The sequence below is a fragment of the Zonotrichia leucophrys genome, chromosome 3 (genome assembly GCF_028769735.1).
Source record: "Zonotrichia leucophrys gambelii isolate GWCS_2022_RI chromosome 3, RI_Zleu_2.0, whole genome shotgun sequence".
In the NCBI taxonomy this organism is placed as follows: domain Eukaryota; kingdom Metazoa; phylum Chordata; class Aves; order Passeriformes; family Passerellidae; genus Zonotrichia; species Zonotrichia leucophrys.
In genome coordinates this window covers 91039663-91183441 of record NC_088172.1, presented here as the reverse complement: position 1 = coordinate 91183441, position 143779 = coordinate 91039663, and the positions used below count along the sequence as shown (strand labels likewise).

At 44.3% G+C, this 143779-nt stretch overlaps 2 protein-coding genes across 12 annotated transcripts; one reads left to right on the top strand and one right to left on the bottom strand.

The window, feature by feature from the left end:
* The first annotated feature begins 183 nt into the window (after nt 1-183).
* Nucleotides 184-42631, top strand: AFTPH (aftiphilin). 2 transcript variants are annotated; one of them, XM_064709235.1, is made up of 10 exons: nt 184-388; nt 9224-11003; nt 20619-20770; nt 21296-21422; nt 21742-21798; nt 23374-23496; nt 29917-29977; nt 31623-31706; nt 35602-35725; nt 41408-42631. In XM_064709235.1, the coding sequence occupies exons 2-10, from the start codon at nt 9234-9236 to the stop codon at nt 41550-41552; spliced, it is 2643 nt and encodes an 880-aa protein (XP_064565305.1). In that variant the 5' UTR covers nt 184-388; nt 9224-9233; the 3' UTR covers nt 41553-42631. The 2 variants fall into 2 exon arrangements, with proteins under 2 accessions (XP_064565305.1, XP_064565306.1); XM_064709236.1 differs by lacking the exon at nt 31623-31706.
* An 18915-nt stretch (nt 42632-61546) lies between these two features.
* On the bottom strand, nt 61547-138907 carry SERTAD2 (SERTA domain containing 2). Of its 10 annotated transcripts, none has more exons than XM_064709227.1 (3): nt 138557-138907; nt 82389-82546; nt 61547-65579 (listed from the first exon to the last, which is right to left on the bottom strand). In XM_064709227.1, exon 3 carries the CDS (start codon nt 65573-65575, stop codon nt 64631-64633), a length of 945 nt encoding a protein of 314 aa, XP_064565297.1. In that variant the 5' UTR covers nt 65576-65579; nt 82389-82546; nt 138557-138907; the 3' UTR covers nt 61547-64630. The 10 variants fall into 10 exon arrangements, 8 of the variants coding, with proteins under 8 accessions (XP_064565297.1, XP_064565298.1, XP_064565299.1 ...); XM_064709228.1 differs by lacking the exon at nt 138557-138907 and adding an exon at nt 136856-137072; XM_064709229.1 differs by lacking the exon at nt 138557-138907 and adding an exon at nt 83617-83970.
* Between the last annotated feature and the right edge of the window lie 4872 nt (nt 138908-143779).

The window sequence follows — 143779 nt, the reverse complement described above, 5'->3', positions numbered from 1 at the left end:
CAGCCTCAGGCTGCTCTAGAGCCCTGAGTCCCGCCGGCATAGCACAGCACAGCAGGACGCCCGAAGCGTAGCACCCGCTCCCTCAGCCCTTTATCCGCAGCGCGGTGCGCGGTGGGGCGCGGGCCGGGCCGGACGTGACGCAGGCGGGGGCGGCGCGGTGCGTGCCGGGAGCGCGGTGGGCGGCGGCGGGCGGGAGGCGGCGGCCGGAGGGGGCCGGGCCGCAGCTACGCGGTTCCTGTCGCCCACAGGGGCTCCCCTCCATGGCGGTTGCCGCGGGAGGCCGCAGATAACCGGCCGCGGCCCCTCTCCCCTTCCTCCCTCCTTCCCTCCCCCTCCCCGCCCGCCGCCATGCCCGCCCGGGCCCCGCCGCCCCCCGCGCAGCCCGCAGGTAAGAGACGGCGGGGGGCGGCTCGTTCCCGCCGGGCCCGGCCGCCGAAGGGCGCCGGGGACCCCTGGGCGCTGCCCCCGGGGCGCGGCGGCGGCGGCCGGGGCCTGTCGGGCAGCGCCGTCCTTGCCGTGGGCCCGCGGGGGAGGGCGGCGGGCCCGGGCGGGGCAGGGCAGGGCAGGGGGAGCCCCGCCGCTCCCCGGGCTCGTCCCGCCGCAGCCGGAGCGGGCTGGCTCGGCTTTGTCCTGCGGCGGGGCCCGCGCTTTCCTGGGGTTCAGCTGGGAGAGGGCGCAGGGATGCGGTGCAAGAAGTTCGGCTGTCCTGTGTGTTTGGCTTTTCCTGACAAGCTTTCTCTTTCGGGGGGCGTAGAGTGTGTCTGTTGCTAAATGCATCTGGACATGACAGGCTGAACAGAGTTACGATAATTTAAGTACGACGTTTTTCTTTTTGAGGAAGAGGTAATGTCATTCTGAAATGAGGCGAAATTGCTCAAATGCTGTTAGGTCCTGACACCTCGGTTTGCTATGAGAAGTGTCTGCTTGGTGAACCAAAATATAATTTTTTCTTTAGAGAAGACAGTGCCTTAAAAACAACGCTTGAACCTTGGGATTCCTTCACAGTGTCAGTAAATTGGCCTCTTAATAGTGACAGCCCTTCCTTCCATCTTCAGCACAGAAATGGATACCGGCAGTTTAATGCTCCTTAAGCAAACATCTGTTCATAAATGACTGGAGTGAGTAGAGAAGCATTGCTGACAGGAGCTGCACTGGGTTGGCTTTACAAGTTTTGTTTCCATGCATGGTTTAGAGCCCAACATGCTTCATTAGAACTCATTTTTCAGCTGTTGAGCCCATGGTAAAGTGAGTTTGATGGATGCTGCTTTTTAGCTGGATTGGTCCTCGGAGACTGAACAAAATTAAAAGTATTTCCTCCTTATTTTATTCTCTGGACATATGAACTAGACTTGGAAAGGCAATTAGCCTACTTTAAAAATAAAAATGGTCTGTTGTGTTGTCAGCACGGGCAGAGGGTTGCTCATGCAATGCACAGGTAGCAGTTTCTCCCCCTGAAGTTGGAGCTGTACCTGGAGGAATGTGACATTAACTGTGGGAGCCTGGGGAAGAGTTGGAGTACCTGTGGCTACTGAGGGCTTGTTTTGTTTATTTTAAACAGTCATGTCCGTAAGAATAAATAGCATGAATGTGAGAATGAGACTTAAAAATACGTAGAAAAGCTAATGGAGCTCTGGTGTTTTCATTCTGCACTGCTAGTTGCATAAAGTACACATTGTATGACCTTTTAAGGTCATGTGAAAGTATGACCTCTTGTTTTTATTTCCTTAATTTGTTTATAAGTAAGCAGTTGAAGGATCTCAGCCTCATTTGTTTTTTTAATGTACTTTGTTTTTGCTCAGATCATGTTTTTGTTTAGCAAAGGATTTAATAGGCTATAAAATCTGGAGTTCACACAGTGAATCATACTTGTGTCACATATTGCTGGTGATGAGGGCTCTGTGTGATCTCTACATTTCTGCTTAAAAACTCCACCAGCAGCTTACTGAGCTAACACAAGACTTTTATCACCCTTATTACCTAAAGTAAATTCTGAAACTTTCAGTACTTTGAAAAGACTTGTCTTTCACAGTGGAAATAATAGAGCACCTTAGATGGACCTCAGTCAGCTCTGCCTTTTCCTCTTGAAATATTCATTGAGCTGTCCTTGCAGGGCTGTGGTGGTATCAGTTGGAAATCCAGTGGTAAAGAAACTGATGCTCGATCGAGTTGTTTTCACTACACTCCGCAGCATAATTTTCTTGCAGATACCATTATCTCTCTCGACAGAACGTTCATTCCTCTCTGTGCTATTGTGCTGTTTGACAACTTAAACTGCTTCTTTGTGAACATTTCAGCGCAATGACATGCTCACCCTTTCATGGGGATTCAAAATACTTATAATTTTTCTGGATAGTTAGAGAAGTGCCTTAGATCCTACTCATTCCTAGGTGTTAGAAATTTTGTCTGTTAGATTTTCTGCTTTGTGCTAAAAAACCACACTGAGTAAGCTGCTGCTATGCACACACACACACACACACACAGAGAGAAAAAAAGCCTTGAAATGCCTTGTTTGAAAACTGACAGTCTCATTTTCTGTGGACTTTCTTTCATGCTAATATCTTTGGCAATTAAAGTTTTCAATTGCAAGGAATATTTCTGTATTGGTGCCACTTGCAAGGTGATCTAAGAAATCTGCTGTAAAGCAAGTAATTTGGGTTTTTCAAATCCAAGAGCCCTGTGTTGGGAGAACCACAGGGAAGGGCAAATCCTCTCTTCACGTTAGTGTGTTTGGAAGTAGGGTGAAGGAAACGTGACACCTCAAGTTCATATGTCTGTTGATAAGCGATGGAAAATAGATTTTATTCTTTGGAGTATTAGGTGTCCCTCCTGTATTGTGTTTTTAATATGAGGTAATGTCTGTAGGTGGGATAAATGGTGAATAAGTAAGCCTGCTCCCTGGAAAACAAGCAGTGAGTACATTTGCAGTAATGGGAACAGACCCATGGCTGTTTTCCTTGTGTCAGGCTGTGGGAGAAGCTGTCACAGCAGAGTGCAGCCCTGGGCAGCTCTGATCCACTCTGTGCTGCAGCCTGTGTGAAGTTTGAAGGGTTTGTGTGTGATGGAGATCACACTGCTCTGTGGGCAAGTCTCTGAGAACACTTGACCCTAGGTAATCTAGTTCTAATACTTTCTAATCTAGCATCTTTTTATCCTAATTTAGAACACATTCCCAGCTAGTATGTTTGAGGGTAACATCCAGAAATAGATTTCTCACTGAGTTAAGCACTGTTTTAAAATGAATTTAAGAAACCATAAGAATGAAAACATCTGAGTTATGTGTTACTTGTAGCCTCTGTCTTTACACATTGTGTGGCTGTGTGCTGTGTGTTGGACACAAATGCTGCATTCCACAGAGCCAGGCTGTAACCTGATTGACTGTCCCAGCCACTTGTGTTTGCCCATATGAATTGAAAATGTGCTTGTTCTTACAACATTTTCCCCACTTTCTGTTTACAGTTTATGCACAGCTGCAGCTGTTAAAGCATATCAGTAGACTTTGAGTTGAAACATTTTTTTGCTTATAGTAACTTTGTGGACAACCTGGTCTTTTAGGTTTGGGGAGTAATGCTATTCGTGGTTAAAAAGAGTTTAATGAAACAACAGAACATTTAGATTCATATTTTCCAACAGCTTCTCTGATTCTGCAGCTAAGCCAAAATGAAACAGGAAGAAGTGAAGCAGCACAACTACTGATAATACATGTTTACTTCTTTATATAGTTTAACATTTAAAATGGAAGTGCTTATATCCAAGATCTGTTTAAATTTCACATGTGTGCCACCTAACTTGGTCCTGCTGCATTGTCAGTGATGAGAGGAAGAGCAGCACTGTCAGAGAGGTTTGAATATGGAATAGGCTGGATTGTCTAGGGGTGCCTGGTGTTTAATGCCAGGCTGGGGAGCACAGGAGAACAGGAAGAATGAGCTGCCTGAGATTAGTGCCAGATTCTTGGTGAAGCTGTCCTGAGTTATGTTACTTTAATGTTCAGTATACGTACAACACTTTGTAATAGAAAGTGTCCAGAAAATTTAGTGTTTGAAACCACAGTAATGTACAGTGGAATGAATAATTGCAAATGGTTGGTAGCGAGAAATAAGGCTTAGATATGTTGGCTTTACTGGAACTGGAGAATATTGTTTTCCTCAACTCATGCATGTCCAAGAAAAGGTGCTCTGAAACTCCTGCTTGGGGTAATGGGCCTTCTGGCTGTAACAGCATTAAGTTCAAAATCGAAAACATTGATTTCTTGGAGGCTTTATGAAGTAAACATTTTCTTGCTCTATTTTGTTTGCTGGTAACTATTTCCAAAAATAAAAGTAAGCTTATTAAACCAATTTAAGAACATATTGACTTCAGCCTGGACAGACTCTCTCTAGAGTGGATTTGGGTTGCAGAAATGCTGTACTAACAGACAGGCTCTCCTCATTTACAACTACCATTCTAGAAATAGGTTCTCAGGTGCAGAAAGACTGGGAATCTGGTTTCCATTGTTCTTAAGCCAAAGAAAAGACAAAGAGATGATGGAAGAGGATAGCTTTTCCTACTGGAAGCCAACACTGTGCTGTAGTAAGAGGTCTAAATCTGGTCCTTACTGTGATATTTTTGGCATTTGCTAGAGGAATTCCCTTGCAGTAAGAGTTAAATGTTCTTGGAAAGATCAGATGCTAGCAGCTAATGACTTGAATCCATCTCCTTGCCATTGCAAGGCTTTTACTGTAAGGTATTTCAGTAACATTGTAATTTCTGTCATGGAGATCTTGATTGTGCCATTTGTGATTATTGTGTTTCCTGTGTGCTTTAAGGAGGTGGTTTGCTTAACTCAGCTTTTCTTCAGAATAATCCACAGCTGAGAGGTTATTCATTGCTTTCCTTCCTCTCAAGTTAAAGGAAACATTCTGCCTTACAAGGGGTTTCTTTTGAATTTCCATGCCTCAAGTGTTTCTTTAGAGATACTCTCTGAGACCTCCTGATTTTTGAGGTGTTATGTAAGAGCCAAACATGCTGTTTCAAGTCTTGCCTTGGAAGATACACAGAGAAGGAACTATTTATACCTGCTTTTGTGTAGTGTAATTGCATTGTTCCTATGCTGCCTAGTCTTTGTTAGGCTGTTGCTATTACTCTACAAAAAGGTAGTGAACAAGGATGTGATCTGTGTGTGAGGAAAGCACATATTGTTCCCTATTTACTGCAAACAAATAAGCAGATAGCCTGGTTTTGTTGTAAATGTTTTGAAAACCTAGTTAGTGATCAGAAAAGGAGGATTTGCATTTTCTCTTTCCAGTTCCTTGCCTATCAAATTTTTTTTAGTATTACTGATTTGTTTTCTTTTAATGTTTCAAATTAACTTGAATTGCATTCTTAAATGCATGTGACTTGAGAAAAAAGGTTTGAACCTTGACTCTTAATTAATTAAGCAGCTTTTTTTTCCTTTAGAGTACAATGTCAATATGTTTTGTGATTGTATTGGTGAATTGCATTTATAGTATGTGAGTGTATTGGTGAATGGCATTTATAGTATGACTTACACAGTGGTCTCCTGTTTGTGGTACTGAAATTTTTTGAGAAATCCCTTGATGGTGAACTTTAGAATTTGAATATAAAGAAGCACATGGAAGCAAGAGCTAGCATTTCCAGTGAATAAAACCCCAACAAGCAAACAGGTAAAAGAAAGAAATACAGAAAATGGCATCTGAGAGAGAATACATTTCTTTATTTTTCCTAGAAAACCTTGCTACAACCACGTGCCATGAGCAATTGATAGAAATCTGTTTTCAGTCTAATCTCAAACTGTTGAGATCTGCAGAAGTTACTGGCATTTGTCAGCATAAATCTGTGTTTGTGACTAAAGAAATCCACTAAACATGAACTCTTTAGCTGTGTCAGATTCCTCACCTCGGGGTGTAAGGTCTGATGCCAGAAACCTGGGTTGTTACTTATTACAAATCACAGAAGTTAGGCGAGTTATGCTCTGTTACACAAGTAAAGGCTGTTATAATTGCCTTCAAATCACAATCCTTATGATATTGTGTACTGAAAAATTGGTGGTTTCTTTTAAGAAGTACATGTTTAAAGAATCTGTAAGTGAACAGAGTTAACTTTGTACTAGACTTTTAAATTTGGTCACCAATTGGCTCAAAAACAAGATGATGAATAATCCATATCATTGGTCATAGAACTTGTTCAAATTCTACTTCGGGTTAAATCACATTGTAAACATCACTTGAAATACCAGGTTTACAGGATAAGGTAGCAGAATGTCTTGACCAAGGTATGTCTGAGCTGGGTAAAAGGACTACAAAAGATGAAGCCACAGTGCCAGCTGTATTTGAAATGCCAGACAAAGCAGGGATTAACTAAATGAAATAAGGAGCAAAGTATTTGTTTTGTCAGACCTGTGGGTTTTCACCAAAGGTTTCAATGGACAAGAACTGATTTGGTTTCTAGCTGGCAGATAGAACACTTTTGGAAGTCATGAAAGAGGACCATAATGAAATTCTTTCTGAAGAAAAACTACATTAAGACTATAAAATACCCATGCTGTTTTATATTGTGAAGAGAATTGGGATTATGCCCAGTTTAAAAATTTATCGCTGATTAGTCAAGAGGAGGGGGAATACCATTATGACTTTTTTCCTTTTCTTACAGTTTGAGTTCTGTCAACAACAATTAAATTGTGTCATTTGTAACCTTACACTCATTTATAATGCAGATTCATACATTTTGGAGCTCTCAGTGTTTGGCTTTTAAAATACAGCAGTAGCATAACTGGAAATACCTGACATTTAAAAAATAATTATACAGAAGTCCATACAGTTGGTTAAGCAGTGGGTTCTTGTGGATTAAACACATAGTAGGCTATCAAACTTGTGATCAAATTTTTAAGTGTACAGTTAATGTTCCTTGCAGATCCTGTTTTGGCAACTGGTACTGAAATGTAGCTGGAGCATTGTGCTGCTGGACTGCTGCTTTGTAAATGGTCCCTGTGTTGTTTTAAAAGTTCTTTGAAATGAAAAATTGAAGGAAGTTTCTTCTGCTCTATGTCAGAAGTTAGAGGAGAGAAAGTTTTTAAATAGTCAGACATCTTCCTACATGTTCAGTTAGGTTTTGGCTGTCTGCTTCAGCTCCCATGCAGTTATCTTTGTCCTGTGCTTATCCTTATTATTCTTGTCTCCCCTTTTTTATGTTAACTGGAAAGAAAAGGAGTCTTGTGGGTAAATTCCCTGTGGTTGTGATGCTTGCTCCTCTCACATTATTCAGTTTGTTTCCTGAAACTGCATATTTGGGTTATTTTAGATCATCCTTGCCTCCAAGGATGTTCTCAACTCTGTTGGGATTTATTTTTGGCTGAGGTTAAAATAGTCATACAGTAAATGGTCAACCAAAAAATGGGTAGGGTTGTTATGATGGAGTATATGAATTTTTCTTGGGATATCTTGCCAAAATGAGATCCACTAATGTAAGGTGGTGTAGTTAGTAACACAGACCTGAATGTGATATTTCAAATTACTCCAGTGAAAACCAATCTCTAAATCTGAAAAGACTTAAAACACATGGTTTTTGATGAACTATATGGACACATTTTTCTTTTAATGGGAAAGTTCAGAAGTTTAGAGTGAGTGAAGCTCTTCTCTCAAATACCTTGTTAAGCAGCTGGTGCTGAGTAAGCCTATGTGGGAGCTTGTTGACAACTTAGGCTTTATTCTAAACAAAATTCCTTTGCAGTTCTCTTCTGTTTGCATGTTATGTTACAAATTACTTCATGCTTTCATCTGATAAGCATGGTGTACTTTTGTAACTGCAAACTACCCTTTCAAAAAGAAATTTTATGTTAGTCACCTCAAGAATGCCAGTTTCCTGGAATATATCAAGTGCTTGGTGTGTGCTTGAGAAGAACTGCAGAGCTCCATTTGTTGCTTTTTTACCCTTTGTGTGCTGCTCTTGAGGTGCTTTTACAAAGTTGTTTGCTAAAGGCACTGGATATAAGGATCATGTTTTATCTGTGTTGCAGAACTAGTGTTGTAAAGTCTGCACTTATTCTGGTGGTTAGAAGTTCAAATATTTGCCAATATGTGTAGGTTGTTTCCACTCTTTTTCTGTAGGTGAGGCTTAGTGTTATTACAGTTCATTCATGTCAAGTGTCATTTGAAATGGAGAGAGATTGGTGTGAGCTCTTCTTTGAAGGGTTTTAAGGTATGGACTAGTTCAGTGATGTGTACAACTGTGAATTTATACATACTAGTGGTTATTGTTTCATTAATTGCACACAGCATTGAAAAAGTCAAGATCATTCTTTAGGAAAGAAAATTTTCCATCCATATCTGGCTTGTTCCTGCAATGGTTTGCAATGTTAAGACAGAGAAAGTCCTTAATCTGTTTCTATCTAGGCCATGGGAATACTTTCTTTTTTTTTTCTTTTCCCCCTGTGGTTTAGTGATTTGTGGTTAAATATTTTATGAATAATCGTGCTCAGCTCTCTTTTTGAGAATAAGTTTTGATGAAGTGTGTTTGGCTCTAGGCTTTACTGGTGGCATCATGATGGCATTTCTCAGCTGGTTCCTGAGACAGATGCAGGCTGGTGGCAGCAGAGATGGAGGCAGTGTGTTGGCTTGTGGGTGGGAAATCTAGAGAACAGGGCAACCAAAGGGAAGCCCATGGTTTGGTAGAAAGAGAGCAGGGCAGCAGGTCATAGCTAGTGGTTCTAGCAGCAGTTCCTTCCTCCACTCCTTCATTTCAGAGCTTATGGAAGCACTTTTTGAAGTCTTTGACAGTGATGAAGGTCCCTTATGTGTATGGCTGTTGTGGCATTGCTCAATGCAGTGGCTTAATGCCTGTCACACACCTGAGCACACAAGGAGTGTGGCAAATCATGGACCAGGGTCACTGGCACTTTTGTGAACTGCTGGTGATGGGAGGTAGAGAACTGATGGGTTTAAACTGAATTTAGTTGTGCCAGTGTGTTGCACAACAGCTCAAGATGATAATTTCAGCACTGTCTGCTGACAATTTGATCATGTCATAGTTTAGAGGAGACTTGAACTGTCCCAATAGATTCTTTGTGACCTGTAAAACACATGGGTTTGGGGAGTGTTTCTTTCTGATATCTAATACAGATATTGACCTATATACACACTTTAAAAATGAGGCATGAAACTGTAAAAATGAAATATATAAGAAAATGAAAGCTAGCCCTGTTCTAATATAGCTCTGTTTTCCCCTCACACAGAAATACATTAATGTTGAAGCAGAACCAAACAATGGAACCAGACATTATTCGAATGTACTCCTCATCCCCTCCACCACTTGACAATGGAGCTGATGATGATGATGAAGATGAGTTTGGAGGATTTTCTGGTGTGAGCACTGCTGGTGTAGCTTTTGCTGATTTTGATACAGCGGACTACAGTCATCCAAAGGAAGAGTTTATACCCACAAATCATTTCATCCCACTCCATGATTATTCTGACAATGTAGCTAGCATTGCAACTTTCACATCTGTTAAAAATGGTAAAGATAAAGACTGCATTGCAGAGCTTCCTACTCATCCTAAGGAGCTTTCTGATATGTCAGCTACTAGTACTATCAAAGAAAAATCTAAGTTTAGAACTTCAGGTACCGCTTTAGAAGATGTAAACAGAAGGGGGGAACAAAGAGACAACACTGGAAAATCAGAGGGTTTTTCTTCTCATGTGGTTAGAACTGGTGTAACAGTTGAGAGGCAGGATGAGCAAATAGATGCTTGTAATGGTGAGAAACTTCCGTGTCTAGAGATTCTAACAAACGGATTTGCAGCATCAGACCCTGTAAATCCTCAGGGAACAGAAGATCTAGACAGTATTGGTGACTCAAAGGGACTGAAAACTGTTAGCACCCATAGTACTGAGCAAAATTTGAACTCAATACCTAGCTCAGGTGAAGATGTTGCAGATTTTGCTACCTTCTCAAACAAAACCCCAATCCATTTAGAGGGAGCAGAGCCTACAATATGCAGTGTTCTTAGTGAAAGAGACTCAGTGAGCATTCAGGAGAACAACAGAATAAACAGAGTAACTCATAGTGAAGAAGAGCTTTGCATTTCAGAAATTAGTTGTGAACAGGGTCCCTCAGCACTGGAATTTGCAATTTCTAGTACGTCTCAAACAACTGGAAGTTCAATATGCACTACAGAGAACGGAGAGCACAGTGGGAGGAGAAGACAACATCACATAGAGAATGGCAAAGATTTTAGTAGGTCTGAGGATTCTTCAAAAGCAGCAGACATCCAGGCTGATAAGATCCAAAGCCTCAGCTGTGATCCTGCAGGAGACGAACTGGGTGGTGATGAAGATCTCAAGAATGGTGGAAGTAGCACTGAAGTTGTAGTTTGCAGTGACAAACATGATGATGTGTTTGGTGACTTTGGTTCAGTCAGCAGTGCATCTCCCACCTTCAGGAATGCTGAAGGCTCAGTAAACGCTCTCGATTCAGAAAGAACTCCTGAGCAGCCCGCACACGCCAGCGAACCCGACGAGGAGTTTGGTGAATTCAGGGACACGAGTACTGTGTGTCAGCAGCCAGCAGGTTTGGACCAAGCTGAACTAAATCAGGCTGCTGGCACTTTAGAATGTGATACTACCAGTAAAACTTCTGGGGTAGACTTCCAGCATACTACTGAGGTAGAAAATGGTGACGATACTGAATTTGGAGACTTCGATTCGGTGCCAAAACCTCAAGATGAGAGTGTTGCTTTCCAGGACTCGGATGACTTTGCGGACTTCAGTTCAGCAGGTTGTGACCAGGCCACAGACTGGAATGCTTTTGAAGATGAACAAAAAGACAGCTGTTCTTGGGCTGCCTTTGGAGACGAGCAGGCTGGTGAATCTCATCACAGAAAAGAGACGTGGCAGTCACATAGGACAGATGTGTCTGCCAGGAGCGATGGCCCCGTGTTCCACAAGACTGACAGTGCTGCTCTAGCATCTTTCCAAGGGACTATCAGTAAGCAAGAGCTATCACCTTCAGTTCAGGTAACAGTTTGCTTTGTTTTCCTCAGTCTTGTTCTGCTCTTGTGCATACAGTTCTTCCTGGTTCCTGCTTCTGCGTACAACAAATATTTGAATAGTCCTTGTTTGCCTTTCAGGAGAGATTTAATGTGCTCTGTGAGGCAGGCTGGCATGAAACATTATGCTGTGTTTGGATCTTGCAGATCTTTGCAGCACTGTTACTTCCCACAGACAAATGAGCAGGGTGTGCTGGAACTTGTAGGAATGTGTTTTGATGATTACATGTGATCATTTACATAAATTGATCAAAGGAGTAAGCCAACCTGAACATTTCAGAGCCTGTGATAGTTTTTCCTTTTGCTTCATTGTTTACTGCCTTTTGGAGAGGCACTGTGTTGCCTTTTTGTAAAATAGTGATGTGACCAGAAGCTGGGATTACTGGTTCCCAAAATTTTCCATCACCATTCTCTATCAATGTTTTCAAAACCTGATTAAAAGTGATGATCTGATTTGTAAGTAGTTGTACTAATTCACTTAGAGCAGACAGCATGATAAAACACAAGCTGTGGAATTCTGTCTTGGGTATTCAAACTCCTGGGAAGTTAACTCTTTAAAAGTTCTTTAAAAATAAGTCTCTGTTAGGTATTAATTGTGGGGAGCTGCACATTCTAGCAACATCACAGAGGACTGGTGATTTGTTAAAGCTGCTGCTATTTCTAATTAGAAGTTTCCAGGAGAGGGAAGTAAATAGGTTTATTTCTTACCACTTCTCCTATGTTTTCTGCTTTTGTTGCTAAATATTCATTAATTCCTAATTAGTTACTTCCTAAACCTTTTTGACAGTCATTTTGAGATCTGTGGCTATTCCTACAAAGACTTTTTTTGTTAAGCATTTAGTAATACTTTTACAAAATCCAGAACAAGAATTTCAGTTTAGAATTTTCTTCAAAGCTTCTTTTTATTCATGTCATTCCATGTGAGTAGTTTAGAGTTTGCCCTGTCCTTTTGAAGCATGCAGCAGCACCAGCAGTAAAGGATGTTAGTGGGAATATGTGCCTGAAAGGTTTGGATCTTCTCTGGCAATAAAAGGAAATGAGGTAAGTCCTTTCTTTCAGGGCCTTGCTCAGTGACAGCCCTGCCTCTTCCCATTTCCTACCAGTGACAGGTGAAATGGCTTTTCAGGAGGTTGTGCCAGCTGGAGCTCTGCCAGCATCAGCAAATGGAATGGAGCTTTTGGGACTTAGCACTGATTTCTTGTCACGTTAAAAGCTGTGAGCCTCATGCCTTGCTCTTCCTGCCTGCTGTTCCGTGCAGTGACTAACACTCCAAACCTCAAAGACATTTCACAAGCCAAAGAAAAGGCTCCTGAGTAAACCTGCAGGCAGATTTTTGTGTCTGTGTCAGACCTTGCTTTATCACCTGAATGTGTTGGTCCATTTCTTAAGCTGAAAGCACAAATCTATTGCTACCTATTCACCCATAACATTTGAGAATACTAAGATTATTGCAATTAATCTCAGTTGTTTCTCTTGCCACTTAAAAGACTGTCCAGAATCTGAGAAAGAAATGGGGTGGGAAGATGATTCTAGTAAATCATCCCTTTTTTCTTGTAATTAATTAATATTAAGGGATAGCCTAAAGGTTTCAAATATTTATTTTCACTTAAAGTTTTCTGTGATTTTATGATCGATTTTCAATAGAAAACACTTCTGAATGTAGATATTATATAAACAGAACCCTCAGAGCCTCTGTAATTAAGTTTTCCCTCCCCAAGCCTGCCTTAACAAAAGTCAAGTAAATTGGAAGTTCCTTACTTAAAGTCTACCATGAAGTCTAATTGTAAATCAGATTTTAAGACTTCAAGTTTTTTCATTCCTTCTCTTTATGCTGCAGTCAGTTGTGACTGTTTGGATCTGAAGTGATGTTCTCCTTCCTCTGCCAGTGAGGAAGTACAGCTGAGAGAATGTTTTACACAAATAAACTGGAGAGGAAGTTGAGCTGGACGTGTTTTCTCTGTTGCAATAGTTTCCTTAGCCTTGCAATGTCAATTGCTACATTTTTTTTCAGTTAACTCTTAAGGTAGTAGTTACTTTGTAAGTGCTTGAAGTTTCAGAGGGATCCACTAAAACTTTTTTTAATTAAACAATCCTTGTTTTAAAATTAAATAGTTACTCTGTTTATAATCCATTGAGCCACAGTTTGCTAAATTGCTGCTAGAAACAGAGGTTAACTAATGAGTCAGCATGAGCCAGCAGACAGCCCTGGTACTCTGAGTGCAGAAGCTTAGTAAAATTAAACTCAGATTTTGATCAGCTCCCTTGCTGTCTTTTAAGAGGTTGTCACTGAGTCAAATCACAAAATATGGCATTTTAAAGTAGTTGCCAATCTTCTGTTTGGCAGGTATTAAACTTGGTTCTGCAGCTGTTTGATGCAAAAGCAGAAATACTGGCAGGCAAGATAAATCTGGTGAGAGGGAAGAAAACAAAGTTTGTTATTACCCAACCTAAAGAGGGACAGGGAGGAGGGGATTACGTGCATCAATGTGTTGCTGGCAGATCTAAAAAGCATTTGCTGTAGCAACCCAAAGGGAGCAGGCTGTGTACAAACAGTGCATGTGTTAGACACTTGAGATAGATGGGAAAATTGAGATCTCAGCTTAGGCTAAAGGTGAGCTGGGATCGTTTACAAGATACTGAATACACTTGATCAGTGATGGTGAGGCTGGGAGAGGCACTGTAATGTGGTGATGAAAGAATCCTGAATGGTTTATAAACAGAATGATCCTAATGGAATTCTTTGCAAAAGCAGAAAATTGAAAAGGCTACTTAGCCAGCAGCAATGCTGTTTAAATGTGGAAATAATGTATACAGCAATTTTCATCCATCAGAATGCAGCATGAAAGCAAAGTTATTTATCAGTAGCTCAAGTTTCCATTGAAAAGGTCTCTGTGTATTTTCCTTTGTTTCTTAGTTTGTAGATTCTGAATGTGGAGATGGCAGTAAAATATTGTGCTTTCTGAATGCAGTCTTGATTGCACGATGTATGTATGATGGGCAAACTGTTTAAAGACTGTGGATTTGGTATAATCTTTAATTAAAAATAGGCTTTGCTTCTATTCAACTACTTAATCCAGTTTTTATTAGAAAATATACAATATAAAGGATGAAACTAAGAGGTGGGAAGTTCACAAAAATTCCCTTATATAGTCACATGTAGTGGCAAAAAGATCATGGTCTTTTCTTCCTTGCCTTTGGTCTCAGGCTCTCTGAATTCTGCTCACAATTTGCAGTGCAGGATTTGTAACATGCTGACCAGTGGTTTTGTGTGGAGGGGAGAGGAGGAAGGGCATGGTGTGCACACAAACTACCATCTGAACCCATATTAATGCTGCATATACCTTAATCCATTTAGTTTGTCTGCAGCTGAAAAGATCTAATGCCTGGTTTCAGTATGGCTGCACTCTGCATTAGGGATGTGCCTTTGTGTTCAGTAACAGGTTCAGGATGTAGTTGTGGCTGAAATGGTTGATCCAACAAGTCTTGAGCAAATCTGCACAAGCATTAGTCCTTTCTATGAAATCTCATTGCACACTACCAGGTTTTGTTTATGATGAATATAAGGCTTGTAGGGCAGCTTTTTCCATGAGATAATGCTGAGCATTAGTCAGCTGAGGGGGTTACTCTGCTGCATTAAGAATATATATGTGTGTATATATATATATATATATATATAGGATTCAGCAGTGAGGCACAAGAGCAGTAATAATCCATGGTAATCATGTGGGTGGGGAATATGGCTGTGCCTGCCTGTGTGCAAGGAGCATGGGCACCTCCAGAGCAATAGGAGCTAAAGAAGGGCTTGGTTGGAAGGCCAGATCTTACCTGAGACTTAACAAATCCTGGCAAGGGGTGAAGGAAAAGGTGAACAGTCCTCCAAGTGGGTTTTAAGGTTCTCCACTTATTAGAGAGCCTGTGCAGGCTCTGCCTCTTTGGATTAATCAGTGTGGGCGAGGCACAGTTACTGAGCCATGAATAGGCACCCAGACAAAGAAAGCCCTGGATCACTGTCATTTGGAGTGTACTCTGTCTTGGGCAATGAGCATCCTTTTGGAGAAAAGTAATTATGACCATAAAGACTTCAGCCCCTCAGTTCAGTAAGGTAAATTAAAATAGTACTGGCTACTTATGTAAACATACCCTTTTGGAAAGGTTTGGGGGTTTTAAGTCCACAGCACAGTTCTGAAGTATTTGCAGCTGTATAACAGTAAAAATCACACTATTAAAAGTAGCCAGTAATTGCTGGTTTTCAGACTGGCTGAGGGGAATCTTGCAAAAGAAAATAGTTTGAGAGAGGGTTGTTTTAACATTACTATTTATGGACAAAATTATTTTCCATTTTGTACACGCAAGTATCATCTGCTGTACTTCCTCTCGCAGTCTGACTGAAAAGTTAGTATAACACCAGTAGGTAACAACAACGTGACAAACTGGAATGGTCACTGAGTTTTATGTGCTCACAATAAATAACTGTTAAACTGGACTTTGCTTGCATGGAAGATGCAATATTTGATGCATTCTTCAGCTGAGGGAGAATAAATGGTGAAGCTTCCAGCAGGAAGGAGAGAGACAGCTTCATATTTCTAGCCTGAACTTCCCTGCAGTTTCTAACACTCAGATCAAGCAGTAAAAAGAGCAGAGAAGTCTTAACTTTTTTTTCCCCTTAAGCCACTACATTTTCAGATTTGCTTTGCAGCTGAGCTCAAAACTTTTATATTTACACTTTTAAAATGGGTTTGGGATATTTAGGACTAACATTGCCTTCTTTAATTCTTTAAATTATTGTTTAAAAAAAATCTTGAATCCTCATTTTATGTTGATGAAGGTTTTTTTTTAGCTCTTGTGGCATCCTCTTTCTGATTTGCAAATCTCAGTTTAGGAATAGTGTTTCCATTGTAAATTTCCCGTGTAAATAAAAGCACCTATTTCAATTCAGTTTTTTACATCTAAGAAATTTATGGCACTACCTTATACTAACCAGCTTTTAAAGTGGGGATGAAGACAAGCCATCACATTTGAAACATGAGAAGTTAAACCAGTTTTCTTTGTAAGCTTTGCTTCACTTTACTCAGGAGTTTTTCTGCCTGCAGCTGTTCTCCTGTTGCTTCTGAGGAGGTGTTGCCTCCTCAAAGAAAGAAATTGTTGCTGTGTGAAAAGGAAATGGGTTCATAGTTTAAACAGTCCATAAACTGTTTCAAAGAAAAAACCATCCCCATTCAATTGAGAACTTAGGGATTTGTTCATTTGCTTGTGGGGTTTTAGTTAACCATTTAGCTTTGTTTAATGCTTGAGTCCAGAACATTTTGAGGAAGTTGATTGGTGTGTTCCCCATGGGGAGTTACATCCATTGAAATTGGTTCTTCAGCTCCCTTGTGTCCTATATGGTCATGAAGTTTAGCTCTTACAAAATCCCCAAACCGACCCCCCCAGAATACTCCAAGAACATCAATAAAACTGTCCAAACAAAAACCCCAAATACACCCAGCCCATGTACATGTACACACATGGTCAAGGAAGAAGAGTAAATGGCTACTTAGCTTTTAACAGGCAAATGTGTTGCTGGAAAATGTGGTTTAGTTGTTAAAAAACCCAGCAAAGGGAGCTTCTTATTTAACCTTTATTTTATTAAAATAGTCATAAAAAGCTGTGCTAGGCACTCTGCAGAACAGTGAGTTCATGATTTAAGTTAAATAAAATCTCAGTGGTTAATAATTTTCTTTTCTTGGTCCCTGAGCTTTGTTCTGTCATTTTTTGAGAGCTTTCATTCAGCTTCTGAGTTCCAACCAGAAGCCAGTCATGTCCATATGGACTTTATTCCTTTCCTACTTTATATGTTTAGCATTTTTGATCTTTCATAGGCTCAGTTCCATCTCCTTTAATATCTTTTTTCTTTTATTACTTTTCACAAAAGCTTGAATATCTAAACATGCTCAACAATTTAACTATTACACTGGTTTTATTTATTCTTAGATCTTCCAGTGTTGTGTTTGGTAGAGGCAAAGAGCCCGGAGTTTGTGGTGCTTCCTCTGGCAGCAGGATGAGGAGGGTTGAAGGCATGCCTCTGTGTTTGACTCTTCCCTTCTTAAAGCACCTCTGGAGGCTGCCAGAGCAGAGAGGCTGTGGGATATCAGAGATTTCCTAAGGGAAGATAAGGGCTTGTGTTAAAAATGGGGCTGTGCCCCCCAGTGGAAAGGGGAGAGGGTGGAAGGACAAAGTGCCGCTCCACTCCTTGAAAGGGAGCTCACCTGGGTGAGTTCTTGTGTCTGCTCCACAGCTTAGATGGGACCAGAACCATGGAAAGAAAGAAGCAAGACTGGCTTTTTTCCACTCTTGCACAGAGAGTTGCCCTAAACGTTACCCACAGAAGCCTTACAGCAGTTACCTGGTGAAAACTGCCATTTGTGTCCGCTGTTTCTGTAGTGGGGCTCAAGTGTGTTGTTTTTATGGCAAATTTTATTAGCTCCCCTTTTGATAGCTCTGAAGAAAGGCAGTGCCCTGTCACTGTTGGGTTCATGTGGGGGCACCTGGGGAGGATTTGGTGTGCTGGGTGGTCAGTGAAGAATTGCTGTGTTGAAAGAGTTCTTGGATTCTGTGACCTTGTGGTGGAGAAGAAGAAAAAACAAATTGTGTAAACCAAGTGCTTTGGGCTTTCAGCTCTGAGGGATGGATCTTGACCCCTGTTTAATTGCCACAGAGATAAATTCTAATCTTGTGGTTATGCTTATTTTTAAAAAGCATCTCTGATACTTTCTTTGGTTTGGTGGTGATTACCACGTCTTAAGTGTCTGCTAAAATGCATTTACAAAAACTATGAGTCTTTAAATTTATTAATAAATAAATTTACTTATCTATTTATCAGCTGTTTGGAGAATCACAGCTAATGTTTAATGGCAGCTGTAGCCTTTTCACATCTTCTGTAAATGCCTTCAAGAATTATTCTTCTTGAATGGCCATGGAGAACAATCATGTATCAGATACTTTTGGTGACATGAGAAGTGGATAAAAATTATTGGTTTCTGCCTGTTTTTTTCCAGAAAGGCAGATGTGACATTACTTCTGGTCATGCACAGTATTTTCTTGCAGTCTGATTTATGCAACAATAGATTCGAGTTTGTAGGAGGTGGACATTTACACCAGCTTTAAAATCTTGGTGATGCCCTTAATACCTGGAAGCTGTGACCACAGGATTTCATCACCAAAACAAGTTCAGTTGCTTTGTAATTTCATTACAAAACCGAGTCCAGCTGCTTCCATTGCCACTGTGTGGAGATGTGTGTTTGTGCACTCATCCCTTTGTCCATTTGCACATACAGAATTAATTATTCTGCTTTGCTATGGAAACCATTCTTTGTCATATAGAAATAAGGGCTAAGCATCGCTGGGAATTTAGAAAAGATGACAGGAAGTGTAAAGAATGCTGTAGTTAAACTGTTCCTGAAATTTTGGCACAATTCTTAAACTCAAATTTGAAATGTGACACTGATTGAGATTCTGCTTGGTTCTTAGAGATGTTCTGTTAGTTCTTTCATTACCTAAGCAAGCATATTTTTAGTCACTAGCATGTTCTCAAATGTTGATCCTTTTAAAGAAATGTGATGCCTTGCTGTCTCTGTGATCCAATGCCATTCATCTGCCTCTTGCTTTTCCCTGGGGATTTGTACTCTTGCTGTATTACAGAAATGAAGTAAGCATCACCTGTTAATGCAAGATAAGGGGAAGTGATATATTGTAGGCAAAGTTAAGGTTTAAAATTGAAGCAGAGTGTGCTTTAGTGTGTTAAAGCATTAAGCTAGAATCTGGAATAGTGTTTAGTTTTACTTCCTAAAAATGTAAGGTGGTGTCTTAGTTCTGGTTAACAAACAGGAAACAGCCTACAAGTATTGCAACTTTGTGTATGGCCAGAATGACTGAGCATTGAGAGATGATTAAAAGAAGAAATATTTACTGTAGAACATGGCTCATTATGGTCAGAATTTACCAGAGAGGTAATGAAGAAGAAAAGAAAAGGAAAAAAAAAAAGCGGGGGGAGGGGGTTGAGTCAGGTATGCTCCGAGTTTAGATCTTTGCACATTTTTACATTATGGTTTGCAAGTGTACCTGGTGGCTGTCCCTCTCAGGCATTTCTTTCCCAGGCAGTAAAACTGAAGAGCTGATGCTCTAAGCCAGTTCATTTTCCTGTTTTTTGCAGTTAGAGGCTGAACAGACAGAATAGTCTGGACAGACTCCATCCCAGTTCCTGACTCATCCTCCCAACTCCAACACAGAATCCAGATATTCTGATAACATGTTTACCTCTGTTATGTTTGCTGATGTACATGGTCAGTGAGTTGCTTAGCTGAGATGAGAGACAAGGCAAATTTTCAGCTAAAAGTTCAAATAAGAAATGTTGCAGAGAATTATTGGAATTGTGAAGCAGATATTTTGCTGCATGAAGGTTTGTCCCAGTTGTATCGATTGGCCTAACTAAAATAGGTAACTTCCTCCTACAGCCTTGCTTTTTTGAACTTTAAATCATCTCAGTTGTAACAAAACCCCTCTGTTTTGAGGCCTATGTGTGTAAATTGAACATTGTTGCTGGAATATGCTGCATCTCCACAGGAGGGCTCTGCTGGCACAGCTAAAACAGCACATGCTGTGGGATGCTCCTGGGATTTCTGCCTACTCTGTTTCTTTTCCATTTCCCCAGTAGAAAAGCAGGTGCTGGAGCTGCTGGATGCTGCCCTGTGTGTGTTGCAGCAGAGCACTGGGAAAGTGGTTGTTGAGGAACACTAAACTAGAAAGATGGAAACACTCCACTGAATGCCAGGCTTGTGTCTCCTTTCCTTAGCAAGAAAAGAGATTCATGTATTTCTGGCAAAAATGAGTACATTAAAAAAGGCTTTATTTTCATTTTTACAAGCATATCTTGCAAAAAATACTATTGAAATTGATATTTTACTAAATATTAAAAGCTTGTTGTTTACCTGTTTTTAATGGGTTGAAAAAAAAATTCCATATCATTAGTACATCTGATGTCCAAGACCAGTTAACAGAGGTACAAGAAGCTGAAATCCTGTCTATATGGACATACTAAAGAGAAAAGAGAAATGTAAGGGAAGAACTTGAAAAGAAGAAAGCATCCTATGCTTGTCAGAAAAAACAGAGGGATTTTTTTGGTTTTGTGAGGGCAGGAGATTGTTTGACTTTTGTTTTGTTTTTCATGTTAGATCCATCTGCCAAGGCCCAGTGCATGCTTTGGAGTTAAAATGTCTGGAAATCATTATTTCCAATATATGCTGTTTATATTGCTGAGACATTGTCCTTATATAGCCTAAATCTTGTTGTGTGCACTTTCTGGTAATTTCTACCAGAGTGACTTTGGACACTTCTGTTAGAACTCACTTTGCAGAGGGCAAACAGTAAATGTACAGGATCCTAGCCTGTATTTGGTGTTTAAAGAGTCTTGTGGTCCTCTGGCAGTTAATATTTTGTGGTAAGTGAAATCTTGTGTTAGCTATAAGTTGTTTTCCATCTTGCTGTAATATTGGACTTATCTTTGTAACAGTTAGCAAAACTTGACATAAATATTTTCTCTTTGGTATAGGCAACATTGCTAAGTCGTCTGGAACGAATATTTGAAGTCTGTTTTCCTTCCATTCCTGTTGCTGAAATTGAAGAAGAAATAAGTTCCTTGAATCATTTGCTGGAAGCAGGTGAAAAGCAGATAACAACTGAGGAGACCTTAGGAAGTACTGGGTAAGAAACCACAGTGCAACAAATATAAGATGAACTTGAAACACATATGGCAGTAATTTAAAATGAGGTGTTTGCTTCAAGTATTTTGAGAAGCCATCGAGTGAAAATCAGCTATCTCTCAGAATTCTTGTTTTCAGTGACTACATACACCAGGAGTACTTCACTTAGCAACTCAGCCGCCTATCATCTTCTTTTCAATTATGTCTCTGAATTAACCAAATATGTCTTATTAGTTACACTTGCTATAAATTACTGTATTTATTTACTGTACTACTGTATTTATTCATGTAATGATGAAGTCTTAGCAGGCTTTGTCCTGCCTGCCATGGACATCATTTTCCAGTAAGAAGTCTGAACTATAATTGCTCTGAGAACACTGCAGTTTTAGTTCCCCTGGGTATTGTGCTTGGGCATAAATTTAATTGGAATGTATAATAAGTCACTTGCATTAAAAAACAAAATAAGTATTGGAGGCTGCTAAGCTGTATTTCTGAATGATAACTTGATTTATGATGGGTTGTGCAGGGAACTGATGGACGTGTGGACAGAGCTGCAGGACATCCACGATGCATATGGACTGAGATACCAGTGGGGTGGCTCCCACAGCAACAAAAAGCTTCTGTGCTCCCTGGGAATTGACACAAGAAATATTGTGAGTCTGCCAGCAAAACTGCCTTTTTAAATAAGGAAGCTGCTTTATATGTAGAATCAGGTGGAGGTGTTCTGTGTGAATGCCTTCTCCTAATTGCATAGTTGCACAGGACATGGGTGTTCATGACAGACCACCTGGCAACATTTTACAAGCCCTATTAATGTCAAAAGTTGCAAAAATTAGTTTTTAACCATTGTGTTATAATTAACATAGCATTTATTCTGTGATACTAACCTTATTCAAGTTATGTAGCATTGAAAAACATTTCCATCACTGACATAGAAGAAACTCTTAAGTAAATTCTTTGTTGTTTTATCAGCTCTTTACAGGCAACAAGAAGCAGCCTGTTATAGTACCCATGTATGCAGCAGGACTGGTAAGCTTTTTTTAGTATTATTTTTTGTTATAATTCCAGCAACATCATATAATGAGGTATATTAAATGACATTAAACACCAAGTGTGCTGAAAGATATTTTTGTGAGTACAGTTATGGCTTAGGCATCAGTAGAAATGCTAGAAAAGAATTACCAAATAAATAATTTTCATTATGTGTGCAAGCAGATACTTGATTTTAAGGGAAAGAAATATTTGGTAAAAACAAGGAGAAGATAAGGGTTGTGATTTTTGCTGGTCTGAGCAGAATAAATGCTCTTTTTTTCTCAAAAAACAGAGCATGTGTGTATATATATATATACAGACAAACACACCTATGTTTTCATATGATCATCCACAAATGAAGCAGTAAAAAATTAGTTTTCTTTGGTTTATATTAGACTGATTTAATTATGTAGGTTAATTTTATAGAGTGACTTCTACAGTTTTCTGATGCATCAAGGTCAGCTTGTGTGCTTCTTTGCATGTTAACATGGTATTCTGATACAGGTAGTTAAAACAACTCTGAAATATTGCTTTTTTCTTCCTGTTTGTGAGCAGGACTATGTTTGCAACACATGCAGTTATTTTTTGCAGCAGATTGTTGTTGCTGATAATTGTCTCCTAAATTTTTTTAATATTTTTGCACACAATAAGCTGGATAGCAGCAGGAGTAGGAGTAAAGTGGCTTGTTGCTTTCTGTTTCCACATTGCTTTCTGTGTTTCTCTGGTGTCCAAAAGAAATTATTGAACTAGTGGGTAAATTCAAAGCTGCCCTAATAAAGTGTAGAAACATTTGTGAGACAGTTGATCTTGGCAAGTGACTTTCTGAAAATTGTTTAAAATGCTGTAGTTGCAAATCCCATGCTTTTGTTTGGAGGTTTCTCATTTTTCTCAGGTGGTTGGCATGTCTCAGTGCAAACTTTGGGCTTTCTGTAGATCTTCTCTCCCTATATTTTTTTCAAGATCAGATTTCAGACATTTTTCATAATACTATCTATATTTTAAATGTTTACTTAAAATTAAAATATGAGTTTATTTTCTTAATGCTTCTTAATGCATTTATTGCCATCTCAGTAATTATCATTCTTGGCATCATTCTGAAAACTGATAATTTGGTTTGTTTCTTTTGGATTACTTAATTGTTGAAATGGAATGAATGCAGTTGTACTTTTGTGATGGGTCATTTGATATTTCTGGAATAGTCTACACACAGTTGGGAGGAGAAGACATCACCTTATCAAGTAACTGTTTTCTCCAGCTTAAATTACCTCACTGAAATTTGAAAGCAAGCTCCAGCTCAACAGTTGGATTTTTGTTACTAGCTCTAAAATGTTTCTTAGGCCTAAGGACCCACAATGATTTTCATTTTCCCCTGCTCCATCTCAACACAGTGAAAGTGTCCTAGAGATACATGGTACCCCCAAGCCCTTAGTTGGGGGTAGTTCTACCTAGTAGTGTGTTCTGGTTTTTGGCATCTGCAGTTCTTGAAATGTCTGTAAATGTGTGTGTCTGTGTGTGCAAGTCATTTTTAAAAATCAGATTATTTATTTATTTGTTTATTGTTTGTTTATTCAGGGTATGTTAGAACCTACCAAGGAACCTTTGAAACCAATATCTGCAGCAGAAAAAATAGCTTCAATAGGACAGACACCTCCTGTATCACCAGAGATGAACACATGTGCATCTGATCAGTTCCAGGTAAAAAAACAGGGAGAGAAGGAAGAGCAGAGGCAAAGAAAGAATGAGGGAAATAGTGGGGTGCATTGTATCTTTATGTTTAAAATATCTGGATGGTGTATTCAAAGACACCTATATGTAAAAGGCAGCTGTTGGTTGTGCCAGATTGAAGTCCTGCTCTTGGATCTGCTTTTCATGTGTGACTGGGAGTCCCTGTGAGGAGGCTGTAGCAGTTGGTGGCCACCATTTCAGAGTCCTGATGATCCTTACTGTTACACAGCAGTTTGCTCTCAAAGGCACTGGGCAGGTAGACAGATTTTGTATGTAATTTCAGACTCATCTGACCTCTGGCTAGGGTTCTTCATCTTTGCTTATTCTGGAGCTCATTGTTGGAGGCTGTTCTGCATGTTGGTTAGCACTCAGTTTTCTGAATGATCCTATTTACATTTACACTGTTCACGTTAATTTCCTTTTGCCCTTTCTTTCTTCTTCAGAGTGTCATGCAAAGCAGCCCAGCTGCCCCAAGAGAGATCTTTGGTGTGGTCATTACAAGCATACATGTCTGACTTTTTGATTGTGTGAATTCTCTTGGCCCTTTGTGCCAGATTTATTGAATTATCTGTTACACACAGTTGCTTTGCTGGCTTCTCTATCTTTAAAGTCTGATACAAAATTAATTCAGAGGAGTTTGAGAGTGAGCTTTTGAATTTCATGAGTTCTTTGTTGCTGTTGTTTTGATGTAAGGATATTAGAAGAGCACTTGAATGCCATGCATGTTTCAATGTGTGTGGTTGTCAACAAGCTAATGGGATATGCAGAGATACTTCATTTTCAGTGTCATTACAGTGATGCTCAGTACATATTCAGAGACTCAGCCGTGTCCCTCCTTAGTGCAGGTCTTGTTTAATCCACCCCACATCTTCAGTTACCTGCTATGCTGGTGACTTCTGATTGAAGGCATTCCAGAAAGGATTATTCTTGGGCTACACTTAACCTTAACACTAGGTATTTGTGACTGTAGTGATGTTCTTGCAGTCCTTGTTCTGCCACACTGCAGAGCTCTAAGTGTGATGTGCTTGTAGCAGAGGAGAATTCTTTTTCATTATTGAGCAGCAGTTTGTCAGTGGGCTCAGAGCTCCCATTGTTTTATACAGCAATACACATTTGGTGCTTCCTGTGCTGCTCCTCCTATGCAGTGGAACTGAGCAGCTGAAGTGGATATAAGGAAAGGTAACAACAGTGATTAGTGCAAGCAGTCTGACCTGAAGAAATCTACTGTGTGGTAAGAAAGTAGGAACATTTCACAGTCTTTTTGCAGCATTCAAAGTACCCTTTTTTACAGAGGAGGAAACATAAATGAAGCCATACACTAAACAGTGTAGAGAGCTGGGAGAGCCTGAAGTAACAGCATCTCTGACAAGTGCCATTTTCTCAGTTGCATGACAGTCATAGTGCTGAAAATAAGAACCTCTACTTACCAAAGTCTCTCTTTTTCTGTAATTATGAATTCCTGCTACAGAATTTCCCATTACTTGTCACAGTGGGATAATCTTGACCTACAGCTTGTTCTGATAAGGCCATCTCTGTTCAGTAGTTGTGGTCCATACATCTGAGAAGCTTCTGTGCTGTCTGTCTGCACTGTTGGCATTAGTTTGGCTTTTTCAAAAAGACAAACACTAAAATAAGCTTTTTGGGGAAGAAATGGGTTAGAGATTGTAACCATTCAGAATTCTAGGAGGCTACAGTTAGATGACATTCTGAAAGTTTCAGGGCATGAACAATCAATTCTCCACCTCAAAGACCTCCTTTCTTTCTTGGTCTCATCTTCTGTCAATGATTGATGGCTTCTGTTTGCTTTGGGGAAAATCCAGTTTCACGTCACATTGTACAAATGGCTCTTTCAGAATATTCCAGATTGTTGTGGTAATAAGATGATGTGCCCAAACATTTCATTAGGAGCTATGCTAGAAACATTGTTAAACTATTCAGTAGAAATACAGGCAGTGTATTAGTGGACTCTGAAACTTCATATTCTGAAATTATTCTTAGTCTGAAACTTCTTATTCTAAGTGCAAGTTATTTAGGTGCAGCAATTCAAGTATCTCTTTAGTGTACCTGGTTAATGTGTAATTATTTAGTTAAACTTCTAAATTCCTCCATTTTCAGAATGAAGATTTATCTATATTTTCACAAACTTCAGAATATTGACATTCTCTTTGGAAGGAGAGGCTCTGGTTGATAGATTCATGTTCTTTGCTCAGGGAAAAGTTCCCCTCTGAGGGCTGGCATTTATGGCACTTGTATACAGATCAGTGTCTGTGCATCTGTGTGTATGACTTCCTGCTAAGGGAATAAGACTTTGGAAGACTGATGAGGCAAAAGGAATGCTGGAAAGGACACTGGTAGAAACAGGAATGCCTCCTAAATGGTTTTGTTGTAGGCAAACAGACAAAGCCATGCAGAGATTTAAAATTGAGAACTTTAGAACTAATGAATGAGCTGCAATGTTTCTTCCTAGTAATGGCATAAAATCTGAATGTTTTGCCTTCATTCCCTCCAGCAGGTCTCACTGAGTTAGGCTGGGGAAATAGAGTGGACAAATTTCCATCTGAGCCATTTAAGCTATAAGGACAAGGGTTTTGAAATTGAGTTCTCAAGCAAGTCACTGGATTGTCGCATTAGTTTGTTGTATAAAGATGATTTTTGTAGAGTCATTCTCTTTTATATTTGAAGGTGGAATCTAAATTCTTCTTTGATCTGTTGTTTATCTTGACAATTGAGGGGTTTATTTCTCAGTTCCTCTGTGCTTATAACTGTAAGGCAGTAAACAGAATATGAAATAATCCCCTGATTACTGTTGCCTTGATCTAAGCATGGTATCTCAAAGAACTTCACAGGGCTGAAGTAAAAGGCTTTGCCAAGGCACATCAGGTGTAAGGAGTGGCTGGTGAAATAGGCACCCTTTGATTGTGAGACCCAAGACAGGTGTCTTCTTTTTTGTGCAGCTCTAGTGGGCTTCTAAATCACAGCCAAGTCTTCAGGCAGTGCATGCAAATTACATTCCAGTGTTTGTGTTAAAGGGTTGCTGTCTGGACTTAGTGATGACTGCTTTCTCTTGGTTTGATACTGTTTTCTGGTTAATGTTGTTTTAAAGTTTATTTATCTGCTTCTCTTTGGATATTTTGAAGAAAGTTGTCCAGATATTTCTGCTCTTCTGCGATTGCTTCAAAGCATTCTCTTCTCTTCTCCTCTCTGTTTGGGACTGTTTCTTTTGTAGGGTTACCTGCCAAGTTTTACTTAGTAAGTTTTATATTGGAATAAAAATCTGCAGTGACCCAGACCTTTGTAGAAGAAAATTACCAGTGCTTCTTTTCTGCAGGTGCCCATTACAGCACATCTGCTTGCATGTAAGCCACTGAATTAGGGATCAGGTTATAATAGAAATGTACATCTTACACTTGGTGGCTATTAGGGACTGAACCTTAATTAAACCCCATGGGGTGACAGTCTCTAAAAACACTTTTAATTACATAAGAGACCATCAGGACTTCTAACAATGACAGATGCAAACTACCATATTATTGGCCACCAGCCAAAGGCTCCATCAGGGACTGCTCTCCAGTTATACGTGTGAGAAAGATCCAAGAGTGTGAGAGTGTGTGTGGCTTTGTTGACAGAGTAAGGAAGAAAGATTTGCAGGTAAGAGATGCTGCAGAACTTGCTGTTCTCTCAGATGTGACAGCTGTGTAAAGGGGTTGTCTGAATAGAGCAGTTTTCAGAACTGATAAAATTTTGCCAATGAATACACACAAGGAAATGTATGAATTACTTGCATGTAAAGCTTTTTCTGGAATGTGTATGATGCTCATTTTTGGGATCCATCTGAATATTGACATTATATTTGTATTACAAGTCCTTTTATTCTTTTTGCCCAACTTTAAGACAGCAAAATGCTTCTTTTTATTTATTTTGTTTAATTTTCCTTGAGTAATTATTGGCACAGACACAAACATTTACATTTTACTCTTTTGGATTATGAGAGCTCTTACATAATACATTCTAAAATTATTGTGTGAAAACATCTCTCACTTGCATCAAAGTGAAATATGATGCAGTAAAACAGGCAGGCATTTTAATTTCCTCCTTCTTACTTCTTTAACATTCAGAGTAGTACTCTGACAGCTGAGTATACTTTTTCATTTCTGTACTGTGTCCTGTAATCTAAGATGGAGGCCTTGAGGAGTGAAAGCAATGTGCTCCATTTCTCAATATTCTCATAGATTGGGCACTTTTCCTTAAAGCATGTTACTAAAATAATAATTGCAGTAACCTAACAACCTCACAGTTTCAGAAAGGCTGAACATTATATTCCCACTTGCTGGGTATGTTCCCACTGGCTGAGGTTTCAGTGCCTGTGTTCAGGTGTTTCTTAGGGCTGAAGTAAAAAGAAACAGAAAACTTTCAGTTTAATTTTGCTTTTTCCTCTGCCTTTTCCTTTCACTTGGTTTGCTACTGTATAGACTGGGACTTGCCAGCATCTGTGTAGGTGAGGGCTGCTTTACTTACCCTCTCTTTTGCAAAGTACTTGAAGTCTGCAGGGTGGCCTCATCCCACAGAGCAGACTAATATATTTGGTGTATTCTTACTGATTTGGAGTCAGACTCGTTTTTTCCCATTTTAGGAAGAATTCCTCACATCCTTTGGTCTTTCCTTGTCAAATCTGAGAGTCAGGCCATCATTAAAGGCAAACACTTGGCAAACCATTGCTGCCACTTTTTCCATGCAGCTCTGTCAGTCGTCAGTCCTGACTCAGGCCTTTGACACAAAATCTACTGGGTGTTTTCCTCAGTAAGAGTTGATAGGAAGCCACTTTATTTCAATTTGAGTTCATTTTGCTCAGGGCAGAAAGCTGCTAAATTGTTATACTCACTACCCTTCTCTTTTCCTACAAACTCCTTTTAATGTTAATATATTTTAGTGTGACAAAGTTCAAACAAGCTACTGATAATGGTGATCATTACTTCATCAGGTGGAGCTTCCACACTGCTGGCATTATATCTACATGCAAATCATTTCAGTAAGACCATTCCCAAAGCCAAGTAAAAAGTGAAGAATCAGTTTATTAACCTCCATGGAGAGAATACTGTTCAAGCTGTGCTCAGTACTGAAAGTATTTTTAAGACATTAGATAGTAAATGTCTTGCTTAGAAAAATCTTTCCTATAAATAAATACAGAAATCTCCAGCTCCCTTTGTTTTGCTTCCTGCAAACATCTAGCACTGAGGAAATTTGCAGTGAGCTTAATTGTGCTACAAAGCTGCCTCAGGTTGCTGCAGTCTCAATTAGTGAATCTGCCTTTTTCTTCAGTGTCAGATGGTTGGACTCTTTAAAATTAAAAATGAAGTCTGATTTTCTACAAAAGCAAAGAGAAGGTATGGCTCAGCCACTGGAAGCTTAACAAGTACTGATGTGTTTTAAAGAACATTGCTGAGAAAATCCATTGTTTTTCTTCCATACTGTGATTGTTTCTTTAGAAGTTGAGGGCACATCCTTTCCCAGTGCCTCATGACAGTTGACTTCACTGGGGAGAGAGCAGGGTGTAATGCACAGAAGTAGAAAGGTTGAGCTTCTTTCAGACATTTCTGCTACTGTCCCATCAGTTTGTGTCCTGGGAGTACAAGAAGACACTGCTTGCAACTCACACTGCCCCTGTAGAGCTTGGTCCCTGCTGCTTGCTTGTGTCCAAAAGGCTTAACAAGAGGAAATCAAAAGGCAAGGATGGGCTCCCAGGGGGAGTCAGTGTTTCCAATCTCCTCTTGTTCAAGCATTGCTGCCAATGGTTTGTATATAGATCAGGATGAATTAACTGTGAAAGGATAATAACTCACAGGACTTTTATTTTTTAAAGGGGGTGGAGTGGAGAGGGTGTTGATACTTTGTCTCTAATGTGTGGAGATTGTGTTTCCTAAGAGCAAAACAAACCAAAAGAATGATTGGTTGTTTGATGATAAATAATATATATGATCAAGACAAAGAATGGATGCACAGACAGCTTTCACTGTTCTGAATTTGCCCTTTAATTGTGTATACATAGCTATTTATGCTAAGTGCCTCATCTTCCATGAAAGTAATAGCTTAATTTTCAATGATGCCTTAAGGTTTGTTATTCAATTCATGTTTTAGTTAATTTGCAAATCCTGTTTGAGTTAGAAGTTACCTAATCTGTGCTGATCAGAATTTAATGGACTTCCTGTGGTAGAAGAAATCTACTTTGAATCTGTAGTGCATATTATGAAAAGACACACCTCCCAAAAGTTGGGGCTTGATCATTTAGTTGTCTTTTTTAGTGTTTAGACGCTAAAGAATCTGTTGTTTGAACTGCTTTGCATTGTTGTAACCTGAACTGACTATAAAATCTGATTTCTGACTTTTCAACTCTAGGAATCTCTACCACCTGTCCAGTTTGACTGGAGTAGCAGTGGCCTTACTAACCCTTTAGATGGTACGTCTCTCCGTAGAGCCTCTAGCACCAGAGCTAGAGATAAGAAAGCTACAAAGTTCAGACAAACATCTATCTGCTGATTATTTTTTTAAGATATATACACACACACATATATAAAAATATATATATTACTTATTTCTTACTCCTAACTTTGGAAATTCAGGCTTTCTTTCTGATTTACAGTTCCCCTGTGTGAAGTATTACATAGTTTGAAAAATACAAGTTAAGTATTATTTTAGATTCCTGCCATATGCTAGTGACACGGTGGCAATATTAACACTTCATTCCGTATAACTGCAGATTATAATGGAACTCTGAACAAATGAGCATTTTAGGTTGATGAGTTTTACTTCCTAAAAGTATTTTTCACCAGTCAGCTATCTCTTTAGACATCCTCTGAATGACAAACTTCTGTAAAGTGGCTACTTCAAAGCACAATATTTTAACCACAAACTGTTTGCAAAATATACACTTCCTGAGCTGAAAGTTTTCAGATTTAAAGATAATTTTATATTTCAAAAATGTGACTTCATTCATTATCACTTTTGCTTACAATAAAGAACTAATTATAGCTATTATATTAAAGAGGTAGCTACGAACTTATTTGTATCTGTAAATGTATATAGTTATCACCTAAAAGACCCTTCACCTATGTCTATTTTAATAGCAAAGTGAGTTGTGCCACTGCCTCTAGTGTCAGAAATGTAAGTGCATGCAGAGGAAATAAAGCAAGTTCTGGAAACTTGTTTGACTGATAGACTAGAAACCTATTAAGAAACTCCTTTACAAGGAGCCTTCTGACAGCAACTGATTGATGACACACAAGTTCAAAGGCAGGCTCAGATAAAGTGCATCTCTTAGTGCACTGGTGTTGCCACACTGTGTTGTTGCAGAATGTGTGGGGTGTAAGAGTTTGGATAGCAATATCATGGTGCTGAAGGAAAGCCTGGATGGACCCTTTTGCTGTTGTCTGGTGTCTTACTACTTCAGTCAATCATCATGCTTTCTTTTAACAAACAACTTTAAAATGTATCTTGGTTTGATTTCTGTTTTAGTGCTAAAGGGGAACAGTATAATTTGCCAGTGAGGAGCTCGACATAAGAGTGACCTTTGTTACCCAGTGGTCACACTGCTTTAAGATAATGATAATTAATAGCTTAAAGCCGCTAAATAAAATTTTGAATTTTTTATTTCTTTTTGTTCTTTGCTATTTGAGGATCTGCTAAGTTTTCCTGATGAAAGAATGGCTTTCAATTTCAGTGAGGGGAGAAAAAGCCCATTATATTTTAACTGTCAATTGACTTATATATTGTTTCCCTTTAACTGGTCACATCTCTCTCTCTGGGTCGTGCTGGTTCTCTTTCATTTTTAGATTGAAATAAATATTTCTATTTTAAAGTTCCTAGTGTTGATTTCCTTGCTGCATTGTACATGAGGAAATGTGCATTGAATTAAGTTGTTAACATTTTAGAAGGTACAAACTAATACTGTAAGCATTGTTTTCATGTCGATTTTTAAATTGCGTACTGAGTACTAATTATAACTTGCATGTTCAAGTGTGTGTCTTACCCCTTTTTACACATAAACCCCTCCCTTGGCTTACCTTCTATATGGCTGCCTACCAACACGGTCACTGAATTTCAAGCTAGTGGAGGTTCCACTCTTCTGAACCTTGATTTCTTTGGGCCCGTGGATGACAGTAGCTCTAGCAGCACCACCACAATCCCAGGTCAGCAGAGTGTTCAAACCACAACTGTTACGAATATAAAGACTTACTAAAAGCATGAGCACATCACTTGACTTTCCTACAAACAAGGAGAAGTTTTACATTGCATTTCTCTAAAATGTCTCTCTACTGCGTTTTTCCTTTAATCTGTGTTCTGTTTTCTGATGTTTTGTATCGAGTACGAAGTATTTAAAAGGTACTGTCAGCTCTGTATTTGTCACCTGCTGGAGGAATGAATGGCTTTTATGCTCTTGCAAATAAGATGTTAAAACACTTGTTTCAAATGAGAAATTCCAGAAGTTAACTCTTCTAAGCACTTAAGGAAATTTGAAAAATGGTGTAGATGTGGCAATTCCTAAAAGATGAGGCTTGCTCTCTTCTCTGAGTGCCTCCAAATTACAGGATTATGATGATATTTGGAAGCCATGTGTGAATATAAATTTATCAACCTTGATACATGACAGCTCAGGAGGTCATGGGCTACTACCAATAATGCAGTGAAAAAGGTGTTTTAACAGCCTTTATAATAGAAAAGAAGGATAGTTGCATGTTTGTGGGGTATTAGAAGTTCATGAATGTTAATTTTGAACCCAAAGTATTTTATCTGCAACTTACTCCCTTAAAAAGGAGATGAAAACACCAGTCTTTCCCTGAATAATGTGTGAAAGTAATTTAATTCATTTTTCACATGGTTTTTACATGTTCTGAGTATTTTGCACGAGCTTGTGAAAACCTACACTTTGAATAAATTCCTGCAGGAATTTCAGGGAACACTTTGGGGATTTGTTCTAGTGCATAGGTTAAATTGATAATGCAAGTACTCCTTCAGTGCAATGCCTGAAGCCATGATAATCAATTTCATCACAGGAAAGATATTTTTCCTCTTAGTGATTTTAATTTTTAAAACCCATTCATAAGATGTTTGGGGTCCTCCCATATTTCAAACAAATGATTATAATTATTATGGTATTTTTTCTTTTCAGAAACATGCTTTTTTAGTTTTAAAATCTAATCACTGAAAGCAATTTTATGGCATGGCAATCTAAATGACTTTATTCCACCCTTGAGAAATACCATTGTCAGATGAAAGAGGGCAGATTTGTCATGGAAGTGACAGCTTGAGTCCTACAGGTTTTTTTGTGTGTGCCAAGTCCACTGACACAAGTCTCCAGTGCCCATTACACCTATTATTGCTTGTGTAGTTTGGTACATGCATTATTGCTTGTGCAGAAGGAGTGCACACTGGAAGGTGTTACTGGAGGGATACTCTGTTAGTCTTTTATTGCATTTTATTTTTTATGTTGTTGTTTCATCAAGTTACAGGTATCACCTTCTATGGTATGCCCTATAGTGCCTTTTTTTTTTCCCCTCTTCATTTCTTTTGGTTTGGCTTTGGGTTTTTTTTCTTACTGACTTGTTTCTGGGAAAGTCATTTGTTTCATGGCTTGCAGCTCGTGTGTTTGTGTGTGTGTTTAGGAGCTTTGTGTGGGGTTTGGTTGGCTAACTTTCCTTCAATATCTCATTAAGGTTTTCCAGTGGTTTACTTAAATACTCTCTCATCATCTGAATAAAATGGAGAATATGCAACTCTTAAAAAAACACATAAAATAATTAAAAGACAAATTGCTAGGGTTTTTTTTGCTTAAGGAAGATACTTTTGTCAGTAGAAGTTTATTCTTTCTTTGGATATTTAGTTTTACTTGCTATAGATTGACATGGAATTCTTCTCAGTCTGATTTCATCAGTACTCAAAATAACTTTTTAATAAAAATTTTCATTCCACGTTATGAATAGGGAGTTACTCATTTCTTATATTTTCCCACAAATTTAGTATATTGTTTTATTTTTCATGTTAATAGTTTAATATAAATGCAGCTGAGTAAGAGGTGCCTAAAGAGCAGTAAATTGAGCAGTGACATCCCAAGACAGGACTGTAAATGGCAATATCTAAATGATGTAACTTCCAAGGTTGCATTTAATGTTTGTTGCAGAGTTGCATGTCAAAGGGCTCCTTCCTTCAATTAGCTTTCCAATTTGTACCTTAATGGGATCTCGCAGGCTTCTGCAAGTCAAAGTGTATTTCTTCAAGGCTTCCTCTCCCTGATTGAAAGTGGATATTTTATGGAATATTTAGGCTTTTTCCTATTTCTAAGTTCTGTAAACATCTGACATTTCTAGAAGTCTTGGTATACCGGTCTCAGGACAGTACATATTTTGATATTTTGCATGGAACTGGATCAAATCAATTGTGAAAATCCAGATGTAAAAAAACATGTATGTTAAAAGGACAGCTGATTAATTTCTAATCAACTCATACTATGTGGAACAAATCTTCCACATCCTGCAACTTAACCAGATGATTTTCTTTATTTCATATTTTAGTCAGCTAAGTTTCCTCACAATAAAAGAAGAATTAACTTGTCTCAAAAGGATAAATGGTCAAGACACTACTTGTAGAGAGCTCATGCAGAGCAGGTTTGGGGATGATTAACATCATCTCTTAGCACTCACAGTGCTGCAGTTACTGGTGGTAAAGGCAGGACAATAGGCACTGGCATTTATTTCTGGTAATCTTTTGGTGTTTCAGGAATACTTCTAAAAGCATCTTCATCCTGAGAATTAAACTGGATACAATCACCAGCAAACATTAATAAATGCTGGTTTTGTATCGGGGAGCTGCACAGGAGCACCAGGTCCCAGTATTTGCAGTGTTTGTTCTGCAGTAGAAGGAAATGCTTTTGTGTTGTCCACACCAACAGGCACAAGTGTGACACCCGTTTAGCTCTGAGGTGTCTCTGAATAAACACAGTGCTTATGAACAGAAATTCTATGCTGTCTTTGAAAAACACCATGTGAATGGCGCATATGCACACTTCATGAAACCTCTGAAGCATAAAATATCTGAAACTGTAACTAGGGAAGTATCAGCAATTTCAAATGCAACAAAACTTGCTGTAACAGTCTTTCCTCTTGATTTATTTTGGTAATTCTAATTCCTAGAAGTTTTTTTTAAGAAATAGTATGTAATATTTAAAAATCCTAGAGCTGCTTCCTACGGAGATGTGATGCTTGATACTAAACAGATAGAATTTAGCTCATACATATATATTTTTTGCATATAGCTTTCCATTGTTTGCAGTGTTTTCAGAATGACCTCTGCTGCTAAAATTTGAAATCCATTTTCAACAAAAGTGATGTCAAAATTCAGCATCTGACCTCAGATAACTGAAGCTAGAAATTCAAGGCTGAAACATTCATGTTCTTAATGCCATTAGAAATACTTAGGAATAGTTGAAAGTTGAAAAGGGAGCACAGAGTAAAAGTTTTGGTGGTCCTGTGCATATTAGTCTGTAACTTTTTTTAATGCTGTTCCACTTCTATGTTTCATAAAAGCTTCTTTTCCTCACTTAAAATTTTAACACAACCCCTAGTGAAAAGGCAGATACTAAATGGACTCTATTGCATGCCAGTGTTGTTTGTAATCTCTAGGTGAAGAGTTGGTCCCTGTTAACATGCAGTGTTCTTTTAATACAGGCAGTTGAGTTGAAATAATTGAAACAATCTATTTTTGACACAGCTGACATTTTTATAGAGGTTTCACTCTGAAAAGTCAATCAGGCTGTTGTTTTTTTTTTTTTACTCACAGACTGAGACCTTGTATGCCAGACTTGATCCAAGGCATGTGTTTTCTACTACAGCTAAAAATGCTGCTGAAAAAGGATGGGGAAAGAGGATGATGCTTCACAACACAAACATGTTCTGTCATGTTCTTTTCATGTGTCTTCAAATTATAAATGATTCAGATGTTTACAGAAAGCAGTCTCTAGCAAGTTGGTCTGTGATTAGTTATGACTTTACTTGCCTCCAACCATCACTGATTATTGTTTTATACTATAAGGTGTGGATCCTGAGCTGTATGAATTGACAACCTCAAAACTGGAAACTTCCAATGCAAGCAGCAGAGTGACTGATGCTTTTGCAAGGCTCATGTCCACAGTGGAGAAGGCAAGCACGTCCACAAGGTAAATGCTCTTCATTGCACATTATTCTTCTGTTTCTAAGGGTGGTGTGAAATGTGAGGTGTGAATGTGTGTGCAGTTTTAGGGCAGAAGCTCCTGAACGATCAAAAGGCTTTAGATTTTAAATCTGAAGTTCATTTTACTGTAGTTCCTGTTTCAAATTATCTCAGAAGTCTAAAATGAGATGGGTAAGAGTTTATGAGCTGAAGGGAAAAGATCACCAAGACCTATGCTGAAAAGGTAGAGCCAAAGACTGAACTGGAGGAAGCAACGTCCTGAACATCAGAGCTCAGAGTGGCTCCTGAGAGTGGCAGGGTAAACTGAATCAGCTCAGTGACCTAGGGCTCACACAGGGGACTCTCCTTGGTGTCTGTGTAATTTATAAATACAGAATGTTGCACAAGTTAAATGATAACAGACTAATAATTATTACTATATTTGTCCCTTCACAAATATTCCTAACACCTGTCAAAACTTCAGTGAGCAAACATCAGTTGAATTTTGCTGTTGCACGTTAAGAATTGAATGTGAAGTTGGTTTAGGATGTCACTTCTGCCTCAGTGGAGCACACATAAAGTAGTTTTGTGCTTTTTTTATAGGTAGCATCTGTAGAAAGGCTTTAGACATCAAATGGCTTGCTTGAAGTCAGGGCTTTGATTTGGTCCAGAATCATCTCTCCATTTACAAGCTTGTATTCTTTGGGTTTATTTCTTTGTGTGTCTTAGCAGTAGGATCCTAGACTGTCTTAACATATAACTAATGTCTGTGCCCTTTAAAAGAAATGCAGAGGAATCTTTACCAAGTAAAACATTGGTTTTTTGGAAGTGTGTGCCTCAACATGCAACAAGTGCATGATAACATATCTTCACTCCCCAGTGAGCCTTAGGGTTTATTCAGCACTCTTGAAGTAGATGTGTTTTCATGCAGCAGCCCTTAGGAGGAGGCACAGTCATGGTGGGGTGGAGCTGGCTTGCTTAAAGTGACTAATTTGTAATTTTCAAGAGTTCTTGTCAAACATGCTCTTTTACTAAGAAAATCTTCCCAGTTTTCCTGCAGTGATAATTTTGAAAGTGAGCATGAAATCAACCAGCCATGAAATTTCAAGGGAGAACCAGTAGAGGGAACTCCCCACTTCCATGCTGATTTTTGGGTCTTCTGGATTGCTTCTTTTTCTATCCATGGAGTGCACATGCTCTTCCTGGAGATAGTGTAGTGGAGGTTTGGCTTTCAGGAATTAGAAAACATAGTTACAGTTGAAATACTTTTGTATTATATTCTAAGCTTAATTTAAAAGTAACCACAGCAGGACATGCAAACTCTAAATGTATCTTTGTTGTATCTGCACTCTTAGATTTGTACCTTGCTTTAGGATGTCTTAGCTTTTTGTTTACAAAGGAACTTTCTTTAAGTGTTGACCCTCATTTTTCTGTGCTGTTTTTTTGATATGAGGGGTTTGGTTTTTTCCTGAGTGCTTCCACAATGCACTTGAAAGCTCTTAGTTGTGCTCTTAAAGCTCTTTATCCAGATGTCAGAGCTCTTCCCCTGTTCTGGAGAGCATTGCTTACCAGCAGGAATTGGTTCTAGATCTGTGATGTAGCATTATACCAGGCTGGGACCTCAGACTTGGAGGCTAAGTTCAGACACACACAAGGATTTGCTGTTTTCATGGTTTAATACATTTTGTATGTTTTTATCAACTCTGAATTTAAAAAAAAAAATCATGTGCTTTTTCTTCTTGATTTCATGCTCCCCAAAAGAAAAGCAGTCTGGTTTTTCAGGCCAGAAGCCTTCTGTAAAATAAGAAGGTACAGCCTCAGCAGTATGCCAACTAGTGTGGCACAATGTTAGCTTTTTGTAATAAATTTGTTTTTCTTTTCAGTTTTATAAATTCTTTTGTAATGAACTGGAGACTTTAAAATAGGAGTGGCCGGGTACAACCAGGTCAGTGAGAATGAGGTTCATGCACTAGCCTGGAAATGTGAACTATTAGACATCAATGATAACTGGCTGAGGAAGGCAAAACCAGTGGATTAGGATCACTCTGATGGCAACTTCAGTACTGCTGAGGTTATCCCACGTCTGTTGGCTGAACTCAGGATCTTTAGGGTAAAGTTTGGAGTGGAAATACCACTGTTCAGCTGTGGGATGCCATGTGAAGAGTTGTCTTTGTCTAAAGTAGCCCTGTCTTTGGTTGCAAAGCCATCTCTTGAACCAGAAAGTCTGTTTCTCAGCAGGAAAGTATTGGGAGAGGAGGGAAACTTCCTCCTGAGCTTGAGCCTGAAACTTTGACAGCAGCAATAAGTGTTGAAGGTCAGGGATCCAGAGCAGCATTCCACAGAGTCTCCAGCCTTGCCTAGTTCCATAGAATTGGCAGAGATCAAAAGTTTATCTGCTGTCTTTTTGAAGGAAAGCAGAGCACTGATACCTTTCCAAGAAATGGCCAAAACCCTCATTTAAACTGGAAATACTCCTTGGGGATGTTGTTGGATGGAGCAGGCTAACTCTTAATTACAGAGTGTTTTTAAAGTGCATTTCTCTAATCAGCTCATTGTTGCTGATAAAGCCTGGCCTTGCTGGTGCTATCCTAAAAACCCTTTGCAAACATGAGAGGTGACTGAAGCCCTGAAAGACTTGAATGCTGCAGGAAGGGGTTGGAATGCAAAACAGAACCGTGACATGCAAGTGATGGATAGACAAAGCATTCCCTCTTTCTTGCCTGATTTTCTTCCAGCAACCTTCCTGCCTGTAGGTCTGGTTCATTTCTTGTGGCTTGGTGTTAAAATGCCTTTGAAAAGGAAATTTAGTGCCTACAGACAGAGGGGCTGGTACAAATGCTTGGGTAGGGGTATATCCCTCCTGTCCTTCTTGAGGGGGAATGTAACCTAGTGTAAGAAAAGAGATGGACAGGGGCAAAGTGTGCTGTAGAGGATTATTTTGAAACCTCACTGAGCAGAGACTTTGTTGTGATCCAGGGATGGGTCCTTACATGGTTTTGTAATCAAAAGTTCTGATCCCAAAGCAGATAGAAATAGAACAGCTGGCACTGACAGTCCACTCACTCAGGTGTCTGTTCTTTAAGCCATGGCACCTAGAAATGAGGAGTGCTTGAGCAGGAGAAGCTCTGCAAGACTCCTCTCCACTGATCAGGGCTCAGCAAAAGAATCTCTTGCAATGGGAAATCTGCAGCAAAAGTGGTGCCTGAAGTTAATGCACAGTCACTCCTCTTGCCTCTGTTAATGGACATCACAGTTAGTGGGCAGTTTGCTACCTTTAAAAGGTAAAACCTGGTTGCAGTGATGATGCTACTTTGTCTTTTAAAATTAGAGTTAGTGAGTAACTCTTTAGGGTTGTCCTGGTAATATTTGCTGCCAGAAGTGTTGGTTGTTACCCAGAAAGGGTACTTGTATTGTCCAGTTTTGTTGTATTGCAGAGGAACCTGCCTCTCTCCACTGAGGAATGGAGACTTTTGGCCATCTCATCCCTTTCTGCTCTGAGGTGATTTCAGAAAAGGGTTTGAGTCTCATTACCAAGTGATTGTATCTGTAGTTCTGTCTTGGTCACAGTTAAGCAGTGGTTGCTGTGTCAGTGCATTAGCTTCTCCTGCTTTAAAAATACTTTTTACATTGCATTGGAGTGGATAAGTTATTGCAAAGGGGAATGTTCCAGCCAGAAGGGGAGCAGTGGGTAACTGTGAGGGATTGGCCCCTCACTGGTGTGCCTGTTCTGCAGAGAGCAGCTGGCACAGCAGCAGTGGTGGCACTGTGCTGTGACAAAGGTGCTGCATGTGACCCTGAGTGAAAGGCAGCGCTGCCTCTGGGCCCAGCAGTGCCATTGCTTAGCATGCTGCAGAGGAGGAAGAGGAATATAAATAGCAAGGAGTGTGTGAGCTCCATCTAGCCTGATGAACAATTGCAGGAACATCTCCAAGGCAGCCCTCTTCCCTTGGCTTCCTCTGCCAAGCACTCCTTTGTTAGCTCTGAGTCCTTGATCATCAGGAGTTGGTACCTTTAAGGGGCTTGTGGTAAGTGATTATTAATAGTGGCACAGGCTACTGATAACAGTGGTGGGTGAGAACCACATTTCAACAGCTCAGAGATAGTCCTTGAGTGCAAACAGAGCTGACTGTGAAGTTGTTAGAGGCGGCACATATTGGCTCTCTGCTTCTTCCTTCAGTAAAACCAGCACACAGCTTTGTTTATCCTCCAGAATTTGGTAATCTGCCTAGTCAGTAGCTCATGAAATTCCACTGTAGCAGAGAAAAAAATTATTGCTGTTCTGTGAAGGTAAGTCAGATTTAGTGTTCAGGCTGCCTCATCTAGAGGACTTCCATCGAGTGGGGATTTCAGTGGCAAACAGAAGGGATAGCTCAGCGTCAGCACTATGATCAGTGGTGATGGTCACCACAACCATCAGATGTCAAGGATGCATTTGACTCAAGATCTTTTTTTCTTCTAGCTAAGGAATTCTGAGCTTCTGTGGAAGCAAACATGTGGCCCCTTGCTTTCCATTGGTCTCTGCTCAGCTGAGGAAACAATCCTCGTGGGGGCTGACAAAAAGTACATGCTGCTTCATGATTGGAGAGGACATTGCCCTCTCATGGCCTTGGTTTCAAGCTTATAAATAAGACCAGATACAGAAAGGAGATTTCTGAAGTGCTCTAGGGAAAGCAGTTTCTTTGGTTCAAGTATTTTGTCTCAGCTTTTTTTCCCACAAAGGGGAGGGAGCTTATTCAGTTGCAATTTCTTACATCATTACAGGATTTAGCAGGTGCCTTTTTGAAACTGGAATAATGTTTAATGGAAAACTGAGTATTTCTAGTAGTAGGCAGTGTTCTTCAAAGATAAGCCAGATATGTGTAAAGTATGGATATTTGGGCAAAGGAGGGGGGTCTGTAGCAGTCTGAGCCAGGCTTCATTTTACTTGGGAAGTGTGAATTTTTTGCATAATAGTGAGAACCAAGTGACATGGGATTCAGGCTTCTTTATTCATTTGTGCTCAGTAATTCTTGTGAATAATGCAAAAGGCAAAGTAAACCCTAGTGGTTCCCAAACTGCTCTGTGCATCATGGCTGCTCATATCCTTGCACTTCAAAGCAAGTGGATACACTTATTTGTGAGGCACCTTCTGCTGCTGCTGAATCCTGAGGGGAAAAAGGTTTTGGGATCACAGTGTGGAGTGGCATGATGGACAGTGTGAGAACAGTCATGAAAACACAGCATAAGTGCTTTTTTATTTTAAAATTACTGAGAAGTAACTTAGACATTTCTTAATGTCCTTTTAAGATCTTTTTCCATTGAATTTTTGAAGAATTGTACCAGATTTAGGTAGTTTAGAACCAATGCTCCAACTGTTTTATCTGTAGAATATGGGCATGGTTATCTCTTCAAGTGAGTCTCTTGACTCTTGAAGCTGCTAAAAAAAAAATCTGTAAAAATTATCATTTGAATAGGATATTTTTTCCTTATTGCAACAATATACACAGGAACATTTTGCTGACTCTCTCTGTTAACACATTATTGGTAGGCAGGTAGGTATTATAACATTAGACTGCCTTCAAGGAGCTTGCAGAAGTGCCTGTCAGTGGGAGACAAGCTGACAGAACATTGCTTCACTCAGTGGTTGTTTCAGTGATCCCAGGGTTATTAGGTACTGGAGTAATGCACTTTGTTCTCTTCCTCCCAACAGGAAGCCTAAAAAGGAAGAACATCTTAGTGAAGAGGCTGCCAAGGTGATTTCTAGCCTTCCTGACTTAACTTTCATGCATGCCAAGGTGTTGATGTTCCCAGCCACATTAACACCTTCAACAAGCTGCCAAGAAAAGGTAGACTAAAGTGATGTGAATTGGACGTTTTCTATTGATTTTTTTTCTTCCCTCTGCGGGTCGCAAAAAGCAATCTTGCTTTAATTAAAAAAATATCAAGTTCAGATGATTTGTTGGTAAGCAGCACTAGAAAGGTATACATAGTAATGTATATTTATTTACATACTGGAGTCCTAAATTTATATTAGAGAAAAATGTAAATAATTGGGGGTAAATCTTTTTGAAGATCTATTCTTTTTGTTGTGCTGGGCTGTATACATTTATGTCTTTGTGAAATACACTGGTGGTGTCCTTCTTAAAAAACTTTTAAAAGTTTAAAAAAAATCCTATAAACACATAATGAAAACTTCAATCTTCACGATCTGTGAAGTTGCCCCTTAAGACTTTCAGATTGCATTGAGCAACTTTTTCTTTCCTGCATATATTAAAATACTTCTTGCTGGAAAAAAAAATCAAAAGGTAATGTTGTCCCTTTTGTGGGTTTTTCAGTTACTGGTTCTTTAAAACCCAGTAATTTCTTTTGTGTTTTAACAAGCTTAAGATGTGTTCTTCCTTTTTTTTTCCCCCATCCCCTCCCCCTGTTTGATTGGTTGGCTGATCAGTTTTTATGTTCTTGAACTTCAGTAGTATGGCTCTGTCACTATATAGCCTTTTGAAAGGTATGCTGTCAGTAATTTCTTGTTCCAGTTATGGATTACTGTCTAAACACTTGATTTAATTTTTTTTTGGTCATTAGAAGGTTGTCTGCTCTTAATCAGTTTGATTTGGAAAAGAAGGACCAAAACAATATGAATGTCTTACAATGAAATTTACCTGTTAAAAATTTTTATGTTCTATTGTACCACTATTCCTGTTTGATTTTGCACAGTGTAAAATGACATAATCATAGATTGCTATGGTTTTAGGCTGTATATACAGTAAAAAACTATGGGTTGTAAATGTCTGGGGAAATTCCTATGGAAAAAAGAGAGCTATGTCGAAGAACCTCTAAAAAGGTCAATATGCATGCCCAAGGTCTTTTGAGATTTAAGTGTGTAAATTTCCTTTTAGCTTACACAAAATAAAATAATTTAAAAGATACATATGTATACAGCTTGCTGTCTTTTTTTACAGAATGTGTGCATTGCTCACTTTTCTGTTAGTGGTAAAATTGATGTGCTGTAGGACCTTCTGATTTGTGCTGCTCAGTCCCACAGCACAAATGTGGTCCCAAAACCACACCTGGCAGGGTCCTGCAGGTTTTCCTTCAATTCTCCTATCTCTTTATCATGTTGGGAGTCAGTCTTTTACTTCTGTCTCCAATTTCCCTTCTGGCTTGTAGGGCAGTGTAGCTCATCATATTTAGGGTTAGAGACTTCTTCAAAGCATTTGGCAAGATTCAGCTGTAAGAAGCACCAGCTATGGTGAGGTGAGAAAGGACAGCTGGGTTTGCTGATTTCTTAGCTGCAGAAAACCAGAAACACAGCAGTCACAGAATTCTCCTCTCATGTTAGCTGTGTAAACATCTCATCAGAGGGTCTCAGTGGAGGTAAGGCTTGGAGCTCTCAGGGTCTCTACTGCTGCAGGTAGGGCATGTTCTGGGTGCTGCTGTTTCTTGATGGTGCATGGACATAGACTCTTCCATGTCTTTATTATGTGCACAGCTCTTTCATCCAGTTCATCACCTAACATCTTGTACGGAGAAATCTCTAGTGTGTTTTTTTTTTATCTGTTATTTGAATTCTTTATTGTCTGACAGCACTTGGGTAAGCTGAAAGGTTGTCCTTGCAAAAGGAAGCTTTTAATTCTCCTTGAGAGACCAGTGCTGGGGTTCCATCTTTGTGAGTGCAGGAGATTGAGTGAGTGGTGGCTGGTCAGAATTGAGAGAGCAGCTCCTATGGTTATGATAAAGTTAATTTGTAAAGGCTGAATTGTCTCCTTTGCCCTCTAATTGGTACTGCAGTATACAATGATGGGGTATCAAACTGCACCCTGTTGTAGCAGAAAAGGTTTGAGCAAAAGCCATCTGCTTTACCATGTAGCCCCAAACCCACTTGTGTTTGCTGTTTCTGCAGATTTTCATTGCAGCACTGACTTCATGCCCATTACATGTCAAAATGAGCTTTGCTAATCTCCCAGGTTTAGCACAGTATTCTTTAGTGCCTGCTTTTTGTATCCTTCAGTTCTGGGCTTGGGCTGCCCTAGGTTAAAATTGGTGCCTTTGTTTCCGTGGCTGTGGCGTGTCCCTGGGAGCTGGAGCAGTGGGGTGGCTGCAGCACAGAGCTATAGCTATTGTTTCAGGGAGAATATGTTTAGGAGCTGACTCATGATCCTTGTCTGGCAGCGAGTGGACTGAAGTATTAAGGAGAGGTGGGGGTGGAAGTGCCAGCTGCAAGTTGATCTTTAGTCTCCTCACAATTGCCTCCAGAGGCAGCTGCCCATTTGTCTTCCAGTCTCTGAGTGCAGTTCTGGTGGCCTGCCGTGCATGGGGGAGGGGAAAAAGGAGATTTCTATTGAGACTGATGTACCAATCTGAAACTTTGTGAAACCTGGTACTATCCAGAATGTGTTTATGGGGTTTTTATGTTCTTTCTGCATCCCACAGACCTTCACGCTGCTGAAAGATGTAAAGCTTACATCCAAATTCAGCCTTTTGCGGTAGATGCTGCCTGCCTTAAAATGTAGGACTGCCTTCAGTCTCCTAGCTTAAGCCTCCTTTTTTGTTGTTGATGGTGGGATGGACAGACAGGATCCTCTTGCTTCTCTCCTCTGTCTTGTACAGGCAGCTTTGTTCATATGCAGAAAGTTTTGGCTTACAGATTCAGCTGCATCGGGGTTGTCCTTCCGTGCTGTTCCCATTGACACAACATGCAGTGCCTGGATTAATCTTGCCAGCAGCCCCATGGGCAGGATGGCCGTGGATGCTTTGTGCACATTTGTGTTGCTGTGCATTGTCACCAGACGTGGCAGGGTGCATCCCTTTCAGCCCAGAGCTGGTGTCACTGAGCAGCGAGTGCCTGTGTGCCCGCCCAGGCCAAGCAGCAGAGCACACCTGCTTCAGATGCAATCCCCTGAGCTGGCACGTGGCCAGGGAGCAAAGTCCAAAGATCCCAGTGTGAAGTGAGCTGCAGGCTCCTGAATGACTGCTAGGAAGGGCTGGGCTCTGCTCAGTGTTATCTGGAAGACTGTGCTGTGGGACCTGGGGATTCAGCTCTGCCTTTCCCAGAGCACCAGCATTGCTGCAGGTGCTGGCAGTGCTGCTCTGCCCACAGCACCTGGAACGTCTACACCTTCTCTCAGAGTACCATTAGCTCAGCAAATTCATTTTGAGATGCCAACAGTAAAGCTTGCAAATAAATGTGTGTACATGTCCTCAAATGCAGAGAGTGTGTACTGAAGTTAACACTTATCACATTGAGTTGTGGTACAGAATTTTACCTGGTAATGAAATCATCGTGTGGAAAGTTTGGTTGTTGGACTGCTACACTTGAGCTGAATATCTGTGGCCTTTTAGGATGTGAGAGAGATGCAGCTCAGTGCATGTAAGATGAATCACCCTTGGTACTACCATTTACATTTTGTGCCAGTTCTGCAACTCTGCATATTTATCTTGTAAATTTCAGAGCATTTTGAAAATACAGGATGGTTGCAAAATACACTTGAATATCATTTATAAAAGCATAGGTCATCTAATAATTGCATAGTACCTGCTAGGAGTGTCTGCTACAAAATCAGAGAAGTTTTTTGTCTTCTGGCCTCTACCAAAGAGCGTAGCCATTAAAGGCAGCAAGCAGCCTGGTCTGCTCCCTCCAGAGAGCCTGGAATGTGAAAGGAGATGGGAAGAAACACATTTAAATTCAGAAGCCTAAAAACAATTGGAGGAGGAGCTGGAAGAAAACACAAAGCAAGAGCTCAGCAGAAGAAGAAATAGTAAGGTGAAGCTGTAGTCAGAGTAAAGGCAGCTGGGAGAGCTGTAGGGAGAGCAGATGGTGGAGAAAGTGGGATACAAGCATGAGGAGCAGGAGCATTTGGAGAGAAGGGAAAGCCTGGGCTGGATTACAGGTGCACACACTGTGCCCACTGGCTGCTTTCCTCCAAAATCTGGAAGTGAGCCTTGGAGCTGCAAGGGTCTGAGTTCCTGTTCTGCAGAAGAAATGTGTCACAGCCATGGGGTGCATGGGAGCTGCATTGCCACAGCCCCCCATTGCTGTCAGTTATTGCTGGTAGAGAGCTGGACTGCAGACCGAGGGAGTAAATGCAGCTGCTGGTGCCTGTCCCAGCATTGATACACATCCAGATGTGAGAAGACCTTTTTCAAAAATTATTTTTAGATAAGGAAGTACATTATAGTTCCTCACTGTAGGTATAAAATGAAATCCTCCAAAGCAAAGCTCTGCTGTGGATTTGGAGCTGCAGCTTCAGTCCTATCATGTGTCTGCAATGTGACAGTTGTTGCTCACATCCTATCCTCCTGTCCTCACCTGATCCTTGCCTCGTGCCCTGTGCAGATCGATTCTCTGAACCAGCACAGTGCACTGAAACTTCTCTGAAGGGCCCTGCTTGCTGTGGCTGCAGGGAAGGGGTGGCCTGGGTGGGAATTGCAGAGAAGGCACAGTGGAGTGTGATGCTCTCCTGGCTGCAAGCAGCTGGCCATGCCAGCTTTTTTTGCAGGAGGTCACTTGTGCCCTTCTGTCATTTGGTACCCAGCGTGGGTTGCCTGGTTGGAATGTGCAGAAATGCTCATTTCTCTGGGATGTGCTTAAGCAGCTGGGGGCTTTGCTTGTTTGATACTCAGTGGCACTGGGAGTCAGGTTCACATGTGATGCATCCAAAACTGATGGGGTTCTTGTTTTCACCTTGTCAGCTGTACTTTACAATGTAATATGTGTTGTTAACCCTGTGTTACAGACAGGTTGTGAAGATCAACTCTGTCAGCAATATCTGAGAAGGACTCAGCTGGCACAGGTCTCACATCTCAAAGGCAGAGGGGGATTCTGTCTCATGTCTGGATTCATTCTATGCTCACCAAAGAAAAGTATTTTTCCTAGTTTAGGGTCTCTGAGTCTTCCTCTGCAGGTCCAGTGATTCTGTCAGGACCCTGCTGACCTGGCACACACCTGCAGAGGTTCCTTGTGCTGTGTCCCATACAGGAATTGGATTGTGTGCCTCAGGTAAGGCTTGGGACTGCTTCTAGAATGTGAAAGGGCAAAAAAATGTTTCTCCTTGAAATAAAAGACGCTGGGGTCCTGTGGGAAACAAAATAATTCAAAGGAGAGTCAAACTAGAGTATTGTACATATTTTTAATGTTTGCCCAAACATCCTTAATGATTCTTCTGGCTTTCTTTCCATATGCTTGATGATCCTTTAGGCATAGTTTATGTTTAGAATGTGTACCCTGTGTGTGCAATATACTGATCTGAGGCTCAGGCTGGGCTGTGTTCCCTGAGGGATTCTGCTGGGCTGTCACCTGTGCCCTCACTGCTTGTGTGCCCAGGTGGCATTTGCTCCACCTGCTGCCATGGAGCTGCTGTGAGTGATCTTTGCTCACCTTGCTCATCAGGGTTTGTTGGTGCTGGTGCATGGGCAGGTCCTGGTGTTTGCATGGTTCACACCAGCTCCAGCAAGCAAACCCCCAAAATAGGAGAAGGTTCCCTGCTGGGATTGCTGCCATGGTGTGAGCCTCACCTTCCATATTGAAAGCAGTGAAGTTACCTGGAGAGGGAGGGGAAGCCAAGGGGCAGGCTCAGCTCAGCAGCCATGTGTGTGCTTCAGTGAAGTGTGTCTCAGTTGGTTTTAGACTCTTTAAGTGATTACACACTCAGTGTTCATTTCCCTCAGCACAGAATTGCAGTCAGGGCAGACTGTCCTCATCTTACAAACAGCACAAAGTGTTGCCTTGCCTGAGCTGGCCTTCAGGAGGCATTGCACAAGGGGAGGAAAGCAAAGCAAGTTCCTTGGATCAGACCTCACCGTGTTGCCTGGCCCCCAGCAGCTCAGCAGGACACCTGGCAGGAAAAGCAGCTGTCAGGGGTTCCTCAGGGAGCTGGGTCCCCTGCCATGGTCTGTGGGCACCCCAAACCTTGCTGCAGTACCAGCCCAAGACCTCAGTGGTGTTCAGCTCCATCCTGGTGATCCAGGCTGGGCTGGGCTGGCTCTGCACAGGGCTGAGCCCTCTGCACTTGTCCCTGGGGGAAGAGCCCATCCCACCTGCTGGCATGGATGCAGCCCCTTGTGCCACACTGGGGAGTTTGTCTGTTACAGACTCCAGCTCCAGGGATAAATTGGCAGACAAATTGGCCTCTCCCATGTTAGATCCACGTTGCTAATTGTCAGCTGCAGCCTGTTGGTGTAAGTGGCCCAAAGAACCCCTAGGAAGGGTCTCCCCTATTGCTTGAGGGAGCAGCCAGTCTTGGCCACAGCAACACAGGGGAAAGGAGGGCAGTCCTGCTGCTCATGCCACACAACTTTATCCCAACATGTCTGTCCAAAGCCAGTGGACAGCTCTGTGATGAGAGGAGCAGATTGAGGCACAGTGGGATGTGCAGAAGACACATGTGTGGTCATGGCAGAGCTGTCTCTGTCTGATGTTCTAGTTCTGTGTTCTTTGTCTATGTTCTCTAATGTTCAATGTTCTAGTGGCCTCTGGGCTGTCACTCAGGTCTGCAGGGCTGTGATACTGTCTGAATTGTAATTTTGCTGTGGTTGGAGCTGGTTTTTCAGGTCTTCTTCAGTTGAGGAAAAGAAGTGTGTGAGGAGACTGACTGGAAAGAACAAGTGAACACTGGCAGCTGTGTGCAGACACTCCATGAGTAGCTGGACCACTGGTTTGGGTTGGATTTTTACTCCTTTATGCTCACCAGTCTAAGGAGTTTGCAGAATACAAGGCAACAAGATTTGCTGAATATCTCCCTTAAGCACTTCAGTTGCTCACAAGAGTCTTGGAGAAGGATGTGGGAGCACCTTCCACAGGAATTCAGAGCAGAAAGTACCTAACAGGCACTTTCAGAAATGCAAAGGCTGGCTCAGGACCCCATAAGGCATTTTTGGATCACATTTTGCCTTTTAAACTACAGGGAGCATTAGCACAAGTAGAAAACATGGATATTTTGGAAACAAATCAAAAGCAGTCATGAAGTGTCCCCCTAACACCTTCAAATCCTCCCTTTCCTCTCTGTCTCCATCCCCAAATATCAAACATTTTGTCCCAATCTCAGCAACTTGGATCTGAAACCTGTTTGCACGAGAATTCTGCTACCAAAAAGGGCTTTTTTCAAGGCTGTGTGATTTTACTGGTGCAGGGACTGTGTTTTCATTGGGAGCACTAAAGCCTTTTGTCACTGAGTTGATGGTGAGGCGAGTTAAGAATCCAAGTGCAGCTGGTGGGGTGTTCTGCAGCTGCTCAGACTCCTGCAGGTTGCTCCACTCTGCCTTGGGCTGAGCTGCCTCCCTCTGACAATGGCAAAGGGAGCAGTTGTGTGGCTGCTTTGTGCTCCTACAGGACATTTTCTCCCTTTTCCATTTTGAAGGGATGTCCTATCCCTTTCTATCCATGGCACCTAGATGAAGTTTTTCTGGCAATTTTCCCCCTCCTTTGGCTGGGGAGGAGGAAGCAGGGTGGAAAGGGAGCAACAGACAGCTGTCCTTTAGGTTTCCAGTCAGTGCAGCTCCTCAGCAGGCTGGCAGTGTCAGCTGAGTCCTTAGGAAAGCTGTTCTTTCATTCAGGAGGCAGCCTGAGCCAATTCCTCAGTGCAGGGCTGAGGAGGTGTGGGGAGTTTGGTCCTTCCCAGCCTGTGGGACCATTGCAGCTGGCACAGGCTCCTGTGCATTCCCTGTGCTGGGTTTGTGCAGTCCCTGCAGGACCAGGCTGGCACTGTGCAGGTGAAGCTGTCTCAGGGCGCTGCTGGAATATTGCAGTGTGTGCATTTCAATTTCCATCTCTTCCTGAAAGGCACCTTCCCCTGAGGCTGGGAGTGGGTGTAGGGAGATCCCTGGTGAGGGGCAGCACTGCCCAGGCCAGCCTGGCACCGCAGCATGAGGAGAGAGAGTCCAGACCTTGCTGGCAACAAATTCCTGACTCTACTGATCCCTGGAGTTTGCTTCAAGTTGGGAGGATCACAGCTGAAATCCTGTTAGGCCTGGTGTGCAGCAATCTGCCTCCCTGACATCTTGGTCTTAACTCTGCCACTCATGGCCAGCAAGGTTGAAAATTCCCCCTCGTGTTTCCGAGTGTGAGCACGATGTGGCTGCCCTGGTTTGCACGTGGTGGTGAGACAGCCATGGTGTGTGGTGGCAAGGGGACTTCAGTATGTTTGCAGGAGGAATTTTACAGTTCTGCTGCTGTTGCTGGAGAAAATTCCCTTTTTGATGGACACAGAGATTGCTGTCTGCAACTGGGATTCCAAGGGTAGATGTGCCTGTGATAAGGCATCAGGCCTCATTTAGCTGCAGAAAGGTTGATCAGTGAAAAAAGTACTTTTCCCTGGTGCTCTCTGGTTTTCCCCATGAATTTGGGTGTCTGAATACCCATATCTGTCACCTGGCACATTGCTGAGTGGTCCCTACATCAGAAACGGTCCTCAAATCTGAGAGCTTGCAGGGGCAGAACATGGCCACTAGCAACAGATAAAAATGAAAAAAATTATTTAATGCAATGGTGTGCTATACTGCCCCAAATAAATGTTTCCACCTTCAAAAGCAGAGTCCTACTCTCCAGATTTTAAAGAAACCTTGCAAAATGCAGCTGAACTGCAGGCAGGGACAGATTTGCAGGAAGGGAAGCTGCATTGCTGCACCTCAGATGTGGGCATGCCACTTTCTGGCCTTGTCCTCTACCCTGGCAAAAGGTGACCAGCTCTCCACAAATTTTTGAAAAAGAAAAAAGGATAGAAGGAAGTGGTGGGTGGGGGAAGCCTGGTTTTCCCCCTGTAAGGGCTGAGTTGGTTCTGCAGCGATGCCAGTGACAGGCAGAATGCACCAAAGGTGCGCTCAGGGTTTCTGTCAGCAGCTGGCCTGCAGCACTGGAGCAGGAGCATCTGGGCAAAGCTGAAGTATCAAGAGGTGGGGAAAGGCTTTGATCTATGCATTAGTAGGGTCTAGTCAATACTTGGTCTACCTGGTTTTCCTGTTTGCTCTCTGCACTGGTTATTTTTGCCTCCCTGTGTGCTTCTCCTAAGACTTCTCAGCCCGTTCACGTTTAATCTCCGTGATTTGTCCCCAGCGCCGCTGGCTGCAATCTCTGCAGGTCGCCGTGCAGGGCACTCCGGTTCTCTGTGGCTGTTTGCTGCCATCAGCACATCTGATCGCGCCTGAATTTACATCAAAGCAGCACCTGACAAAGCAGCCGGCCTGATAATCGGCTCTGGTTTCTTCTCAGCAACCCAAACAGGTGGAGGCGGGCAGGGAACGCTGGCAGGAGCACAGGGGAGATCCTGCTCCACTTCCAGCAGGGCTCGGCTCTCCCTCCTGCTTGCCTGAGCACTGCAGCCCCACTGCTGCTCTGAGCTCCCCAAAAACAGAGCTGCCCCTAGAAAAGAGGAAACTGAGACAGAGGGAGGCCTTGCTCTTCTCCTGCAAAGCAAACTGGCATGTGGGCAAGGAAGTAACTCACAAAAGTGGATTTTAAGGGTGCAGTTGCTGTTGTAGCTGCAGAAGTGCAGCCCCGGAGTCAGAGGTGCCTTTTCCCTGCAGAGGGAGATGCCAGGGTCAGGAAAGGTGCTGCAGTCTCAGTGTGATGTTTGCTGCCTCTTTGGAGCTGCTCACAGGAGGGGCTGATGAACTCAGGGCTGCACTCTCTAGCCAAATACTTCAACTCAAGTGTCAAATAATAGGGATTTACATTTACATTTGCTTTTTTGTCATTTATGCAGCCCAGACCATTTTCCCTGTCTAGTTTGCTGTGAGGAGCTAATTTTGGATAATTATCATACACAGTTATATATGATTACACACACACATGATTGATACAGGGAGACCTTTCCTGCAGCTGGAATTACCCTGAGAGGCACTGGGTGCTGTTTGGGTGATCCAGCTGTGTCTCATGAGCACAGTGCCCATGGGAGCTGCTCATCTTCAGTGCTGCAGCAGTGATCAGGGTGCTTACAGAACCCCAGCTTCTGTTCTCTGCTGGAAGTGGCACCACATCCCATCTCCTGTGGGCTTCACCTGGTGCTCTTGGGTCCCTGCTGCTCTGAGGGCCTGCAGCTTTCCAAGGAATGAGTGAGTCCCTGGGTTCTGCTCCATCCTGGCAGGCTGCATGTGCTTTCCTTGGGCTGGAGACCTCTGACAAGGGAAAAGCTCTCCCAAAAGGCTCTGAGGGGCAGTTTGGAGCAAATCTGGTTCATCCCTCTGTTCAGCTGGCACACCACAGGAGATGTGAAACCAGGAGTAAGTGCAAGGGACAGGAATGTGTGTGCTGGGAGCTCCCTGCAGCTTGTCTCTTCCAGAGGTGTGGCCAAGGACTGCAGAGGTCCTGGCTGCAGGAACTCCAGCTTTCCGTGCTCTTCTGCACAGAACCAACACTGCTTACTCTTTAAATCAGGCTGGGGACCCCCTGTGCAAAGCCTGCCTGTTCTGTGGGGTGCTGTGCCCTGGAGAGGGACGGAATGAGGAGCTGCTGTCCTTGGCTGAAGGACAGAGCACAAGTGATGGCTGGAGCTGTGCAGTCGGTGCTGGAGCTCCCTGGGCTCCCACTCCCTGTTATTAGTGTGCAGGGCTAAACCCACCTCCAGCCAGGGGGGCTTTCACTCCTTTTTGCTCTGAGCAGGGCTGGGGATGCCTGGTTCCTCTCTGCCCTTCCCGCCTCACCTGAGGGACCAGAGGTGCTGTGCTGCCCAGTGCTCACCCCCAGCCCTGCTGTGCTCACAGCCAGCTCTTTGGGGATTAAAGGGGCTGTTTAAACAAAACAATAATAATAACACTGCAGGCAGGTTTGATTTATTATGTAGGGACTCTGCTATTCAAATGAGCTCATGATAAATGGAAGTGTTGGCTCATTAAATATTGCTTTGGAGTTTGCCCTCAGGAAGGCCATGGTTTCATAGAGTAGTGGTGATTTGAGATGGTCCAAATTCTCCTTTGGATGGGTTTTTTACCTTCCAAGGATTTCTGTGGGTTTCAAGCCACTTTCAGTTGTGATCTGTTAAAACAATTTCCAGCAAACTGTCACTGCATGTCTTTGTCTCTTTATGACATATGAAAACCAGTTTTATTTTTTTTCCTACTGTTTAAAACCCAGGCTTGGGTAAGGCATTTGGAATATCTGCTCTTTGCTTTCTTTCCACTGAGGAGTGTGGTGGGATGTCTGGGAGCTGTGAATTATGAAGGCAAGCTGTGCTATGGCCTGCCTTAATTTAAAAGTCCAGCACTTAGAAAAACAAAGTTCCTCGCTCCCACTTCTTCCCTGGCACGTGGAGCAATTGAATCCTGAATGAAAGCATGAATAAATCTGGGTAAATCCCATCTCTGTCTCTGGTCCCACAGTGTTCCTGTCCCAGCTGGCCAGCCTCTGTCCCCCAGGGCATCAGAGCCATCCAGCAGCCAGCAAACTCCAGTATTAAACTCCCAATGGAAAAGGCCAGACAGGAGAGGGGTGAGGTCATCCCACTTGTACCCTCTGGAAGTCCCTATGGATGGGCGCCTTTCCTCCTCTACCCCAAGGCTTTAACTCCTGCTTTCCCTGGATCTTAAATGTTTGCAGCCGTGGGGTGAGATGCACCTACAGAGCACAGGCAAGCAGAGGCTCCAAATGAAACAAGGCAGGAAGTGAAATGAGAATCTCACTGTGGCGTGGCATGAAATCCTGGATTTGCATTAGGCTGAGGGGAGAGTCAGGAACCTGCAGCCCGAGATTAAAACCACCACGGAGCTAATTGTGGGTTTGCAGGAGAAAGGCAGGGACACGCTGAAAAGTTGGCTCACAATGCCACTTGCTGCATCCTAATCTCCTGGTTCCTTTCTTGCCTTGCTAATAATAAGTAAGACTAATTTAATTTTCACAACATCCCAAATCTGTGGCTCTATGATTCAGAGCCTTAATAAGATTCTCTAGCCGAGCCAAGAAAAGCTTAGTGGTTTTGAGCTTACTTTCTGTTGGGTTTCAGTTTCAGGACATTTGTGCAGTGTTGTTGTTTGTTTTGTTTTTTTAAAAACAAAACAAACTTGTATTCTATCAGGATTACTAGTGTCTCTCTTTAAGTTATTGCATGTGTAAATTGGTTGTGCTGGAGCTGGGTAAAATCTTGAGCAAAAAAGGCAAATTTTGGCAAAATGAAAATTAGTTGTTTTGATTTGCCACATTTTTTTTTCCTAGCTAGAAAAGAAACAAACCTATTTGGTTTCAGCCTTTTCTGAATAAAAGGCGTTGAGATTTTCCTATTTGAAGCAACTTTTCATTTGGAATGATCTTCGGAGCTAACTTTTGTCACAGGGGCTGAAAAGTCAAAGCGAAACATTTGTTTCAGTCGACCCCAAATGAATTTTTTTTCCTTTTGAAACTTTTTTCAGGGTTGCCAGTGAACCGAAAAATCAGTTATTCACCCAGCTTTATATCCCATATCCTGACAGAAACTTCAGAGCCCCACCGTGACTGTTTATGTGGTGCAGCTGCCCCTAAGCCTCCGTTCATATGTTGGTAAATTATTCTGCTGCTTGGGGTGCTGTGAGACGCTGAACCAGGAGTGGGTGCCTGGCTTTGCTCCCTTGCCTTAACAAGGAGGCAGAGCTTTACAAAGTGATTTTAACTCTTCTTCTCCATGGCAGGGGTTGCCTTTGCTGGCCCAAAGGTACAGCTGCAGCCTAAAGGCTGTGTGAGAGCAGGGGGTAGGAGCTGGGTTTGAAGCAGCAGAGTTGAGCTTGGCTTTGGGGGTAGCTGAGCTTCAAGAAGAGGAGTGCAGTAATCAAGAAAAGAAAGTCCCTAATTTCAGGGTTAACCACAGTCAAACCCCACATTTAAAATGTGCTTTTCTTATGGTTACTCTGGGTGATAAATTACATATTGCAGGAAGCTATTGGGTTGTTTAACTCTGTTTGTCAGGGCACATTCTCTCTGTGTAAAGAATCATCTGCAGATGGCACAGGGTGTTCTGGAACAGCAGAGCCAAATTTGCCTGTTTCACTGAAGTTTAGATCAGTTGCTTTAGAACAGACACCATAACCAGCAATGGTTGGGCCCTGCTCACCTGGTACAGATTGCAGGTCTGCTGGAGAGGAGGGAGCTGGGCCAAATGGGTTTGTTCCTGCTGTTTGTCTTAAATCTTAATTTAGGCTTCAATCTTGATGCCTCTCCCTTGAAGCAGTGAAGCATTCAGGGCAGCACAAGAGAGCAGGCTCGGGGGGTGTGTGTGTGTGTGGGTGTGTGGGTGTGTGTGTGTGTGTATTCTGAGGCTGCAGTTTTCCCTCGGTGCCTCTGTCCCAGGGAGCCCTTCCCAGCCAGCTGGGCACGTTCTGGCACCCAGAGCTGCTGCCAAAGCTGGATTTGCCTGGGCAGGCTGGACCCACCATGCCTGCTCTGAGCCTGGCGAGCACCAGCCAGGCCAGGATGTCTTGGAGAGGACTACTCTTTATTTTTAAATCACATCTTTTTCATCCATAACTTTGGAGAGCACTTCCCCTGCCCCAGGTGCGGGTGTGAAATGAAGTCAGAGCCACGTGGGTTTGCTGTCCCCCAGGAGCAGCCCATCCCCTCTGGGAAGGTTGGCTTTCCTCCCCTCCCTTCTGCAGGATGCTTCTGGTTGGCAGGTCCTGAGCCCTTGGAGCCCTTTTCCTTCCCCAGGCTCGCTCAGCCCATCCATCCCCCGCCCCTCTGCTCCCCTCGGGAGCTGCCTGGGAGCGGCTGCGGGGGGCTGGGCTGGGAGGAAGGTCACACCAGGAGCACAGGGCGTGGGAGGGCAGCAGGAATAGGAGTTTCTGGCAGGAGGAGCAAGATGGGACTTGCCACCTTTCCAAGCTCATCCCCAGGGCCTCATGGAAGAGTCGTCCCTCCTGCCCAGCACGTTTCTCTCCCTTTTCCCCCCACTCCCTTGCCTGGCATGACACATTCCTGGGTTGTCCTTGCCTTCGTGTGTGGGACTCCAGACTGGTTGAAGCAATTCCTAGTGGAAGGTTCACCAGGCACTTTGGGCCCTTGCTTTGCTTCCACAGTGTCTGGTTTTGGGGCCGTGCTGTGGCTGCTGTTCTGCATGGCTGCCATCCCCAGAGCCCCTGTGACACACAATGGGTGTACAAATCATGGCTGTGCTCCTCTCTGCAAAGGATTCTGGTGTGCTGGTGATCCCTAACCCACTGAGTCGAGGCTTTTTAACAACTCAAATTGAGTGGCAGAGATGATGAGGTGATTTAATTTTTTTTTTCTTTTTTTTTTTTGTTGCATTGGAGTTTTTCACTTGGGCTGGATACAGGAAACCATCCAGAATTCAGCTTGTAGTCAGTAATAAGCCATGAGACCAGTGAGGCCACACTGTTTTTGGGGTCATCTGTAGCAGGAGAGGGATGGAGGGGGTGTCTTGAACTCTGCTTAGAAATTCTGCTCGGTTTGTTGCTGTTGCTGTGTGTGTTTGGGGTGACATCCAAACAGGGGTGTCACCCAAATGCGGGTGGCTTTGCTGATGTGGCAGAGCTGCGTCTGAGAGGGCAAAACCAGCAAACTGCAAGCTCAGCTCTTCCCCAGGCCCCTGCCCTGTTGTTTCCCTGCATCCTTTTCCTTCCCAATGTGGGAACAGCCTGGTTCCTGACCCCCCAGCCTTTCCTTGGATGGAAGCTCCACAGCTGGGACCAAGTCCTGCTGCTGGAGCTGGATTGCCTCTGGGCTGCACTGGCCAGCCCCTGGGTGGTTTTTGAGCATCACTGCAGTTGTACATATTTCCTCCTGGGGAATATGATCTGGGCCCAGACCCTGCTCTTCATTTCATCCAGTGAAAGCCAAAGTCTGGCAGCTCAGCTCACCAGACCCTCCTCAAACCCTGGTGAAGCCTGAAGCTGAGTCCACACAGCCACCAAAGGGAGGCAGGATGCTCTGGTGCTTTGAAAATGGAGTTACATTCAGGAGAGATGTTCTCCAAACTGAGAATAGGTGCTCCTCATCCCTGGAACAGGAGTGCTAGCTTGAGGCTAGAGATGACAGTGGCTGAGGTGGCCCTCAGTGCCATTTGGGGTGGCAGAAGCAGCTGCTTTGCACTTCTGGCTGGAGAAAAAGGTGCAGGAGCAGAGGGCTGGGCTTTAAATGGAGCCCCCCTTCCATTTGTGTCCTGATCCAGCTGCCAGGCCTCACATGGAAATGCTGCTGCTAAACCAGTCAGCACCCAAAGCCCCCTCAGCCACAGCCCCTGGGTTTGTGGTGCCTCTGGGTTTTCCCAGTGGGGTCTCCTCCTTTCTCCCTCACATCCCTTAGTTAAGGTTACACCAGGCACATCTGCTTCACCAGGTTTTCCCACCAAACAGCAGGGAGGGCAAGCAATGCAGAGCACTTCATGTGACACTTCTGAAGGATTTGGGTGGAAACCTTTGGTTGAACCAAGGTGCCACTTTGGCTGCCATGACATTAACCCCTGGCAGGCAGGGAAAGGTGGTGGCACCTGCTTTGTTCTGCCATCAGGGCAGGGGGAAGGAGGGTTTATCCCTCTGTGCCTCCCAGCCCAGCACACCTCCCCACCCCAGGAAGGAGCAGGCTGGCCAGACTAGCTCTGCCAAAGGGTTAGGGTTAGGGTTTACTGCCAGCTGGGCAGTGAAGTCCCTTTGGAGCAGCCCAAATAATCCTTTCTCCATGCAAAAGGTAAGGCAGAATGCAAGGAAAGCAAGAGCAGTGTTACCCTACCTGAGTATTGTCTTCTAGCAAGCTGCCAGGGGTTTGAGGCATTTTCTTTTCTCTTTTTCCTCCCCCTCTCTAATAAATGCAGAGCTTGGCACAAGCACACAATCCATGACATCCCTGCTCACACCAGGAAAGGGGCAAGTGCTGAAGGCCAAACTGAAGGAGAGAAAGCAAGGGGAGGAACAGGGAGAGGGGAAGGAAGCCCAGTGAACAGGGGGAAAAGGAGAGGAAATAGTCCAGGGAGAGTAGCATGAGCTGGGGAAGGCAGAGCCAAAAGAATGGAAGGAAATCCTGGCAGAAATCGGCTATTTGGAAGCTCCTCCTTCTGTGCCTTCCCCTGGCAGATCTCTAGATCTGGGGATGGTTGGGGAGGAATCAGCTGGTTTTTGGGGGCATGCTGGTTGAAAAAGGAAGAGGGACAGAGGACTGAAAGGAACCCTCCCTGCTCCTGACCCCAGAGCACCTGGCACACCTGGAGTGCTGGGGGATGAGATGTGGGTGTGCCCAGCCCCTGCCACATGCAGAACCCCTGTGGCTGCTGCACATGAGCCCTCATGGCTCCTTCCCCCTCCCTGGCCACCTTGTTCTTTGGAGGAGAAGGAAGGGTGGGAGGGAAAACCCATGATCCTGCTGGCCTGCTGCCAGTTGCTAAGGCAGTTTCTTCAAAAGGGAGGGGAGCTGTGCAAGGAGGGAGCTGCCTAGAGAGGAGGCAGATGATGCATGCAAGGACCAGGCAGAGAGAGGAGCCTGCAGCCACCGGTGATGGAGGCAAATGGGAGCCCAGAGGAGAGGGGTGAGGTGGAAAGGGGCAGGGGGAGCCAGGAGAAGCAGCTCCTTGCACAGCTCAGCCGTGGAGCCAGCATCCCAGCAGACCTGTCTCAGCTGATGGGTTTGCTGTGGCTCACAGCTGCTCTATGGAGCACTGCCTGTGGCAGGAGGGGATTTCATTCTCCAACGATTTTCCCTGCTGTGTTTCCTCTGGTGAGTACGAGATGTGTGTGGTCCAGGGAAGCTGGCTGTGCTGTGTGAGCAGGGCTGGCTGCGAATGCCGGGGCTGGAGGAACACGTGTCCCACACGGATGTGCAGGTTGGAGGCAGGGAGCGTTACCCCTCCTGGCTGAGGCCACCTGCACCGTGGGCGTTTTTGCATCTCCTCCTTGCCTCAGTGCCGTGTTTGGGTGTCTTTCTGCCCACACAGCATATACTTGAGCAAAGACCCTGAAAGCTGGTGGCCTCAGCTCTCTGATCTTCCACTCGGGCCCAGAGAGGAGCTTGGTGTGGCTCTCGATGGCCACGGAGCCGCTGCCCTGCCTCGTGATACCGAGCATCTGCAGAGCTGGATGCAGACCTGGTCAGTGCTGCTGAAACGAGCCTCTGCCCAGCGCTGTGGAAATGCCACTCCTGGGACACATTGGCACCTCCCGAGGGAGGGACGGAGTGTCCCTCGGTCCCCAGGGTACCCCAGAGTGCTGTCACCTCGAGAAACAAGGTGAGTGCCTCACTCCTCCACTGTGGTGTTGGCGTGAGATACCTCGGACCTGAGCCTCATCCAGCCTGTGCCGAACTCCAGCCTGATCCCCCTTCCTCCAAGGGCTGCCTGTGGGCAAACGCCTGGAGCTGCCCTCGGGTCGGGGCAGACACTGCGGGGAGATGCAGATTAAAAGCCCAGAGCAATGGTTTGCCCTCGCTGAGGTGGGAGGTTGGAGGGGTGCAGTGGGTGGGAAGCTGCTCACCTCGGGAGGGGGAGGAAGGGCTCAGTGCGCAGCCCGGGTGTTCTGCGCTGGAGGCGGCTCTCACTGACAAGTCACAAGTGAGGTAATAAACTCTCAAAAGGTAGGTGGCAACAAAACCGGGGCAGCTTCGGGAGTGCAACAGCGGCATCTCGGCCGGCCCTGCCCCGGATCAGCCCACCAGGACCGGCCGTGCCCGTACGGGAGCCGAGCCCTCGGGAAAGGGTTCGCCCCGGCTGCGCTTCACCCCTGCGAGCGCAGCGCTTGCTGAGCAGACAGAAATCCAATCCCGGGGCCGGCTTTAACTCTCGCACTTCTCCTTTCTTTGCGCCCGTGTCCCCGCAGCCATTTGTCCCCGGGCGGCAGCTGGTGCCGGGCCCGGGGGGCTGCGCTGTAACCCGAGCCAGCTCCGCAGCCGGGATGCTGCGGGCGGGACGGGCACAGCCCGCTGCTCCTCCCGCTGGCTCTCGGCTCTCTGGGAATCCAAAATGGAGCAGGCGTGCTCCCGCGGGTGTGGAGGCGGGCGAGCCGTGCGCAGGGTGACTCATGAGCCGAGCCCGCAGCCGGGGCCTGCCCAGGGCGCTCCGGGCCGCAGGAGGCTGAGGGGAGCCAAAGGCAGGGCCGGGATCCGGGCTGCAGGAGGCTGAGGGGAGCCAAGGGCAGGGCCGAGATCTCCCTCCCGGCTGGCCCTGAAAGCAAACACCGGGCACCTGGGGGAGCGGGGAGGGAGGAGAGCGCAGATAAACGAAGCGGTGGGTTAAGGTATCAGATGTTTCCTGCTGGGATTTGATGGCCCGAAGGACGGGGCATTCCGTGCACTGGCAACTGGCAGGTCCCGCTCCTGGGGAGCCGCTCCAGCCCCGAGCATCCCTCGGCACACGCGGGGCAGGAAGGGCCACCACGGGCACCTCTGTGTGCCGGGCAGGACAAAAGCCCCGCAGCAGGAGCGGGCCCGCACAGGGCGAGGCTCCCTTGTTCTGTCAGGCGGAGCGGGGTCACAGCGCGCTGTCCCGCCCCTGTCCCTCGCCACCTGCCGCGGGCGAGCACCTCCCAGCCCTCCTCCTGCAGCCCGCACCGGGTCTCGTCTGGCCCTGACTGCCCTCCTTCGTGGAGGGAAAGAACAAAGCCAGAATTTATTTTAATTGTTTATTGTATAATATAAAACTACAAAAGTAAGACTGCTCATTTCCATGTACATTTGTCCAATTGTTTTTTTGATTACAGCCCATACCTACATGTGAATACAGTAATCTGGTTTCAGATGTCTGTAATATTGCATAGAAAAGGCACAGCTCTAAGGTCTGTGGGAGGGGAAGGGGAAATACAGCCTTTTTTCTTTTTTTTTCTTTTTTTTTTCCTTTTTTTCTTTTTTTCTTTTTTTTTCTTTTTTTTTTTTTTTGACAATAACAAGCCCTGTTCAAACAACCATGCACTGAACATGTCACACTATTTACACCTTTTCCAGAATCTTGGCCTTTGCAGGCACTAGTATGGAATACGCTCAGAATTAGATAGGAGTTGAGGTTGGGATTTTATCTGCAATTTGTGTTTTTAAAGAGGTTCCAGAACTTGCATTAGGCTTATTTTCAGAAAAAGAAAAAAAGTGCTTAAAAATAACTAATTTATTTTAAAATGTTCAGTCTCGTTAATTAATAGAATATTGAAAGCAACTTGCACAGAAGCAGGATACTGAAGCCTGATTGGGGGCGGGGGGTTGGGGGAGGAAAAAAAAGAACAAAACCAAACCAAAAGAAACCCTGTAACAAGAACAAAAAGTTCAAAACATGCCAGAATGAATTAAACCATTTGTCAGACAGGACCCATTGCTATGTACTCAATTTAATAGTAATAAAGTGTAAACTTTGGATTCAAAAGTATCAGTTTTAAATAACCCAGGCTCTTACCACACGGCGTTGAGGAAAATCCGAATTTCTTCTGGCAGTGAGTGGTGGCTCCTGGCGCGTTGCTGTCCGGGGGCTGCAGGCGGTGCCCGCACAGACCGAGCCGCTCTCTCCAGCAGGAATGCTCCCCTTCCCTGGCTCCCAGGCTCTGGAGGGAGTGTGGAGCCCCGGGCCCGGCTGGCCGGACACAGAGCCGGGCTTTGGGCTGGACGGGACGGGAGATCCTGCCCGGCCCCAGCTCTGGCACAACTCCTGGGGAACACCCTGCCCCTTCCAGGGCACCCGGCCCCAGGGAGTTCTGCTGGGCCTCCCATGCTTGTTTGAAAAACAAGGGAAGAAAACATCTTTTCTAAACCTTTCCCAGGCCAGCACGATGGAGATGACTGCGTTTGCTGCTGCCTTCAGTGGCAAATTCCAGTAGCGTGCCAAGGGAGGCCCCTCTCGAGCGGCCGGTGGGGGGTGGGAGCCTGATTAGAACTAATTTTGAACATAACCCTGTCCCTCCTCCATACCTTTTTTTGCATATTTCAAACAACCAGACCCATATTAGAAAAAGAGTGTAGGGAAAAAATAATCTTGTGATCCATGCATATCCTGACTGGAACTCAATTAATTCTTTCTGAATCTGGCTCCCATACCCTTTTTCATACAGATTTACATTCCTACAAGAGGATACATTCCTACCATACATTCTGTACATGTTACAATCCAGATGTTGTTAGCTTCACAATAAAATAAATATATTTACAGAAGAAAAAAAAAGAATAAATAATTTAAGAAAAAAAAATCACTTCAAATCCAAAGCCCTCTTATTCTGCTCCCATCTTGTCACTTCATTGCACGTTAATGTCAATCTCCATCCCTGGTGTAGGTCTCAGAGAAATTCCATGCTTGGCTGCTGTTGGGACCACGGCACGGGCCCAGCTGGAGACACTCAGTGACTGGGCAGGGGGGAAAGCCACAGCTCAGCCCTTCGACCCAGACCTGCAGCAGCCTTCCCAACCTTCTTCTGAGTCCCACAAATCAAGTAGGTTTCTGTCCTGTGGGATTCCTGCAGGGATTCTGCCCCAGGACGTGCTTCAGCACCAAGGAGCCACAGACACTGCCCAAGCGGCAGGCTGGATTTAGAGCTCAGCTCCTGCTCTCTGGGTACAAAAAGTTCCCTTCAGCTGACTCCCCTGAACAGCACAGGTCTCTGAGAAGGGCACTGATGGGAGCTTTTGCCTAGCAGGTGATATTTAGGCAGGTGTAAATACTTAAATAATCCCAAAAAACAGATGGCTCCAGTATCCTGCAAATCAGTTTTTAACCATGGTAAGGCAAGTGCCTCCAAGTTACCGAGCCTGGTGCTGTTCCAGGTTTGTGCAGCATTGTGTTCCCAGGTACTCGAGGTGCAGGGACAGAAAGGCCGTGGGTTCGCCTGCAAGGGCTGAGGACTGCTGTGGAACAAGGGCTGGGTGGAGCTGGAGCTGTCCCTCCCCTCCCTGCCCTCCCTTCCCCTGGTCCCTAACGCTACACTTGGTCAGTGGTTCTCCATTTAAGTATAACCTCCTTTCTCTTTAGTCTGTGTAGTGACTGCAGATCCATCAGCACCCCAGTGCTTCACGGAGCTCAGCTTGGGAAAAGAAGAAAGCAAACCCACCCCCCTGGGCCAGTGCTCCCCTCCTCCCCCAACCCTGTCTCTCCCTGACAGATGAGCTGGGAGCCAGAAGCGCCTTTTGCAGCTGTACATGATGCATTTCATTTCCATTAGGAGTTCCTTCATTGCAAAAATGTATTTGCTCTCATCCTGTGTCTGTGTGCATATCTATGTTACATCTATCTATATACTAATAAATATATATGGCCTGCTTTAAAGTGCCAATTTACAAAAAGCCGCCTCCTCAAAAGGCAGGCAAGACCCAATTTCATCCGTGACAAGAAGGGAGCAGAACTGACTGAATATTGCCAAATGACAAAACATAATTTAAAATTTCTTAAATAAATATAAAAGTTATTCCTAAAGAAGCCATAGGCATGTCAACAATACAGGTTGTAACCGGCACTCAACAACTAAAGTACCATTGGAAAACTAAAATGCCATAGCAACTTCAGCAATAGGCATGATACATTGCAAACATTTTTTTCTTTTTAAATTAAATGTACACCACAACGAACTCAGGAAAAAAAAAAAACCAGCTATTGGTGCAGTAAGAAGACTTCTCAGGTGTTACGGGGGAAGGGACCATGCATAGAAAGCTGTGTCTGTATATTCCTTGTAAAACGGGTCTATAAAGTGTAAAGCAGGTAACGCAGTTGAAAGAAGAACCCAACTCTATACGAGATGCCAAGTGATGTCACACGACTGGCTCCAGTTTCGACAGCAATGGATATTGAAGCAAGTCCATCCAGTGCAGGTACGAGATGAGCTTCACTGCAGTAATACTGAAGCTGCCTTTTTCAGCACTTAGCACAGTGAGGTGGGAGAGGGGAGGAGAAATGCTCCAAGAAAGGGCGAGCGCACGCTCCCAGCCCCGCGCCGTCAGTCAGGGAGTGCCACGGGAGCCTGGCTGGCTCTCAGGCTCCGGGCTCCCCTCACCATCGCCAGGAGCTCCGGCTCAGGAGGTGCCGATCTCCGCCGGGTTAAGGCTCCACGTGGGGCGGGACGGGGGCTGCGGCCACAGCAGCGCTCAGGAGCTCCGGGGTGAAGTTCCACAACTGTTTCCTGCCAACTGCTTCACATACGTGTTGGAAAGGACATGGCTCTAAGTTTCAGGAATCACAGTAGTGCGCAGTGGGTACAGCAGGGAGCAAACACTTGTGAAACTCCGGCAGAAGCAGCTCCCAGCCCTTTCTTAAAGCACTTTTTTTTTTTTTTGTTTGCATTCAGGGAAACCGACTGCAGGCTTATTTGATCCAATTTTCTCTTTGCACCATACACATATAAAACATTACAACTCTGTATAAAAGTACAAGTGGTTCTTGTACATCTGAATTATGCAGGAACTATGTGAGCAAATCCTATCAAAATAGCTATTTTTTTGTGTGTATAAACAGCATTTGTTTTTAGAAAAAACAATACCATAAACTGCAGAATCTGTACAAAAATATAAAATAAATTTGGGCAGCAGTTTCTAAACAGCCATGTAAATGCAACACTTAAAGAGGAGCAGGTTAATGCCTCCAAAAGGCTGAATTGCTAAAGTCAACCTATACAGGGCTAAAATGGTATTGAGATTATCTAAATAATAAAATTTTTTACCTCTTGCAATAAAACTTATAGAAAAAATAGACAAGTATGCACATGCAATTTACAGCTTTCCCCAACATAATCCTTGTGCTTAGCTTTTACCTTTTTTTTCCTTTTTTTCTTTTTTTTTGTAATAACATAACATTGTCTACAATACATATTCTTTCCTATACCAGGATATTCGGTCTTCCTTGAGGAACCACTTTAAAAAAAATACATTAGAAGTGGTCATACATGGATGAAGGCACTCCAACTCTGCTCGAAGCAAAAACTAGTGTGATCCTTTTCTTTTCAAAAAAGGCAAGCAAGGATGCATGCACAGTGCTGTGAATCGGGGCTGGGAGAGACTATGGAAATACTACCAAGTGTATATACTGGTACTTAAAATTAAAAAAAAAAAAAAAAAGCAAAAAGACAAAAAAAAGTTGCTATATTTCTAATATTTTTAAGACCCAACAAGCACCTCCATGATGTGATCCAGTTCTGTGAGATCCATTTTGAAAGGCTGATTTGGAGTTACTGGCTGACTGCTGTACGGAGCAAGAGTTTTTAGGAGCTCATCTGCTGAGACAGGAGCCATTTTTGAGGCAGCCCCCGTGGCAGATGTGCAGGGGTCAAAATCATACATGGACGTATCAATGTCAGCGAACAGAATGTCATCCAGGGTCAAGTCTGTGAGGAAACCTGTGGAAGCTGTTATCTCAAAGTTGCCAGGCAGGGGGTCCATGAGTTTGGATTCAGCCGTTCTGCTCTCCGGGAGGCCCTCGGGCTTGTGGATGTTGGACTCGCTGGGCTGGGCTTTCGAGTCGCCGGCTGCCGGCTCAGCTGCTACTGCCTCTGTGGAGGTAGGTGCTGGACAAAGCTCCTCGATTTCGTCCAAGGCTGAGGAGAAGCTGTCCTTTACTGGCTGGAGAGCAGGAGGTGGTGGCTTCGTCGGACCATCGTGCTGGACAGCCGGGGAAGTGCAAAAAGTGTCGTCCTCGAGCAGAGAGGCCGGGGTGAGGCAGGACTCCAGGGGCATAGTGCTTACCAGGTCGGCGGGGAGCAGGGGCGGCGAGGCCAGGTGGCTGAACGCCGGCTGCGCCTCGCGGAAGTTGTCGCTGAGAGGGTCGGCAGGCTGCGAAGCGCCCACAAACATGGGCCTCAAGCTGCCTTCTTGTTTGAGTTCTTCCTGGATTCGCCTCAACATGTTGTTAATTAAAACTGTCTTTTGCAAGCTTGGCTCGGTTAATGGCCTGTGGTTATAAAGTTTCATAAGGGAAATGTTGAAGATAGTCTGACGCTGTAAGGTGTAAGACACCTTAGAGGGACCGTCAGTGGGAGACACCACTTTGCCTTCCAGCCCATCTTCATGCTCGTCAAACTTCCGCTTTCCTCCTTTCCCCAACATATATCTGCAAGGGAAGAGAGGAGACTGATGAAGGCAGCAAGGCAGGTGCACATCTGTCCCCATCAATAAGTCAGCCTTGGCCCACAGCAGCGTGATGGGCAAGCAGCAGCCACCCTAACACAGGGCTCTGGTCCATCCATGTTTAGGCATGGCTGTGCTGGTGAATTCCAAGCAGGAATTCAGACAGCATCTATAATAGTCAAGATCTGGCATGCCTGGCAGCAAATTTCCTCTTCCTTACATTAAGCAAATACCTGTCCATAGGAGCACGAGCCACAGGCACTGTACTGAACGTTTCCTTACATTCCCTGACTGAGGCAGTGCTATGCCTAGGAATACAAATGTAAAGCACTGAAGTTCTCACAATGAATTTCCTCTTTTTATTGAAAAGTGTGTTCGCAGGGGAAGGGAAGTGAGGCTCAAGCAATTGTGTGTTGAGAGAAACTTCCCCAGTGAGGTTGGGAGATCAGCCCTTTGGTACACCAGGATATACACATATGGGTTTATTTAGCTGATAGCCTAAGGACTAAAGTACCAGAGCAGGAAATGCAGTTATTATACTCAGAATTAGATATATTACAGAAGAAGAAGAAGATCTGTCAAGTCTTTTACTCTAATCCTCAAGACCACTCTCTGCACTACACTCTGCTGCTGGTCAGATGGCAGATTTTAAAGGAAACAAAGGGGATTTTACCAATATTTGCCCCATATTATAAATAATTTCTGAGCTAAGATTAAGTAGGGCAGTTCAGTCCCCAGTGTCATCTCTTCCAGGATGTTTCAGAGTGCCTGGAAATGCTCCTGTACACAGCACAGTCCCAACATCATTTTGTCACCATTATTTTTGTGACACCAAGATCCCCCCAAACGCAGAGGAATGAAGGAGCTGCTGTGCTGTGACAGTAGCACAAGCTGGCATTATGCTCCCTCATTTTCTCAGGTAGAATGGTGAGGTGCTGGAGCTCTAACCCGCTCACTCTTTTAATATGATCACAAGGAGCTCCCTGTTCATTCTTGTATCCTTCCCTCTGTTTAACAAATTCTTCTGGCATGAAGAAGTCTGCCTTGTTTAAAGAGAAAAAAAACCTTAAAAAACCTAAAAAATCCCCCCAAAAGTGGAAGAGGCTTTCTAGCCACAGGTATCTAGAAAGAAGTTGCAATGGCCATACAGATTTTTACCCCAGACCCCTTCTCACATTATGCAGCTATCATCTAGGAGACAAAATTTGCCTTCCTTATTTGAGTACAATTCCCAATCCACCCAGTGGAATTACTGCCTGCAAAACAACTGCACCAGGCAGGTCTAACACAGTTTGATGTCACACACCAGTTCAGCAGACAGACAACACAGTTTAACAACACAGACAAACATTTAAGAGCAAAGAGACCCTTGGAAAGCAGAAGAGGAGGCTAAAGAAGTCAGGGTCTCAGTGCTACAAGAGCCTCAGGGAGCATTTGCTGGGTGGTAAATCGAAAACCAGATCGGATGAAGCGAGCCTCTTCTGGTTAAAAATAAGTCCCAAATCCAGATAATTTTCTAGCATATTATGCAATTAAAAAAAGAAAGGGGGGGGGGGATAGGGAGCAGGCTGAGCAGAGCTGAGGAACAGGTAGGCTGCCATCCAAGCTGCTTGGCCAGCTACCAGCAATTCCTGCGCCTGGAATCTCGGGTGAACAAAACCTCTGAAATTTAGCACTGCTGCCGAAGTCTGGCTTTTCTCTGCTCCCTAGTGTCACTTCCATGGACTACTCTGGAGCTGCTCACATGGGTCTGGGGGGCGAGCGGGGGGCTTTGCTATTCCAGTGTTCACAGCAGACACGCTTCCTTTCACTTCAGACAGATAAGAGCATGAAAGGGAGGATGGGGCTAGCAAGAATTAAAAACCCTGCCCAATTCCAGCACGTTTTTAAAGCAGCATGGGGTTAGGAGGAGATGAGCAGCTTTCCATCCCTTCCTGCTATCTCCTCCCCCTGAAAAAAGACAGACTCTGACCTAAAGACATAAAGTGCTCCTTCTACAATGCTCTATTTAAAGAAGACATTTTTAAATGGCTTCGGGACTAGAAGAGTTTGAAGTTTGTCAGCCTCTGCCAGGAATGTATAAAAACATTCCCTGTACAAAGCAAACCTTTTCCCCCATGATAAAGAAAACAGCCCAGGCTCCATTCCCTGTGCTCAGTTATTCATCATTGCCAGGTGACGCTGCCAAGCATTTCCAACAAACCCAACCGAGCCCATTTCCACCCAAGACTGAGGTGCTGGTAGTGAACACTTATTTAAAGCTGATCAGTAAGAACTGTGGGATCATCACTGAGTAAATACTATGATAACCTCACTACGTCATTTTCCAGGAAGCTCAGAGATAATTCAAGATTTCCTGTATGTGTGACTGTCAAGCTTTCACATCTCACTCCATCTTCATTGTAGCTTGATTCAGAGCTTGCCCTTTTAAAAGATAAAATAGATCAGGCAACTCCCAGGCTCACCTACTAGCTTTTCAGCACAGCTTTCAGTTTCCTTTTTCCCCACTAATACTCTCTGAAGAGGGTTTAACCCCTAAAGCACCAAAGCAGGATGTCAGCCTAAGCATGGAGGCTTTATTCCACCAAGGAGAGGGCTCAAATAAGCACTGCTAGACTCCTGGCTTTGTAAAATTTTATTTTATCCCCTTCTCCTCTGGCGTGCCAATGGGAATTGTAAAGAATGTTTTCCTCCAGTTTCCATAAATCACTTCATTCATGGCAAGCGAAGCAAGGAGGTGATATCTTCTTAGACCAACTGATAAGAGTTGGTAAAATAAGACATGCTTGGGGGCTTGCAAGTCTGTCTCTGGCTCTTCAAAAAGGAATTTCATAGTGTCTGACCATCAAAGCTTAAGACAATGTTGCCTGCTTGTTCTTTACAGTTCAAACCATCTCTTCCCTCCTTCAACCAATCACTTTCATGCCTGCATTAAAGGGATCAGTGTTGTATGTCTTAAGATAAAGAATAACATTTAAAAAAAAAGGAAGCTGTACGATACCAGCATTTGATCTCAATCAATTCTGTTCATCTCAAAAACTTTGCTTCTAGCCTTTCCAGCCAAACCTCCTGCTGGGAAAATGAAAATGCCAAACTTAAAAGATCAGCTTGACCAAAGATCAGTACATAAAGAGACAAACCCGCACCATCCCAGGTGTCAAAAGAGAGCTGTCCAACCAAGCCATACAGCTGTGACAAGGGCAGCCAGACAACACCAACCCATCCAAACGTGGCACTGCACAGGCAGAAATAAAGGGTAATGCTCATGGAAGGTCTTTCATGCATCTATTTTGCTGAGCAGCAACCTCAGCCAGATGTAATTCTGCTGCACTTTCATCCATTTGCTAAACACAATTTTGAGGGTGGGTGTTAAGAGTTGAGACTGGACGTCACTTTGTTGTTGTTGTTGCTGTTGTAATAAAGGGTGTTGCAGGGTTTTGGTCTGCAAGTGAGTTTTCAATGTTTCTTAGGTATGTGGAAGCAGAAAGCTGAAGAAAGACAATGGAAAAGCTGCATCTTTCTGGGGATTGGGGCGGGGGGAGTTACTTGGAGATCTTCCCCAATATTATCTACCAGTTGGCTCCAGCTCTGGAAGACCCAGAACCAAAAGCTAGACCATTGTTGCTGACAAAGATACTACTTGCTTTTTTGCCCATTTAGGGCGATTGCACGCGCCTCAGCGCCAGAGAAACCCTAGCATTGTTTGAGAGCTGTCTTTTCTTAATTGAAAAACAAAAGTAGTATATTTTTTTTCCTCATTTGCGTGTCATTTAGCTTCCTTTTATTGGCTCTGCATGCTCTTCAGACAGAGCTGGAAAGAAAAGCAGTTGGGGCTCAGTAGAAGACATAATCAGCCTGGAGTGGAAGGTTCTCTAGAGTCGGCTCTCAGCGATGAAAGACAGAAGAGCTCGTGCAATGCCTGTGTCTCTGAGCCCACCCAGTGATGAATCCTTCGTTCTCCAGAGGACAGAGGTACGTGTAGATTGTAAGAGGAGCACTGTGTTTATTGATTGTGCTTTGGACACTTCAACACTGCCAGATTATTTCTGAAGTCTTCAATAATCGGCACTTTGGCATAGAAAAGCACCAGATATGTAAAAATTGAGAGGAAAAGTGATTTTGCGCAACAAAAACCCTGTAATTTTAATTCTCAAAGACTTTAAAAAATTAAGTTTAAAATACCTCTCAAGACCGAAAACTCACCTTGGAAATCAATTCCACAATCCACTAGGCCCTCCCTGCTCATCGAGACAGACAGGAAGGAGAATAAAGAAAAAAATAAGGAGGAACTGAACATCAAGAGAAACAGCAGAAAAGGTTTTTTAAGAAGTCACATTTCCACACACAGATTTACGCCACCCCCTCTGTCAGTGTAGAGGATGAACAGCTTATTATAAATTATAAATAATTAGCTTATTAGAGTTGAGGTTACTTTTAGAACAAACATCATGTTGCTCAAAAAGGTAAAAGCATCAAAATCCCTGAGTCCACAGGCAACCATTCCCCTCCAGGCAGCCAAACACCAAAACACAGGTGTGAACCACAGGGGTTGTGCGAGAAGAGGAGTTTAAAGCAGGACCAGCTACTTTCTGAAGTCTTAGGCAATTCAAACCACAGGGGGGTAAAAAAGGAGAGAGAAAGAAAAAGGCAACTTGGGGGAATTAAAATAAAATACTACTTCACACATGTGCATGGAAAAACCTAACAAAACCCCACAACACCAAAGCTCCCCCATAAGAGCCTCCAGAGTGCAATGAGAGCACTGAATTTGTACACTTCATTCCCCTAAGTTCACAAACTTCAGATGTAAGTGACCCTCACCAGGTTTTCTCAAATAACCTACCCGGTGAATTATGGAAGTGCTTTCTGTGTCACTTCTGGCACATGAAATACAATTTTCCTCTCCTCCATCCTTCACTCCTCATCCTTGAGGGGTCCATTGGTTGTATCCTGGCTCAATGGTAGTCAATGGGTGTTTTGTTACTGACTTCAGCAGAATGAGGATTTGGCACAGATAGCTGCAGGACCAAAATAAAAAGGCCTTTTATGCCAACTATGTTCAACTCAGACCCTCTGAGCTAACAGAGGCAGGTTGAGCTGCTGTGAGGTATTTCAGTGCTGCAGGACCCAGCCTGAGGGACCACCTGAACTTGTCACCAGTCTCCACAACTTCAAAGTATCTGTCCCCTAGAGCTAGGGAGGCAAACCAGTAAACCTCTCTCTCCCTGTCCCAGTTTCCACATCCCCAAGACCACAGCAAGAGAGAGAACGGACACATCTGTAGAAGACTCCTTGGGGAAGGACCATGGGCTCACCCACTACAGAAGGATGCTCCTTGGCCAGTGGGATCCTGGCAAGCACAGCAAACCTGCCCCAGCAGGTGGAAGGCAGACATCTGAGAGCACTGGCACCCTCCTCCCATTGAGAGTTACAAAGGAAAAGCAGAGGGAAGGCCAGTATAAACCTGGCAGGTTCTCCCAGCCCCGCTCAAAACAAGGGGGAAAGCTGAGCAGCCCAGGTGTCGAGGTTTAACTGCAGGGCTGGAGCGAACGAGCAACATGGACTTTCACAGGCAGCAGCCAGAGCTGGGTGGAAATGGCCCCTCCTTGGGGATTTCATCTGCTGACACCGGAGTGTTTAAAGCCTGGCACGGCAGCATCCCCGAGCTGGGACAGCCTGTTCCATGCGGAGCTGCACGGCCCCGCTGCCTGTGCTGTGCTGCAGCTGCCTGCAGGGTGTGAACCGACCGGCCCGGATGGGGGCTGGGGGAGGGGGGGAGTGTTCTTTAATTTATTTTTTTTTTCCCCACAAGGCTGCTTTCTCGGGATCTGATGCTTTTTCACATGTTGGAGTGTACTGCATCCATGCTGCCTGGCTAAAGAGGACTCCTGACAACACTGCCTGGTAAGAACTGTGTCTCATGCCACATGGGAGTTAGGAAACAAATCCCACCAGCCCCGAAGAAAGGCAGGGGGAATGGAGCTGTGCAGGGGTTTCTGTCCTCTCCAGGCCAGTGCTCAGACATTCTGTATTTACAAGGTTTGTTTTCCCTGACACATTTTACATTAATTCTGGCTGCCCTTTTTAATTTTTTTTTTTAACTGAGTGAGGTTTAATAAGCACTTACAAAACTCTCCTTTAGAGTATATAAAAAAATTGGCCTCCTGGGCAGCTCTCTGCTTCCAGAGAGTACAGGGGATTGTTTTTATGTTTGCAAGCCTTCACTGCAAGGCTGTCAGTGCCAGCAGTAATTCTAAGTGGCAGGTATTTCTCACACATATTTTACAGGGACCTAACTCTTCCCCGTCTCCTGTGGTGGATGGGTAAACCTCAGCTCTTCCAGAAGAAACAGAGAAGCAAGTAAAGCTCCTCAGCACCCCATTGCTGCATTTAGCAAGACAGGCAGCTTCTCTCTCCCTGCAGAAACACAGCCTTAGCCCCCTGCTTCAGGCACTTCACACAGAGTGAAGACTGAGCAAGGAGCAGCTAGCAAGCTGAGTGACAGGGGTCTTCTCTCCAGTTAAAATAAGGAGGAAAACCATAGTGGGTGACTGTTAGAGGCTATTCTAAGTAGAACTTCAATAGGGGCTGTGTAAGGAAACCTCTGGCAAACAGGAGACAACAGAGGAAGCTCAGACTCTCATTTGAGAAGCATCTGAAGTCGTGCAGGTCTCACGGGGTTTGCCTTTGATACTCAGAGCCCGGAGTCCCCGGGTCCCCGAAGGAGTGCCCATGTTAATCAGAAAGTAAGGTGAAGCCTTCCCTAGCAAATAAGCAATGCAATTATAAAGCCAGTCAATAGTGTAACGCCAGCCAACGTGTTCCAGCGATATTTTGAAACTGTAATCTGATCCTACTGTTTCCATCCTCGTGCCTTGCCTGCTCTCCCTTGTTGCATACTGTACTATTTGAGGCCCAGAGGGCAAAGCGAGCTCTCGCTGTTTGTTCATGATCAGAAACTGCATTTGGAGCGAGAGCTCTGTGCGCACCGCCCACACCACTTTCTTGAGAGTTTCTTAAACTTGCAGCCCGCCGAAGCCCTGCTAGAAGGATCTCTGCAAAACAACCAGAAACACAAACTCCACTTCTGCCTTCAGTTTGCAGCTCTTTTTCACCACGCTAAAAAAAGGCAAAGCCGCAGTGGAAGGCAATCTCTGACTCTGCAGCATGTTAAGCCTTGCAGGAAACATATGCTTCTATTAAATTGGAAACAGTTTCTAATGCTGTCAGTTTGCTAAATGTAACATGTTCCCCTGGAAGAAGTGGAGCAGTTTTAATGTTTTTGACTAACTGCACACATCCAACCAGAGTACGTCTGATAAAGCTGGAATGGGCTCCAATAAATATAGCTTAGAATAAATTACTGCCTCATTAAGTAATTGTTTGGAAAAAGGACAGCAGGTTTTCTAGATTATAGCCATGTTATTAAGGGTGTTTATAATATTAGGAATTCTATCAGGGTAGCAGAAGTTAATGCAAGTTTAAATCAGAGGAGCACTTGTTAGCTTGTTAAAGCATTAAAGGCTGCCCTGGCAGAACCAGAAGGTGGACAAGACTGCACAGGTTGTGAGCATGGAAAGCCAGCAAGGCACACTGCAAACCACTGTGAGGCTGAAGGCAAGAGCAAAAGCCTTGTGCAACTCTGACAATTACTTTTCAGTGCAAAGCAAGAGGGAGAATATACCAGGGTAACACACCAGGGTTGGAAAACATTTATTTAACATTTACATACAGGCAGGCGGTAGTCTTTACTGGAAAAAAGCAGAACAGGTTTGGATTGCCCAGCAGAAACTGATTTCTGACTCAAAGATCTCAAAGCCAAAATGTCAGTCCTCACATGTTGTGCTTCAGACAGGACTTCCCGTGTGCTTCCTTATAAAACAGTGCCCAGAAGAGGCAAACAAGCCCCCAGCCTGCCCTTTTTTGGTCTCGTCCTTAACTGAAAGCTTTAGGAATCACACTGTCCATGACTGCCAACCCTGCCACAGCCCTTCACAGGCCTGGCCCTGCTGACCACCAACCACCAGCTCTGAGCCAGATCAGGGTGAAGCTGTCCCCCCTTCCCACCACCAGAAGATGCTTTGTTAGGGCTACCTACTGAGGGGGGAGAGATTTTCCAGGAGATGGGAAAGCTGCCCTTATCTCAGTCACCTCTGTGCCAAATCTCCTCTGCATCCTTTCCCAGGATGGCTGCACACACGGTCTGCTCACAACAGTGTCTGAGCCACCACCAGGAGCCTCCTTCCCTGGGGGTCAGCTTACCTGGGCTCTGTGCTTCAGAGAGGCACCAAAAAGAGCCAGGCTGAGGCTGTTTTCAAATTTGGGTCTCCATGGAGCAGCGTTAAAGAAGCAGCCAGGCCTGCCAAGTGCGAATTGAGTTCTACTGTGCTGTGAACACACGGGCTCAGCAATCTGCTGAAGGACCAGGAGCTGCTTTACACACCTGGGCATCAGCAGCAGGAAATCAGAGCTGCAGTAAAGCAAACCAGGCACAGCACTGGGCCAGATCCCCTGACTTTACTACGGGATTAGGTGATTATTCAGCAGACTCTGCTTGTTGGCACCCAAAAATATGGGTGCATTGGCAATGGCAACCCAATGCAAGGGCTTCTACACACAAGCGTCCCTGGGATCAGCCCAGCAGCTCTTCCTGCTCCACACCACTGTTTCTTCCCCCAAGTGCTGCACTCTGGGCCTCCTTGCATGGAAGCAGGAGGTGCTGGTCCCACAGGCAGCACCACAACACCATGAATTCCCGTGTCAGTGAGCAAGGAGCCATGCTGGAGCCGGCGCACACAACTCCATGCTGGGAGAACCAGAGCCATCTCTTCAAGAGGAGGAACAGCAGCAATTAAGATGGCTGTGTACTGCTCCAGGGCCCAGTGCAGCAAAGGCTGCCTTCCATTCCTTCCCACTGCAGAGCCAGCAGGCACTGGCACAGATCAAGCGCTGTCTAAAAAGAGACACCTCACTTGTAAATGAAATTCAAAACAAGCATCTGAAAGACCTAGAACAGGGACCAGAAAGTGACACAGGATGAGAAACACACACACACACACTCACTCCCTTTTCACTGCTAAAATTACACGCCTATAATGACAAGATGCTGCTGGTCAGCTCTAAGGGAGAATGATGAAACAGCCAGGCTGGCTGTGCACCCCTCCTCCCCTGCACACAGAACAATGGATGACGGCGCCGTTGTGTTGTACACGACATCTCTATTGGCACGCACGTGGCACGGGCTGCCTTTTATTTTTAGTGTGTGCAGGGACTGAGCACTGCACACCCATCTCCACTGGACCTGTGCAATTCCTGCAAAGGTTAATGAGAATTGTGTGTGCACCCATGAGGGAGAGACCCCTTCGTGTATAATAAGGGAGTTTTTCTCACCTATGTATAATTACTTTGTTTGAATCCTATCGTAGCATCTTCTCCCTGAAGATACCTTGTTTTTCCCCCTTGTCATGGACCCTTAATAAACACATGGTAGGGGGGGACCCCCACACTATTGAAAGAACTGAATGGTTTGCCAAAAAGTAGGTTATTGCTCTGAAAACAGTGTTGAATAAATTATCACAGTCAAACTGAAAAGCAGCAAATGGCAGGAGAGAAGAAGAGGAGAAAGGAAAAAAAAATCCTCTGAAGAAATATATGCTGCAAATGCACCATACAAATCCCAGCAATGACAAGTAATTTTAGTTTCTGGCCTGCAAATTTTATTTGCTAACAGGTTTTGCACTACTGAAATACTGAGAATTACGAGAAAAGAAAGGTGTTTCCCTGGCATTTTTTGAAGTAGCTTAACCAGCACATTAGTTGTTTCCAACATTTTTACTTAAATAAAAGGAACACAACCCTGCAAACAAATACATTCTATGAAAAAGAATCCACTCACCCTGCAAGCTTCTCTTAAAGAGGTGAAAAAGCTGTTGGACATTTCTCCCCCACCAGTGAAAACAAAACAAATTTTTAAAACATACTTAAAATTGGACAAGAAAGTTTGCTCAGATGGTGTTAAATGATGTTGGAGAAGATGCTAACTGCTGCCCTTTCAGTCCAGTGCACTAAAGCTCATGCATTTGTTGAAATAAAACATGTGTTTCCATGTCCTACACAGGATCCTTCTGAAAACTGACTAAAGGGAACTTTGGCCAACCTTGAGCTATTCTCAACCTGTAATAGCTATGAGTTAGAGACAAAAGAGATTCCATTTTTCGTTGCACCTGCTTGATTTCACAACAAAAAGTACTATACAGAAGAGATGTTCTTTAAAACAGCCACCATGGGACCCACGTCTCTTCTATGTGGAGTAATTTAGACTTTTACAAGTAAATAATTTAAACTTACAGGAAAGCACATTTTTAACAGCATATTTTGACAACATGTGTCTGTATTAAGCCTGTATTTTGAGGCATGGTTAGGACATGTTAATTAACACAGAAGAAACTAACTAAACCACAAACTAAAATTTAGTTTAGAAAATTTGGAAATCAGGAGTGGAAAATACAGAAAGAGAACAGCTCAGGAAATGAAATGTCTGAAACTTTATTTCATATTCAGTCAGGCACAACCCACTCACCTCACCCATGATAGTATTATACTGATTTTCCCCACAATTAAAGTCCTCATCCAAGCACACACACATCACGTGTGTGCCCCTGCCAGCAAGGGGAAGCAGAGCAGCGACAGGAAGCTTGACACTGTGTGTCACTCACAGAGAAAATATTCTCTCTCTTCTATTCATTCACAAGCTATTTGTGGAACACTTTAGTTAGAGAAGGAAAGTGGAAGGGTTGTTCAGAAGAGCCAATTTCACCAAGCAGATGGAACAGGAGGGGAAAGGGGGAGCCAGGTCCCAGCAGAGTAACCCAAGCAGGTTATTGGACCCCATGGGAGTGAGTATCCTGGCCAAAATCCCTGTGACCACAGCACAGGCTCCTGAAGATGAAGGCACTGCTCCGACACAGGGCCAGGAGCAGGCATGAGACCCGACCCACAGCAAATCAGGCTGTGCCTAAAGTGCTGAAATAGAGTGGCTTGTCTCACACAAGGCCCACAGAGCAATGAGAAAGCAAAACGTAACCACCACTGTTCAGAAAAAACACTGTGGTTAGCACACAAACGCTAGTCTCCTATCTTGATGAAATGCATATTTGAAAAATATGCAAATGATATGCATGCACGTGGATGTGTACCTACTAAAGGCTTTTTTCCAAGGAGAAAGAGTGCCTGTAAAAACACATGAAAAGTAAAGTTTGTGGAGGCACCGGAAGATGATGATGATGTACTTCTGAATTAGGACTTAAAACTTCATTTTGCAGCTACCTGAAGTTAAGACAAAGCTGCCTTTAGGCATCTCAAACTAGTCAGACCTGCTATAGCAGTTGCACAGTCTGCTTCAAATATGCCCTCCACGCTCCTTTCAACCTCCACCCCAACATATATCCGCATAGTTTACCTCCAATCATGGGTGGTTCTTGCTATAGCACAGTTCACTCAACCTTATTGCCTGCCTGGCACGACAGGAGGGCTTTTTAAGACTAATGTTAGAGGCTACTATAAGTAACTGTATGAAAACAGCCAATACTTGTCACATTTCCATTAAAGGTGAGTGTGGCTCAAACAGTACAAGGGTTTCCGGGGTGGAAAACCTGGGATCAAGAAAAACAGTTTTAATTGTTACATCTGAGGAAGTATTAGGGCAAGTTTAGATCTTTCCACCAATTCAGGACTCCTTGAAAAAGGGAACTTCTTTTTTCTGCTACTTCCATATACTACCCAGTTTTCAAAATTACATTAAAAGAAAACAACCCATGTTTGAACTCTTCTCTCTGTATTCTATACCAAGAATTCAATTTTTATTCCAACTTCACTGAAAACAAACTGTTTACTTTGCTTTCACACCTTACTGGTGTGCAAGCAAAGTAAACAGGTTTTGGCTCCTAATAATTACACAGAGAGTCATGTCATTTGATGCCACTTAAAACTCAATTCCAGGGTGATATTAAGGTGAAATTTGTGATATTAAGGAGAAATTTAAAACCAATGGTACTCAAAACACTGCTCATGTTATACAGGTTGGGAACTTCAGTCCTATGGCAACCCCTCTGATTTTATGCACCAAGCTGAGGAGGGTACCAAACGTGGCCCCTCACTCGAAGAGCAGCGGTCTGACCTCGCCTAATGCAGGGCTCTGAGCATGGCTTTAATTTCACTGCAGCAGCCTGAATCCAGTGTCACTCTGATGTGGTGGTGGTTGCTGTCTCACCTGAGCTAGATGAGCCTCCACCCTCAAAGAAGGGACACATGAAAACCAAAAACTTGCTCTCTGGTGACTTGACAGTTTCTTCGGTTCTTCCAAGCCTTCCCACCCCCAGTCAGAGCTTAAAGCCTTTTCTGAAGGCTCTGAGGCTGCACCCCTCACCCCTGGAGACTGCCCCAACTCTCCCTTGGAAATGCCCGTCGCATCAGGCCTTCCCCACCCCGAAAATCCCCTTTGTGCTGCAGGAATGTCCCAGCCAGCACATCTTCACAGCTCCTCCTGGCCGCTCAGCAATGACAGCCAGCATCTGACACGCTCACAGGAGCCATCGGGGAGGCAGACATGGTGGCAGTGCAGTTTGTGCTCTGCACAGTGACACACAGTGTAATACCCACACAGCCAAGAGACAGGGCAGGACCCTGCTGTGACACACACAAGCCTGTTTCTCCCACTCAACCTCTGCTGCCTCCCAGCCACACGTTTGCTTTGGACCTCAGCTTGGGCTACACTTCAGCACACCCAGGAGCAGCGTTAGCACAGCATTCACAGGCCTTGCCTTCCCCACTCGTGTTGAACAGCCGAGCATTGTTATCTTATTTTTGTTATAGTGTTTGCATTGGTAATGCTGAACAAACCTGAAGCCTCCACTACAGCAAACACAAAAATTGACTCTGTTTATAAAAGAATTAAAGAACTAACGCATGTTGAGAGTCTCTCCATTTACAGAAAACAGGCACCTCTTCATGACAGCAGTTTCTCTAACTGATGAAAGTTTAGAAATCAAAAGAAGTGGCAGAAAACATGCAATTATACACCCCTGAAGAAAATGAGTGCTGTGCTCAGATTGGTAAATTTCATCTTCCACAAACCACTAATTTGCAAAAGATTCATCAAGACTAAAGATCTCTGCTTAGTGCCAACCTGCTTACATTGAAGCTGGACCTTGCTCTCTCCTTTGAAACACTCCTGATCTTTGGACTTGGTAACTGAAAGCTGCTATTTCTGGCACGGATTCGTGTGCATGTTTAGGAACCACTGCAACTGGAGCTGTCTCCTTGTGAGCCAGTTACACTACAGAGCTGAGTTAAAAGGAGGTGTCTCTCTTGCTACCTGGCCCTTATGAGAAGTAGATCACCAGAAGACTACTCGCACTTTCAAAGTACTGCCTTCTCCTTGTTTGACAGATTACACTTTTAAGATGTTACATAAAAGCAAAAATAGTCACAAATACTTTGGATCATCTGTCTAGTGTTAGCACTGCCAGAGATGAACTGTGCCAGGAGTGCTTTACATCAGTGTGAAAAAAGTCAGAGTTCCTAAAAAAAAATGTTTTCCCAATGAAATATTTATTGAAAAACAAAAAGCAGCTTGTGTGAATGATGGCAAAATCCTTCAAACTAGATACTGCATAAAATCTGCTGTACTTCATGGAAGCTAAAAAAATAAATTTTGAATATGAAGTTTGAGTGCTTCCTTGCTATTAGGACATTATCTCAAAGTCCTTGATGCCTCTCAGGCAGACAATTTGAGCACTTGGTATATTTATGTTATTATTTCCCCTGTGAAAATCTTTATTTCATCTTTCCCATTAAAAAAGAGCAGGTGTATAAAGGAACACAATTACAACTCTTAATAAATCAGCACCTAGAGATGTATTTAACACTCTTTAAGACAAAACCTGAGGGACCTATGGCTATCAGGTTTCTTTTTGTTTGTTTCCAATCAGCTTCAGAGAAAAAGAAATCAGCTTGACACAAAAATCAAAGCAGCATTTTAATATGCACAAAGTCTAGCTTCGTTTGTTCAGCAGTCCAATCCAGTTCCTGCAGAAAAGGAGTGGGTGGCTGCTGCTACCAACTTAAATGGAAGCAGGATCAGTCACGAGAGGAGGAATATCTAGAGCTGTTACATTGGATGCTGCAATACTTGCCTGAACAATGGAAGGATTCCGAAGGAAACGCTCTTGGATACCTGTCCAGCAGCACAAACTCCTAATCCTCCTCCTCCTCTCTCTACCACCACCTGGTTCACGATGTTATATGAGAGCCCAAAGATGCCATCCTATTATGCCAAAGGCATGCATTTTAACTTCAGCCAGAAAGGGCTACTTTCAATTTCCCCTGCTAAATCAGCTGGCTAATTTCTGTAGCAATCATTTGAAAACATAATTCATTTTTATAGTTTGTTTTACCATGTGAAAGCTTCCTGTGCCCTTAGATGCAAACTGAAGTGCCTCTGTCAATTTTGTACCCTGTGAGAAGTCCATAAGACACAGGAACCTTCACTCGTGCAGATGCATGCCTAAAATGATCAGAATGAAAAAAAGCTAGAAAGCGTTGTTTGAACTCACACACATTGCAAGTGCTCACTCATTTGAGAGACGCAAATACAAAACTGGTGTTTGGGGCAGCCAAGCCCTCTCCCACCGCTGTTTGAGCAATAGTGCATTCTCGAGTGGCAAAATCCAGCACTCACTGACGGCAGGGAGAGTCACCCTGATGACTGCACCAGGCACCAGATGAAAAAGCCTGGATTTCCCTGCTCCCGAGAGCCTCGGATGTGTCTGAGCACACGCTGCCACACGCAACAGCTCTGGCGTGCGGCACTGAAGTTCGGCTGAAGAAGCTGACAGCCTTTCCCCCCCGGATGGAGATAAAATGGGCAGATTCGCTTTATTTTACACCAGCAGCTGACCCACAGCTGCAAATCAGCCACCGAGGGGCCCACTGGACAGCACACGAGCCTCTCCATAGATTTCCAACTAAAGTGGCCCTGGCTTTTGCAGCTGTGTTTCACAAAATGCAAGAAATTACAGCAGGTAACTGTACTTCTATTTTCATGCTTAGGAATAACTTATTTTTCCAGATCCTGATGTGAATAAAGCAGCCAATGCTCCAAATCAAAGTGGCACCGCAAAAGGATTTTTCTTCAAGTGTTCATCAACCCCGAAGAAAATCCTAATAAATATACATTTTTGCCGTCTCTTCCAAAAGATGCACCACCTTACTCACAAAATCCCCCCCAGACGCCTCTGCCTCTCCGCGCTGGCGGTGCTCCCAAGGAAGACCCATGCGCGCTATTGCTCAGGAAAAAGACAGGCTAATCCCCAGCCCTAACACCAACCCCTGAAAAGGGCCGGGCAGCGGGGCCAGCCGGGTCCTGCCCAGCCATATGTCAGCTTTGCTACAGCGGAGTGAAAGTCTCCCCCAGGCCCTTTCAGCTCCCCCGGCACTACAGCACGCACTTCTCGGCGCTCCCTGAATCCCCCGCTCTTGCTGGGAGAACGGAGCCGGGCTGCAGCCCCCAGCTCCAGGGGCTCCGGGGCGCACACCGAACTTACCGGGGTGCCGCGGCTTTCCTGGCGTCGGAGGGAGCCCGGCTCCGGGGAGCACAGGCGGCCGCGCTGCCGGGGCCGGCACAGCCACCTCGACAGAAAAGTACATTCCAGCTCCCCGCACCTGCTTCGGCTCGGGATCCCCCCGCATCGGCGGGGGAGGGGGCGTATTTTAAGGTCAACTTCGCCGCTCTCCCTCCTCTGCTCATCTCAGCACGAACCCCCCCACCCTCCCCGGAGGACAGGGGGAGGATCCCCGCCCCGGGCTCCTCTGCCCGGGCACCGATTTAAAGGTAGAGATAAAACAAGCCCCGATGACTCGCGAAGCCAGAGGGGGTGGAGGAGTGTCGCCGCCCCCTGCCCCCCCCCACCCCGATGCCTCGCAGCCCCCCAGCCCCACTCACCACATGCAGCTCCACCTGAGAACTAAAGCATGGAGAGGGGGAGGTCGGAAACTCTCGCCCTAGAGCAGCTCCATATGTCGCTCCTCGCCTCGCCGCTCCGGGGAGGGGCCGGGTGGGATGCGGAGGAGGAGGAAAGGAGGAGGAGGAGGAGGAAAAGAGGAGGAGGAGGAGGCAGGAGCAGGCGGCGTGAGGATTTAAGTCTCCGCTCTGCCCCGGAGGCTGCGATCACGCAGCATTATACAATGGAGGAGGAGGAGAGGAAGGAGGAGAAGGAGGAGGCACCACCAGCCCCGGCTCCCAGCACTTGCCGCCAGCACTGACGACAGGGGCGGCTCCGGCGAGCTCCTCACCCTCCGGCCCGCGTCAAAGCTCCGCCTCGGCCCCGGCCTTCCTCCCCCGCCCCCCCAACCCCCGCGGCTGCTGCCGCTGCTCCTGCTCCTCCTCCTCCTCCCCCGCTCCGGCTCCCCGCGCTGCCCACGCGTGCCCCGGCCCCCGCCGCCGCCGCGGCTTCCCCGGGGAGCGCCGGGCCGGCACAAAGGCGGGTGCCAGCGCGCCCCGACCGCAAATATGACAAGTATCCCTGCTATCCGGCGGCGGGGACCCGGCCGGGGCACGGGGCTCCGCCAGCCCTGCTCCCCGCACGGGGCTGGCCCCGCATTGTCCCGGTACAACCCAAAATTGTCCCCCCGACACCTGCGGTGAGCCCCCGGCCCGGCCAAGCGCAGCGGGGGCCAGGGGGGATGCGGAGAAAGCCCAGAGCGCTGCCGGCCGCCCCCCGCCCCGGGACCTCACCTGGGAGCCGAGGGAGGCGGCGGCCCCCGTCCGTGGAATCCTCGCTGCTAATTTGGGCTGTGCAGACACCACCGAAGCACAAAAATGAGGCCAAACGGAGATGTTCGAGCGCGCGAAGACTTTGGGGAAGGAGGGAAGCGCTCGGCACCAGGCGCTATCTGGAAAGAAGATGATTATTTTAAGTCACCTCAATGACTGAGTTTTGAAAGGGGCTGTAATCCCAGCCGGCGCTGTTAAAGGCGATTCAAACACCTTACAGTATTGGCTGTAGCCCCAGCAGGCATCTCGGATCGTTCCGGCCTTTCATGTTCCACTAAACCGGTTGTACTTCGGGACAATAAAGCTTTAAGACCTAATATAAAGGCGATTATTAGTCATTAATACCACGACTCATTTAGGTATTATGCTCAAAACGGTCTGTAATGATTTGTGATCAATCAAGATGATAGTCTTACTAGAAACTAAGTTCCATTTTCAGTTAGACAACCGAAAAGGAAAAGGATACCTTTAGAAGAAAGGTTTCCTCGCTCTGAAAACTGTATCTGACAAAAATCCACAAAGAAAAAACAACACCAAACCATTAAAACAGTGAATCTGCCAAAATAAAAGGAGACTAAGTGCTGATTTTATGGATTCTTAAAATTAGAATTGAAAAGGCCCCATCACGTTGATGTTAAAACACCAGGACTGGCACTTGAGCACTCTGCTGAACTCACTAAAAATAAAAGAAAGGACATCAGATCTAAAAACTGACATTTTATTTTGCAGGTTTGGAGGCCTCAGCACACCTTTCCCTTTCCACCCGTGCTATTCCTTTGAGGAGATCCAAGCTCTCTCATCCCTTATCTGTGGCAGAGTTAACCCTAAACCAATCTGCAAAGCAATTCGCGAGTCATTTACTAGATTTTGACGAGTGATTTGCGAATTGCCCAGGAGCTGGCAAACATTAAAACCAGAATCTCCCTGGCTGGATACTTTCCAGCAGCAAGGCACTGAAATTTGGTCTTCTGCCCGGGGAAACAAGTTTCTCCCTCAAATTACCAGCTTCACAACAAAATCACTAAATAAAAGGAAAAGGTTCATCTTCTTTAGGGCCTGAGTGATACCTGTTCGGTGGTATCACTTCTAGGTCAGCTTCTGCCTACTCAAAAGCCACACAGAATATTTGTAATACTTGCACACTGTTGGCTGGGTTGTTTGGGGGGTGTTTTTTGCATGCCAGACTCACTGAATTTCGGGGCTCCATTCCACCCTCCTTTACAGCAGATTTGTAACCCAGCGGGACCTGGCCTTGCGCAATCGCGCCGTGGATGCGCCCAGCCGAGCAGCGCTGCCTTCCGGAGCTCAAAGTCCGCAGTAGGTTTACAGTGCCCGTGCCTGGGTGTGTGCGCGCTATCACCGGCACCAGAGGCACAACCACAAACATTTGCTAAATAAGCAGCTGGGCTCCAGCCCGATGTGCACAGCCCTTGCCATGTTACAGTCGGCAGTAAAAAGCCTGAGCCTGGGTCATTCGAGTTTTAAACGCTTCTGACTCCGCTCGGTTGCTCCAATTTTACACCGGCATAAGAAAAAGCTCGCCGCCCCTTCTGTTTCCTACTGTAACTCTCCCGAGTCTTTCTTGGCAGGAGTTTACAGTCACGCTGTAACTCAGATTGTGCCTCCGAACACAACTAGTACAACCTGCATCCACACTCAGAAGCACTCCCAGCTGAGCATAGGTCACGATACGAATCGATACGAATAGAGCTCCTTCCCGTGCTTCGCGCACAGCCCAGGCTCCAGCGCGGCGGGACGAGGTTGGGCTAGGCAAGGAGAATAATCCCGCGGCTGCCTGCTCCTCACATGGCCTCGCACCTGATTGAGGGAGACCTTCCTGGCCAAGAAACACCGCTCTCAGCTCTGGAGAAGCCTGAGCAGAGGGTGTCTGCGACACCCAAATGCAGTTTGCTGAGCACTTCAGTAAGCAGGAGAAGCAGCCTGCAATGGAGGCACGGAATGCCGTGCTAGGAAGTGTGCCGGCAGAGGCTTCCAGAGCCTGCGGGAGCGGGAGGGGGAAACAGTCTGAGCGTCTGCAAGGAGGAGCCACCCAAAATGCATCCCGTTTCAGAACCATGCATGTACGAGCTTCCCAGGAAGCAGTAGCACAGGTTTAGCTGTGCAGTCCTAGCCTTGACAGAGGCCCGTGAGCTGCTCACATGTGAAGATGACACAGTAAAAGAGAAGGAGCTGAGCTGTGCCTTTCTGCAGCAGTACCGACCTGATGTGGGCTACAGGCACAGCCTGAGTGCAGCCCTGTCTTTGAGCAAGGATGGTCAAAGCCTGTCTGATTGAGGCCAGGTCTCATGAAAATAATCATTCAAAAACCACTCCTGCATTGAAGATAAATAAATGAACAAGGTAATAAATGAACAAACAGAAATCAAAGATTGGGAAGGGGGAAACAGACACTGGACTTCATAAATCAATTCATTAGAAACACTACAGACTGCCAGGTAATCTGCCCATCAACACGGATGCTAATTAGGAAAGAGTGGCAAAGTTTGTGCTGGAATGTTGGCATCCCTTGCATATTTCAAAAATAGAGGGAGTGAACTGCTTCCTATGATTCTAATTGAATCTGTGCCTTTTCCTTTCTGATTGCAATATGTATGAATACTATGAGATTTCATCAGGTAATTGTTCAACACAACTTCATTTTCTCCCTGGCTGTCTTTGCTTTGGTGCATGCAGAAGATGGCAGGCAAACACCTAACACTGCCCCCAATGCAGACAACTTTTTACAAATAGAGACCCCCTCAGCAGTGGTACCCTGGGAGAAGCCAGACAAAGGGCCTGCCTACAGCAGAGCTGCTCGTTCCACCCGAGCAGCGAGGCTCTCCTGGGTAAGGAGAAAGCATGCTGCAAGCAAAGGCACGGTGAAACACTGCTCACACCTCGTGCAGGCTCTCTTCAGGCCCAGCACTGACCTCCAGGAGTAGGGCCCTTCTCATGTGCGGCTCAGCCACAAATAAAAAATAGTTCCTCAGTAAAAAACTGGGGTGCTGCATTACTGCAGTCTGCACCTGTACACAAGCAGGCAGGGAGCTGCACCTGGGAGCTGGGCAGCTTTCCTTGGGATTTCAATGGCTTTTTCTCCTTTTTCTGCTGGTGCAACTCTAACACGGCTGTCCCATGTGTCCTAAAGCACAGGAGTCAGTAAAAACCCTGATGATCCACTCCTTCTCACTCCAGTTTTAGCTCTTCCCCCCCATACCTTCATTTTCTCCTTTAGTTCTTATTTTTCTCCTTTAATGTGTTTGTGGCAGTAGGAGAAACACTGTTCCCTAGAATGCATAACATGCTTAATTATCATTCTCGGTTAGTTCTCTAGGAAAAAAAAAAAACCCTGCAGGAGAAATCAGTTTAATTAATGAGTATGACCAAATGCAGCCTTAGTTTTAATGCAGTATCATATATTATATGTCCAGTTGGGCAGTTGATCTTCTTTGGGTAAAATGAACAGCTATGCAAAAAACGAGGGAGCTCATGAATCAATATTCTGAGTGCAACTAACCCCTTTTGTATAGTTGTTCTAAGCTTCCTACAGATGTTGATGAAAATGTCAGTTCCCAAATACTGCTTTTTGCTTTGGTAATGCAGGATCAGGCCTGTACAGTCTAGTAATAGGAAGCTATTGCTTGGCAGTACCAAGGGTTGTGCCGCATGGTAAATTCATTAAGTAATTAAGGAATAAAACCCAACTCTTAACTCCAGGATAGATCTCAAACAGCCACACCAAATAAAAGTCCTGAGTGTGTATGAATGACAGGGGTAGCAAGGTTTCATCTTATTGTAAGATTTGGTGATTTAGATGTTTTTCAGAAGGGCTACTCTTCACATACTAAATTATTAAGGAAATATTATGGAACAGGATTATCAGGAAAGAAAAAAAAAAGCAGTGTGCATTAGCTGGCTTAGTCAGAGGAGGTTTTGCTGCATTCCTCATGCAGGGAGATGACTCCCTCCCTCTGTAATTCCCTGTGCACTCCCAGTCCTCTGGAGACTGTTGGTGTGCATCATCCTTGCTCCAGCTGAAAGATTGTCCTCTGACAGAGGTTCTGGCTGCCTACCATTGCTGTGTATCTCCTCACATCTTTCTGCCTTTTAATAAAATTCTGTGTTCCTTTTCAAATCCCTTTCAGGCTGCATCCCTTGCAAGATGTGCTTCATTCCTGGCCCAGGCCAGACTGTTCACACTGGCATTGCCTGTATGGCACACAGGCTCCTAAAACAGTCTCTCCTTTCCAATCCTGCTTCTTGTAACACAGTGAATTGTACTCTGCACTGAGCTGAGTTTTAAACAATTTCAGGCTGCTTTTCTTTCCCTTTCACTGCTCACTCTGCAGTCTCTATCAAAAGCACAAGTCATTCTTTTCTGGAACACTTGGTTACTTTTTTGAAGAGAGGCTACGCTGATGTCCTGATATTCATCTCATACCAGGGCCAGTGGATCAAGGGGAAAAAAATCTGCAGATAAAACCAAAGCTTATGTTTTAGAGCTGAGGAGGGAATAGTTCTAATCAAGAAAAAAAACACAGAAACGGTGGAGAAAAATAGAGATGGCCAGTCTTCAGGCCTAATTAACCACTGGTGTAAACAGATGTCACTGCAATCAAGCCAGAAGACTTTGGGCCACCCACCAGCCTTGAGCACAAACCCAACATGAGCCTGAAAATCTTAACAACGTGGGGCTATCAAACATGCAAGCCACACACACTTCAGCACAAAGGTGCCCACACATCCTCAGTGCTGAGGGACCACCTGCTCCTGGGTCACCAGGGGAGAACAGCTCTGCTGCTCTGCCTCGCCCTGAGTGCTGCACACACTAAAGCCCTCTCCTGCAGCAAAGCTACTCCTACAAAACTCCCCATGGAGCCATACATTCCTGGAGCACAGATGCCCCTAAACACTCTTGGAACCTGAAAGAGGCCTGGGTGTGCAGGCAGGTTGGAAAGAGGCCTGGGTGCACAGGCAGCTGCTCAACCCTGCTCAGATGCCAAAGGCTTGAGAGACCAAATGGGGCCACCAGTGAGGTGACCAGAAGCTTCTAGAAGTGAATGTTCCTGCTCAGATTTGCTGCATTAAAGCATTATACAACAGTTACAAGGAGTTTGAGGCTGGGAGGGCACAATGGAAATGGTGTTGTGGTTACAGTGCTGATGTTGCACAGCATTTCAATGTTAAGCAGGACTTAAACCAAAACTAAAACTGGAGTTAAATGCGTTTGTGCTCAGATGCATTACCAGAAAAAAAAACCCAAAAACAAAACAAAAACCAAACCAACAACAAGCGATCTCAATCCTTATTTATATGAAAACATGAGTTAATACATGGACATCCAAATGAATGCACCCACCTATAACTGCTTTTGCTGGCTGGAATACAATCTGTAAAGCACATTAATGCTCCTATGCAGATTTGGGGGCTTAGGCCTACTGTTTAAAACTAGTTTTTGCAGCTCCTTAGAGCCTCTAGATTCAGAGAATGCTTACCAAGAAAGAGGCATTTTCAAAGTAATTCAAATTTGCAATGATAAATTCTTTCTCTGACTGTCCCAGGTGCAAAATTCTTTACAGACGATGTTTATCTGCACTCCTTTCAGACAGAGGTTTCTGAGGGTCTAATTTTAAATAAACGGTGGGTGACCTACACCACTTCTTTAAAAAAAAGCAAAAAGCCAAAACCAACAAACCCCAATAAAACAGAAGTTGAATCTGTAGGGCCAAATTCAGAAGAGGAAGAAAAAAAAAAGGAGCTGGCAGAAAACCTAGCACAAGAACATCAAATGTAGCAGCATTAACTCCCACTGCCATTCTGTTCCTCTACAAATTACTGAAGTTCATACAGAACTGAACTCATTGAGTCAATGCAGTGAATGCACAAATCTTTCTGTTTTAACCCTTCACAAAATGTGTAACTCCTTAGATTATGTGCAAAGAGGAGATAAAAAAAAAAAAAGACTGAATGAGTACATCAGATGCTTTTAGTGACTATGCCTGTGGTAATGATTCATTTTGTCTTTCTACATTCCCCAGTGCTAGCACGGCTAAGAGTCAGCAGAAGCTCATACTGCATATGCAGGTAAACAGACCGTGGGTGATGTCTGCATTTCTTTACCTAAAACCACCCTGTAACCGTCAGAAATGCATTTTATCTTTCTGAAGAAAAAGGGAACTGCACAAATTAATTGAGGTTCTCCTCTAACCTTTTTTTTATGTTCTTTCACTTTAAAGGAAGCTGTTCATTTATAGTGACCATTAGCCAAAGGCTGAAAGAGGTTTACACCTAATTAGTATTCCCAAGCAAGGATGAAACACTAAATCATTGCAAACCCACCCAGCATTGAGGTCCTACCAACAGGACAAAGGAAAAAAAGCTGAAAATCCACCATTTATCATCAGAGTCCCCTTCCTTTCACACCTCTTAATGGTCTCTTTCTTCCTCCCACAGCGATTCTGGGGTGATAATGTCCTTGAAATGTGGCAAGGGTCTGGAAGAGGAGAGGGGCACCTCTCCTGCCTGGTCACACCCATAGGATATAGCACGTGTCGACATTTATAGGAGTGCAAAGGAAAATAGTATGGGGAAAAAAAAAAAAAAAAACAGAAAGAAAGAGAAAAGAGATGTCCTGAGCAGGCATGGAGGTAGGGAAGAAGGAGATGCATGTGGCATAAACTATGGTGGTTTTCTGTGACAGCCATAAGAAAGTTGCTCAAACAGTAATAATTGACTCCTTTTATTTTTGTTTGAGCCGTGGCGAGGGGGCAGAACAGAGGCACAATTGGAGTACAGAGGGAAACAAGCCAAGGGAAAAGAGTGGATCCAAGAAACAAGGAGGAAGAGCTGCATTCCCGTTGATGGTGCTGCTACCGAGTCCAGGGTCCTCCCTTGTTTGACCACTGGACATCACGACGAGAGGAAAATAGCACGAGGTGTATCACTGAGGCTTTCCCCGCTCCTTCTCCCAGCCACAAACTTTCCCAGCACACGTGGGATGGGCAGAAGGCTCCCAAACCCCTCTCCTTCACAGAGATCCACTTTCCTACAGAGGTTCGACTTTGCAAACCAGTTTCTACAGGATTCGTTTGTAAAAGGGAAGGTGCCAACGGCTGAGCCACAACTCCTGCCTGCCGAGTGCAGTCCCTGCCCAGCCAGAGCAGCCAGCCCCAGCTACTTCACAGAGAGGCACCGGACCCTTTGCAGGAGCTGGGCAGAGAGAGGCACCCTCTGCCAGAGGCTCACAGCAAGGGGCCAGCCAAGCCAAGGAGGGATGGTTGTCCATCTGCTATCACTCATGCCCCAGTGCATTTTCTAATCATCCACACTCAGGGGACATTCCTAGTAGGTTTCCTGCTAAGCAAAAAATTCATAATAAACCCCAGCTACTTTGCTTGCTTACCTATTACCTACAGTAGAGTTAACCTTCATGTTAAATCTTTTTCTTTTTCCCCCTGAATCTGCTCTTCTGCTAACTTTACTGTATTCTTGCTGGATGTTCAGACCCTGCCACAAGAGCAAAAGAAGTTAGGCAGCTGTCAAAGTGCTGATAATTTGACTCCACATAGATACCCAAATACTATTGCCAAGCAGGTCAGCATACAGAAACTGCTTTTTGCTGGCAGTGCTCTTCAAAGAAAATCTTCCTTCTCTGAGCAGCTGGGAAAGTGCAAGTGCCCACTCCTTACTCGACCTGTGAGGTTCATAGAAAGAGCTGCCCCCAAGAACATCAGTGCATTACTCCTGCCAGCAAAAAGGGAGGCCTGGCATTTGATGGGTTTGTTTCTGTTTTAAAACCAGAACAAATTAAACCAAATCTCCTCTGTCAGACAAACACTGTCTTCCATGAGATGTTCAGGTGAAAGACCTCAGGCTCCCAAGATCTTTTTGCTAGCTGCCACAGCTGATGTGAGCACAATAATGAGAAGGAAATGCATTTGTTGTTTTGAACTTCACTTTCTTTCATTTAGCAAAGATTCCCCTTAAATAAATGGAAGTAGGGAGATCTTGGAATAAGCCTTAGCAAGTTTTAATCACACTTTTTCTTCTTGCAAGTGAGCTGTCATTCAGTAGCTAGGTGGTTCTAAATAAAGAACTCTAGTCAACAACAGGAAATAACTCCCACAGAAAAAAAAGGGCAGAATACAAACTCGCAGCAACTCTCGTACAGAGCTCACAACGGCCTTTTGTTCCATGCACATTAAGTCCAAAATCTTTACTTTTCAGAACATGTTCTTACTCTAAGTAATTAAAAATTATTTTTAACTTGTCACAAGTACGGATCCCTTCCTTGCCTTCCTCTCAGAAAAGTCCCATTAGGACTCAGAAAATCACAAGCTATCCCCATTTTCCCTCTTTCATTTTGTAAGTATGGACATTCTAGGAATGCCACATGATGACTAGGATTGAAGAAAGCTACTGATGGTGGAGTTTTTATCTTTTTTTTTTCTTTTGGCCAGGGGAGGTGCACTGTTGTGTTCTCAGCTCAGTTTACATCCTTCACAACGCTCAAAAACCACTGCATGTTCAGAAAGTACAAAGCACCTGGTCTGTGGGAGGGGGATAGAGGAGAAAACACACATCTCCAGCCACTTATTAAAAACTCTGGCTAGTGCCTAGGCTTTTAAATGATACAACACATCACACATAACAGGCCAATGATTGAGCACAGGCACCAAGCACAACATTCAAAATCCCTTAAAGAATACACTGGTTGATTCCATCTGGCTTAGAAGAAGTGTGGTTTTAGTGTGCCAAGGGGGGAATTTTAAGATGGCTGCTGCTTGTTGGCTGCTATGGATAGGTCTCTGCAGGAAGTAGCAGAGCTTCTTTAGGAACATTGCTATCACTCGTGGCAAATATCTTCTGGAACACAAGCAGAGATATAGCAGGTTTTAGTGGCCAGCTGATTCCAGCATCCCTCCAACAAATCACCTGATGTGGCTGTGTCACACTGCAACTGAACTGCAAACCAATTTCCATTCTAGAAATAGAATGTTTGAATTATACAGCTGCAAGAACCAGGGTTAAAGTTCCAGGTTGGATTTTTGTCTCTGGAATATGGGAACTGGCTCAATGTGCACGTGTGTGTACTGTGTGTTCGTGTACACATGCAACCATCAAAAGTTTACACAAAGAGCAAATTACATTTGCTTCCTAATGCACAATGAACACATGGGCTGAAGCAACTCCACATTCAAACCTAGCCCCAAATGTGTGGTTGTATTTTAAAGTCCTCAGCAGTGGGTTCAAACTTGAGCTTGCAATTATAGCCTTTTCTTGTTTAGAAAATAGATGTCACTGCTGACAAATCCAGACTCCTTCTGAACCTTCAGAAAGGAATGAAAATTGACAAGGTGAAGTATCCTAGAGCAACTGTCCCACTGTTTCCCAGCTCTCACCCATTAGGTTAAATACTACAGAGATTTCAGTGGGACCAGCACACTTTAAAAGATGTAGTCTCTCTCTGTCTTTTTCTCTCTCTCGCTGAATGATATTTCTGCCCACATGCACTGACACATACCGTGTCTAACAAGGCTGTGATTCATTTTCAGTTCTAGTCATGCTCACAAGTGATGCAGTGCACTAGCTGTGCCTTCAGGATCTGCGTAATTTAGCTTCATTTTCTCTGCCCCCACCCTGCATTAAGTGAAGTTCCAACAAAGCCAAGTCATCACCCACCAACTCCCCCTCCCACCTGCTTGGGGGATGTATACAGCAGGAATCTGAATAATAATAATAATAAAATTAAATTAGTTTTTTTAGAAAGAGAGAGGAGGGGATGAGAGCTTGAGAAATATCATGAATTGTTAGAAAGCTTTCTAACAGTGAATAATGTGAGTGAATAATGATAATGGGATGTATACTACCAGATCACTGAAGCAGCTGTATCAGTCCTGAATCATCTCCCCATACACGTTAAAGGCAGCACTGTGTCTTGCATCGTGAACATCCTGCAAGTTCATGCTAAAGGCTGATTGACATTAAACCTGAATCCCTTCTTGATGAAGGCAAATAGCTCCTCAGCCTCTCCCACGAAGCCTCGTGGTGACCATTCGCTGCTCCCCTGCCCCCTGCAGCCGCTTTGGCCAGGCACAAACGTCAGCGGGAGCCGTCAGCGCGTCCGACTGCAAACCTCCCCTTGCAGCCCAGTGGCCACCATCCATCACCAATTACACACGGTGGGCTTGTGATACAAACTACAAGCTGCTTCTGAGCTAAACTCCATGTATTTGAGGCATGAGGCCAAGCTTGAACGAAGTGAAAGACAGGCTTTTTATTTGATAAATCTCATTATCTTGCTGGCATTCAAAATTCATCTCAGACAGAGAAATGCATCACAAAGTAGTTCTCTAGTTAGTAGTTCTCTCTCTTGGAAGTTCTCTCTAGTAGTTCTCTCTCTTGGAAGAGCCAAGATGCTTTAACATATAAGTTAAAAGGTGTTTACACACCCACCACACTAACACTTCTAGCTCTCCTCCACCTTCAACCTGGAACTATGTTTTGATGGAACAGAAAACTTGATTTTCTAGAGAAAAACAAGTAAATCGCATTCCTTCAGCAAAGATCCCTAGACAAAAGCAAGTCACTGAAGACTCCTTCAAGCAGATCTTAGTGATCTGCATGATTTCCTTAATCCCTAACCAATGACACAGGATAAAAGGAATTAGCAGCAAAAGCGAGAAGGTACTTCAACATTACAGGTGTAATACTGCAAGGGTCACTGTCACCAGAGTTGCAGTGAACTAAATGAACACATATCACCTTTCTTCCCTTATGTGAAACATCTACGTGGTGGGAGCTTTGTATAAGCCAGGTACAGCCTCCCAAGCTAAGTAGCCTCTCCTGCTGCTGGCCCCCATTCATGACCAACATCAACAAGCCAGAGTAGGGATTAAATTCCCTACTTGCTGTAGAGGTCCCTCTCCTTCTCTTCCTCACTCCCTAAAGGCTGACTCAGTTTGAGTGCAGCTCACCAGCCTGCTTGCTGGCATGTCCCCACTTCAGAAAGAATACAAGAGCACACCAGAATTTTCAGCTACCCAAGGCTTGTCCAAGCCTAATGGTTGGGGAAGGTGGAGTTAGTGTCTCTGCCTTCCCATCAACATCCTCTTTTCTGCCAGGATGAGCCTGGGCTGATCAGGAGCAGAAGAAATACATTTCCTCGTGGTCATTTGTTCCTGATCCATTCTCCTCCTCAGAAGCTCCCAACTACAGCAAAGGAATGAAGGAGTGACCACAGCCAGGGAAGGGCTGATCTACATTTCTGATGTGTAACACACATGACTGTGAAGGGACCAGATCATCCCATGAGGCTGGTATCAACAAGGGCTCTGAGAACTCTGAAACGTTTGGAGGAGGATAATTCCTGGGGCTGGATGCTCGTTGGGAGTAACGGGTCGGGCAAGGAAAGCAGCAGACTGTCATTTCAGCATTTCAGCAGAAGGGCCACTGCCTCATTCTGCAAATTGAAGAAATGAAGCACAGGGAAACTACGGGTTGGCTTATTGTGGAAATGAAAGTCAAGGCCGTGTGTTTTGATTTCCTGAGCTCTCCACACAAGTCCAGCCTTCCTCATCCACGAAGTCATGCTGTAAACATCCTCAGGGCAGGGCCTACACCTCTCATTTGCTTTATGTCTGTGGTTTCCAATCTTCCACAGTTTGCAGATCCCTTCACGCTTTCCAATAGGGCTGTGCATTCAAACCTGCTGACAACAGGCTTGCTTTCCCTGGCTTTCCTGCACATCTTGCACGTAGCTTGTGGATCCTTGTGAGTCTATTCTTTGTGGCCCTCTGCAGATTCCTATGTGCCCCTCTCTTCCTGCCAATCCCTACACACCAGAAGAGCCAGCAGCAGGCATTTTCAAAGTGGCCCTAACTCCATCTAGCTGCCCTAATTCGAGACAAAAGCACAGAGCTTCCCTGTCATTTCAGCATTTCCCATCTCAAGGTATGGGAGCTGTTGATCTCCCACATGAAAATGCATTATGCTGTCAGCCCAGCCTAAGGGCTGTTATTTAATTTACTTGAGGAGGTAAGTGAAAGCCCCTTCATGCAAATGCTTACAATGTGATCTGGAAAACAGCAGGCGTAATTAGATAAAATGGCAGCAAAGCCCACCAGGGAAATAATGTTAATTCATGAGGATTTTCCTCTCCACCTCCCTCTCAGCAAGGTTTGAAGACAAGGAGGGGAGGAAAAAAAATGAAGAAAAAGCCAAAATGCACCTCAGTGATCTATCAAGTAGGAAAACAGGACAGCAACCAGTAGGGTCATCTAGGAGATGCCTCTGCACATCACCCCCATCCTGCTGCAGGACTGGCAGCTAATGTGAGTGATGCAGCACTGAAAGCAAAAATTGCTCAGTCACTGTCATAAGTTGATTTGAGTAGAGACATAACGAGCCATCACCCCTAAACTTCACATCATCTCCTGACCAAGGCCTAGCCAGGCCATGGAGATTTGTCACATCACTGCAGACCCCTGCCCCCACTAACAATAATAACACCAGAACTCTTATGCAAGTCTTGAAAGAAGATCTGGCATTTCCAACCCACTCATGAATTTTTTCCCTCAGAAATATCCAGGAAAGGGTTCTGACCAAACTGTCACAGCATTGGTGGTAAAGGGGATCATGAGGACACCCTGATGCCAGCACATGTGACACTGATCCAACGGAGAGAAGCTCTCCCAGTGACCTGAGGAAACCACAGCTCTGTGTTTCTGTTGCTGCTGCCTTCTCCCTCCCACCTAGAAGCCAGCCAGGAAAGCCACCTCCTGATTGCTGACCTGCCACTACCAAAATGGATTCCAATTAGCCAACTCACTCACAGCTATTAGGAAAGAGAGACATTTTTTGTTGTTGAGTAATTACTCCTCATGAAATGGCTTACATCCCTAGTTGATTAGGTCACAACACACTGTGAACAAATTGATGTAACAGAGATATCTTTAACCTGATAAATTAAGGCATACTTTCTCAATATAGAAAGCTTAATTGAAGCCATGCATGGGGTATTTACCAAAGGCATCTAGAAACAGAATTGTAACATGCAGAAATGTTACAAACAACAGTTGAGATCCAAAGACAGCAGCCCATACACATCCAACTCGCATATTTACTGGAGGGGAAAAAAAAAAGATGGTTTGTCTGTTTACTGTGAGGATAGCAAATGACTCAAAGTGAACAGAGTAGTTTGACATCAGCAGTTAAATATGCAAAGGCAAAATTCAGGTGGTACATGTGAAAGAAAGATCTTGTTTGTTTGCTTCCCTACATATTTTCCCCCATCTATCAGAGGAGAAAACCTTTTTTTTTCCTAGTCAAGGATTTACTTGCTGAAGCAATTAGAGATACACAAAAAACACAGAAAGTCTGAATAACCACACAGTAAATGTGCCACAGTGAGGGTTCCCAAAATACAGCCCATTAAGTACCCCTAGAAGAATCTTGAAGTCAGCCTGGGTTGTATTGCAAGTAAGTTCAATTACATTTTCCCTCCCTTCACCAAGTCCTAATCTTTAGTGTTTCTCTACAAATAAAACTCCATCTTCCTGGGGAACAGCAGCTCCTCCACCATTTCTATCAAGTCATCCATTGTAGTACACTGGTTTATTTAAAACCAAACCCAATTGCCCAAGCCCATAAATACCAACTGCTTCCTGATTTTGGGACTTGCCCATCTATTAAAAGGAAGCCGTTCACTTTACAGACCGTGGCCCTAATCTTTCAAACAGTTTCGCCTGCGCTTAGCAGGAGCACGCGAGCACTTCGGTCCAATGTAAGCATTTGCTGAAGTGAGGCCAATGTTTCCTGTTGTAGTTAAAAGCACATTATACAGCGAGGATGGAAAAATATGTCTGCAACACAAAATCAACCCTTCTCTTCCCATTTCAGGGTGAGGGGCTCGGCAAAGCACTCTCAATGGAAATGTATGTGACAAGGGCCTGGGTAGAGTGAGTGCCATGAACAGCTTTATACTGTGCTGGCTTTCTAAGTCGAGAAACCAACTGGGTGTCATTTAATCTCCCAGATTAAAATCACTTAGCGAATATTGTATTGTTTCAGTGCTCTTGCTGTCAGCGCAGCGTTGGGGGCCTCGCCGGCGCTCTGCTGCTCGCTAACTCACCACTAATGAAACCTCGCGCAGGAGCAGCTGCCGGAATCTGTGTCAAACTGCATCTGGCACCCATCTATCTTCCAGCCATCTAAATTCACCTCTGAAATCATACAAAAGCAGCCGCAGAGCTCCCTGCAGCCACTCCAACACACCAGGCTTTGTCCCATCAAGCCTGTTAAGCAATTTAAAGCAATTTATTTTTTTAATTTGCCTTGTGTTTTACAGCGGCAGCTTTCACAAAAGCAGCGAAGAAGTTAAGAAAAAAAATTGAGGGGGGAAGGGAAAAAAGTGCCCCCTTTTCTTTTTTATTTTTAAAGGAAAAAAAAAGCCTGTCAAGCTCTCAGTAGACTATCATTAAGCCAGTTTTGGCTGAAACTGTATGTTTAGGGGTTTTCCAATGGAGACACTCTGGTGCCTGCAACACTCAGACAGGGAGGGGAAGCTTCTATACAATTGTTGAATTGTTGTCATGGCTATTAAATATGCTGTAGCACAAATACCCAACAGGGCTGAAGGTCTGTCATGTATTGGCTCTGGAGAGGTATCAAAAATACTGGTATTAACTAGCAGATAACTGAGTTATACAAACACTGAATAAAAGATTCAGTCAAAAGTTTTAAAAGGTTTATTAACTTCACTCCAAACCCTTCCCGCCCACCTCCCAATTGGTGCCTAAAGTACTCTGTAAATTAAAAATATTTTACATTTACTGTAGCATTAATTTGACTGAGTCTCCTCTAACATTTGGGGTAAAACTGTCTCTTCTCTCTTTGCATTTTCTACAGAAGAGAGGAGTTTTGCTCCACTGTCTCGTTAGGCTCATGAGTGGCAGTTTGAGAGACTGGCACAGTAAAGCCATGACTTGCTGACTAAAACAGGTCAATGAAAAACAGGCTAGTGACTGAAATTGAAACTTCTCATTTCTCTCAAGAAAAGGGTGTATTGTCAAGATAGAGTCAAGCATTGTCTGTTAAGCAACTTTCAGAGCAGCAGTGCTCAGCAGCACGGCAGCACCGCAAGCTCCCCGGTGCGGGAGGAGGGGACAGGGCCCTGGCGCAGCCCCAGCGCCCGGCCAGGCCCCGCGGGACAGAGCCCGGCCAGCTGCCGGGAAGGAGCACTAAGGAACACGGGCTGCAGAGGGCAGGGGATGTGCTGGGCTCCCCTCCCAGCCTGAAGCTGTCCATCCAGCCAAACGGGTCACGATCCAGGTCTCGGTGACGTCCAGCCACACGGCACGGAGCACTCCAGGTGAGTGTGCCGGGCCTTCCGTGAGGGCAGCGGTGGGCGAGTTCGGGAGGCGTTTCCTACACTGAACGCTGCAAACTGCGGAAGGAGCAGGAGAAACAGGATCTGTCAAGCCATCTAATTAAGGAGCATTTTCCCCACGCAGATTCATACACATCTCTCCAGGCTACAGGGCCTTCATTTCTTGCCTCAGCCCAAAACAGACCGACTGTATTTTCATTTCTATGACAATTTGTTCCCAGCATTTCTCAGGAAGAAGCACAACGTACATGTCATACAAAAATGATCACATGCTCATAGATACCTCTGCCTCTGCTGCTAATTCCATTGTGCCTATCTGCTGTGCAGCTACCCTTTTGCAGCGACTGAAATCTGAAGAAAAATGGAAGTGTGCCTCTTTCCTGTGAGCTTTCCAAAGTAACCACTGCAACAAGAAATCACATTTTTGAGCACAGGCAGTCCAACTGCTGGCACTGCTGCTCCTCTACCCACTAACTAAAAAGGAGATTTGGATATGCCCTGCATAGGGTCACTTTATAGGGATGTCCAAAATGAAATTACCATTGCTAATAGGCTGAGCGAGTATCCTGGACAGCCCCCTCCAGCCCCCAGTTGAGCTCAACAGCAGGACTGACAACAGCCCCAGGATTGTGGCCACCAGGAAAAGCCACAGACATCGACAATTCATTTTTTACAGGCCAACGGGCTGACCTCTGGCCAGCAGTGGAACAAGTCGGCTTAAAGGCGACAAAGCTCTGTACACCACTATAAATCATCCAAACCAACCAGCAGAAAATCTGTGCGCTGATCATGTTAGCTTATACCTCCTCCTTATTTTCTCCCTGTGTAAACAGAGTCCTCTCCCCCATCACCTCCCAAGGCCCATCTGGAGGAATCACAAAGGATGTTCTCACATCCTGCTCCCTGAAGGAGCCGGTCCTGCTCGCTGAGTGCTCGCCAACGTCACGCCAAGCAGTGACGCAAGCCATGACTGCTGTCCAGGTGGTGGGGTGTGACCTAGTTCTGAGCTACAGGGGTTTGGTTTGGGAGGGATGTGCAATGTCTAGTGATGGAGATGAGAAGAAGAGAAAATTGTTATAAAAAAGTCAGGAATTGATCATATTATACGTATTGACTCTGTGTTTTTAGAGGGAAGTAAGAGGCCAAAACAAAAGCAGTGCCACAGCCTCAGGATCTTAACATCAATCTGGAGTGGAAGTAGGAAGGAGAAAGGATCCCCACTGTAGGAAGCAGAAACTTTTGCTGCTAACAGAACTAACATGTCCCCAAAATCCGGTTTCCTTAACAGTATATGGCATCAAAAGGAGAAATTAACTTTAAAGACACAAAGGCATTTCACTCCTCCCCTGCCTTCCAACAAGCACATTCATTCAAAAACAACCTGTCCACACCACTACCAGGTGTCTCAGGTTTTATGCACGAATAAGCTGTCCTTTAACTGGCACAAATATTAATTTACCAATTGGAGTATTTCTTCAATCATTCAACTCTGGCATAATATATGCAACCAAATGAGTTCTGTAGCAACAGAGAAATTTTCACAGCTAATTCTCTCTTGCAGGATTTTCTTTGGTATTGGGCTGAAGCATCATTGGTTTGCTTGTCACTTGATGATTTTGCCATATTTTAGAGCAGCCATGCTGACCCAAAAGGACACCAGCACCATCCTACACAAACAAACAGTATTTCAAAATTTACAGCATTGCTCTCAATTTACAGCATTGCAGTCCAGAGGGCATCCCACTGAGGTTGTGGAAAAAAAGGGAAGCAAATGCACTTGATTTGCTCAATGCACAGCACTCCTTTAATTAAAGGAGACTCTCTGTTGGTCTGTACCTATTTTCCTGACATCTTTGGGGCTTTCCAACCCTCCCAACACCTTCATCCACAGGGAATTCTATGCAGATACCTCTGCTAGCATTTCATCTGGTATACACAAGCCTGATAGAAATGTGGTGGGTTTGTATTATGAGGCATGTGCACATTGCCTATCCTGAAAACAAACAAAATCTCTCCAAAATACCCCATTCCCTCCATTGATTACGAAAAAATCCCCAGTTCCAATTTCCAGGAAGTCCTAGAAGAGCAGGCAAGCCTTGGTGCCGACATCCTTTAAATATGATTTGAGGGGAATTATTGCTTCAATAACAAAAGGAAGCTTTTTTTTCATGGGAGAAACCAGAAAACCAAACAGAGCTTCTTTATATCAGGTGCTGTGTTCATGTAATGAGTTTTTTGTGGTGTAATAGTTTTCAAAACAGGGCAGCCAAGAATTGCTTTTTGCAGTTATCTATAAATCAGGGTTGGAAAGAAAATAGTTCCAGAGTGTGGTATGCATCAGTCTGAGCAATCACAGCATTATGCAGGTAAACAGCTACATAGCATCAATTAGCAACACACACACAAAAAAAGGACCATCTACAAATCAGAGTACAGAAAAAAAAGCTTACAACTTTGCCAACCAACCACTTATCTGTTTGAAGACAGGGGAAATGGAGCTACCTCAAATGGTAGGGGTCACCAGAAGAAGGCACAGAGATCAGAGTGTGGAGCTGACAGAGCAAGGGGAGAAGCCTCCTGAATGGCGAGGAAAATAGGAGCTAGAAACTGGGCAGAGGGCTTGCAGGCAAACATGAAATAAAACACTTATATAGCTACACACAGCTGCAAACTGGCACAGAAAGAGCTCCAAAGCAAGGGGATGGGGAGGGAAAGGCAATGGCAAGAGGGAGATTTAGACGTGTGAGTCCAAGAGGCCAAGGATGGGAAAATGTATCACACTAGAAGCAAAAGATGACCCAGTTTGGACAAGAGGTATAAGCAGAAGAAAATCAAGAGGAGAGAAGGAAGCCTGGAAAGTTGTGTAGAGAAGATAGCAGCATGATTTAGCAACCATAAGGAATAGGAAGGGGGGATGGGTAAGGAGAGGGGAGTTAAAAACAACAGAGTTGCAGCTATGTTTCATGGCACTAATTCAGCAAAGAAACAGCCTCAAATGGATGTAAACAATGGACTATTCATTAGGGGTTTCATTCCCTGCAACCCAGCAAACTATTGTCTGCAAGTTTTAAATACTCCCTTCACATACACACAAACTAAATTACAGAAAATGTGAAACATCAGATAATCTCAACAACGTGTCTCAAAATCACTGCCCTCAAGCATGCACTATGCTTGGCAGACTCTTCTTCCAACCATCTGCCAGCACGTGGAGGAAAATAAATAATTAACACACATCTGGGGTCAGACTGTGAGCTACAGCGCCCAGCCTGAAACTCCTGCCTGAGTAAAGGACAGGCAGTGACTGAGAGCACATGTGGATTGGCTCTGGGGAGCCTTTCCAAGCTGTCCCACCCTCAGCATCCTGTCCACCTTGCTGTGGGAGCCTCCCACACTGACAGAGGATGATGTGTGCTTCTGTCCCACACCATCTATCTGACACAGCAGCTGAACAAGCAATTCAAAGTCTGGGGCTACATTTTCACAGGCAGAAGGTTTAAAGTTTCTCCTGCTGCCATTATTACAGTAGGGGACAGCTTGGATAGGTAGAAAATATGTTTGACATCTGGTTTTGCTCATCTGAGCTTCATCTGTAACAGCTCTCCAGTAATACCCCTTCCTGAACACCAGGGTACACAGCAGGGCATGCAGGTGTGATCCAAATATCCTTGTCTTATTCCCAAAGGTGATTTGCCTCTTTGGAGTGCCCCAGAGCAAGCCTCCAGCCCATAGCCCCTCAGAGGGAAGGGGGTTGTGCCTCCCAGGAAAGGGCTAGCAACCATGGGAGGCATTTGTAAGGGCAAGATGGAAGAAGAGGCAGATAACTTGGGCTTTCTTTTTCCTCATCTATTGAAGGCATCTGCATAAAGCACCTTCCACAGTGTGTCCTTCCTGTATTCATAGGCAAAGGCTCAAAGGACCTATCCAGCCTGCAGAGCACAGGCTGTACAGCCTCACTCAGCATCCCTCATGCCTGGTTGGATGTGACCTGTCTTTCAGGAATCTGGACTGCAGGGAGAAGCTCCTGACAAGAGGCTGTCTCACAGCTTTTCTTCCTCTTGCCCAGGTACATCAGCACAGCTCTTGCCAAAGGTACATCAGCACAGTGACTCTGCTCAGGGTTACATCACACTGTTCCCACCTGGAATTACACGAATGGAAGGGGACCTTCCACTCCCTTCAGGTTTTCAGCCAACTTCTTCAAACTCCTACTGCTTGCACTGAAGGTCTGTGATGAGGGACAGAATCACAAAATCTGTTGAGCTGGAAGGGACTCACAAGGATTGTCAAGTCCAACTCCTGGCCCTGCACAGAACCATCCCCAAGAGTCACACCATGAGAAGGGATGAGTCTTTTCTTATCCTCAGTTTTGGGCATATGGGCAACAACAAAGCACCTAATTTTGTTTTGTCTGTTCTCCAGAAGTGCTGTGTGTTTCACTGAGCTGCAGCGGAAGCACGCAAACAACACACAGCCCACACAGGAAAAAAACAGCCTGGAAAAGTGGCAGGAGGGGAAGAACTTGACAGTTTTAATTCGATTTGTGTCTTTCATATTGCATGGACTCTCTTTGCTCATGCAACATGGTACACAAGCAGCACACACAACAAATCACTGTCCACCAAACTGGAAAAAATAAAGACAGAAAATACAGATTCATTTATGGTTCCCCTCAGATCTCAGCATGCTTCACATTTAGGGTTCATGGAGTATCTCAGTACAGCAAACATACACTGACAGCTACTACAGGTTAGGGACACCTTCACAACTGCCAGATGGGCAGCAAGAAGCAAAATCCTTGTGTGCAACACTGAAATCTCCCCTTTCCAGCTCTTTGAAAAGCTCCCAGGGCTGCCCCCAAAGGCAGCCTTTGGGTTATATAGTAGATGAGTCCCAGAGCTTCTGCAGCTCTGTATGTGTTTTAATTTTAACCTAAACTTTCAGTGGGAAAGAAGACAATTTCTACTTCTTTTCACTGCAAGGGTAGCCAACAAAATGTGAACTAAAGGTTGGGCAGAAAAACTGAGGAAGCACAGAGAGTGGGTGCTGTAAGTCACGTGTGGGCTCCAGCATATGGATAACAGTCACACTGAAATAAGGAAATCAAATGTCAGTCCACTACTACCCTGCCCAAAATTAATCTCTCTACTGATTCCCAAGAATACGCAGCTTCAAAAGCTGAGGGCCTGCTTGCAGGGACAGGCAAACAGTAGAAAACACACACAGGGAAATAACTGGAGTTTGTTCTGCTCCTCTTTTACCCAAAGCCCTTTTTATTAAGCTCTTTTCACGTAGCTGTACAAGCAAAGGAAGCAGGAGAGGAAGGGGTTAGAGGGAGGAGGGAAGGGGGAAATACAGCATTTCCCATCAGCTCTACCAAAGGAAAGGCATGGTGGGAAACAGAAGAGCTGGCTGCAGATCATTCCCAGCCAGACTACTGTAAATGAGCAACAAAAAGGACTAACACATGGAGATCAGCAAAAGGAAAACCAGCACACAGGGGAAAGAGCAAGAGAATACATAGGAAAGGAAAAGAGGATGTGAGAAGGCTCTTCTGGTAGGACAAACTACTGAGGAAACAGCCAAACACACACCACCACTCTAAGAATCAAACAGAAGCAGCTGAAAGTTTGAAGAAAGCATGCTAACACAGAGAAGAGGTTCTGTCTGAGGAAAAAATACATGGTCTTGAAAACACCAACAAGAAAATAAATGCTAGATAGGAGGTAATAACAAGAAGGCAAAAAAAAAAAAAAAAGAATACAGGGGTTTGGCTTTCTTTTACACACTGCATTCTTCACTCAAGTTCATGTCTAACCTGGAGAGTGTCAAATCCCAATTTCAGCAAAAAAGATCCAGGCTTGAATTAGTCAGCCCATAAAGGATATTTAGTCACCACCTCTAATCAGCCTCCTATCACAACCAAGGACATGCCAAATATCTGAAGTAGACTATGTTTAAAAACTAAAACAGTACCAGAAATAGTAACAATTCCTGGCTGAGTCACATTTTAAGCTACACACATTACCCATTCAAAGGATTTTTTAATTTGAACATTGTTATTGTTGAAACTTGTTGGTTTGCCTTATTTTGGTAATTCAGATGAGTAGGAACAACATTTCCTGTACTATGGACGAGATGCTTTTTGATCGTTACAGGGTTTTTCCTTCCTCCTGTTTCCAGCCTTCGAACTCCTCTATTGAAGGGAACTTTCCTTGCAGGCAGTGTCCTTCCCAAGGACAGACCTAGAGAAAAGATGACTTTCCTTAGAGTTTTAACAGAGACATGGGGGCTGATGAAAATGTTTGCTTGGGTGTCTGCACTGTGTGAGCCAATGAAGCTGCAACCAAATGTCTTCACTCTTTCTCCTGTAACTTGATACCTGGCTTTAGCAATCCCTCCAGCTCTTGAATTAGGAATGGAAAATATGAGAGCTCTGTTTCACAGCAAAGGTTTAGAGACAGGGGAAGAAAAAAAAAAAGACATATTAGGGCTAAGGACATATTAGGGCTACTTGCAAATGGTATTTGCCTTATACTGGACTTAGACACCTGACAACACCACATGCAGGCTCTGTGCACCCACCGGTACCTATGGGCACCCACGCTGCAAAGCACTGCCCAGCCATGTCAGAGCTGGTGGTTTGAAGACTGACCCCAAACCAAGCCTAAAGCCTGATTTCTAAAGCAATTCCCTTTACTTTGCACCTCTGTGCTCCAACGGCTCTGGGTGCAAATAATGGCATTTGAAAGCAAACAGCTACTGCTGAGGGAGCAAGATATTAAAAACTCCAGTAGCTGGTTTTGTGCATAACTGCAGTTTGTCATGAAAGTAAAACAGGATGCTGGGCTGAAAGCTTTATGAAAATGGTGTCCGTAATCGTCACACTCATTTCCAAGTCCTTTGAAAAATATTTTTAAAGCATCTGTCTAGTTATATCTCATGTTACGTGCTCTCAGCCACAAATTGGCACATTTCAAATCCGAACCAGAGCACAGGAACCCTTCCCCAAACAGGAGCTCTCTCAGCACTCTGTGGTACCCCTGGCCTCTCGTGCACCAGGGAAGGGGACAGTGTGCTCGCAGGCTCACCAGGAAAAACCTTTCCCTGAGCATTGTGGCTCAGCCATTTCAGTGACACAATTACAGCCCTTGCCAGGAGCTTGCATCATGTAACACGCTGCGAGGCTTTTCACGGCACCGCGGCTGCGAGCTTCCCTTCGGGGGCCCATCCCCGAACGCCCTGCTGCAAAACGCTGCAGCTCCCAGCCCCCGCCAGCTTCTCCCACCTCCACAGGAACCGCACGGGGATCCTGCCCCTCCTTGTGCTCCTTCAGCCTGCGGAGCTCGGTGTAACGCTGCCTTCCAGGGCTACAGGGAAGGATGACTGTCACCTTTCAGAATATCACCAGTCATCCTCGCAGGAAGGTTTTGATGTAAGTCAGGAGGGAAGGTGACAGAGAACCAGCAAAAAACACTTTTGCTGTGTTCTCAGGACTATGAATTTGTGGTACTGCTGTTTGTTTGACAGAGGTCAAATTTTACTAACGCAGGATTAAATACTGTCCGTGGAGCCGTATGATGCTAATGGCAGGTAGTGCTGAAAATCCAAGTGGAAACAAAGCTTAACTTTGTCTTCTTCTTGTGATTCACAGACTGGTGACAACATTTCTAAAACAACAGGCTATAGCCATGCCATGACATGTATCAATAAAGCTGGAGCTTTGCTGGGATCGTGAGGAACGAGCGGCGTGCGCTGCGAACTAAAAGGGCACAAAAACGCAGCAAATGAAGCAGTTTGTTCCTGAGCTGAGGTTTGTAGGGATCTGATGAGCTGCAGGATATTGGCTCTCCATCTTGCTTCCAGCTGCTTCTACAGATGTCCAGGCTCCTCACTGCCAAGAAGAGCTAGGAGGCTAGTGAAAGCAGCTGGAAGAGAAGGAGGTGGAGGAGGAGTCAGGCTTGCACCCTCTGGGGAGGGCCCAAAGAGGAGGAGGAGGGAAGCAGGCACTGCCCACACATGCTCTACAACTCTGGCTGAAGGTGCTGACTGCTGGGAAAAGGCGTAATGTCCATGGAGAAGGGAATGAGGAACTTCAGAGTATTTTTTCTTTCTTTTTCTTCTTTCTTTCTTTTTCTTTTTAATTTTTTTTTAAGGAAGCTAGGGAAGAAAATTAGGTCATTGAGTAGCATCTCTGCAAGAACGTGGGAGCAAGAAGGGCAGAGATTCAAGAAAGAACCAACAAGGACAGGGAGGGAGCCAGAGAATCCGAGAGAAATAAAAGTAATCAAATATTAGTGGTGTATGCAAGAGCAAGAGAATCACTGAGCAGATGGGAGGAGGGAAGAAGAAATGATTAATAGGGAGTGTGAGGCCCTTCCCCCTCCCTCAAGCAGGACTAATCACATGGAAGACAGCTAAAATCTTACTTCCTAATATTGCTTTGCTGCAGTAGCTGCTACATGATGGAGCAGAGCAAGCCCATCCCCAGACAGAAATCTCCCTAAAAGATGAGAACAAACCCCTCAGGACAACACATCCAGGATGTTATGGCTGCTGGTGCTAAAGGGACATCTGTTGGGATGGATCTGTCATACCCTGAGAGCTGATAGCTGGTGCTCCTGCAGGATCACCAAGTCCTGCAGTGAGTCTAAAGCCACATTCCTGCTTTCACTCTGGTCACCTCTCCTGCCTCCAGCCTTACAGAGGAAAATGACTGGCCTCTCTATGCAAGCCAAATGCATATATGTTGAACTTCCCTACACCAGCAGCTAAAAAATCTCATTGCCTGATATCAGAGCACGCCTCTCACCAAGCACCTGTGGGGTCCCACCCAGACACGAAGGTGCTGCCTCCTCAGCACGGAGGCACAGGGTGAGCTTTGCCATGACAGCATCCATCGGAGGGGCAGGACAGCTCTGCAGTGCCCTGCTCCCTTCCACTCACTGGGCCAGAGCCAGCTCTCCTGCAATGGCAAGCACAGGCTCCCTTCCCACCACGTGTTTCTCAGGCTTGGCCATCACAAAGCAGGAGAGAAGAAGGGCCATTGCCACAGAAACAGTTCCAGATAAATACATTTGCTAAAAAGAGGCTCCCGTGGATTTCTGGTGACAGCCTGTCACCGGGACTGCTCTGCACAAAGCTCCCACAAGACTCAAGTACACAGTCCTCTCCCTGAAATATATGCTAAACAGCTTATTCCTTCCCACATTTTACAGGTGCTCACATGTTCATCCATCCCCTCACTTTTTTCTTCCATGGACTGAGCAACCCCAAACTTACATCTCTGTATAGGTCATGTCTGCTAAATCATCCATTCATGCTATTTTCCTTTTTTTTTTTTTTTGACCCACTTTTGAGTTGTTTTGCTGTTTTTAAAGGCTGTGAGGAGAAAACTGGTTCAAGACTCCAGCTGAGACCTCACCAAGCTGAGCTGAGTGGAAGGATTGCTGTACCCTTTTGGTTATAAACCTCAGCTTGCCTTTTTCACAACTGTATGAGGCCGGTGACTCACAGTCAGCCTGGAATCCACCATCAACTCCATCCCCCCTCTGCAGAGCTGCTGCTCAGCCAGCCATCTCCCATTCTGGGTCTGGGCAGCCCATTATTCCCACCTAAGTTAACAACTTTGTGCTTGTCCTTTTCTGAATAACCTCTTATTTTTCCCAAGTGATTTCTCCACTTGGTCAAGATTTTAAATTCTAACCCTGTTCTCAAGAAAACACAGAGCTCCTCCCACACCAGTATCATTTGCAAGTGTAATCAGCACCCACAGCAGAAAAATCCCCACTGTGTGTCACTTCTGGGGAGGACACAGGAATTGACCACTGTAGACACAAACAGGTCCTAGAGCGTTTGTGACATTGCACTCCACAATGTCCAGTCCCTGGAATTTCCCTGGGATTAACCTGAGAGTCACAATAAAGTATGGAAGACAAAGTTGTTGGGGATGTCATGCAAATATGCTCTGCTCATGATGGACCACTGTGCTCTGCCACAGGATGTAATAAAAATAATTCAGATCAAGTGCCGTGCTGCTATTTAACCCAATGCAAAGGAGATCACTGCAGGTGATTAAAAAAAAAAAAAAACTGCAAAAGCCTCAGCAAGGCAAAAGTGAAAAGGAGCACTTGGCCTGATCATGATGGTGGAGCATCCAGCAGAACTGTGATGTCTCCTGCAAGAAACAGGTTCCCCTAAGAACTTTCACCAGCAAGCATCACTCTTTCTATAGCATTCATCAAAGCAATTTCAGTCCACACAAGACACCATTTCCACCAGACATTGTTTCTCTCCAGGGCTTTTACACTACAATATGATGGCAAATATCTTTAGACTGATACAAAGTGAGCAAAAATTCAACTATGGCGAAAGGCGAGGAGGCAGAGATAGGCAGAAGGGGCGGCTGTGTTTGCCTCAGACAACTGACCTGGAAAAAAGGACTAGAAGACATCTCACACCCAAGTTCTGGTCACCACATACAGCTCATGGGCAATATGGCAGAAGGGCACTTTGATCCCAAGCAGTGTTTTAGGGCAGCAAATTGCAGCTGTCCGACAGGACACCACTTATTAATCCTGCAGCAAAACATACTGGGCTATAAATTCCATCAATTGCTCACTGTTTAAAGAAATTCATTTTCTTCAGAAGAGGAGCATGTTGCTATGAATACACCTCAGATGGACTCAAGTCCATCTGATCCCTCCCCCTTTTATGCAGGTGGAAAGACTTTTGCCTTTATACTGGGAAAAGCAATCTCAAAATATGACATGTCCATTTACTCCATTTACTCCATTTGTGCTGACACAAAAGACAAAAAAAGTACAAAACCTAATCTGTGTTTGCTGTTTGAGATTTGAATCAGTAGCAAATGGGACAAGCCCAAATGCCAGGAATTTGAGGAAATCCTGGATCCTAGGGACCTCCAGTAGAAAAATATCTAGTCATAATGCCAGTGGGGGCTCCAACACTTTCCTCATCAATAAAAAAGCTTTTTTTTAGTAAGATATAAGACAGCAAAATTGCCAAGAAGTTATTCACAATCACAGCACTGCAAACCTTGCTTTGGGCAATTTTAGCCCCAGAATGACCGACTCCAGCCTCTGAGGCCAGATGGTGTAAGAACAGGTAAAATAACAGTACCCATGGTGTTGTGGAAGATGATGATAGTGATAGTCTAGAAAGGCACCCCAAAGTGACCACTGAAGGAAATGAGAATGTATTTTTTTTATTCCTTTATGCCAGATAATTTCAAAATTGCTGCAGGAAACTGCAGTAGAGACAAATTTAAAGTTTTTGTTTGTTTATTTATTTTTGTTTAGGGTAGAACAAACTCACCAAATGAAGGCAACACAGTATGGGGTGGGGGAAGAGAAGATAGAGAATAAAAAGGAGTTCAAAACTCTCCCTCATTTTTTGAGGATTTCTTTCCTAAGCTTGACAAAGCTTTGTAGCAAGCTCTACACACCGTATGACTCTCCCGGCCAGAAAGATTTACTGCATTCGGAAGTCCAGGGTGGAGTGCTCCAGCAGAACCGGACCAGTGCTAGAGCCGGATCTGAAGTGATGTCAGGAAATGGGTGGGGGCAGGGCAGGGGAGCACAGCGAATGACACAGCCCACAATCAGGAAACTCACTTGGCAGGATTTGTGGAAAACCGGAGGTGTACAGGAGTAAAGGCCCATAAAGCAGCGCTCCGGCTGCTCCCAGCGCCGATCTGCTCCCGCTATCGGAGCTCAAAGAAAGGAGGACAGCTGCCAGCTCGGAGAGCCGGGAGCGCTGCCAGCGGAGCCGCGCTGCGCTCGCAGCAGCCTGGCTCTGGGTGAGGTCTGCTAGCATGTGAGGGGCGCTTGGTAGCGAGCGAACGGAGCAAAGCACCCACTCCAGAGAACACCTACGCTAGCCACCCAGCAAGGGTAAGAAGGATGCAGGAGGAAGGGAAGGAAAAAAGCATCCTGCAGCTGTAAGGCAGCTACAGCAGATAACTATGACTATGTAGTTCGCCCAGAGACGGCGAGGGCCAGGAGACCTCACAGCGGCACTCAGCAACACCAGCCCAAGCCAGCGGCAGCTGCAGTGTTACTCCACTTCCAGGGGAAAATGTAGCGAGACAGAGGTGAAATAGCGAAGCCTTTAACACCTGCAGACAGGCCAGGAAATCCCCAAAACCCCCAGAGAAGGAGAGACAGAGGAATCACCCAGGTGGGTCTGGTTCTGGAGTTTGGGGCTCTCAGGTAACCAGCACCACTCCCTCAGATGGCGTGTGGGTAACGGGGGCTAAGGGGATCAGGGAGCCCCGGGAAGGAGAGGGCTGGATGTGGCACAGTGCTCCCAGGACGTGCTGCAGCAGCTTGCAGAGCAGTGTGACTTTCTTGTTCCTACACTGAGGAGTTACCTAGAGACAGCAGCCTCGAGTACAGGAGCTCCCAGGATGGGAACACAACCACTGCAGCTCCAGGATGGCACTGCTGTCCTCCTCTTGAACCCGGAGATTCACGGGGGTTCGGCTCTGCACACACATCCATGTCTGTACACACAGCCCCGTGCCAGGCATCTTACAAGCTAAACAGATATGTCAGAGGGATGGGAAAAGGAAATGCAATCCTCAGGAATTAAACAGCAAATGCAAGAGAGCAAAGGAATGTTTAAAGGCTGGGCACTCAGCTCAGGTCTCCTGATTTGTCTTCCCATCCCACACACCCTCTGCTCTCCCTCTCCTGTATTCCAGTCCACATGAAGATACTTGTTTTGGGGGAATTTATAAAAATAATTATTCTGCAAAACACCTATGCTATTGAGTAGGTTAAGCACTGATCAAAAAGGTTTTCCCTCTGAAGAAGCCAGTAAATGCAAGAGCAACACAAGGCAGCTTCAGAAACCAAATAAAGGTATTAGCATAGCATAATAATGGCAGATTCGGAGCAGCAGCGATAAGATGGATGTTGATATAACATGGACAAGAAATAAAGCAAACACATCCAAACCCAAGCTAATTCAAAGGAACTAAAGTCTTGGAAGTTATCAATATTCTCTCAACAGTTTGTGGTCATAAAACTCTAGGTACCAAACAATCGAAATTGGGTCTTCTATTTAAGAGCACCTTGGCCTGGAAAGACACCTCTGTGGGCATCAGATGGCTTTTGGTGAGCAAACAGGAGTGTGAGATGCATAAATAGCTCTGCACCACACACAGAGACTCAAAGGGACAAGTTAGCACATCTGAGAGCTCAACAAGGTTAGAAGCAAGAGGATCACAAATGGAAATTTTACCTATAGCAGGTCTGACTTTTCACCAAGGCCCATATGTAAAAGGAACAAAAAAAGCCTCAAAGACTACACATGCCTTGGAGCATCCTACTCAGTATGCAAAAATGTTCTATTTCACATGCACAGTATCCCCAAAAACTGGATGGTTTTTCATGACTTCATTTCACTACCAAGTAGTTATTCACTGAAAACACAGGGCTGAACCTCCTTACATTATTCGACTAAGTAAAATAAATTTTAAAAATAAAATAATAAAAAACAGCTCTTTCCTCCATTATACCCACACGGAGAATTATAAGATTACTTTCCATAGCTGATTTTTCTCATACACTTACACAGATATGCACATCAAAGAAATGAAGGCCCAATTAACATTTAAGAGCAGGTACTTTTTGACAGAAATTCCCCTTCCAAAGCAGCCATCCAGCATGCTCACAGGACAACCCAGTCCTGCACATTCATGACAGATATCACTGATGGTTTGGCAATCTAATGTCAGGCAGGCAGGTGATTTAAAACCATGTATCTGACTCTCCAAGAGATAGAAAATGCTTGGATATGCTTAGTGAAAACACAACTAATGCTGAGATTGTATTCTTTTTGAGCCTGTTTCATTAGGCTATGAGTCACACATACTGCAACAACTCACAATGAAGTTTGGAGAGAACCAAGCTCTATTTACAACTGCAAGATGGTGGGGTATGGTCCCCTTGGCTTAGAGGAATCTGTTTTTCCCACTGATGAAAAGAAGTCAAAATTAGAGGCACAAAATCAATCAATTGTGGCTGTCTAGTGGTATCTGGAAAGCTACTGTGGGCACTATAACCTAACACTCCCTGTGTACACTGTCTCTGCCAGGCAAAACCAGTACAGTCACTACCTGAAACTAGAATCACCAGTTTGGTTTAATTTTGTATGTCTAGTTATTGGAAATTCTCTCCCTCTTTAGGTGTCTGTGCTCCTGCTTAATTACCCCAAGACTCTGCCTCTGGGCAGTGGCAGCTCCTGCAGTCACACCCCCATATCTTCTGTTATGGGAAGGAAAACATCTTCCACCCCCTTTAGACACCATGCCTAAACCCTTTCTTTAAAAAGGGTCAGCAGGTGACACTGACTCCATCACAGTCAGCAGCAGCTGACTTTTCAGAGCCCAGGTTTCATGCCAACTGTTCAGCTGACATCCCAAAAACATTATCATCTCCATGGAGTAATTAGCATGTTTTAGTAGCTGGTGGCTTCAAAAACTGCATGAACTTCAGCAGCATTAGAAGTACCAGACTTTCTTTTTGCCTTGCTTTGCAGTTTGAGTTGTCTTCAAATCTGAAAGCAAATCTCAGTTTTTTGTGGTTTAGATTTGAAATCATGCACAGATACTGAATTTTGTTACATTTATGCCTAACTTCCATGTCAGACTCCTTTCAAACCACTCCTGAAATCTGTCCATTAAAAATTCTATTAAAAAGAAAACCTGAAATCAAACAGATCTTTGACCAGTTTCTGGAACAGAAAGAGGAAAACAGAAGAGAAAGTGATTTTGGTATATACAACCAACCAAGCCCAAAGCTTTGAGAAGAGCATGTGCCTCTAGAACGAACACATGTCACTAAAAGTATTTCTGTGCTCATGTATACCTAAACACAAAAAGTCACTTCACACTTGGAGTTTTACCCCAAACTCAGTCCTCCTAAACCCATCAGCACTGTCTGATCATAAATAAGTAAAAAATTGATGTTAGGCAACATCAAATCAATTGAACAAAAGCTGAAATGTGAATTCATTGTCAGAGAGTGGCAGCTCAAAGGACCAGACAAACTGCACACCAAAGCTCAAGCTGAAATAACAAAAATCCAAAGACATCCTCTTCTCCTTGGAACCTCCACACACACAGCTTTCCTTCACTGAATCCATCAGTAATTTTTACCCCTGCAAGCTTTTTTGTATATCCCCCACCAGAAGTCTTGCTAACAGCATAAAAATCATTAGCAACCACGGCAAGAAAAAAATTCAAGGCTTGAGCTCCTTGGATCCCCCCAGAATGAGGTCACTTCAATTTAAGGCTGAATGACCCAGTCAGAAACCTGTAAGGGTATTCTGCCCATATTTATGTCCACACAGATTAAGAAGAATGCTCTGTTAATGGTTTAGTTGAAGGGTTTTGGCCTTTCTTTTTCATCACACAGTTTTCAAAAAACTATTAAACATGCTGTACCGGTAAAAGATGAAAAAAGAAATGCATGAATATTTTGGCTTCAGCATTCTTTAAGAACACATAGAGCAGTGTAAGGCTTCCTGCTCATTGATACCATCAGTGTCAGACCTTACACTTCCATGCCTACAGCCATACCCCCTTTAGCTGTGATCTAGGCAGTTCCTGCAAGGCAAGCAGGGTCAGGTTGGGTTAATACGCAAAGGAGAGGCCCCCGGGGAAAGATCCAAGTGCTGTAGCTACTCCAGCTAGTAGTGATGTAGTAGCACTGCTCTGCTCTCTCCTGGACTGCCTATCCCCAGGGAAGCTGCTGTGCAGATCTGCAGCATGGCACCTCACAGCTCGGAGCAGATACTGGAGGAGACATGCAGCCCTTACACAGCACACACAGCTTTCCTTCCAAAGCTGCTACCACATATCCGTAGAGGAGAGGATAAAGCAGATACCTCACCCTGCACACCCCATGCCTTGGCTCACTGCCGGCCCTATAACCAAACCTACAGTAAGGAAAGCTGAAGCAAAGAACGAGCAAGTTTTTGTAACTCAGGAGAGAAAAACCGGCCAACAACCAACAGTCTGCATTCTGCAGAGAAATGAAACTTCCCAGCCAGCCATGTCTTTATCAGCTCCTGTTTCAGGTTAAGTTCCTAACTGCTTCTACAGGACATAGTGAAATTCTCCCACTGTTCATCCCAATGCCTCGTGTGCTGCCACGCTGACACAGCTGCCATATCCCATCCCACCCCAGGCCGTGGCAGAGGAGAGAGGAACAGCTCCCCTCTACAAGTATCCATAGGGCAAAGTGTGTTAGGGTCTCTGTCACTGAGTCTATTAGAAGTATGCACTCTTGAGTTATTTTTGTTAGTGTTATTAATGTCACATGGGGGGAAAGGTGCCTGGAAAGCACCAAAACTCCTCTTCAGTGTTTGTTTGTGAACAAGTCCCAAAATCCTTTGGCAGAAGTTTACAGCAACCCCTAGTCTCAGTTAATAACACGATTTGGTTTATACACCTAGGGTACATGGGATAATTCTGGCCACCCCTGTCAATTTGGCTTGACTGGAGATGATACAAGCTCTGAGAGGGACAATTTCACAAAAAACCTTCTAAATCCTTACAACAAAAGGGAACTCTGAGAGTCAGATGAGGAAAATCCCCAGAACTCTCAACTATCGCCCCCGCAGAGTCAAGGTGATTTCAGAGTCACGCAGCTTTAATAATGGGACTTCCTCAGGGACACAGTATTGAACATTTAGAGAAAGCATTTGAAAAGAAACTGTATCATCAACCTGATTTCTAATCTTTTCACTTTCAGCTACTTAGAAGTACTACAAAGTTACATCTAAATGATGCCAGAACTATGATCCTTGGCATTTTGCAGGGGGCAGGGCTGAGGGGGAGACATACTCAGCTTCTCTCATTAGTATTTCCTACAGATAAAGTTCAGATTTTAATTTTTATTGACTGACATATTTAATTTTTCCATCCACTGGGTTGTTTGTAATATTAAAGAACAGTGCCTTTGATAGAACACTATATGAAAACCAAAAGCACAAAACAAGCCCCAAAACACAGTTTCACTTTCCCCTGGTCTTGCACTAGGTAGTCTATCAGAAACTCAGCCTTCTCAAAAACATATATGAAAATGGAGGGGACAGGAAGAGAAAGCAAAAGCAAACCACGGAAGTCCTTTTCTGTTGCAGCTGCCTGCAGGCTCCAGGATCATTGCCACACACACTCTTTGTGTACTCAGAAGGAAGAAACAACTGGATTATTCTATAAAGCTGATTGAAGTATAGGATAGTGTAAGTTCAGGCTGCCTTTCGATGTTGTTAGAAGAAAATATCCAGATAAATCATTACAAGAGTCTTCAAAAATTCTCTCATCGGGAAATGGCACATAAAATAGTCTCAGGAATCCCCGTCCATCCCCCAAAAAACAAATCTGAAGCACAGCATCACATTACTGCCAACCTAAGAGCAAGTAGCAAGATCACGACTTGTTAGAAGCTGACAAGTCTGAGATAAATTTTACTCTTAGATGCACATAATTTTCCCCATTGACCTCACATGTGACATGAAATAGACCAAATCTAAAATAGACCCCAAAAAAATTCTTTTTTTTTTTTAATTCGATGAAAAAAATTAAAAGTATTCAATCAAGCAGTCATAGGAAGATAAACCCTATGTCTTACTTTAAAAAAGCAAAACCCAAATACTTTTTGTCCATTTTATCCAAAGGGAAAGCTACCCAACTCTGAAGCAAATAATTACAAAATAAAGCAGGGTCTGCACCTGCCTTTACAGATTCTATGTCCCTGTGAAATTATATACATATATCCTTTCCCTTCAGGTTGCTCTGGAAAATACTGCCAAAACCAAGGAAATCTGACAGTAAAGGGGAAAAAACCACTAAAACCCCCACCACCTAGTGAACCACAGAACATTGTTGAAAGGCAGAAACAAGATAAAGAATAAATTGTGAAAGAAAAGCATTCTCTGTAACGTCTAACTTATAGTAACTTTCTAAGTCAAAGCTCATAGAAGATGCGATCGGATTCACATGCTGATCTGTTTATCCCCCTTGGCTATTTCACTTAAAATAACACTCATTAGCCACCAGGAGCAGGAGCCAGCAAGGCTCCCACCAGCGAGAGCCGGGGCCGGGCAGCCCCTGCCCGGTGCGCGGAGCCCGCGCCCGGCGATGGCAGGCACAGCCCGGCCGCTGCGCTCAGCGCTGGCCCGGCACACCGCGCTCCGTGCTTGGCACGGCTCCTGCTCCTCCGCACGGCCCTGCCAGAGCCCGGCACAGCAGGAGGAAGCGAGCTCGGGCCAGCAGATGTTACTAACACTTACGCCTGTCACGAACAGAAAGGACAAGAAAAGTCTTGAAGAGGCAGCGACTTGTTTTCTTTGTCAGGAGTTGGGAGATGGGGCTGGGGGGAGGGAGCAGGACGGCACCTCTCAGCATTGCTGCTCCTTCAAAGCTGCCTTTGTCGGTGTGCCATTGCTCGACTACTATTGCTACCAAAAAGGAAAATAAAATCAGCATTATAATTAAAGCCACTCAGCCATTTCAAATCAACACGTCATTGTAGCAATGAGAAAACTGAGTTTTTAGTGGTACAAACAGACATTTCAGTTGCAAGAACTTTTTTTTAATGTGTGTTTGGGTGTGGTTTTGGGTTTTTTTAATGGGTTTTTTTGTGGTTTTTTTCCCCTCCCAAATCACGCTATTTTATTTCAGATGACAAAAAATCCACAAGAAATTTGCACAGGTAAAAGTGAGGGGCCTCAACAGGGAACAGCAGTACCATGGAGCTGAACAGAGGGCTGTGCATTTTACCCAACTGTCCAAATAGCACACAAATCCCTGTTCTGCTCAGTGTAGATCCATAGAAGTCTAAACTCTCCTGCTCATCAGTTTACCCCACCCTCTGCTCTGGTTTGCTTGATTTCTTCCTCCATGATGGGCCGGCATGGCATTGCCAACAAGAAGAAATCAGTAAATTTCCTGTGCTTGACACCACCATTAAAATGACCAAACAAGAAGGAGAACCTTTCCAGTCTGATGAAATGTCTGTGGGGAACTCGGGGATCCCTCTGGGTGGGACAGGTCTCACATTCAATGAGACACAAACAAGGGAGGATGCAAAGGCATCACACACTCTGAAGGAATCCCTGCCCACTAGGGAGAAATAATCAGAGAGGATAAAAAAAGGAAGGAGCAAGCTGTGGTGGCCATCTCTAAGCTGTGAAACAGGATCACTGTGCCTCCCTTGCTGGTCTCTTCAGCTGAACATGTTTTATACAGTAAGATGTGAGGACATGGCCAAGGTGGGAAACCATGCCTGGCAAATGTTCTCGGTTGTTTTGAGTTTAGATGAAGTCAATGCAAGTTGCAAAGTTATTTTGCTCCTTCACTTTGTACAAGTGTCTTAAACAAGAAAACCTCAAATCCCCAAAATTTACTGGGGACTGCCCTCTGCCTCATTAAAGTCACTAATGTGTGTGCTGTAGCAGACACAGAACAGGTTTGGGAGCAGCTCTTGCAAGGAGCTCTTGCAAGCAGCTCCAGTGGCTGAGGCTGGTAAGAATCCTCCCTCCCTCAGTCTTGCCCAGAGCTATTTGTGCATTGCATCTCACGTTGTGATCAAGCATGGGGAAGAGCCATCCTTATGATGATTCCTTACTATTCAGAAAAGCTGTAACATTTGAGGAGCACAGAAGGAGCAAGGGCAGGAGCATGTAACATTTCCAAGTACTGAGCAGTCACTAAAAAAGAACTGCAGCTTTACTACTTTTTTTTTGATTTTTTAGCTCTTTATGTTAAACAAAAATTTTGAAAATATCAACCTGCAAGGATCCAAAATCATCTAAGAGCAAAAGGATGCCCTCAGCATCATTTCTTTAGAAGCCTTGACACGTTACTTTGAAGGGGCTAACCACAAGGTATTTCTGAATCTTTGGGGAAGGATAATTCCTTTCAAGATGCATGACAAAGCCATTCCAAAATCACATCTTGATAGCAGACCAGCCTATTTGGGAGCCTTTTTACAGTTATTTCCATAAAACCAAAGGCAAACTCAAGATCTTTTAAATTTGATTATAAATGTGCATTATTGGATACCGAGCCACTCTAAAGCCAAATGTAACTTTTCTTGATACAGAGTGAACCATAACCTCAGCAGCCATCCAGTAGACTTTGTTACATGCAGAGACAAGCAGGGCTGAGAATCCCAAAGGCCATTCTGCAGGTTTCCAGCAAGAGCAAACATGCTACAACATGTCTCTGGCTTCTGGGTCAGGTCAAGGCTAGTGTGAGCAGCTCTGGCTAACTCTTACCTCGGGCAGCAAATGCAAGTGTTACCCACTTGAAGGCAGAGAGAAGAGTACAGACCTTTCCCAGCACCTCACCTCCCTATTTAGAGCACTAGCAGGCTGGTTAAATGAGATGAAACATAGCAAAAGAAAGCAAGGAGAAAAAAACCCAAAACAACAACATAAAGGACCTTTCCTACTGCACATCTCCTCCCAGTTATGGTCTAACATCTTCTTCAGGGAGGCTGCAGCTGAGAGATTAACTACCCTTGTGGGCTGCTGGCTTGGTTTTTGGAAGGGGAAGTTCTGCTCAGGGTTGTGACAAGTACTCAGTACTGCTGAAGTGACCTAGGATGAGACCCCTGCTCAGCTACAGCCACTGTAAATATTTCACAGGGCTACAAGTGCCAGTTTTCCCTTTGCAGGCACAAGCCCAGAAAAGGAGGCAGGCTGCAGGGAAGGCATTGTCTCAGAGCCTACCACCACAGAGAAGGAAAGAGGTCAGAAACAGACCTAAGGCAACCTGTTCCCAAGTTTGTATACAGGTCATGGTGCCCAGCCTGAGTCACACCTGCCTAGGAAGGGCAGCTGAAGAGGTCTGCCCTTCTCCTACATGCTGGCAAGTTCACGTTTGCACAGGGCCAAAGCTGTGACCCTGGAGTTGCATGTTGGCCCTGAAGTGTAAAAGTCTGAGAGTTTTGCTCCAGCCAACTTCTCTTGAACAAATTCCTTACCTGAGCTGTCAACTATTCTGCTACTGCAAGCTCTCAACCACAAGCTTTCTGACAGCTTGGCTTTTGGTCTAAAATTGTCCTGGGCTTTTCTCATAAACCAAGCACAGTCAGGCCCTGCCACATGCCAGCCCCTCTGGGGACAGGATGTCAAGTAGCCACATGAGTCTCCAAGGACAGCCAGACTCACAGAAATCCAGGGCTTCCCTGGTTTTTAAAGACCCATTGCTCACCCCTTCCCTCCCGTCTGCAAGATCAGCAATCCCAGTTGTATCATTCTGAGATATTCAGTGACTATGAATTCACCAAGAAGTGTAGGCTCAGATAGGTCCTCGCTTTCTTGCCCACTTTCACAGAAGCTGTGAACTTCTGAGACTTGTGCATCCCCATCAAATTTGGTCAAAAGGCTCAAAAACTGCTAACAGGGCAGGCATAGTCCTAGAAAGAGTCCAATTTTTCTTTCCCTCTTGCATTCTTGTCCCTCCCTGCTAAGACAGACTTTATGATTAACCTAGTCTGAATGTACCCTAAAAGCAGATGTAAAAATGTGTACATTAGAAAATGTTAATATTGGCAGATATTCACATTCCTTTCCAGGGTTTCACAAAACGCTTAAATCCCTGGTGACAGGACCTAAATGGAACATGAACTTTTTGCTATCTTTGCAGCCATACAAGAAACAAAGCAGAAGTTGATGCACTATTATTTATGTCCTTGAAATACTTGCTTGGAAGTGTCTTTGATTCAAGAACAGCCCATCAGATAGTTATTCTTGTAGGTTTATCAACTTCTTTTACTTTAACATTCTGATTTTCTGTCACACAACACAATGATTTTCATGTTTGTTTTTCCTGTTACCAGAGCAAACCATTCATTTTTAACTGTTGATTTTGGCATAGGAGGACTCTAAGTTCATAATGGAAATGTGTTTTCAGCGGTAGTACTGAACAATAGAAAAGTCTCTTTCAACTGTCGGGTTATGAGGAGAACCAGCTGTAATTAAATTTAAGTCATAGTGGCTCTGTTTCAGAAATGCAACAGTCTTCACTAACTTTGCAGTCAAGGAGCTTGCAGCACTTCAGGAAAACAGGTACTTTTCTGAAACCAGTACCACAAAATGGTCCCTTTATTCTAGCTTAATTTGATAATGATGAATAACCAAGTATCTTTCAGTAAACCTTTCTGGGTGTTGTGGCCACAATGTGGGGCCTCAATGACTTATATCCTCCTAATAGAAATGGAATATACAGAAACCAGCAAAAATCTTAGCATTGCCAGGCTCAGGTTCTTCGAACTCGTCTACACCGAATAAAGCAAACATCAGGAATTGAAATCATAATAAAAGTGCTTAATTCAACATATTAGAAAAGTCAAATTTCATCATCTGCTTGATTGACTGTTCCACAGCACTTTAATTGTTCTCCAACTTCCAACAGGGCACAAATGTGAATTCTACAGAGCAGCCAGAATTTCAGAACCTGGAGAGAATGACTGCAGCTGATGAGTTGGAAATCAAAATACGCTCTGGTGTAAGACTTAAAAACCACCTCTCCGCCCCATATGAAGTTATCAGGAATTGCTCTATCATTTCTGTCATTAACCAACCATTTCTCCCCCCACCTTTGCACCAAATCCTCTCAAGTGCAGCCAGAGATTATCAAACGCAGCAATAGCCTTTCAACAGCTCGGCCAGTTGAAAAATCTCTCAAGTCGTGCTGCTATCACCGCTGCGAGAGCTGACGTCAGGCTGTTGTTTACTGCAGATGGGACGGTGCCAATTTCCACTGAGCTGAAGACAGCCGGGTCCAGCCCCTTCTGGCTGCGCGCAAGCGAGAATTCCTCGTGTGTGCCTGCGTGCGCGCGTGTCTGCTGCGGGGCACACACAAACGTGGGGAAAAGACACTGGCTCTTATTTTCCACTCAGATACCAGAAATAAAAACAATGACAGAAAAAAAATACGGCACTTCATCTTCTCTGAGAAATGCACAGAGAGGGAAATGCTGCCAGTTTTCTTGTAAGAATGATCACAGTATGGATGAAAACATAATTATAAGCTTAGGATACCCCTAAAATCCCTGCAAAGAAGTTTACACAGTCACATAATTTTTAAAAACCCTAATGCCTGTCCATCCTTAAAAGGATTGAGGTGAAAATTTAAATACTTGACAGAACAGAAGAAATAGCCAAGTTTTACAAGGACTATATAAGCTTTCAGAGAAACTTCATTGCCTTCCACTTCTAAGACTATGAAAGCCTGGCTCAGGTATAAGTACAATTACTTAATTGAATTTTCTGTATCAAAATATCCAAAACTATTAATAGTCCAGAGGAAAAAAAATCCAACCTGTGTGATTTTTTCATAACTTTTTATTAGTTTACGCTATTCTCTGTAAAGGAACACATTACACAATGGCATCAAATCCTGCTTTCAAGCACAACTTTCATATGGCACAAATATAATTATCTCAATGGCTGTAAGATTCTGTTTCAAGTTTTAAGTACTACACCGTCATTTTTGCCTGGGAAAACACTCGAGCATATTCGAATTTGAGGAATACAAAAAGCAATTATTGGCACCTCAGGTGAAGTTTCCAGTATTTGCATCGAAGCGTGGACTGCCACTGTCATCTGGGTGAAAGAATTAACTGTACTGAAGATTTTTGGTTCCACTTAATGGCTTCTTCCCCTTAGCACCTAAATACACACTCCTCTGCCTTCTTACTTCCCATGAATGTATTACAAAAGGATCTTCACCTACACACCAACTCACCCTCCTGATGATTTTAACTCCATCTTGTCCTCTGTTCCCATGGAACTTTTCTTTCAAGTTTAAATGATTTTTCAAAAGTTTCTATTGAGTCAATTATCTGAAGAGGTTTTACAGACCATTAATACTGCTCTGTAGGTTAACCACAAACAACATAAATAATTATTTTCCTCTTCATTTAGGGAAGTACTGAGTTTGAGATCCCCCTCTCAACATCAGAAGTACAGTGCACATAGAAAATATGCAAAAGTGGGGAAGCTTAATTTGAACTATCAGAAACAGTGAACTTTACTCTGTAGGTCAAATGTTCTATATTTTGCTTACATTTATCAAGTTATCTATAAAAACACCAAGCTGAGAATCAGGATAACCATTCCAATCCCTAGGACAGTTAAACCTGAAAAAACCCAAAATATTCAACAATTAACATAAAAATTTATGAAGAAGGCACACTGATTACAGCATGCAAGTTAGTCAAGACTTTTCAGACAGCCTTCACAAGAACACTTTGCATCACTGCTGGCCAGTGGTATTAAATTGATGCTCTATCAGACAATAAAATACATGCTGCCTTTCTCATGTGACAAATTTTGAGGGTTGGTGACAATTTTCAATATAAAAGTTTAGGATCTTTCACTCTGAAATGATACAAAGCACCTCTTTACATGTCACTGACTGTTTCCTCTCAATTATTTCTCCTCAAAGATACCAGACAGGATATCACCACCTAAAACAAAACTGAGAACTGGCATTTTAAAGTCTAGACACGATTTCCTCTTTTGGAAGCCTCCTCATCTCTGTACCTTCCCCATGTAACCACACTCTCAATGTGGCTTCATACAGACTTTCTGTATACAGACAACAGTTCAAAATAACATTTATTTCTGTACACCAGAAACATATGCTAATAACTTGCTTGATAACTACATTGAATTGTCAACCCTTACTTTTACCCCTCCACCTTTTCCTTCATATCTCAGGGAAAAGAGGGATGCAGCATGGATCATACACACTGCTGGAATGCCAGGACCTGTATCAGTATCTCACACAACTCCTTTAATCCACTATTCCTTGATATGCTTCTTTTGTTCTTGAAAAAATGCTCTGTTTCTGTGGTGACCTTGGTATTATGCTCTGCAGCTACAATTTTTTTAACTCCTGCGTGGATTCTGTGCTTTGCAATCTGTTCTGACTACAGGCTTTCACAAAGTATGACTGCATGTATTACCTACACATATATGCATTATCTGTGCATTGTAACAGTCCTTGGGCTGGTTACCTACATTTCATACTGCTCTCTGTATGTACTGCAAACAGGTTTAGCCTCTGTCTCCATTCAGACTGCAGTTTGACTTTTGTTTAGCTGTGCTCTTCAGCAATTTTACTGCTTTTTCATTAGGGGATAATTTTCACTTGCCTTCTACATGCACACTGCTATTTGGGGGGAAAAAAGCTCTGTTTCTCACTGTGACAGACTTTCAGTTTTGTCTGTCTGTTATCAATGCTGGGAAGTGTTTTGGTCTGAAGGACTATCACAGAGATGTGTGCAGCACTGCTTTGAAAAAGGGAGCTGAACAGTTGTGATTTCATTCTCATGATACAGGAGAGACACTGGGGGAACTGCAGCTCCATTTCCCTCTCCCAGGTTATATTCAGCAAAATGTGGATTCAAGAGGACTGAAATAAATTTGAATTCAGTGAATAACCATAAAGATTCTTGTTTCCCTGAAACTAGAAAACTGTTTTCAATCACTCTTTAACCTAAAGGACTTTAGACAATATAAAATACTTGGGTTTAGGATAAGCCAAAATCTTGATTTTAGCAAATCCTAATGTTAACAAAAGAAACTTTTCATGTTTCAGGTCAAACCAATCCAGTTTTGATTCAGCCACAAGATCAAAAGCAACACAGTTAATCATGGCTCTAATAACTTCTATTGCTACTCCCCAACTTGCTTACTAGTCAAAAACAAAATTCCCATGAATTCTTTTTACACTGCTATGTAAGGCTAGAGAAAATGGTCCCAGCTGATCTCTTGTTCTCTCTGAAGAAGCAAGAATACCCCTTTCTCAGGTGGTATTCCTCACAGAGCATTCAAACAACTTTCTGGGAGTTGCAATCTGCTTTCATTTCTCCCACTAGAGCCTACAGTAAATCTTGGGGTTTGGGATTCACAGGTTTCATTTTGTTTTGTCTGGCAAAACGTATTTGAGAGTGGCTTCTAGCAATACCAAGGGAAAAAAGGAAACACTTTCAGTAGGGAAACATCCCAACTGTATCCACTGATACACAGGCAGCATACCAAAGCATGGAGTGATGTGTGAGAATATAGAACATCACAATCTCTACTACTGCCCCATGCAAACCCATTTAAAAATTGATGGTGAAGTGAGCCTGACCAGAAGGCAGCCCCCAGATCTCAGCTGCAGACCTCTGAATTCAACCAGATCCCATGGAAGGTTACGGTCTACTTTAACACCAGAAATAATTCTCTTTCCAAAGATGCAAGGCACCAGGGAAAGACCACTGGCTACATTCTCCATCCTGCACACAGCCTTGGCATCATTGCAGATCAAGAAAGCTTTTATTTTTGTCACAGTCAGCAACAAAAGCTAGAAAATTAGTTCTACTGCCAACTATTCTTTCCACAGGCATCAAAACCCCAAAGGGACTCTGTGGACTCGTTGACTGCTTAGCCAGAAGCTTGTCTGGACTTCCTGGAACAGAGAGGACACTGAGGGGCTTTGCACCTTCAGTGGTTCTTGATGAAGTCAGAAACACACGTCACGAGCATGCTGCACTGGAGTTACACAATCAAATGAAATGCTGTACTGAGTACCCAGCCTCCTTCTCCTTACCATTCCCCCTCACACACACAGTGGGGAAACCTACTTCAACTGGTCCCTGAGATCCCTCAGGAACCCAAGTTTTGGTTCTCCATTAAAAAGGAAAGACTTCTTCATGGTATTCCCTTCTTCAGGGACAAAAGGCTCAAGGTCATTGCAGGCCTGAAGGCCTCAAGTCAGAAAAATGGCACAACTTGCCATCCCAGGGGCCAGCCTGCTTTGTACAGTGTGCCTGTGCTGGAAGAGGCACAGAAGTGACACTGGCCCCACACACAGCTTCTGCTGCCTGTGCCTGTAAAGGTGCCAGGGCTGGACACAGTCAAATATCCCAGTGTGAGGGGAAAGCCCGAGGGATTTTCAAGCCACAGCTGCTACACCATTTGTGCAGTGGAGAAAGGCCTTAGCAGGTAGAAAGATGCAGAAGGGGCTGGCAAAGGACTGAAAGTTTTTCCTTGCTGTCCTTTTCTAGGCAGTGGCAGATGATCTTGCTGTCTCAGGTGTCCCGAACAATAGCTATGGAGCCAGGCCCTATTTTGGTGGTAAAAAAGGAACTGGCTTTCTGGGGACAGCCAGAGACAAGCCAAGCCGGTTTCAGACTGTCATTTTTCCTACTGGCTCATTCTGCTCAAATCACAAGCTAGAAAAACTGGAAAGGTAAGCAGTCCAAATTAATGGGAACATCATGAACTGGTTTGTTTACACATTGGTTTAACTGGAATAGGGAGCACAATTCCAGCTTTGGGCCCTGGCTTTGCAGACATTCCCTTAACTCACCTGTCTACCAGAGAAAGCCATATGCAGGCCTGAATTATTCTTGGTCTGTCCCCCAAAACACATCACAGTCTCTTGAAGCTTCATGCCTGCATGGCACCCATGACTACAACTCTTATTATTGGATGGCAACATTCATATCCTACCAGCTCACTCTTCCAACTCCATATAATTAGAGGGGAAAAAAAAAACCAGGAACACCACAGAGAAGGAAGTTGTCTTTTTCCTCACACTGCTCTTCATGCATTATTGTTGCCATATCTTACCTGTAGCATTGCATTTGCCCACCAAATAGATATTTTTTTCTTGTGGAAGAAAAAGCAGTTCTTTGCAGTCCTGCAACTGGTAGGAAATAATCAATTTAAGACTAATGATTAAAAAATCCCCAGGTATATATTTATAATTAATTGCTACCATAGAGCAGACTTCACCAGATGCTCAATTGCATTTCATCCTTAAGAGCAAACAAGGGCTCCTGCAGATGAGACCTTTCCAGAAGAGCTGCTGCAGATGGGCAGATCGTGGTGTCCTGCTTAACTGCGCCTGAGACCACTGTGGTACAGTGATTCTGCTTGCTAAAAGCAATAAGTTAAAGTAAGCACCACAAAGGGAAAAGTGACATGAATCTTGCACATCATTCCTCTTAAAATTTTTTATTTAAAATATTTTGTAAACTGCAGGGTGGGGCCACATTCTGCAGACAAGGAAATTGGAGCATAGTGGCTTTGCTGCAAAACTCAGTGAAAGAGGGAGTGCCTGATATCCCTGCACACACCAAGGGCTGACCATCCTCACAGTATTCCATATTATCAGCAATCCCAGAGCGCAGCTGCTTCTGTGTGCACATTAGAAACCTGAATGAGAACATAAATGAGCCAAAGCGCATCGTACACTTTAAAACTACAGCATAACATAACTGCAAGTCATTGCCATTAAAAGTTTAAGGGGAAAAAAAGTCCCCACCTGCCAAATTCAGCTCCATGGTCTTCTGTTGAGTTTTAATGACAACTGCTGCATCTTGGAAAGGTGCTCAATAATAAGGGTGTACATTTTCCCTCCAGGACCAAAAATCAGGTACCATCACTTATCTACACAAAAGGCATACACAGGAAAATATCCCAAAGCCATGTGTCTCATGCAGCAATCAAAATCTTGGACAGCCTCTGCACACATAAATTTGCTCTTATTACAATATATTTCAGTTGGTCAGCATGCTAAAAATCTCCACTCAAGATTCCTGGCTTTTCCAATTAAGCTTATAGACAAAAAGTCTTCTTTTTTTTTTTTTTTTTTTTCCTTTTAATGACATTGCCATTTATTGCAAAGCTATGATGAGTTCTTATCTCATTGTGGTGCCCTGTGGTAACTCATTATTCACTGAACTTCACTTTTGATGTATGATGAACAGCAACATATACTTCAATAGTTCTATTTAAACTGGCCCCACAGTTGAAACAAACCATTCCAAGAACAGCACTGCATTACACTCAGAAGGGCTCAAAAGTTTAGGATATGATATTCTACAGTACTCATAGAGCTCAGTATCTTCAAGCAGAAGTTACTCAAGCTGATGGATCTCTCATTAAGTCAAAGTTCCTCCAAACGAGAAGAGGATAACTGATAGTCAGAGATTACCAGCACCATCACAGTGAGAGATCACACTCTTTGTGGCCACAGCCCCAAAGCCTGACAGGGCTCATCCCCCACAGCCCAGCACGCTCAGAAGGCTGCAAAGCAACCTCAGCATCCCTGTCCCAGAGCCCAAAATTCCCCCTCATTCATCACCAGGTCTGTCTGGTGCTGATGGGTAACAGAGCATTGACTGCTCCTTCTAAGCCACAGCTGCAACACAAGCTTTCAGATTTTGTGTAAGATGGAAAAACAAGAGAATGCACAACAACAAAACTCCCCAGAGGCAGAAAACAACACATGTACTAACACAGCTCCAGGCCTCTCCCCCACCCCTCCAGCTACTCTCCAGAGGGTAAAGTGAGATGTCAGGACATTTCCAGTAATCAGCAGCGCTGCTTGGATCAGGTTCTAGGCTCTGCCTAACATTGAAGGGATTGCCTTGAGAATTCAAAATGGCTAAAGGTGCAAAGTCTAGTTTGGGATGTTTAGAAATACTTTGGAAAGTGAAATAGGTTCACTGGCCTGGCCTGTTCCTAGCAGCTTCCTACATCAGATGCTGCTGGCACCCTGGTATTTCAGGGGAGGAGGAGCCAGATTCACATGTCCTAAATTGCACCTAAGTCACTGTATCTTTTATTTCCTTCCATCTGACTCCTGGTCTTCAAGCACAGAGCCCTAGGCACAGTTTAGATCATGGGAACCTGGTCTTCAGCCTCTCAAAAAGTGGAAATACCCACAGCTGACCTGGGCTAGAAAATACCAAACACTACAGGACAAATGACAGCTGCTGAGTGCACTCATACACACATGGCAGAGCAATTCTTCTGCCTCAGGGGTCCCCAGACTGTAAACTCTGACCCATGACACACAGAAAAGCAAAACTGCATTTATACACATGGAGCATGTGTATAAATGTCCCAGATGGACACTGCAGGTGAAGTGTGCAATGTGAACATCCTCCACTTGCTGACAGTGCTCTGCAGGATCCAGAGGCCAATTCTCAAAAGAAGAGACTGAATGTAACACCCCTCATCCCTGATACCAATGTACTGCATACTGAATCAAGCTACTGAAATGTTTCTGAAAGTATAGGGAGTGTTACTTCCTTTCCAAAGCAGCAATGTATCAGGAAAGATCATAATCAGATCACATCTCAGGCACAGGTAAGAGAGATGGCAGAGTTAACATATCCAATCCTTTTCACATGCAAGCACACACCCTGAAATAAGCCAAAAATGCTAATTGTGTTTATTGCACCATACTATAAACAGCAATTATGAAGGCAAAGAAAGTACAAAGCATCTCTGCCTGAAGGGTCTTCTCTGGGCTATCATGTATCTAAAAAAGATAAACACAGAAGCTTGAGATATAGCCAAAGAAAAGCTCTTCCAGATACAAAGTCCAACAGTGTGCCCTAATATGCAAGAGTATTTCACTCTCCAGGGCAGAATGGCTTTCTGGGACATTTTACAGCCCAGATCCAGAGCAGCTCCCAAAAAGCACTTTGGGAGGCAGCAGACAGGGATACACAGTGTTCAGCTTCAGTGGCACGGGAGGGTTTCACAGTCCCTGCTTGCAACCACAACAGCTCCAAAGGAAAGGGGCATGGCTGTTCTCACCTCAGAACAGAAGCCCTGCTGCAGAAAGCCTGCAGACCCACCAGCCATCTCCCTCTACCCCAAACCCAAAGTATACCAAGGAAGAGGACAGTACTTTGAACTCCTGAGGTCAGCACGTCACTGTGCAGAGTCAGCTCATAAGAGATGCCAAGAACAGGGCTGCATCTTGAACCCACCCTTTGCAAAGAGGCAGAAAGGAAGTTTCTCCACCCATACACTAAGGCAAGAACCTGTCCTTCAAAAAGCTGAAGTGCTTCATACACAAGGCACTAAGCAGCCTGCATTCCCCATGCAGCACAGCAGGACTTGGTGCTCTCCAGTAAGACAGGCTGGTGATTTCCTCCCTGCCATTCCCACTGTGATCCAAGTCAGCTGAGGTCCTGCAGTAGCAGTGCCCTAAACCTCCAGACTATCCTGCGTGAGGTGGAGAAATCCTCTCAGCTCCTGCAGCAAAAATGAGTCTGCCTTGCTGAACAGACAGTGGTGAAAAAGCAGAGCAGGAATGGGGGGCAGAGAGGATTTTCCTGTCTGCAGAGGCACTCCCCAGGCAGGAAAGGCCACTGGGCCCAGCTCTGAGAACAACTGGTCCAAAACACAAGCTCATTACTGCACCAAAGACCTGAGGTCAGGCAATGAATCCTGGACGCTCCTACCTCATCTCCAACCCCTCTTCAAAAGAGGGAAGCAGCAAAGACATGTCCAGTCCCACGGACGTGTATTTGTTGACTTTCAAGAGTGTCCCAAGGAGCTTCAGCAGAAGAACACCCAGTTTCTACATTTTAACTACATACAGAGCTGGCCACTGCTTGCAAGACAAAGACATTCCCAGTCATGGTCACGAAAAGAAAAAGGTAAGAATTGAGTTGTTGAAACAGGGCACTGAGATTTAGGAGCACTTCTTTCTACTGCCTGTTTTGACACCACATTAAACACTCCTCTACCCAAAAAAAAGCACAGTAAAACCCTTTCTTGACATCACAGGAACACTTAAGACTAAATTAATTGATTCAGGCCTTGGCCTTCTTGCAAATCAAGTGAAAGACAAAATATATGCAAGATAGCTTACATGAACAACAGATGACATTTTTAAAAATCAGACCTTTTTCCTTGTGCACTCAACATTACTATGTTTTTCCTTGTTCTGTGCAGAGTATACAAGGTAAGAAGCAAAACAAAGTCTTCTCCCACACTTGATGTTACACTGGCAGTGCCAGATGCTTTGCTGCCCATCTTCCCACACCTGGGGACATTCCATGAGTACCCCATTGCTCCTTTTCACCCCATCTCATGCTTAAATCAAGGAAAACAGTTTATCAGTGTTATTTCCTCTTCCCAGTTTTGGGGCTGCTGAGGAGGTGCCACAAACAAAAGCCAACAACATGCAACTTTTTCGTTTGCATGTCCCAAGGACTGGCTCTGCAAACTGGTGCCTGAAGAACCAGCACATTGCAAATCATTATGTTTCCAGTGGCAAGATGGATGGGAAAAGTGCCAGCCACTTGCTATAACCCTTTTGTCATGCCAATTTCTGGCTGCTATGAGGATGTACTTTAGATACCTCCTTAGAAAAGAGCTCTGCATCTCATCCTTCCAGATGGAGGAGGAATGATTCATACACACATAAGCATGCTAGAATGATGGCTGAAGAGAAAACATTTTCTTTATGTTTTCTGTTTTGCATTACAGGCATGCTTAGGGCCTTAATCACAGCAAAAAAAATGAACTGAAGATGATGACACTTTGTGCCCCAAAGAATGCTTGTGCAAAACCCCAATGCCACTTCTCCCTGGCCATGTCAAGCCTCATACTGCATGCACACACCTTTGTGCCTCAGTCCCCTGCTCTCCCATCTTCACAGCATTTCTCTGCACAGAACATGACCGAATAACTCCACTTACAAAGCCACCACATCACACAGTCATAAATACAGGGGAAAGGATCCAAGAGAGAGATCAGGAGTTGGGAGCTGTAAACTGACCACAGACTGACTAGCAATGCAGAAGAAAAGCAAAAGGACCTCTCTGTTTTCCAGACACACCAAGTGCCTGTTTCTTTCCTGGAGGCCACTGCAGACATCCTCCTCCCCATCTTACCTGCACAGCACCTCTGCCACTCACTCGCACTGCTCTCAAAGGCCCTGCATCCTTTGAATCCTGTTCTGCTGCTCAGCACTCAATTCCCACCCATTTACTCTCCTCTGGCCTCTCTGATTTGTGAAGTCCTGGGAGCAAAAACTATCTGTAAGCACCTGGAAAGTACCTGAAATATCCCGAGTCCTACTGCAAATAAATAAATAAACAAACAGCAGTGCACAGTATGTATATTAAGCGAACCATATAACAGTCATTTCTGACATCAAAAATTAGGACTGTAGCTTCTTCCTACAGACAGTGGCAGTAAATCCACACTTTGGGGTTCATCTATGGACCAGGAGAACCTTCAGATTTGCTTTCTCTGCTACTCACCTCCCTCTTTCCCCCATCACATTATCCATTTCTGGAATCCATGCATCACTTTTTATTATAAATTATTCTAATCAGGGTTTGCGGCATGGCAGAAATCCAGCATAACCTTCAGAAATATACATACACACTGGCTATATAGCTTCTTTATTTCATAGGAGCCTTTCAAAGGGCCTGGTACAGAGTCTGGGAGGATGTGGCATCCTTTTTCAGCAGCATCCCTGTGGTGGTGACCCTTTCCTAAAGGGTGCTAGATGCATTCACCAACACTATTTCCTCTCTTTGTAAAAATCCCTCATTAAAGCCAGGAAAAAGTGTTCAAGCAGGAATTTTTCCTCTGCTGTTTTTCAGGTTGAACCAGTGTGACTTAGGGGTGGCAAAAGAGAGAGAATATCTGAGGTCCAATGCAGACCCTCTTTCCCACTTCATCCTCTCGTGAATGGGAGGATGTAAGATAGGCTGGGTAATTGCTCCAGCTCCTTCAGAATCAGGGCTCCAGTGGGAAAGTCAAAGGAAAAATAAAAAATAAAACAAAAACCACACAAAACCCCCAGTGACTATAAGGACTCTCAACTTTCTTTGGGCAAGGAGCACAGGCTACTTTAGTAGCTCTTGAAAAAATCCCTACACTTTGTTCCCTCACATCGCAATAGTTCCAGAAGGAATCTGGATCTGTGGCTTTCCCATAAAACTAATAAGGAGGTTCTGAACCCCAGACTGGGGAGGTGCAATAAAAAAGCCCCACAACAACAAGCAATTTAAACATAGAACACTACCATCTTGTTAAATAATATGTTAAGAAGTCATCTGCAAGTCTGTCTTGGCCAATGAGGGACATCAATCAGGAAGATACAGTAATACTCTCTAGCATGCAATTAGTCTCTGCTGTAAGCACTTTAACTCTGGATTTCTTGGATTATATTGTTGTTTGTAACAACTATTACTGTTGCTTTGTAGGAGTGATATGATAGCTGTCCAAGCACCACAATCAAATTATGCTACCAGGACATTTGGGCAAGGGATTATCACAGCAAAGGAAATGGATTATCACAGCTTTTATTCTGAACAAGGATAAGAACAAGATGAGATATCATTTTGAACATGGCAGGAGGGACAGAAGAAAACTGTATCTGAGATTTACTTTTTTACCTCCTCCCTCTTTTGGATTTTTCAAGATTGGCAGATTTTGTAGCATGCCTATCTGAAAAGAGAGAAGCTGTCTTTTCTAGAATTTGTGCTGAAATATCTGAAAACAGAATAAATTAAAAATATTCTGAATTAAAGGACAGTTAAAACAGCCTCCTTGGATTGGCTGAATGCCAGTTCCTGGGCATTTTTCCACTGCATATCTGCCACTACTTCCCTCACTTGACATCAGGCAACAGCCATCACCTCCACCAGGCCTAAAGACCTCAGCTCTGTTCTGAAAGTTTCCTATCAGATTTGTTTCCTCTCACAGGAAGGGGGATGGCTCACCTTCCTTCAGTTGAGTAGGTTCAGCAAAGAACTGATATGCTCTTTTAAAAAGTTTTAATTGATTAAAGGTTCTCTAAAAAAGGCTGCATCTTTGCCTTTATTCATTATATCATTTTATACCTTAGTTCTCACACTGCATCTCAAAACAAGTGTTAGCTTTTTAACTTCACAAATCTTGTTTGATTTTTTTTTAAACAGTATTTTGGTGTCTTCAACACATGTACATACACTTTTGGTGCAGACCCTGATTCTGATCTCAATTTCTTTGGCAACAGCCAAACATTCCAGACAGGATGAGGGAAAACACACTAACCTTAACACTCCTGTGATGCAGTTTGAGAGGCCATTAGTAGCTATTACATATTACAGAGGAGGAAAGACAAAACTAGAAAAGACGGCCAAATAAAGAGAAGCAGAAAAACAAACTAATAAAAAAGAAAGTGAGCTCTGCAAAGGATAGAAGAAGAAAAAACCTGCTTTGCTACAGCACAGGGCACGTGCCTGGAAGCTGATGACACCTGGGTATAATTTCTGGCTGTGGCCCTGGCTCCTCCCAGATGACTGCACCGACTCAAGTCACACCTCCAGCAGGCTCTCCCTTCACAGGGCAGCAGGGGTGAACCTTTGCCTTGCTGAGGACAGAGCACACCAAATACTATTGGCATGACACACCTCAGCATGGACCTTGTGATTCTATAGGCAAGCAGCAACACCGGTAGTTGATTAAGGCTAGCAGGAACAATAACAAATTGAAAAAAAAAATATCCAGAAAGATAAAAGAGAAAAAGGCATCCACAGGAATATCTGACTTCATTTGACAGGTGGAAATCAGGGTGCATTTCTTTTTTCTAATAATAATACTGAAATTAGGTAATCCAACATGCAGTATTTTATTTTGCTCCACAGAAAATACATGAATATAGATTTGCACATTTTTGAGAAAAGTACTCCAAGGTCTCAATGCAGTTGTTTTCAGAACTAATGCTTTAACCATATTAGCAAGGCTATGACAAGACCACAGAGTAACTACAATTCCTTCTCTACCTAGAACCTGCTTTTTCAGAGTCACAATCACTACAGTAATTTTGCAGTTGTGAGAAACTTTACCCTTGTTATTTCTTGGGATTCCTCCCCATTTCAAATGGTAGGAGCTAAAGAGGTTTTGTTGTGGTTCAGCTAAGATCTCTTTATATTTTTTTCCAATCTCCTCCCCCCCCCGTATTTCTGTGCTTTTTAACTGTCCTTAACTGGACACACATGGGCAGTGCCAGATATGAAGTACTGTGGATCACCACAGCTATGGGTAAATATTTTAGAGAATCAGGAATTTAATTGCAGATCACGTTACTCCAACATCTCTGCCCTTCCTGTCACTTCACCTGCTTGTAATCATTAGAAAGCAGAGTGTCATTTCTAAGCTGTAGTTGAGCACTAAGAGCACCACGCTGGCCTTCCCTAGATCTACTTAATTAGTGATTAGCAGAAACAAAGCATAGGGAGACTATAAACATAATTTTGCCAGTTTATCAGCAAACAGGTTTAGGTTACCAAAGAGATAAGAGTAAGGCTGCTATTTTATCAGTGCTGCTGGACCCCTGAGTTTACCTTTGCTGGGACCACGCCTCCACCAGAATTCCCTCTGAAACGTCACCATGAACCACAGTATTAATTTTGCAGGTTGCTGATCTTTAGTGTTGCCTGCATCGTACACTCAGCATTTTGGACTGCTTCTCTTCATACAAGAATGTGCTCCACAAGGCTTGTGATATCTGAACTCTGTCACACAGGCTGCTCACATGTCACAGAACAGATGCTCACCACAGCATCCTTGAAGAAGCTGCAGGGTTGGACCTTCTTAGCTCCAGAAAGTCCAGCAAACCCACCACAAAGGCAGAGGGGTCCCCCAAACTGCACCTCAGCATGAATAAACCATTTCATCAGGAGTCACAGCATACAGCTACATTAAAACAGAATAACTTGATGGTGAACTTAAGTTTCATTTCAATCAGGAAGAAGAGAAGAAAAAGCGAAGCCCTTGGATTAGAAGACAGCCGTTCCCATTTACAGCTCCTCCCAATTAAAATGTTTTATATAGATCATCAGAACTAATGCATTGTACATGTTCCACAGCGTGCAACATAAGGCTGTTGGTCTGTCATGTCTCTGTAAGAGCTCAGTGTGATGAATGATCTGGGTACTTGTCTCTCTGGTATAAAAGCAGGAGAAGCTTTGAGACAAAGAAATAAAGGCCAATGCACATCATACATCTTACAGTGCTTAATATCATTCCTCCTGACACACACCTCTGAAAACAGTTAAGGTCACTCTCTCTCTTATTTAGAATGTGGATTTCAGCATCAGTATCCTCCAAATCCTTGGGAGAACTTAATTTAAAGCAGAAACAGGAATATCAGGCACATAGAGCATTTGGGCTACAACAGACAATGCCACACGAGCATGTCATAAGAAAAATAAGTGACCTTCCCCTTTTGCCTCTCCTGACAAACAGACGCACCTGAAGCCACTTGCAGGCCAGGATGTTAGTGTGATTTCTGGAAGACAATCTAATAAATAAAGATTTAAAAGAGTTTTAAAAAAGCAAAACAAAACAAGCCTGACTGCTGATTGCCAGAACTGAAAAACCTGCCTTTCCATATCAACTAATGCTTTGGCAAGCCTACATGAAAGGCAGACAAACAAATAGCATATCTTCCTTTTAACATGGAATCTGCAATAAGGAAAAGAAATCAGCATTTTATTGATTTCCATAATGCCATCTCCACAACTTAACAAACTCACTCAGCTGCTAATGCTAATTCACTGATGCTATGGTGCCTTCCCATATAATTATACACCCTCCACTTCGCTGAGCCCCAGGGCGCTGTTTCTAACTTTCCAGAGGACCACTGCACCAAAAGTAGAAACAAAAAAAAATCTCTTTTATTACCCAAAGCAAACTGCAAACCAAATTTTCCTTATTTAAATGAGAAGTTAGAGAGACTTGATTTTTAAGACAGGGGATAATCTGCCAGTCTGCATATATTTGCAGATGTCATATCACAACAACCAATTCCCATTTAAACTCTCCCCGCCTCTATTATTTTTCTTCCTAAGAGTACACAAGAATACAACATGCAAATATTGGAACAATTTTGATTTCCAGGGAGAAATTCTAAAATAATTCTCAGCTCAGAAGGGTTTCAAGAGGGTGATTCGGAATCAGACATGGAGACTTTTGTGGATGTCGCTACAATTAACATTGTGAAAAAAATTATAAAATGCTACCGTTGCTACAGGGATGTATATTTCAAAGATATCTTCATTAAGCTTTTATTTTAAAAAGACAACCCTGGAACACCTCCTAAACCAAATTCTCTGAGTCTAAAATCAAAAATGTCCTAAATAATTAATGAATTAAACTCTGCCATTTTTCTCCATTTCTCAAAAAAATTCAAGCAGGCAGCTTCAGTATATTTTAGTGAGAGTTTAACTCAATTAGGGACGGCAGAATATGGCCCAATTGATCTTAGTACTGTCTATCTGGAAAAAATGTAATGGAACTCTGCAGTGTAAACACACTCCCCGAATGACTGTACCTGGAGTCCCCTTTCCTGCTCCCCCTGTTTGCCCTGCCTTGATAGCTCAGATCCAGCCATACTCGGTTCACCACATCCATCAAGATTCAGTGTGCCATTTGAGCTAATATAACTTGATTTTGCTATGGTTTCCCATGCATATATTAACTTGGAGTCGGTTAATCAATTTCCTTCGAGAATGGTGAAATGCGTGGATTTTTGTTCAACAAACAAACAAGTTGACAGTATCAATACAGAGTTGGAGAGCCTCTAAAAACAATCTAGTTTGCATAATTAATGTTAATTACAATAACATCTCAATCAGTGACACAAAGGCTTAGCAATGAACAGAGTCATAGGAGGAAGTCGAAACATGAAACAAACACGCAGGGATCTTGTCTTGTTCTGAAAGAGTATCAAACAAACTTTCAAGAGATTTATAAATAAGTACAGAAAGGCAGAAGACAATTCTACTTTGTTGGACATTTTCTTTACACGCTGCTTAGCACAGAGCTTTCTTCTGAGACTGTAGTAAGACAGTGGATCTGAGCTAAAGATAATATTATCTTTCTACAACATCACATCCAAGTCATTATCAACTGCTTTAAAGAAAACCAGCCGAGGGCCTGATCCTTGTGCCAGCGATTCCAACAGCAAACACTTTAACAATGCAATGTGAATGTTTGGGGGGTGGGAGCGGTTCTAGAGACAGAGGGGAATTAGGAAACAACTCCAACTTGAACACCGCATATAGGTGTGGAATCCCACAGGCGCAGAGGAATGCCAGGACAAGATAATTAATTTTTCACCAATCTTTTTCCTACTTGCTGTAGAAACAAGGGAAAGCCAAGCACACAGAAAACTTACCTGCCCGTTTCACTTGGCAGCACAGAAGTCTCAAACAGGGGTGTTTTGCTACGGTCACTTAACAAAGCAGATTTACATTTAATCCTCAGAAGTTTTCTTCGCGGCCCAAGGAAAATATAGTTATCCAGCAGGTTGTCATTTCAAGGCAAGGGAATAAAACAGTGATGAGGAAAACAAGCGCCACTCCAGCTCACCCAGACTGGCAGTGTAGTACACAAGGAGTCACAGAGGCATCGCAGGGAGCACTTGCGCAGTGAAGTGCCACTCACAGTGAGTAAGGGCGCTGTAATTGGGACTGATGAGGGGAGGAATCACGACTTGGCACGTCATTACTACAGGGGCCTTCCTCAAAACGTGAGTTTCTGGATTGCTCCTCACATTAATGCAAATCTGCTCTGGTAATGAAGTTACACTGGTGCCAAGCCAGCTCCAGAGGAGAAACAAGCCCACTTCATACTGATTCAACAGACTGCAGTTGAAGGACTCCTCCCCATAAAGGCAAAATTTCGGAAATTTTCAGGTTATGTTGGGCAAGTTACCCCTTGGGAAAAGGACTGATGTTCTATTTCATCTTAATCTCACAGCTGATTCATTTTTGTTTCCCTCCCTCTATTTACAGATAAAAGCAAGACAAGATTTAGTAAAGATTTAATTTTCTCTAGAAATTCACTAACCTTCTGCATACACTGGAGTGCTCACTGAATAAAGCCATTCTTTATTAGGACTTATTTACAGGAGTGCTTGCCTTTTAAAAGAGAAACTTCATGTGGAGGATTTCCAGAATGATGCTGGCCTTTCCTCTTAACAAAAAATCAGTAGATTTATTTTTCAGATGCCTGAGAGAGATGATTTTGGAGCCCTGTGAGGTTTGGTAAACCTTCAATTCAGCAATTAGTTTCCATATGATATAAATTACAAAGATCGAGCAATTAATATTAATAAATAAACCTGGCAGAGTACTGAGGCTTTGGATGCCCTGTGCATGGAAGCACTGCTGTATTTGCTGGGGTTTTCCATGCCTCTGCTTTATTTTAGCTGCTCTGTACGTACAGCACACGACAACATACACCACATTCATGTTCTAAAAATACATTGAGGGGAAAAAAAAAAAAAGAAAAGGAAAATCAATAGCAGTGAAACAGAGACATAACCAGTTCACATCAAGCGCTCCCAACACCAAGCCAAAAACACCAAAACTCCCCGCTGCGGAGCACGGCTTTCCCCTTCCAAACACGCATGTTCCTGCCACGGCAAGCGAAGCCCAGGTAATAGCGAAACACCCAGCACTGACAGGCTGGGGAGAGGATGGAGCACCTGGAAATACAAAAGGTGCCTTTCCTCGCTTTTCCAGCACGGACAGTGGCCAGAGCCCGGCATGGAGGGGCTGTTCCACCCGAGCGGCTTTCGGGATACCCGCACGTCAACCATCACCACAGCCTCAACCAGGGCGGGGAAGATAACCAAAATAAATTCAAAATTGCACTCGCCGGCAGCACGACACGCACTAGAAGTTGGCAATGATGCCGGGGGGTTATACCAATGGGTTTTTTCCCCCTTCTTTAGCAGTCCGAGCGGGCAGCGCCAGGCTGCGCCGGGAGGGGAATGCCCCAACTTTGGAACAGTTGTCGGGGGCCGCCCCGGCCCGCGCCCCCGCACCCCCAGCCCCTCAGCGAGCCCGGGAGGGCCGAGCCCGGCACTCACCCGCTCCGGGGGCTCCGCGGCGAGGACCGGCGAGGGAGGCGCCCGGGGGAGCGGGGGCTCGGCGGAGAGAGGGGCCGCGGGGGAGGCGAGCAGGCGGCGGGGGGGACACGCGGGGAGGGATTTAAACCGCGGGGAGGTCAACGTGAAACCAGCGGCGGGGGCGGCTGTGCCCGGCTCTATCCCATGCCGCCGCGGCGGCCCCGGGCGGCGGCCGAGCTGGGGAGGGTGAGCCGGGTCGGCAGGCGGCGGGGAGGATGTGACACGGTGACAAGTGCGGCCCGCCAGCCCTGTGCCGGGGGAGGGGGGCCGGGGCAGCCCAGGCAGCGCCGCCCGCCCGCACACGGCATTGACGGCGCTGCCGTGACTCACACACGGGAGTTGGTCACAGGGCGGCACCGCGCGGGCGGGGGCGGGGGGAGCGCCCCGCCCCCCGCCCGCCCGGCAGCCAACAGCGCGCCGCGATCAGGTAGATTGGCAGGGTGAGCGGCCAATGGGAGCGCGGGCCGGCCGCCGGCGGCGGAGCGGCCCCTCCGGCCCTGCGAGTCTTCTGAGGACACTCCGCCGCCAAGTGCCGGGGAGGGCCGGGGGGAGCCCCGCGGGGCGGGACCCGCTCGCCGGCCCGGCCGGCGGCCAATAGAAAGCGAGAGCCGGGTTGATTGGCGGGGCGGGTGGCCAATGGGAAGCGCGCGGGGGCGCGGCGGGGAGATGGTCACGCAGGGAGCGGGGGCGGCGGCCGCGGGCGGCGGAACCACGGCGGGGCCAGGCGGGGCCGGCGCCTCCGAGACCCCGGGGAGGGGAAGGGCTCGGCCCGGAGCCGCCTGCCGAGCGGGAGGCGGCCGGGGCGGATCGGGGCTGGCCCCGGCGCCGCCAAGGTCGTTTCCCGCGGGAGGAAGGAGAGCGGGGCCGGGGCCTGGTCCGGGGGAAGCCGGGGAGGCCCCGCCGGCGGCGGGGTAAAGCCGGGGAGGGGGCTGGGGGCTTCCCTCGGGACACCGCGTCTGCAAGTGGCGAGCTGCGGTTGCTGCCTGTGTTTGACAGGTGTCACGGCTCGAGGTCTCGGCTGTTTTCTGATTGTGGCAGGGTTTTAGAGAACAAAGCACATCCCGGGATCCCGTACGGTGTCAGAATTTAACCAGGTGAACGAAAAAAAATTGGAGCAATAGCAATTCCTCTCTCCTGCTGCTGGGGGGGGATTGACAGGTAGGAGCAGCGTCAGTGGTGTAAAAAAGCAACGCTGTTATCACAAATTATTAATATTTGAGGAATTTATTTTGGGCACGAGGAGGAAGTAATGCCCAGTAGGAGTTTCCAACAAATATTGGAACCTTACCAACATTTTAATCCCCGTGAAGGAAATGAGATACTCAAATTGTGTTCCACCTCTTCAGCTCTACGTACTAACTCTTGTACTAAGACCTGCTTTTTGCAGTAAAAGCGCAAAACAGCTGATACATTTCTATAAGGTAGTGAGATAACAGAATAAGGGACTACATTGATGTTTTCACAGGCTGAAAAAATACAATTTTGTTTGCTTTAAGAACTTGTTCCATCAACAGACTGCTATAAATACGGATTTTTTCCTTATTTTGACATCCACAGTAATTGAAAAGCTGAAAAATGGTAACCTGCAATAATTTGTTCATGTTTTTTGCTTCTGAAATGGTGGGACTAATTACAGTATTTTCCTGCTTGCTTTTATGGAAATCCAAGGGAGTTGGAAGGGAGAATTCACAGTTCCTCATTTGAAGCAGGAATTGTTAAACCATACGTTAAAAAAAGCTCTCAGATTTGTGCCTTAGCATCTAAGGCCCCATTCTGCCATCCTTGCCATAGTGTCTTGCAAGAAATCCAGGATGGACAGTACACAAATTGCTCTAATATAAAAGGGGAAGAAAATAAGACCATTAAAGCCATCCTGTCAGAATAAAAAAGGGAAGAAAAAAAAAGATGGTGGGAGTAAGTTTTTCTTTTTGACTAATCTTTGGGAATAATGATGCATGTTTATAAGTGACTCCCATCTTTGAATTGATAACAAAAGCAGAGAATTTGGGATCTGTCATCTTTTCCCCCCCTTGCCATTACCAAGAGGTTAAAATACTTGCAGGGTTCTGCATCCTTCAGCAGTGCTCACACTGACTCATGCTTGGAGACTTCTGAACGCTGCACTGAGGAGGGCTTTGCATCAGGTGCTGTGCGATTTGGCAAACAGAATGAACAGAGCCTTCACCATTCAATGATAAAACCCCATATATATACATATACCTTTCTTCAAAGAACTGAAAAGGGTGGGAGTCTCAGGGCAGACAGTTGTGTTTTTGTACCTTCTTTAGCAGCAATAATCTGACAGAATTGACACAGAAATTGGGCTGGTGAGTTTGGGTACGATTGCTTGTGGCTGGTGAAAGTCTAGAAGCACTCATCCTGTGTACAGCCTGGCACAGGGGCTCTGCACACCCTTCAGAGGCAGCAGCCGAGGGAATGTTTCACATCAGCACGGCACTGCAGCTTTCCCAATATGCAGCAGGGTTTTTGCAGCGCTGGCAGGGAAGCAGCAGTTGTATGAAGGCTTTTATTTTAAAGTCTCAATTTCACAGCTACAGAGAAAAGTTTGGAAATGCAGTCTGCCTGCCTGCCAAAGGTGATTTCTGGCTGAGGTGGTTTGGGTTGGGTTTTGCACGTTTGGTTGTTCAGGATTGCTCTTGCTTCAGCTGAACAGAGCTAAGCTGCTCCTCAGTGAGACTGGGCTTAGCAGTTACAGCATTTCTGCCAAGCTGCTCCAGGAGTGCTCACAGGTGAACTGGGGCCTCATAGTCAAGGATCAGCTCTGCAGGGATAGTTGGTGTCCTGGCTCAGAGATCCAGCAGCTCTCCCCCTGTAATTTGGGTGTGGGGCAAAACTGCAGGAAGTGTGTCATGGGTTTGGCTCTGGCTTCTCCTGAGGGAACCAAACCACAAAACACAGAGCAGAGGGAGCTCGGGCAAGCAGGTCTGCTTGAGGTGTGCAGTATGCCTGGAGCTGGCCTTGATACAGAAGCTTCATACAGCTCTTCCACCCTTGTGAGCAGGCAGTAATTCCCCTGAAGCTCCCGGGTTTGAAGCTTCAAAGCCTGAATCAGTTCAGGGTCTGGCAAGATGGCCTGACCGCTCCTTGCTCACATCCATGCACATCCCAAGCAGTCAGAAATCTTTGATCCCATGCAGGTGCCCTGCTGACATAAACGTCACTTTCAACTACGCCTTCTAGGGAGTATCAGAAAGCATCTATCATGTTGAGGGGAACAATTGCTAAAAATATTTGTTCTTCTGAGCATAATTGAGATTATTTTGTTGATAGTTTCACACAAAGACCTTTGGAGCCTGACGTTTTTTACTGCACCACAGCTGTTTACAAAATAAGATTGTTTAGTTAGTTATTGACCTTAGGGAATACCTTTAAACACCTGCAAATACTCACTTTTAAGTGAATAAAAGCAGTGAATTTCCTTCATCTATGTTTACTTTTTGAACACATTCCCATCAATTAGATTAGTGGATAGAAATGTTTATGGAAAGATTTTTTAGCCCATTTTAGTGGGTATTCATGGAAAGCAAAATTTTATCTCAAAAACACAGTCATCTTACCAGGTGTTAATTTATATTCTGGGAATGCAAACCAGTAGTACGTGTCTGATTTGTTCAGGATTTGTAGCTTTGCTGTTTATCCAGTCTTGTCTCCTTTTCTGCCATCCCGATTCCTAGCCCTCTGTGCCAGGCATGGAGAACTGAACATTTTATTTGTTCACTTCACACCTTCTGCATTTCCCTCTTGAACAGAGGGCTTCTTTCTTGAGCAACAGTGAAACTAAACCGCTATCACAAAGCAAACTTGGGGCCCTGGAATATAAAACCACTCCCTGCAATATTTAAATTCCTTTGGAAACCATCCTCTGCCACAGGCCTATAAACATTGTCCAGCTGCAATGAGTGTATCGATTCTTGGAAACCAGCTGTATTTAGCAAAGAAATAACAATTCTGTGTGCTGAAACAGAGATAATTGCCATTTTATAAATTTCATTTAGATGTTGGGTGCTTCTGATCTACTACTCTGTGAAGTAGAACTGGGAACAAAGGTATGCCAGTGTAATATGCCTGCTTTTTTTAAATGACATTTGTCTTTCTAAGTAGTTATGTGAAAAGTAATTGGTTTATTATAGGACAAACAATTTGTCTTGTTTGACAGATTGAGATTTAAGTTTAATGTCATTAGTGCCATCACATAGTCATGCTCATGTGCATTCTCCAGAAGTTTAGCATCACATTCCCAATCCCTTTGCTTTGCAAATGACCAGGAGAGAAGATCCAGAGCTCTTGTTGCAATAAAACAGACCCTCCTTTATGTAAAGGAAAAAAAATCTGTAATGTTTTATCCCCAAATCATGCCACTTACACACAATTGTAAGCTGCTCTTCACCTTGGACTGTGTTCTATTGGTTATAATGTTTTCAGCTGTCCAATGTCTGTCTCCCCACACAGCACTGCCAAACACCAACTTCTCCCATAATTTTAAAACTCAAATTACTTTACTGTTATCTTTTAAATGCTTCTGCTCATGCAGCTTTATTGCCTGGTTTACAAACATTTACAACCTAATCCACGAATGCATAACACATTGTGTTGCTTGTATTATTCCACTACCAGAAGCCACATTACATTTAGTATATTAAAGTACAATAGTGTTGAGTCCAAGGTTGGAACTGCAATTTAAATATGGAGTTTGTCCCCCACACGTTTATTGTAGAAATTAGCAGAACTTTTATGTAGAGCTCTGAAATGCCTAATGGATGCTTGTGTAAACTTGCCCAGCCATGGGTGCCACCTGCAGCACCTCAGCATTACCAGTTGTCATCTGACTGCAGCCCATCCAAGGCAGAGCCTGTGTGGTTTTTCCTGCTTAGGAGTGGAGTGGCACAACTGCAGCACTGGCAAAAATGCCATAAATGATAGCAGTGAATCAAACACATTCCTCTGTGGAATGCCAAGGGTCAGGTACTTGTAGCAGGATTGCTTTTGTGTGATCCATGAGAACAAGATTTACTTCTAAGAAACCCCTGGTGAGAAAATTTCACACACAAAAAGCAGAGGAAACAAAGCTGTATGTGGACCAGGATGCTGAATTCAAGAGTAAGTTGCATCTTATGAGGTTTTTGTCCAGCTTAAGTTGGAAGTTCCTCAAAATCAGGATTTTAT

Excerpts from the sequence above, each read along its gene's own strand:
- AFTPH (XM_064709235.1), top strand. The coding sequence starts at position 9,234 with ATGTTGAAGCAGAACCAAACAATGGAACCAGACATTATTCGAATGTAC. Across the intron at positions 21,423-21,741 it reads GAATTGACACAAGAAATATT|CTCTTTACAGGCAACAAGAA; the intron begins GTGAGTCTGCCA and ends TTGTTTTATCAG. Across the intron at positions 29,978-31,622 it reads CCTTACTAACCCTTTAGATG|CTAGTGGAGGTTCCACTCTT; the intron begins GTACGTCTCTCC and ends CTGAATTTCAAG.
- SERTAD2 (XM_064709227.1), bottom strand. The coding sequence starts at position 65,575 with ATGTTGGGGAAAGGAGGAAAGCGGAAGTTTGACGAGCATGAAGATGGG.